We start from the raw sequence: 138,975 nt of genomic DNA on the forward strand, positions 1-138,975 counted from the left end.
CCCCGTGTTTTGGAAAATAGGCAAGGTCACGTCATGGTAGGTTCATACCCTGAACGAGCCACCACAGAACCGAAAACCTGCTAGCCTTTTACTGAGCTGTGGGTGGGCCCCCTGCCAGGAACGGAAGTTATGAGCTCCTCGTCTCCAACGTCCCGGCTCTCTTCTCTGCAGCCTCTGTGCTCGAAGGCTACCAGGCAGCCCAGCGAGTTAGCCACAGTGAGGAGAGAGTACAACCACTGCTGCCGCCATAGCAGCCAGCTGGGAGGAGAGCGAGCTGGGCCGGCCACAGTTGGGAGGTGCTGGTTTCGTCAGGGAATTAAAAAGGCTCTAGCACATACATATTTGTGTGTGTGTGGTGCCCTCAAGTCAGAGCTGACTTATGGTAACCCCTGGTGGGGATTCCATAGCAAGGAACTATCAGAGGTGGTGTGCCATTGCCTGCCTCAGCAACTCTGATCTTTGATGGAGGTCTCCCATCCAAGTACTAACCAAGGCCGACCCTGCTTAGCTTCTGAGATCTGGCTCACCTGGGCTATCCAGGTCAGGGCACGTACCTCTTTATTTCTCTCTTCTATGATTGCGTGTGCATGTGCTTGGGATGCTGAGCAGGGCACAGATGCGGCTCTTTTGATTGATAGCAATTGCGAATGAGGGTCTCCGCGAGCCACAGACTGAGGTGCCACTGATAACCTGACCGGCAGTCACATCACTTGTGCTGCGCTTAGAACAAACAGCAGTGAGAACAAAAAAAAAAATGATGGCATGTTGGTTTATCTAAATTTGCTCCTAAGATCAGCTCAGGTTTGTAGCAGCCTTAATGGACACCCCTTGAGCCTGAACAGAGAAATTCTTAATAACTGGTGAGTCCAGATTTCAGACCTGAAAAATGTTTGGTGGGAGGCTCTGGCCAGCAAGAAACAGGTATAAACCTGCAGGGCTCTAAGGAAGGATGAGATGATTGGACAGAGAGGATAGCACTGAGCTACGAAAGCAGGACAGCGTCCCCATCGTTGCTGCCGCCTGACGGATCAGCAGGGGAGGGGCACCGTCTCTACAGGTATTGAGGAGGAACGATCAGATTTTATGTTTCCAGCTGGGGGCTGCCGTTTCACCCCCTCCTTCATCCCCAACATCACTTGATCTGTTCAAACCTTTCTGCACAGGATGCCTGCTGTCAAGGTCAGGGCATGCCACATCTTCTCCCCCCTCCCCTTTTAAACATCTAGCCTGATGAAGAGTTCTGTGGAACTCAAAAACTTGCACTGTGTGGTATCTTGTTTTGGTTGGTCCTAAGAAAGGGGGTTTGGACCAATTTGCTTTTTGGATTTTGATTTAGACCAGTGTAGGTACTTGCAAACTGTCTGTTTCCTAGAAGTGGCCCTTCCTTCGGGTGCCCCTGGTTTCAGATGCCACACAACCCTGGCATGTCTCGTGGTTTGGAAGTGTCCATCTGGCACTCCGAAGGGCCACCAGACCTGACAAAGGCAGCCTGGCAGAAGCCCTGCCGTTCGCCACGGCCGGCAGGACGGAGGCATGGCAAAGCCCCTCCATGTTCTCATCCCTCTGCTGCCGCCTCCTCCTCCTCACCTGGTGACCGGGACTGCTTCCTTTGTGGGGCCTCCTTCCCTGTCTGGCCTCTGCAGGGCTTTCCAGACTCCAACGTCCTGCGGCATCTCCGGCTCTGCCCCAGGGATCCCCTTCCTTTGGCTCCAGGGAGCCACGCGTGGCACCCCTTCCTGAGGCTCGTGGGCTTACGAGGCCTGTCCCTGTTTTTTTCTCCGGCTTTGCATGCCTGGGATGCTGGTCCACTGGGGCCTGCTCCAGCCACGTCTGAACTTTGGAAAGCGACCGTTGTGAGGAAGAGCCTCCTTTCCAATGGGCAACTCTGGCTCCGTTTCTGTTCTCTTCCTGCAGCGGACCCCAGCGCTCCTCGTAGAAGGCCTCCTTCCCTGCCGGCAGGTCCTGGTTGAACGCTTGGCAGGCCTCACAGCTTTGGACGTGGCTGATCCGGCACCGAGGCAGAATCCTGGCTGAGCTGCTCGCCACTGTAGTGGGCGTGCTGCCTTCCTGCCTCCGTGGAGAGCCTCCTGGAGTCCCCCCTTTGCTCGTGGGATCGTGCCGGAGTTGCCTGAGGCACTGGTCGTAATATACGCCTGGCTCGTAATTGTCCCCGGAACTGCAGATGTGCTCCACCACCACCCCTCTGGTTTGGACTGGCCGGCCGTGATTCTGCCTCCTGCGCGGCCGCTCGGCTCCCGCATGTTCCTTTCTGGTGCTGCTCCGGCATCTCCTGTGGCTGGAGGGCTCTTGCGGGTCCTCCACGTTCTCATAGCTGTCAGACTGCTGGGCCGCATCAAAAGCCCAGGCTTTCACTTTCTCAGAGAAAAAAGTGTCCAGAGCCTCTGCAGCATTGCGGTTGAAGACGGAGGACCTTTCGATGCCGAGGCTGGGTGAGGAGCGTGCCTGCGGACACAACGCTGCCTGGCGCCCATCAGGATCTTTTGCTGTTAAGCTGGCTGAATCCTGGTCACGGTGAAGGGGGCTTCGGTGACCGGCATACTCCTTGTGGTGGGCACTCCTTGTTGTGTGTGATTTTCTGAGGCTGCAATCTCGGAAGGATCTAGAGAGATCTAGAAATTAACAGAAAACCTAAACTCAAGAACGGCTCTAATCCATAACCTTCTCCCTAGAGCAGAAGGCGGTTTCATCCTTTGAAGAATAGCACCAGTTCAGGGTTGCTCTCTCTTGGGTCTAGGCCTTTCTTTCCATTTGAGTCATCTCACCATAATACAACAATGCAACAGAGCCAGCCTGGTGAAGTGGTTAAGAGCAGCAGGACTCTAATCTGGAGAATCAAACACAGAGAGCCCAAGCTCAAGGAAGTACAACAAGGGGTATGAATGTATACACCTTACGTTTGTATGAAATTCAAAGGTTTTTTTCTTTTATATTCAAATCCTTAATAGGAGTAATTCAATATATCAAATATTTATGTACATAAGTCCCCAACAGAAATTACATGTGAAACTACCTTGTCCCACACATTGGGAGACAAACAGCACTTACGAACTGATAGAGAGCATTGAATGTATAGGCTCTGTGTTTTGGCATTCTTGATGTATGAAAGGAATATGATTTGTACACATGTAATTTCTGTTGGGGACTTATGTACATAAATATTTGATATATTGAATTACTCCTATTAAGGATTTGAATATAAAAGAAAAAAAACTTTGAATTTCATACAAACGTAAGGTGTATACATTCATACCCCTTGTTGTACTTCCTTGAGCTTGGGCTCTCTGTGTTTGATGCTTACTTCGGAAGTTTCCCTCCTTTGCGTTTGTCTCTAATCTGGAGAGCCAGGTTTGATTCCCCATGCCTCCACTTGAAGCCAGTTGGGTGACCTTGAGTTAGTCACAGCTTTTCAGAGCTCTCTCAGCCTCACCTACCTCACAGGGTGTCTGTCTGTGGGGATAATAATGACATTGACTTTGTAAACTGCTCTCAGTGTGGCATTAAGTTGTCCTGAAGAGCAGTATATAAATTGAATGTTATTATTATAAGTATGCTGTGGCCAGGCTGGTCATCTTCAGATATATCAGCATGCAAAGGTGTTCAGCAGGGTTGCGTGTTAGCTCCCCTGTTATTTAATTTGTACATAAGTGATGTAACTCTTTGGGGTCTTCCTGGTGCAAGGTAATTACACCCTCTACATCTATATTGTGCATTTGGGGAAGGGCAGGCCTGTTCTCAGTGCCCCCACCTACAGAGGTGAGGAGGATGGGACCCAGAGACATGGCCTTCTCAGCGGTGGCTTTGGTCTTTGGGATGCCCTTTCCCTTGAGGTTTGCCATTCTTTGCCAGGCCAAATCCTAGAACTTTTCACTGAGAGGTTTAATCTTTTAAAAGTTGTTTTTATGGTGTGCTTCTGACCTGATAACTGTTTTATGGACATCATTTTAAACTGTTGTTTTATGCCCGTGGCTTGTATTTACAACTTTTTAGATTATTGATCATTTTTATGCTGTTATTTTTATGATAATTGTATTTCTTTTTTCTTTGTGAGTAGTCTCAAGCAGGCATCTGGGGAGGGGCAGTAGATATATTTTCTTAATTAATGAATCAACCATTGAATCGATCGATCAATTAATGTGATATGCACTCCCTGTCAGAATCTGCCCTGGGAGGAGAAACAACAACAACAACATCCAATTTATATACCGCCCTTCAGGACAACTTAATGCCACACTCAGAGCGGTTTGCAAAGTGTGTTTTTATTATCCTCGCGACAATCACCCTGTGAGGTGGGTGGGGCTGAGAGAGCTCTGAGAGAGCTGTGACTGCCCCAAGGTCACCCAGCTGGCTTCAAGTGGAGGAGTGGGGAATCAAACCTGGCTCTCCAGATCAGAGTCCTGCCGTTCTTAACCACTGCACCAAACTGGATACTTCACAACCGCCACAGACATTGGGGCGACCTCTTTCTCCCATGCCCGAAGCTCTTCCAATCTATATTTATTTGTAAGGCATCTTAGCAACATGCTTTTTTATGCTTACCAGAAATGATTGAGGTCATAGAAAATTCCGGCTCTCCATGCAGCCTGCCGGCATCATTGATGCCATCTGGGTCTGTCTCCCAGTCGTCATCCTCATCAGCGCTATGAGGAAACCGAGGCGCCGGGTCTGGTCCTTTGTGGCCCCCCCTGCTCCTGCAGGCATTTGGTGACCGGTGATTCCGGAGGCAGCCAGATGGGTCCATGTAGGAGGACCGAAAATATTGAGGAGTGTCGACGAAGCAAAAGGATAGCCACTGTGAGAGCCCAAGAACATCGCCGTGCTCCCAGCTGGAGCTGGCGGAGTCTGGCCACTGTGATGTCAACGCGATGTCACGCAGGGTTCTCGCCTTCCGTGGGACAATCTGCTGATCTTGCATTCAGGGGGTGCATCGAAGAAAGAGAAGTGTTGGGTCATGCTCCAGTTCATAGTCACGCCAGCCTTGGATTTTACAAAATGGAGACATGGGAAAAATTGGAAGGGTTCGAAATGAGAAAGACAGGGGAATTCAGCCAACATCACAGAACAATGAGGGCTGACTTTCAAAGAACCGAGAGTTCATGAGGACTACTTATGGATCGTGGCCTTGCATGCACCCAAGGGTGCATCTGGTCCAGAATTCTTTTCATCCAATGGTAAGTCAGAGGCTTTGGATCACTTACAAAGAAGGCAGAAATGTGACGACCCCCCCTGTTGTTGCCTGTGAATATGAAAGCTCCATTTGGAGAGAGGCCGGGGGTTCTCCACCTAAAGTAACAGGAGCTTGGGAAGACCCTTGTTTGGGTGGAGACCGTTTGGAGCTCGCTATCAGTCAGAACAGACAAATGGAAACAAAGGGTCTGCTCTCCCACTCGTTGGGGTCTCCGGCAGAGAGAAATCTTTCCGAGGCAGCTTCATGCGGCTATCATGGGATTGAATGCCCCTTCCAAGGTAAGAGGGGGTCTGGTTCCAATAAGAGGGGAATGTGCTCAAACAACTGTGCATTCCCCAGAACGGATAAATCAGCTTCATCCACTCGAGCCATTTGACAGTGGTTCATTGGTGGTGCTTGGCAGAACATCCATGTTGCACCAATTCTGCAGTCACTCCTTTGGTTAACCATCAGTTACCGGGTTCAGATCAAAGTTCTGCTTATCACCTGCAAAGCCCTTAATGGTCTTGGGCCCCCGGACCTGTGGGACTGCCTCCCCAGCTATGCTCTGCTGCAACAGAACGAACCCATTCACATGCATTCTCAGTGGTGGTTCCCACCTTGTGGAATGGCTTGCCTTGTGGAGGTCAGAAGGTCCACATGTCTATCATTTTACAGAATGTACAAAAGAAGAAATGCTCAGGAGGGCCTTTTTATAAAGAGATTAGAACTGTTGGAACGGTCAGGATGCTTTTACGAGGGAATAGGATTCTAGCTAAGGCAACGTTTATTGTGTTTATCCGCTTGAAAACGTGGCTGTGGGGAAGGGCTTGGCTTGGCTCTGTGGAGTCTCTGGCAGCATGCCGGTATGTGCAGCAGTCAAAATGTTTCCAGTGTAAATGAGAGGCAGTATGGTGGTGTAAGAAGAGGGAAATCTGGCTTCAAAATCCCGGTCAACCACAATGAATACTGGGCAGCCCGGGGCCAGTAAATATTTCTCAGCCTATCCTACTTCACAGGGTTGTTTTGAAGGGGAAAAGGAAGGAAGGCTGAGATAGAAATGAAACTTAAGTATTCTGCTCAACTTGCTTTGCCTCATCTTAAACTGGTACGGATGGATCAAGATGGGTAGCCGTGTTTGTCTGTAGCAACAGAAAAGAGCAAGAGTCTGGTAGCACCTATAAGACTAACAAAGAAGTCAGCTGTGACTCATGAAAGCTCATACCCTACAACAAATTGTGTTAGTCTTATAGGTGCTACTGGACTCTTGCTCTCTTCCAGTGGTACTGATGGTTTTTGATGTGGCTGATTTTAGGGTTGGCAGCTGCAGGCTGGAAAATTCCTGGAGATTTTGTGTGGAGCCTAGAGAGCGTGGGGTTTGGGAGGAGAGTAACCTCAGTGGAATATAATGCCCTAGAGTCTGCCTTCCAAAGCAGCCATTTCTCCAGGGGAACTGATCTCTGTGACCTGGAGATCAGTTGTGATTCCGGGAGATCTCCAGCCACCACCTGGAGATTAGCAACCCTACTTAGATACTGCTGGTACACAGTAGAGTCCAGCAGCACCTTTTAAGACTAACCACCTTCACTGTAGCATACGCTTTCGAGAACCACAGCTCTCTTCGTCAGATGCATGTGACGAAGAGAGCTGTGGTTCTCGAAAACTTATGCCACAATAAAATTGGTTAGTCCTAAAAGGAGCTACTGGACGCTTTACTGTTTTGCTGGTACATAGCGTGCTTTCTACATGCTTTAAGAAACTTTCACTTTTTAAACTGCAAAGCTTTTAATTATTATTTTTTAAACTCATACCTGGCGGGTCTGGAAGCAAACCACGCTCCCGCCGCCCCGCCGTCTTTCGCGGCCACGCCTCTACTGTTCGGCCACACTCAACATGGCGGCGAAAGGGTAGCCGCCCACTTCCTGCCTGTACCGGAAGTGTGGCCGGTTGTCGTGGCGACGGCGCTGGGCCGAGTGGGAAAGCGGGACCCGAGGGAGGCCCGGCTTGGGAACGCGAAAGGGGGTGAGTGAGGCGCGAGGGGCGGGAAGGGGAGCGCGGGAGAGCCGAGCGGGGCTGCCGTGGAGGCCCGGGGTGGCGGGAAGGCAGGGCCTCAGCCGAGAGGAAGGGTCGTCATGGGAGGTAGCGGGGTTGGGGGTCTGAGGTGTAGGGGGGGGGTTGGGGTCATGTGACCAGGCCGGGTGGGGGTGGGAGTTTGGGGGCGAGGGGGGAGTTCGCTCTTGGGAGCGGGTGGGGGGGGTCACTGGCCGTGGCGGGGGGCCCCTTGCCCCTTGCCCAGCTGGCATCCCCGTTAGGAGAGGCTAAAAGTTTTGAAGTTTAGAGAAAAGACTGGCCGAGGGGGGAGGGAGTTTCGTATTTTTAATCCTTTCCCCCAAATACTAGAACTCGACCCCCTCCCCAGTTAAATGCACCTGGTACGGACGGACAGAATGAAACCGTGCATTGCTAACTTGTGGAACTCACTGCCAAAGGATGCATTTATGGCCACTCGCCTCTGTGGCTAGACCAGTTCATAGAAGAAAGGCTGATCTATGGTGAAAGAGGGCCTCCAGGGTTAGAGGCAGTATACCTGTGAATTTCCTGACAGAAGGGAGGTAGGATGAGGATGTCATGAATGCCTTTTGCTGAGGCGAAGGAGCCGTGGGTAGGGTTGCCAGCTCCAGGCTGGGAAACTCCTGGAGATTTGGGGGGGGGGGTGGAACCTGGGGAGGGCAGGGTATGGAGAGGGGACAGACCTCAGCAAGGTGTAATGCCTGAGTCCACTCTCCAAGGCAGGGCTGTTTTTCTTGGGACGTGCCTCTAGTTGTGAAAGATGGATATTGGTGGAGGGTGGGCTGTCTTTGCTTGAGAGCAATGGTGACTAGGGCCAACTCAAGTGCCTAGCCAAGCATGCTAGGCACTTGTAAGCATGCAGAGGAAGCAGAGGCCGCATGCAGTCTGGCCATTGCGTCCACAGAAGAAGATGGAAGGGCTGCTCTTAGGTTGGCCAGGACAACATTATGTGGGGTGAGAAAAGGCCCTAGGCCGGCACTCATGGGAGATGTGGTGGTGTTCCCTAATTGGGGAGGAGGTGGAACTCACCAGTCACACAAGAACAGCAAAGGGACGGATGCGGGGCCCCTTAGCCCAGCTCCTGACCATGCCCTCTGTCACATGTGCTTCAGAGGGCTGTTTTGCAGTGCATTCTCTGATGTGCACCATGTTATCGCTCTGGTGTTGTGGGAAAATCTCAATACTTAAGATTAGCAGAAGTGGGTCTTTTGAATCGTTTGATGTACCAAGAATGTTATTTTGGACAGGACAGGAAGGCAGGGTATAAATGTAGTAAATAAACTAAAACTCTTCACCAGTGTACAGAATGAAGGACTCAGGATAACTCTAAAGCATGCATATTTTAATCAAGCACAAATTGCCATTATTGTCCTGGCAGTTTTGTATCCCTCAGCAAATAAAACACATCGTTTTTTTGCTCTGCATTGCATCTTGGTACAGGGAGGAGGGGGTCTGGATCCGTCTTTCATTCCAGGTTGAAGACAATGAGTGCATGTCAGAAGTTTTCCAGGTGCCACGTTAGAGAGCAATTGTTCTTGAAGAGTAGTTGTTTTAGTGCCAGAATGAGCAGCTTTGTGAAATGATCACAACCGCCAGGGGCGTGCCTGTTCATAATGAGAGCGCTCTTTTAGAGAGCGTCCCTGAAGTTCCTTTGTGCAGCACGGAAGCTCCATCTGAGCTTTTCCTCCTCCTTTCTTGCCATAGCAAAGAGACACAAAAGTTGATCTGGCTTTCAGATTTGATTGTATAACCTTCTCTTACATCTCTCCCCCCCCCCCCCGCCTGCTTCCCACTGATTGTTGTACCTTCTGTTTTGCAATTTAAGCTCTGTGCTTATTTACTCTCCACATATGCGTGTGTAATATATTTCCATAGCAGCCAGAGCATAGTGACTTGAGGTACATGTTCAGAATATGCGGTGAAACAAGCTGATTCAACCTGTTTGACTAGACTGGTTAGCTTTTGCTTGGCTTTGTTACCTTGGTGCTTTCAGCCTAGGGGAGGCTGTGTTAATTCAAATAACTGGATACCTTTTCAGTTAAACTCCACAGTGATTTTTAGGGGGAGCTTCTGCCTTTGAAAACTGCCCCCCCCTTTCTGAAAGTCCTAGCTGTTTCCAGACTTGCTGGTATTTATTCATATTCCAGAACTTTTGGTCCTGTGTTCAGAAGGTTGGGTACGTAGATGGCAGCATCTCTTTATGCAATCAGTTATTCTTAGGAAACTACCACAGACTCTCTGCAACCCCTGATTTGATTTTCAAGGGATGAGGCAGCTCCTTGAAACTGCTGTCAAGCTCCGGGCTTCTTAAACTTCCTCCTGACCATGAAACCACAGATTGTTTCCTCTGGTATGCAGAAGAAGATGGGAGAGCACTGTTTGTTTGGGCATGCCCTTATTTAGCAGAACTTTTATACCACCTTTCTGTGAGAGATGCTTAAGGGTGCTTACAACAATACAGCAACAATTCCAAAAATAAGAGAGAGAACAATTAAAATCCCAGATATAAACACCAGAAGGCTGTACTGTAAGGAAGTGATTTCAGAGGGATGCAACAGTCGAGGGATAAGGACTGTGTGTGCTGTGTGTTGATTCTACTGGGTAGTTCTGTGTTGTTTACTATTGTTTAATGTATTGGTCTTAGAATTGCTTATGCTTGATTTCAGCTTGATTTCAGCTTTTCTTCAGCTCTGTATTGGACTTGTGCTGGTTTTAAATCTTTGCAGATTTGCATTTGTAGACCCTATGACATTGTTTATTGAGATGCTCTTGAAATTGTCTGTACTGATTCACACTGTGTAATCCGTCTTGAGAGTCAGTGAGAAAGGTGGACTATAAGTAACGTAAAGAAATACATAATGTCAGATGGCCCGTGGAGGTTTGCAGCACAGATGCTATTTGCCTCTCCTGAGAGAGGGATTCCACAGCTTGGAAGACCCTCCCATTGATCCCCGAAGCAAGATCTCTCTCAGATGATCTTGGAACCTGGGCATGTTTATACAAGTGAAGGTTCAAGGTAGCTACTCTGTTCACACAGGCTTTGATGCGCGAATTAACCTACAGCAGAAGCCAAAGGATGTGGGTAGTCTGGGGCAGTTATTTCAGGGAGCAACCCCACATGAATAACTTCTGTACCTTTGATTGTGTACACAAGCCTCTCTTCCTGGTTAGACTGGTTCTTAGGTGTTGAAATCTAGCACAGGGCTGGAGGAAGCCACCTGAAAGTCCTGCTCATTCCGTTTGTATCAGTGGTTTGTGTGGGACTCCCATGTATGTCCTATCGAGAGTCCCAGGCTCTTCAGTGCTCATTTGAAATGCTGTGCTGTCTCCAGGGCTGTGGCTTTCCTTGCTGTTCCCCTTCTGTAAAAGGAGAAAGTAGTTTGCTTCCACAGTAATACATTATGCCTGGAGGCTAGGGGTGACTGTGCCACAGTCTTAGCCGCTGGAAGCCAAAAGCCTGAATTACAGCAGGCATGAGCAGAGGGCCAGCCTCCTTGTATTTCTCTCCCGTCCATGTTGGAAGTGATGTTGCACAGTCCTCTTCTATTTTGTGCTTGACAAGGGCTTGAGTGCTTGAGCACAGTCCCGGTAGCTTAAGCGCCATCGCAAGTAAGGTAGGAGGGTAGCCAGGCAGCCTGTCAGCTGGCCTGGATCAAGCTCAGCTGAGAATCCCCTGCATAAAAATCATCTAGTGTGGTGGCGGCGGAAAGTGCCATCAAGTTGCAGGTGACTTACGGTGACCCCGTAGGGTTCTCGAGGCAAGAGGCTAACAGAGGAGGTTTGCCATTGCCTGTGCCTGTGTGGGGACTCTGGACTTCCTTGGTGGTCTCCCATCCAAGCATGAGGTCCAGCCCTCATTGACTTCTGAGATGTGACAAGGTTGAGCTACCTGGAGCATATGAAGCTGCCTTATGCTGAGTCTGTGTCAGTCCTCCTCTGACTGGAGTGGGCTCTCGAGTGTCAAAGATATCTCAGTTTGGCATGCCCTTGTAATCTTTTTCACCACTGCTCACGTGGAACTGTATCTGTAGCCCTGTTCACAAGTTACCATGAATGCACATAAATTAGTGTAGGGTGTACATTTGATTTTTTAACATTTAATTTTCTTTATACATTAAGCATTTCTCATGCTACATTTAACTAATGTACAGCTGAATGTTTGATCTGAAATCCCACATTTATCCAGGCACTGATCCCCGGTTTCATTGGTGAAATAAATGCATGTTGGCTTTTTCTTGCAAACAGATGTGTACGTACATACAAAATACTGTTGGCAACTCTCTTAAGATCCGAGTTGTCTGATTTTTTTTTTTAAAAAAGCAGTTCTGGTTTGCCTGATGATACACTAGAGATGGTTGCCTGGCCTAAATAGCTGTCTCAGCTCTCCCCTCCCAGCAACCCTGCCCTCTTAGCAAGCCGCCTGGCTTGCTTGACCAAGCATGGCTGCACTGGCTGGGGGTGTTGTGGTGCTGCGCCCTCCCTTTTGCCAAGAACTGTCAGAGGCCCTTCCCTTCTGGCCTAGCTTTGGTTGAGTTCCTCCATTTTTTGGCACTTTGGGAATTCCCTTCCCTGGTTCTGGGGATGCTGTTCCGAGGGGACCTCTCCTGCTTCTTGCTGTCCTGAGCTGGGAGGGGGCTGCTTGTCAGACACACAGAAGCTTGATTCTGTGCCCACTTACGGCAGTCCCTGCTGGTGTTTTCAAGGCAAAGAGACTGACAGAGGGACTTTGCCATTGCCTGCCTCTGCCTGGTGACCCTGGACTTCCTTGATGGTCTTCCGTCCAGTGACTGACCAAGGCCGACCCTGCTTAGCTTCCGAGACCTGACAAGACTGGGCTTGCCTGGGCTATAATAGTTCTTTAAGGCAGTTTGTTATTCTCATATTGCACATGTGGGGTTGAGGCTGAGAGAGTGATTTGCCAAAGGCCACATGGTAAGTTCAGGGCAGAGATTTTGACTGCAGCTTTCCTGATTGATAGCTCAGACTCCCCAAAATTAGAAGCTTACTTGGGTATAGAGATGTAAAATTTCTGGACATTTTGAAGCCATAGTGGGGGGGAGATACAATTTCCACCGTGCTTCTAGGGAAAAAATGGAAATTTTGGGAAAAATGGAAATATACACAAAACTTTCTGTTCTATCAAATTTAAACCAATTTTACTATGACTTACAGCATACAAAATTGCAATATTTGACATATTTATGGAATTTCAAGTCATAAATGTCTTAGTGTTCTACAAGCAAAATTGCAGATATACCCGCTGCTTGAGACACGACTGCAAGCTGGGGCTCTCTAGGCCCCCTTAGCACATGTATCTTCTTAATTTTTGCTCTCAGAAAAGTAGACAAAATAGGTATTAAACAGAAAACACAAGCTATGTGGTAAATAGCATAAAATATATTATTTGGTCAGAAACAGAGACACACAATAAAATTATTAGCGTATTTTGATATGTAGTTCATAACATTAAAGCATTGAGCTATTCAGTAGTGTATTTTCAGCATACACGTTAAAGCATTTTAATTATGAGCAAAATTAGTCGTATTTAAAAAATAAAAGCCTCATTACCTCAACTCTCTAATAAGAATCAGTTTCTGAAACTCCTGATTCTGAACCCTCCTCTCTATCTTCACGCAGCTCTTTGGAAAACTTGAGCCTTGCATGGATTTCAGCCGGTTTCTCCACTTTCTCTCTCACCTTCTAAGTGAAGAGATGCATTTTGGATTCAAGAGCTGTCTGTGTGTCCAGCAAGCCTACCTTGTCTTTAAAAGCATTCCACTCATTCTAAAAGAGAAAACATTTCATAGGCATTTTTTCAGCACTCCCCCAAATTTCCATTTTTTTTTTACTGGAAAATTGGGGGGGGAGCCTTAAAATGGGGAAAGGAGCCCCCCCCATTCTTCCATTTCCTCCCCGCATCCCAGCCTTCATATCTCCATTTGGGTGTTTGATTGTTGCCCACGCCGGTTTCCTCTGCTGCTTGCCTGGCATTTCCTGTCATCTCCCCTTGCTGCGGCCCTCCCGCCAGGCTTTTTGCTGACCATTTGCAAGCCTGAGATCTGCTGCACCATTGGGTAGAGGATTCCGCAGGGCGGCTTTCTATGCAGTTGACTAGCAGTTTGCACCAGTCTGTGTTGGGTATTTGACAGGGCAATTCTCAGCAAAGTTATGCCCTTCTGAAACCATTGACTTCAGTGGACTTAAAAGGGTGTGTATTGTCGAAGGCTTTCACGGCCGGAGAACGATGGCTGTTGTGGGTTTTCCGGGCTGTACTGCCGTGGTCTTGGCATTGTAGTTCCTGATGTTTCGCCAGCAGCTGTGGCTGGCATCTTCAGAGGTGTAGCACCAAAAGACAGAGATCTCTCAGTGTAAAAGGGTGTGATTTTGTTTAGGGTTCTACTGTGAGCTTCTCGCAGTTTTCTAAGTTCAAGGTGCAACATCAAATTGGAAGCCGTCGTATGGGTTTTGTGAGCCAGGATCTGAACCCACGGCTGACTGATGTGCCCAGGGATAGAGGTACCATGGGGTAGGAAAGCCCTTCTGGCTGCCATAGCCTTACCAGCAGAATGCTTAGGGTCACCATGGGAGCTTCCAGTGCAGCCTGGGAAGCAAACTCATAAAAAGATCACATTTTGGGGGACATTAGGGTTTGGATTCTTCGGGCCGCAAGCTGCCCCTGTTAAACTGGGGCAGCTTATCTGAACCTGTATGCCTGGGGCATGGAGCAGCATCTTCGAACAGCAGCACCACACAGCTTTTGATGGATTCTGCTGCTAAAATGGCATGTTCCCCGTTCTGATCTGTCTCAGTGGCAGCCTCCTGAGGTGAGGTTTTATAGATGAGGGCCTGTAAGGCAAGGGGGGCGAGTTTTCTGCGGATGAGGTTGCACTTGAACCCAGTCCCAGCTAATCAAGCGAACACCCAGCAGAGCAGAGGCCGCCTGGGCATTTGGCGGGGTGCTTGGCTGAGGCTCTCCTTGCCTTGAACTTCCAAGTCCAGTTCTTGGTGTTGAAATGTTTCCTGCCAAGCAGCTGAACATCAGCTCTTTTCAAGAACAGCCAGCGTTCCTGGAGGAGGCGTGTGCGTGCTTCCTCCTTTCATTCACAGAGCAGCTTGGAGCTCTTGAGGTGAATGGGAGCTCGCCTTTCTTAGGCCTTGTAAGACTGACCTTTGCTCAGGTAATTAGTGCAGATGTGTAAATTGCAGGGCAGAGGAGGAAGGACTGACAGGCCCTGTGAGATCTCTGTGGGGAGGGAGGGACGCACCAGAGGAGTGTTTGATCTCTCCAGGAGGGAAGCACCAAGTTCCTGAGGACAAATCCGGTGTGTCCCTTTAGGGCACAGCTTTCCCCGAGGTGCTTGAGCCGTCAAGGGGAGGGGCATGTGGATAGTTTCCAAGTGAGGCCCTGTCCTGTGAGAGTGGAGCTGAGATCCCTGGCCTGCACCAGTTCTTCCCTCCCTATAGCATCTCTGCTAGTGTCTCGTGGGCCAATGTCAACCATGCTCTTTTGTGCTCTTGACACGGGTGCACCCTGCCCGTTAGCCGCACAAGATTCTGCTGAAGTGTTGTTGGTTGCCTAGCAAGTTGTTCCTGCCCTCGGCCAGATTCTTTGCATTCCTTGTTTCGTGGAGGTTTCGGGAGTTTCTGCTTGCCTCCCCCAAGGCAGGTTAGGTGGGTGCCCTGGCAAGGAATGTGCCTGGAATGATGCATGGTGGATAGGACAGGCCTTACCAAGCTCGGTGAGAAGCAGGCTGTTTTGCAAGCTGGTGCTGTAGCCCGCAGGGGCGGCAGGCAAAGCCCTTCCCTCTCTGCCTTTCACGGCGGAAGGAGGAGCTCCTTTTAAATTTTTTATTATTATTATTTTTGCTGGTTCCGCTTTATCTTTTTTTAACCTGAATGGTTGCATTTAATGGTTTTAATCTATAAATTGCATTGGATGTGGTTTTAATGGAAAGATCTGTATTAAAAAAATCCCATCCTCAGTAAATAACTAGTAGTGGTGTTATGCCTCTGAAGGCTTGCTGGCAGAAGCCTTTCACCATCGGGATGGGAGAAGAAAGACACCAGTGTAAACACACAGCCTCTCTGGGGATCTGCTCCTGGGTCTGTCCAATTCACTACTGGAGGCTGAACTCGAGTGAGCTGCCCATTTCAGGACATCCCATGGCAAATAAAGTTTTGATAAAGTTAATGGGGTGTCTAACCCTGAAGTAATGAAATGCGCCCAGCGATTTAATTTAGGCATGAATCTTGCTGCTACTTTCACAGTGGCTGGAGAGCTGGCTTGCTGGCGTGTGCTTGGGACATCAGTGAAGCGGTGTGTGATATGGGTGCCTGCCAGAATATGTTAAAATAATGTTGAGTGGGTGTCGGGGTGCCCCTCTCCGAACGCACGGGTTTGTGCCGGTTCAGAACGATGCACTCCAACGTCCTGTGCAAGAGCCCAGCTGCTTGGGGGAGAAGAAAAACGTGGGCCAACCATGTTGCAGTCTCGGTGTTATCTACGTAAGGGAGAGCACATGACTGGCTTTCTGTGCTCCCGATGCTATCTTTGTAAGTGGCCTAAAGTGCGTGTAGATGAGATTCCCAATAGAATTCCCTCCTGCTCGCAGGAGAACTCCCTCCTGCCCAGCCTGCCCACCCACCCAATCCATGCCAAGCACAGTGCTGAGAAGCTGTGATGAGTCTGAATGTCTGTAGATGATAGCACTTGTGGCTGTTGTGTCGTTGGGCTTTTACAAAATTAAAATTTTGTCTCAAGGTGATTCCAGCCCGTCTTCCATGAGAGTTTGGCTTGTTTTGCCCAGTCTGGCGCCTGCTAATCATGAGGAGGCACAAAGCCCTCTTGGGAATCCTGATCTCTTCCCTCTCCAATTCCCTACATTTGTTCAAATCTTAGTGACTGGAAACGTGGGTTTTTGGAGCCCAGAAAAGAAAAATGGAGGTGCTGAGCTGGTGCCTCACGTGGTCGTTTCTGTTCTGCGCAATGTGATCATGGAGTGTCAGAAGGCACACCGCCCTGGCAAGCATGTGGGGCTATGCCACCTCATCTGGAATAGCCCAAAATGTTGCTGAAAGATCTTGGTTCTGCACAGGGTGGGGTACCTGCCCTTCAGGCCCTCTGCACTCCCAACTGTTTTTGCAGGGCTGATGTGAAGACAGTTGTTATGTGCTTAGGCATGTGGAAGCTTCTTAGACTTCTTCTCCACTCTCTTGTGTGAGGGACACGGGTTACCAGAAGAATTAGGGCAGGACTCCAGGCCCATCCCATGGCAGCACGGCAGAATCTCTCCCTGTTGACAGCAAAGACGAGTGGTCTCTCTGTGACTCATTCTCCTTCTTAACAAGGTCCTGTCTTTGGTGGGGAGCTTAGGCCGCACTTAAAATGTGGAATGCTTGGCAAAGTTGGGGACGGTGGAGCTGTCTCACTCCTTCCTGCCTCCAGTGGTGAAATTCAGCTTTGGAACAAATGGAGCATGCCGTTCTTCTTCGGGGATTAGGGTGCCACAGAAATTCTTCTTTGCTATGCCATATTTGGACAGCATTTCTCTTTGGCTGTTTGGAAGCGATTCCTCGGTGATGATGAGAGGCCCAAATGATCTGGACGAGGTTGTGAAGGGGACTACTCATTAAATTTGCAGATGACACCAAACTGGAAGGAGTAGCAAACACGCTTGAAGACAGGAATAGAATTCAACCAGATCTGAACAGTCTGGGAAAGTGGGCAGATTTGGATAAGATGTGACTTAACGTGGCTCTCCACCTGGGTAACAAAAATGCAAAGCATGCATACTGGGTGGGGTATACACTTCTGGGTAGCCGTGTGTGTGTGAACAAGATCTTGGGATACGAGTGGATGGGAAGCTAAATGCGAGCAGTCAGTGTGTTGCAGCAGCAAAAAAGGTGAACACTGTCTTGGGGTGTATCAACAAAGGCATCCCATCCAAATCGCAGGATGTCATTGTCCCACTATCTACCACATTGGTCAGGCCCCACTTAGAGTATCTTGTGCAGTTTTAGAAGCCTCACTTCAACAAGGATGTGGACAAATTGGAAGGGGTGCAGAGAACAGCAACCAGGATGATCAGGGGCCGGGAGACCCAAGCTCTACAAGGAAAGACTGAGGGACTGAACTCCAAGAGAAGTTCCCCCTGCATCCCCCTGTCTGTTCTGCAGCCAACTTAGGCATATACCAAAGGCAAGGAATGATGCCACACTATCTCTCAGCTCTGGACATCCCATCTCAGCGCCGAATATTTACCTTAGCACGTTTAAACGCCTTTCCATCAATGGCGCTCTCTGGCAGGTTTAGGCAAGTACCCCTTCAAGACAGGATATGTCCTTGCGAATTAGGAGTCCTCGACTCATTGTCCCACATTATTCTAGAATGCCCTCTTTTTGGTCTGTTACGCAAACAATTTTTAACTGAACACCTTCAGCATAATAATTTTATTAAAGGAGGGATTTTAGTTTACCTTTTAGAAGATCGTAACCCTTGGGTTACTTTAAGTGTTGCAAAATTTCTAGCAGAAGTTTATAAAGTTAAATCCAAGCATATAGCTGCACCTGATTGCTGAATGTTTATTAATTTTATTATTAACAGCTACTAATTGCTTGTTTATGCTTATGCTTCTGCCTATCCCTGTCTCTGATTGTAGACTATTATTATTTCTAATGCCAGTAAAGGTAATTGATTGACTGAGGGACTGGGAGTGTTCAGTTTGGAGATGAGGAGGCTGAGAGGAGACACGATTCCTCTCTTTAAGTCTTTAAAAGGCTGCCACTTGGAGAAGGGAAGGGAGCTGTTCCCATTGGCAGCAGAGGGTAAGACTTGAAGCAGTGGGTTGAAACTACAGGAGGGAAGGTATCGGCTGGACATTAGGAAAAACTTCTTCATGTTAAGAGTAAGTCAGCAGTGGAATCGGCTGCCCAGGGATGTGGTGGGTTCCCCCTCAGTGGCAGCCTTCAAGGATGTCTGGAGGAATCCTTGTCGGGGATACTTTAGGCTGTTCCTGCATTGGGCAGGGGGTTGGACTAGATGGCCTATAAGACCTCTTCCAGGCACTATGATTCTGTGATTCCCACAGAATTGTTGGGCAGAGAGGCATTCCCAGTGGCTCTGGCTCAGTGGTAGAGCTCCTTTGCACGCCGAAGGTCCCACACTCGATCCCTGGCAGTAAAAGAATCGGGTAGTCAGTGTGTGGAAGACTCTGAGACCCTGGAGAGCCACTGCTGATCAGAGGGGACAAAACTAACCTAGATAGACTGATAGCCTGACTCTGTGTGAGGCAGCTTCATGAGTTCATGTGCCCATCAGAATCCAAAATAGTAAAGAGTTCAGTAGCACCTTTAAGACTAACCAACTTTATTGTAGCATAAGCTTTCGAGAACCACAGCTCTCTTCGTCAGATGCATCTGATGAAAAGAGCTGCGGTTCTCAAAAGCTTATGCTACAATGAAGTTGGTTAGTCTTAAAGGTATTACTGGACTCTTTACTATTTTGCAACTGCAGACTAATATGGCTAACTCCCGTGCATCAGAATCCAGTGTCAGGAATACACCAGGCAGCAGTCTGTAAGCTGTGGTTGTTGTGGGTTTTCCGGGCTGTATTGCCGTGGTCTTGGCATTGTAGTTCCTGACGTTTCGCCAGCAGCTGTGGCTGGCATCTTCAGAGGTGTAGCACCAAAAGTCTTTTGGTGCTACACCTCTGAAGATGCCAGCCACAGCTGCTGGCGAAACGTCAGGAACTACAATGCCAAGACCACGGCAATACAGCCCGGAAAACCCACAACAACCATCGTTCTCCGGCCGTGAAAGCCTTCGACAATACAGTCTGTAAGCTGTTGGCTGGTTTACTGGTGGAAACGCATGAAAGCAGAGGAGGTATTTCTCTGGCATAGTGAGCAGACAGGCCCAAGAAGGCCTGGCTGGTGGGTGAGCAGGGGAACAGTCAGGGTGTCTGGATCTTGGAATGGCTTGGCCCAGAAGGCGGATCAGCCAGGGCCACAAGGCTCTGTGTTGGATGCTTTCTTGGCCTTCCAGGCTGGCCGCCTGGTTCCGATCCTGCAGGGCTATGTACCCAAACGTGACTGTGATGAATCCTTTCAGAGCCAGAGACGAGCTTTCTTTTCTCCAGCTGAGTAGTGATGAATTTGCAGGCCGTGCGCTGTAGCAGAGTAGGCTAAGAGAGGCTTGTTGAAGGCTGCCCTGGAAGCTGGGGCTTCCTGGCTCGTCCTGCCAGCTGCTGTACCAGCCGTCAGTCCCTTGGTGTCCGTCTCTTCATCCGTCGACATATTGCTGTGGTGAAGCTGAGATGCTTGGCAACTCTGTCCTGGTTGCAGAAGGACGCGAGTTTGGTCTTGAACCAAACGGGCACTCCATTTGGCCCAGAGGCAGCACTAACCATCATTTGTGCCTGCCCCTTTGGGACAAAGACACGAGCTGATGCAGAGGCAAAACATTGGCCTTTAGAGACTTGGGTGCAAATCCTCTTCAGCTAAGGGCTGGGGGGTGGGCCTTGGAGCTGCATCAACCTCTCTCTGCTGCCTGTCAAGTGGGAGCTGTAGTGACCTCCAGGGTGGGACTCTGGCCTCTCAAAGTGTGAAGGAAAGCATTCTTGACTTGCACAAGCCCTGCTCCAGAGGGGTAGCCTGTTCACCTGTCGTGGCAAAAACCAGCTAAAGCCTGAGCTGTCCAGCTGCCCCTTGTGAGGGATAAGTGTTTAAAGCACTTTGCAGGCAAATATTACTGTCTGCCACCCATAATGGATCGGAGGGAAGGAACCCTGCTGTCGACCGGGCTGCAAGTGCCCCTTCCCTTGCCTCGAGATGCCTGGCCAAAGACTTTGTGCTCTCAGGGCTTTGGATTTCCCAGGAAGAGAGATAAGGAGTGGCCTTTGTTCCCCAAGAGGGCACCGGGGAGTGAGGATTAAGAGCCATCTTCCCTGCCCTTTGCCCTTCTGCGCAGTTGTGCTGGCTTCCTGGGGAGTGTTTTGAACGCTCCGCAAGGTGAGCCTGAGTCCAGCGGCTGTGCTGAGGGGAAGGAAGAGAAGAGAGAGCAGCTTGGAGTTGGGGAAGCTGCAAGCAGTTTGTTCGAATGTTGATTGTAGGTTAATCCTGGCTTAAGCCCAGTGCTGTGTGGGGTGGGGAGAGGGGCTGGGTTCCGGCCAGCAGTGCTGGGTGACTCTTCCTACACCGCAGCTCCCCGTCTGAGTGACTTCCTCTTCCCTCTTCTGTTGCAGGACTCCCCAGAGAGCGCTTGGCTGCAGGCAGCTGGAAGTTCATCCTGGCTCCCGAGTGGCTCCCTCTGCCTGGAGGGAGGAGTCGGCAGCGAGGGAGGCTCACATCCCGTCCGTTCATTCTGCTGTGCTCCTGTGCCCCAGCTAGGCTGGAGAGAGGAAGCGCTCGTGGACTGTCTCCTTGCTGAAGGCGCCGGGGAAGTTCCAAGTGGAGTCCCTGCTCTCTGTCTCCTTTGGAAGGGTCGCTGAGCATGAGTGTGTGTGAGAGACAGAGCAGCCAAGACCGAGGCCAGAGGGAAGCAGCAGCTCCTAGGATTTCATTCTGAAACAGCTGCAAGATCAGAACAGTCTGCGGGCTGCTGACTAGGGCTGTTGGCTTTGTGGGGGGATAATCAACGTTAAGCTCTGAGCTGTGCCTTGGGAAGGAGGTGCGGTCATGGGCAGCTCTTGCAGATACATCGTAGCTGCCGTCGCCTCCTGGGAAGAGTGCAGTTCAGCAGTTGTCGCTTGGAACTGGGTGGCAGTTTGCAGGGACCCGCCCTCATTTGCTGCCAGCCCCTGAGACTTTGCTTTGCACCGAGAGGAGAAAACTGGCAGGATGTTATCTGGGTAATGAGCTTTAATTGCTGATGGGGCTGGAGCAGTTCACGTTGTGAGTGCCCCTGGTAAACACATCCCGTGCACTCTGGAACGGAGATCCTGAGTGGCTGCCAGACAGAGGGTTTCAGCAGGTGGGAGGAAAGGAGGGGCTTGGATTTGCTTGGCTTCTCCTTCAGAAGCAGCCTTGCCAGTGACTGAACCAGCCATGCCATGGAAGATGGGCCTCCATAACTAGTGTCCCAGGACTGCAAAACTGGCCAGGTGGTGGGAGTGGCTCTGGCCAGACTCTTGCAGGTGGCTGGCGAGATCCTTGGCCCGGCTTGTTCGACTCCGTTGCGTCTTCTCCTTACCCCTACCTGGATGTTTGTTGGAGAAGTGAAGGGGCTCAAGGTGGGGAAACTTGCCTGCAGTTTGCAATGTTTTTTCCATGTGAGCCAACCTGCACAGGTCCCACCTTGCTTGAGGCTCCTGGTTCTGAGACTTCAGGTGTTTAAGGACCATTTGTGACCCACACAAGGGGAGGGCTATGGAGGGTTCCCCTTCTTTTCCAGAGGGGGTGTTGCCACCTGAGACAGCAGCCACAGGGGAGAAGTAGGGAGACCCTGCCTCTCGAAGAGCTGCTGGGGAGGCTGGGATCCCTAACCCCCCTCCCCCCAGGTCTGTTTCAAGCCTTTCTGGGAACCCTCGGCTGAAAAGTAGGTCAGCACCTGACATTGTGCAGCCATGGCCGACCACCTGGAGCTCCTCGCTGAGATGTCAGCAGTGAGCCGGATGGGCACGCAGGAACGGCTGAAGCATGCCCAGAAGCGCCGCACTCAACAGCTAAAGAAATGGGCTCAGTTTGAGAAGGAGGTGCTGAGCAAGAAGTCCAAAGCGGAAAAGAAGAAAAAGGGGGGTAGCAAGGAGAGACGTGTGGTATTCCCCGCCAACACCTGCCTGTTGGAGGCTGCCTGCCGCAACGACGTGGATGAAGGTAGGAAGAAAGGCTGGGGGAGACGGGGTGGTGGTGGTCTGTGTGCGTGGCTCCGTCATCCCTGACGAGTTCACCAACAAAACACCTCGCTTGCAGCGGATGAAGCCAGACTGGACCTGGAACATTTTTGCACCTGTTCTGACCATGTGGTTTCCTGTACCTGAGCCTCTTGCCTTGAGTTTGGCGATGTACTTTGGGGCTTCTGTCCTTGGAACGTTTTGGAAATCTTGCCCTTGATGAGTCTGGGTAGTTTTTGTCTTATTTTTCTACACTTTAGCTTTTGGGGGGAGGGGGTGGACCCAGCTTTGTAAGCATGAGAGCTAGAACCATAAGCCGTAGGAACATCGTGCTTCCAAGAAGGAGCTGCAGGCCACACAGAAAAGCCCCCCCCCCCGTTACAGTGACCCTCGTTCACAACAGGGAAGTCTCAGCTTGTGGGAGTGCAGTGCGCCCACTCGCAGTAACAGAAGGGCAAACTGAGCTAGGGCAAACCTTGGGGGTCAACTCCGTGGTGTGAAGTGGGTGTTCTCAGAACTCTTGTGGCCACAGCTATGGATGTGTGTGCCAAATACTTAACATAGAGAAGTGAAATCTTTAAGGGCTGAGGCTCAGTGGCGGAGAATCTGCTTTGCGCTGTGAGTGCTGCAGCTTCAGTCCTCCGCATCCCCCGTTAAAAGAACCAGGTAGCAGGTAGAGATGTAAAATATCTGGGAATTCTGAACCCATGGGGGAAACTCCCCCACCCCCAAAATTTTTTGGAAGAAAATGAAATAGGAGTAATACTTTCCCTCAAACCAAAACTTCTTTTACTGATTTAACAGCAGGAAAGCATTGTTTATAATTTAGCATATAAAACTATACTGTTGGCATACTTATGGGATTTAAAAATATAAATATCTTCATTTTCAATAAGAAAAACTGTGTGCGTACCCACTACTTGAGAACAAAAATGTCTTGAAAATACTTGATAAGTCTGTAGCTTAAGAGGGGTTTTCCCCCCAGCACTCACCCAAATATCCCAATTTTCCCATTGGAAAAGTTGAGAAAGTCCTCAGACTTTTAAATGCTGTGCTTTTGGAATGAGTGAAATGCTCTGTAAAACAAGGGGGTTTTTTTCACTGAAAAAGAGAGAACATTTTATTTGAGGTTTTTTCAGTGCTATCCCAAATTGCCCAACTTTTCCTTTGGAAAACCTGAAGTCCTCGGACTTTGACACAGTGTGAAAAACCTTGCCTTAAGAAGCATTTTATTCTAAAAGAGAAAATACTTTATAGGAGTTTTGGTTCAGTGCGCCTCCAGTTTTTCCACTGGAAAAACTGAAAAAAGCCCTTGGGGGTGGGGAAGGAAAAAAGTTCCCCCCATTTTTTTCTTCCTTTCCCCTCCAGGCCCTCACATTTCTAGTAGCAGGTGAGATGAAAGTCCTCTGCCTGTGAGGCCCTGGGGAATTGCTGCTGCTCAGCGCAGGCAGTGCTGCCCTCGACAGGCCAAGGGTCTGGTGAATGTATGAAGCAGCTTCGTGTGTTTAGCGGTAAATCCCCAAGTCTATGGACAGGCCTCTGTGTCTGCGCACTCCCCCCCCCCCCCAGTCCCGAGTACTGATTCTCCCCTCCGTTCCTTGGTTCAGCCCATCCTCAGTTCCTCTACTGTCGCCTAAAGTTGAAAAGTTTCTGGAAGTTCTGAAGACATGAAAACAAAACTTTTTTAAAAAAGTGGTATTTTTAGAGAAATGTAGAAAATATGCAATATATGCAATATATTCTTTTTTCAAGCCTAAATATGTCTATCAGTGCAGTTCTGAGCAGAGTTGTATCCTTCTAAGTTCACTGGCATGTTACTTTGTTTAGGTTTGCATTACACGCTACTTAACACATTGAAAACAATAAAGTGTTGTATTAAATGAAAGAAAATGTGTTTGGTCAGAAGTGGTTGCATACAGATATAATAGCGTTAGCGGCATATTTGGATACATAGCATTAGAAACAGAACTTTTCAAACCCTTCCTGAGACTTTCAGTTTTTTCATTGTAAAAACTGAAGACAAATCCTAGGGTTGGGGGAAATGTATGCTTTCCAGATATTCTGCCTCCCCCCCCCCCTTTACCTACAGTTCCCTTCTGGGTTTTTTTTGGAGGTGAGAAGAAACAAAATGGCCTCTCCAGTTCTGAGAGGAGGTTCTGTGGCTCAGGGTTTCTTATGAGACAATTGGGAGTGTGTGTGTGTCTTTGTGTGTGAGTGTGTGTGTGAAGGGGCAGGCAGGGTGCCAGTGCCTGGGCTGCTCCTGTCAGACCTGGCCGTTAACTGCAGCAGTGCTGGGGCACAGGACGGCCTGTCTCCACCTCTGAAGCCACGGCCAGCTGCAGGAGGAGACGATGGCTGGGCCTCTGCCTGCTGCTCGTAGTCCTGAACTTCTCAAGACTCCTTGGCGTGAACGAGCTTAGTTGCCTTTCTGAGGAAGAGTTCTGTGCGACTTGGAAAGCTTGTGTGCCTTTTACAAGATTGACTGCAGCAGGTGAAAGAGTGTGCTGCTGCCTGTCGCTGCATCTGCCAGAGGGGCACTGTCTCCGCTCTGCAATTTCTGACAGTTTAAGGAAGTTGTAATACTGGAGGGAGCTTAGAGGACAGCAGCAAAGATCCTCTGAGATTTTGAGAGCACCGCCGCTGCTAAACCCTCTGAAGGGGTGGGGGGAGGGCAAGGGTATGGCAGCTCTGACACTTGCAGGCCTGTCAGGACCCCCCCCACCCCCGAAATGACCCGGGGCTCCCTGCCCTGCAGCACTCAGCTGGGAACTACTCGGCTTGTTGCCTTTTGGCTGCTGGGAGTGGCTGAATCCCGGAGCAGACTTTCAGGACTACTTCACCTCCCCAGCCCCAGCCCTTCCTCTCCGGGCTGTGCACCCAGGCTGGGTCAGGCGGGCCATGTTTTGTTTGTACCTATCAGCAGGGCTCATCTCTTGCACTGGCATTCGAGGGCAGTTGAGACACACGAGACAAGTTCATCCCAGGCAAGAAAGCTTCAGGGGCACCAAAAGATGGCTGAAAGGAAGCTCGGACACAGCTATTTCGCTGTCATGGATGGGAGGTTTATGTTGGTATTTATCTGGGATGGGTAAAAATGTTAAAAGCACACACATACAGGAGTGACAGATGGTACACCTGCCCCTGTGTCACCTTCTCCACCCAAAGCCAGTCCAAACAAACCCATATTCTGCTTCCAGGAGAGGCAAGGCAGGACTTCTACAACTGAGAGGCTATCGTAAAGAATATCTGACAGGCTCTCCTGTGGAGTCTGGCCCTTGGCTCATCTCCTCCACTCCTGCCCACCTGGATTGGCACTCACTCCCCTGCACCTCCAGTAAGGGTCTTTCCGATCCTTTCTTGCAGAAGCACTTTAGAGGTTCGGGGTTTGCTCTGCCACTGGACTCTGGTTGTCTCATCCCAGCCTGTGTGTGTTCTTGCAGCTGTTGCCGAGCACATAGGTCAGCATAAGAGGTGTGCTCTGTTGCTCTTTGTGATGGGGTGGGGTTGCATCTGGTGTGTGGCAGTGGAGGCTTCCTTGGCTCCAGAAGGCATGAGAGAGCCAGTAGCTCTGGACCTCTGCTGTAATGTGCTTCTGGCAATCGGCTGCAGCATTCAACAGGAGCGGAAGCTCCAAACGGCCGTCGGGGGAAAGTCTCACACAGAGGCACAGTGGTAGTCTAGCCTTGTGGATCTGAGGCACGAACTATGGATGGGTCTGAGTGGAAAGGTCGGGGGTGAGATGCGTCTCACGGGGCTGAGCACCGATTTGCATGCAGGCGGTCCCAGGTTCACCCCGTGCATCTCAAATGGAAGGATCTTAGGGAGCCAGGATTGGGGAAGACCTTTCTCTGCCGCTTGGCTAGGCTAGCTGGGTCCATAGTCAAACTCTGTATAAGACAGCTTTGTGCATCTGAAGGCTGAGGGTGGGTGATTGCTGAAGCCCCCTTCCTGTTGTGGTTCAGTGGGGTTTATTTTGCCCAAACTTGTTCTCTGCCTTTCTGTCCTCAGCTATTCAGATAGCTTCTCTCCCCTTGCTTCACTTTCCTCCTCTGTGCTTTGGGTAAAATCACTGCTTTGTCTCCCTTTTCCCACCTTAAATGTGGCCTCGTGTGCCATGCAGCATGGGTGGCTTCCTCTTGGAACGTGCCACAGGAGCAGCGGAAGGGTTGATCTTCTGTGTGCACCACTTGTTTGTTGGTACCTCTGTGTGTGTGTGTGAGAGAGAGAGAGTGTAACTTTATCTCATTTTAGATATCTAGCCATTTTTTCTATGTAATAAAAGACTGTGTAGAGTGAACCAACAGAAGTTAGCACTGAATTCAGTGGGAGCTAAGTCCTGCTAAGTGCATGTGGGAAATCTCTTTCAGCCTTGAGCATAATTGTCAGCTTCTCCAAAGCGGCAATGCTAATTCACATTGGGTATGTGCTTAATTTTTTGTGTTTTTTTGCATGGAAGTCAGTGCGAACTGGAAATGCTTACATTTGGACCATGCTGTCTTTGTGTATTATTTCCCCTCCCGCCTCTGTCCTGTGTTCCTGTTATTCTACCCCTGCATCTTGTTCCCTTCTCTGAGACTGGCTTGCAGGCAAATTACTCTGTTGCAGGGCGCAGTGTCCTTGCCTTTAGCAAGCAAACCTGGAGACACAAGCGCAGGGAAATAAAGACTAGATCTGAGGCTAGACAGGTGGCAACTCAAGAAACGGCCTTCTTGACCATCGCAGTGAAACTCTGGCATTCCCTCCTCGGGGGGGGGGGGTTGGCCTGTCCCCCCCCCCCTGCGGTTCTCTTCTGCCAGCAGGCGAAGACCTTTTCGTTTCTCTTGCCGTACCTCCAGTAAACTCTTACTGGCTCTCCTCCCTGGTTGTGTTGTTACACGTGATGTATGTGTATATGTTTTTACTGGATTGTTTATTTCACATATACTTTATTTTAAATGCTGTTTCAATGCTTTGATGTTCGCTGCCTTGGGGACCCTATTTGGGTGGAAAGGTGGGACGGAAGCATTGTAAATAAGCAAGAGGGCTAGTAACTTAGGAAGCACTTACATCGAGTCATCTGCCCCAGTCATATTGCCTGCTGGGCGTGACAGGCAGCTTCTCTTGGACAGAGAAAGTCTTTCTCCCCCACCTGCTACCTGAGATCCCTTTAAATGGAGACACCAGGGCATGGATTAGACTTTCTGAATGCAGAGCCCGTGTTCAACCGCTGGCTGCAGCCCCTCCCATAAAGAGGGAAAGAAGAGGCATCTTTGATCCTGGATGGAACCAGGCACAGCTGCGGTATTTCCGTGGTGGGGTCTGGAGGACAGGGTTGGGGTTTTTTTTTCCCTTAACAGCAAGGACAAAAGAGCTGCCCTTCCTGATCTGACCTTTCCTGCCCGTTTAGGAAAGCGATCTGTTAAGCCCCTGTTGCATTGGTTCAGTCAGGGGAGGAAAAGAGAGTGCCCTCCAGCCGCAGAATATTATGTGATTGTCAATTAGTGGTCTGTCAAGTGGGACTGGCTCTCAAGGGCCTTATTGGTGCTGAAGCACCGTAGAAGCCGGAGGAGCTGCTTGGAAGCCTGGGTCTGTATTCAAAGGAGAGGTAACGATGCTGTCCAAAGCGGCAGCCGAGGCCAGGCAGCAGGTGTTGGGCACCGCGAAGGGTTGCAGATTGTGGGATGGAAGAGATCTCTGATTGATGAAGCACAATCCACGGGGAAATAGGTCCCGTTTGGGCAGGAATGCCCCCTCCCACTGGTGGATCTGGAGGAAGGAGGGCACCCCTTGAGCTCCGGGCCTCAGGCCAGCTTGGGTTCCTTCTTAATCTTTGTGCTTGTTTGCCGCTTGCCTAAGCCAGGCCGCTTGCCGCTGCTCCTCCCATCTCATGACCTGTACGGGCACTCATAAAATGGCGAGTGCTCTTGCTTGCTTGTGAACCCAAGGCCGTTTGCATGTGGAGGGTTTACTGGGATCAGTTTGCCATTTGCTGCCTTCTTCTCAGTGGGGTTACCTGCAATTGAGCCCAGGAAGTATACTGTAGACCCAGGGCTGTGTTGCATGTCAGTGGTGAGGAAGGGGTTGCATGTATATGGCAGACCAAGGAACTGGACCTGCGTTGCCCGGATCCTCATCTGCCAAATGTATTGGTGACTGTAGACTATACTACTGCGTACTGTCTGTTGCTGTAAATATTCTGCATCTGGATACTTCCGTGCTGTTTTATTGCCATATCATTTTTTGTTTTGTTCTTCAGCTCTGTAATGGATTTCTGCTTGTTTTCACATTTCTGCTATCCTACTGTATGGATAATTGAATGTCCCAGCCAGTGTTCATATTGACCTATACTATGTAATCTGCCTTGAGTTTCAGTGAGAAAGGCAGACTATAAATACATACATACATACATACATACATACATACATACATACATACATACATACATACATACATACATACATACATACATACACATAAATCCCCACTCAGCCACGTAGCTCTTTGGCCTTGGCCCAGTCTCTCTCTCTCTCTCTCTCTCTCTCCTACACGGTTTTGAGAGAAAATGGGCGTGGGATAGATGGAGAAACTAGGAAACCGTCCAGAGCTCCTTTAGAGAAGGGGTGGGATAAAATAAAATAGACAGTTTTGTTTTCAGAAGAGTCAGAGTGCTGATTTGCGCCCCCCCCCCCCCGCAAAGCCCAGAATTGGCACGCATCGCTGTGGCCAGCTGCTGCCAAGTGTGTGCCGTGCTCCAGTCCCTCGAGTGCACAGCACAGCCCTGTCTGTAATCTCCCTCTGCTCAGCATCTCTCCCATGAGGGTAGCCTTGTGCAGCTCGCTGAGGATGTGTAGCCCGCAGAGGGGCTTGCCCGGAGCTTCCGGGACCGTTGATGGCAAATGAGGTCCCTGTGTGCAAAGTCAGCTGAGCTAAGAACAGAAATGATGTCAGACAGCTGGATTGGTTCAAAATGATGTGCGGCTTCTTGCGAAAGGCTGGGCTGGAGAGCGCTGTGTGGTGTGGGGGAACCCTGCCAGCTGCCTAGCCCTGGAGAGCGCCGTTTGCTGCCCGCAGAGCCACGCGCTCCAGGCTGGAGTGCAAGCGGATCTTCCCCTGCCTCTGGATGTGTGCAGGACCACCCTGAAGGCTCCATCAGCGGCCGTCATGTTACTTGAGTTGGGCATTAGCTGCAGGGCGGGATGGGACTTGGGGGACTGACGGGTCTCTCCGCCAACGTCAGCCTGGTTTGAGGAAAAGTCACAACAGGTTCTGCCCTGGCCAAAAGGAACATCCTTGCCAAACACACACAGTAGCGTACGAGTATCACTGGATTAGAAGAATGCATGGAGGAGGAGAGAGGGGGTCCATCGGTGGCTACTAGCCACGATGACCGAAAGGAACCTCCCTGTTCAGAGGCAGCATCAGAGAGAGAGCGCCTTGGCCTTTATGCCCTGTTTGTTGGCCCTCCAAGGCAACTGCTTGGCTCCTGTGGAAAGCAGGGTAATGGGTGTTACGGCTGCTGCACGGCACTGCCAGCCCTTCAGAGCGGTCTCAGGGGCTTCTGCATGGTGGCTGTGCTTTTTTTTTAATGCACCGGCTTGTCGTCGAGAGCCTGTGTGGGTGGGGTGGGGGGGGGCTTGGTTTGGAGACAGCTGGCTCAGTTAAGCAGCTCATAGGATTACCTTAGCCCAATCACACTTGTTTAGCCTAAACTGCCTCACAGGGCTGGTCGTAGGAGCAAAGTGTGTGTGTGAGAGAGTGTGTTTCAGGTAGGTAGCTGTGTTGGTCTGCAGTAGAACAGCAAGATTGGAGTCTTGCAGAACTTTAGAGCCCAACAAGAGTTTCTGGGTATAAGCTTTCGAGAGTCAGAGCTTCCTTCTTCAGATACAGGGAGGAGATCCATGAGCCTTTATATCCCAATCAGGAGGCTGGCTGGTGGGGTGAAGCAAAGCAGGGAATCGGGATCTAAAGGTCCGATGCAGCTTGATTAGAGCAGAAATTAGCATCTCTAGTGAGATAAGAATCTTAGACAGAGAGAAGGGGAGGGAGAAGCCAAATGCGTCTTCCTGAAACTCAGGGAACAGTGGGATAAAATGTATGCAGTGCATTGCAGCCTTTGGGTGTTTCTCTGTACAAGCTGCACAGAAACAAAGGGGGGCTTGGCGGGAGGGCTCCCATGCTCCTGGAATGGCACAGGGCAGCTTTCTTTTGGGCTGTGGCTTTTGTTTGAAGTAATTCCTGTTAGTCATTTTTCTGTTCGTCTTTGTTTTTCTGCAACAGACTTTAAGTCCTTTGCAGTCCTTCTGCTTAAACCGCAGCCTCCTTTTGGCCCTTCTCTCAGAGGCTCCCCCACCATGGAAGCAACCTCTTCTCTGTCTCTACTGGTATCTGAAGAAGAGAGTTGTGAGTGACTCTCGAAAGCTCACAACCTGAAGATCTTGTTGATCTCTTAAGGAGCCACTGAGCCACTGGATTCAAATCCTGCTTTTTTACTGCAGACCGACATGGCGACCCACCGGAAACCACCAAGGGGTCGAAATTCTTGTGAGGTGTTAATCCTGGATATGGAGGGAGCGTCCCACAAGCATGGCAGTAGCCTGGCTCTTCTTTGTCTAGAGCACACTGAAGAAGGCCATTCTTGATAATCCTGGCAGGTATTTTGCAAAAGTTGCCGTTGCGTTGCCGCTTCCCAGCAGGGACTGCAGGTCAGGCGACTGTGATTAGGGCTCAGAGAACGCCTGGAATGTCGAGGCAGCCTCTAAGGAAGGGGATGGCTTGGGGCAGCATGGAAGGGCAAACTCTTTGTGCCGAAAGCAATTAGAAATAAGTATTTTAGTCTTGGATTTATGAGGGATCCTGAAAGAATAGTCACTGTCTGACAGGTCTGGAGGTGAAAATTAAGTGCGAGTCACACGTGGAGATTCTCCAGCGTTTAATGTTGCACAGATTTTGCAGGAGAGGTTAGAGAAGCTGCGCCACGAAGGGAGGGGACTGATGCTGGTCACTGCAGGTCCTGGCGGCTGGGTGTCTGAGCGCAGAGCGGTCAGCAGTTGAATCCAGGGACTCGTCTGCAGGGCTGCGCTTTGTCCATCTCGCCCATAACCAAGTGCTGGATCGATCCGGGGCAAGTGTCCTGCCTGCTGTCACATCCAGACAGAGGAGCTCTGCAAGGTGACGGTGGCACTTGGTTGGTTTGGTTTTTTAAAAAAGCTGTGTTCAAAACAGGGTCATCCCTAGCAGTTGGGCACACTTGAGGAGCACGAGGTGGGTGTGCTACATCAGTTTACAGTGGACACACGGCGTCTTAGCAGGGACGTACTGTTCTGGCTTATTTATAATACCTGCCCTTGGAATGCTGCAGGAGGCGAGCTGGGTGGGAGGAGGGCAGGGCAGCTGCAGGTCTGTGTAGCTGGAACAGAGAGAGCCACCCCAAGGAACTGAAAGCGAAGAACCAGGACCCACAGAGCGGCAACTAGCTGCCTGCCTGCCTGCCTGAGCAGTCCTGGGACCTTAAGGCTGTGGCATTCAAGTTTTTCCTGAATGCCAACTGACAGGAACCACTCAGCCTTAGCCAAGGATTACCTGTGGGGAGAGGAAGGGAAGCAGTGCAGCAAACTGTGATTATCATGCATGTTGGATCATAGACAGGAGGCCAGGTCAGTAGAAAGCACAATTGCAGAAAGAACAGGGAACACGAATCCAACGCAGAACCTCCAAGGAGATCTAATCTGCAGTTGCTCATCCCCTCAAGAGGGAGGGCGGGCGACTCACAGGCTTCTCGCCCAGAGCTGCTGTGCCACTTCAGAGGATGAGCCGTGCTCAGCGTCTTGCCGTTTGGCCAGCACGCCCTCAGGGACGCTTCCAATAAAAATGAACTGTACCAGCGATCAATATAAACGGTGATGCGTAAAACAAATCATTTACTGACAATTTTTAAGCTGTTCTCAAAGGAGTTTCATGTGATGGAATATTTCCTTTAAACAGTACATAATATTGCGTCCATACAGGGTGGCCACTTCCTGATTGTCAGATTTGAGGTCATGATGTTTTGATAGGCCCATGAAGATACTGAAATCCATTCCCTCCTCTGTATCCGAAACTTGCTGTCTGAACCCAGAAAAACAGTTTATAAGTATTCTTCCCCCATCCCAGAACACTTAATGAGTGGGAACATCTCCAAATGATTAATATTTAAGCTTTGGTAGTTTTCAGGTGCTTCTCATGCGTGTTGTTGAAACCCTTGCAGCATCCAGTGGCGTCGGCTGGTGTTACCGTTGCTATATTGCGAAAGGTGGAGGGGCTGAGAGAGTGGCTTGCTCACGGCTGTCTGGTGAATTCATGGTGGCAGTGAGATTCACACAGGCAGCTTCCTGCTCAGCCTCTTAGCCACTTCACTAGCCCACCCCATCTGGACAGTTTCCAGAGAAGGGCCAGCTAAAGAAGTCTCGATGCCTGCCTAGTAAACCCAACTGGTCACATGCACGCCTGCTGTCATGCTTATAGCACCTTTAAGACTAACAAACTTTATTGTAACATAAGCTTTCGAGAACCACAGCTCTCTTTGTCAGATGCAACTTTATTATGGCATAAGCTTTCGAGAACCACAGCTCTCTTCGTCAGATGCAACTTTATTATGGCATAAGCTTTCGAGAACCACAGCTCTCTTCGTCAGATGCAACTTTATTATGGCATAAGCTTTCGAGAACCACAGCTCTCTTCGTCAGATGCAACTTTATTATGGCATAAGCTTTCGAGAACCACAGCTCTCTTCGTCAGATGCAACTTTATTATGGCATAAGCTTTTGAGAACCACAGCTCTCTTCGTCAGATGCAACTTTATTGTAGCATAAGCTTCCGAGAACCACAGCTCTCGAACACTTATACTACAGTAAAGTTGGTTAGTCTTAAAGGTGTTGCTGGACTCTTTGCTATTTTACTACTGCAGACTAACACGGCTAACTCCTCTGGATCTAGGTCATGCTCGTGTGCCATTCATTCTGTGGAGGCTTGTGCCAGGAGAGTGCCCGTGTGTTGCTGGCCTCCTTGCTCTGCCACCTATAGCAGCCCCTCCAAACCCATCGTCTGATGTGGTCACCCTTCTTTGCCTTGTGGTGTTGCCCAAATTGCTCACAAAAGCTTATACTAGGATTGAAACATGTTAGACTAAAGATGTGCAACAAATCTACCAGTTAGTTTCCTGCGGTCATTGCTTTAAGGCCCCTGTTGGCTCCCTCCCCCACCTCCGCATTCGACCCTTTTGGGTCTTGGGCACTTGCTGAATGCCCTTGAGAATGAGCCTGGAAGAAGAAACTGAGTTCCTGTCGGCAGGCTGCTTTCGGTGCATCGACATGGCCGGTGTGCTGTTGGCACAGGTGCATTCCCTTGGTGCCGCCTCTTTCAAGGGTTTCTGCCAAGTTTCTAGCAGCTGGGAGTGGCTCCTGCCTTGCGGAAGAGTGTTTGGTTTCACCCTGGACTGGGCTTTAGGACAGCAGCCCTTCTGTCCACGTTAGATCAACTGGTGGCTCGGATTGTGACTCTTCTCTGCAGAGCATACGGAAGCTGGTGTTGTTTGGCCACACTCACCTTGGTGGGGAGCAGGCACACTTCCTGCAACTGAACTTTTAGATTCTGTTTTACTGAGGCCGAAAGTGGGAGACTTGCTTTAAGTCTGTTGTTCAGATTTGCAGCTTAGCCGGCCCTTGAATAGGGGGTCACAGGCCCCATTCCCTGGTGGTTCCCAGTGCAGTGAGACAAGGGGGGTGCTGCTGCTTCTACTTTAATGCCGGAGACCAGCATCCTCCGTCAGGACATGGCCCTTGATCCAGCGGTTCGTGTCTCAGAGGCTCTCCTAGAACCTGTCTCATGTCGGTCCTGCTGGGATGTTTGGATCCCTGGAGCAGTGTTCCTGTGTGCCCTCCCAGTAGTGACCCATTAGCTCGGAAGATGGCTCCCTACCTTGATCTGGCTAACCTGGCCACAAGAGCCTATGCTTTGGCTACCTTGAGGCGGGGCTGCTGCAGTGCATTCTAAACGGCTCTGGCAAAAGACAACCGAGACATCACAGCTGGTACAGAAAGATGCAGCCTGGTGGACTATCAGGCGCGATGTGGACTCTTCCCCTCAGTCTCCTCCTGCAGATGCTTCCCTGGTTACCCGGTCAAAGTCCTGGCTGTCACCCACAAAGCACTTCATAGCATGGGACGGCACACCTGCGGGACCCGCCTCTCCTGCCATGTTCCACCGTGGCAGCTCCTGTCATTTGAGGAAAGGCTGCTGAAGGTTCCAGCCCTGCCTGCCTAGCGTGTAATTTAATTTAGTTTAATTACGTTATTTATAGTCTGCCTTTCTCACTGAGAGTGGAGGCAGATTACACAGTGAAAATGAAATACAATCAGCAGGCTGTGACATCCAATAAACAGAGCAATAAATGTTGGGTTTCAGAAATCTGAAAACAGAGCTAAGACAGTTATGTATTAACACGACACATTAAATAACATACTAGGATCATACTGAGAGCCAGTTTCGTGTAGTGGTTAAGAGCGGCAGGACTCTAATCTGGAGAGCCGGGTTAGATTCCCCACTCCTCCGCTTGAAGCCAGCTGGGTGACCCTGGGCTAGTCACAGCTCTCTGGAGCTCTCTCAGCCCCACCCAACCTCACAAGATGTTTTGTTGTGGGGATAATAATGACACGCTTTGTAAACCGCTCTGAGTGGGTGTTAAGTTGTCCTGAAGGGCAGTATATAAATTGAATGTTATTATTATTATACTTACAGAAACACAGTTTGTACTACAGCCAGTAGTATAGTCCACAGCTCATTGCATTTACACTGTTTGATTTCTGTTGATTGATTGGTTTATATCAGGGATGTTGCATAATTGTTTATATGTAGTTCCCCCCCCAATTCTTCAATGCCAGCCATGATTTTGTTTCATGAATCTTTGCTGTTACACAGAATTGTTTTATCCCATACTTGTAATCAGCCCAGCCCCACTGTATTGTTCGGTTTTACTGGGAATCTTTGCTGTGAGATTCAGATTTTTTTATAATTCTCTTGCTGATTGACGGAATAGTTCTTACAATGTTTGTAATCTGACTTGAGCCTTATTGAGAGGGGTGGATTATAAATGAAGCTAAGAATAAATAGTATGGTGGTTGCAGTTTAGGAACCAACAATGGAAGGACTGGTACTTCCTTGCTGCTCAAAGCCCGGCAGGTGAATTCAAGGGAAACAGAGGGGTGCAGAGAACACCTGCATCACTACGAGCGCGTGCCAAAGCCTGTTCCGCAGGTGAGCTCAGACTGAGAACAAGGTGAGAAAACAGCCTGCTAGTAGTGTGTTTGTTTGTTTTTAGTGTATGGCTGGGATTAGCGAAGTTTTCTGCCGTCATCTTCAAGGACATATGAGCTATCTAGGACTAGATGAGATGACCCCTTGGGCCCCTTCCAGCTGTATGTTGCCCCATCTTATATACTAATAGCCAAGGGGCCCTGCTCTGAGGATACTTACATTTGGAGACTGGAGTCATGAACCGTCAAGGCAGATCTTCCTACACACCTGGAAAATAGCCAAGTTTGCTGAAAAAGCTGAAATCTAAAAAAATCCCCATTTTTTAAAAACACAAAATAATAAAAGGAGCGCCTGTAGCTTTAACCAGATGTACTCAGTGGCCATTGCTAGGCAACCACAACAGTATTGCCAGCCTTCAAGCCAAGGTTTCTGTCAGTAAAAGGCAGAGGAAGGAAGCAGGGCCCTTTCCAGGGCTGTTTTGGCCTTTGAGAAGGGATTCATTGGGGCAAGGCCCAGCAGCTACCATAAGACGACTTGATACCACATGATATGACACCCAGGCCTAGTTGCTTGCTACTGTTCAACGTCACCTCCTTCACTACAGCCAGTGCAGTGTAATGGTTAGAGTTTCAAAGTAATATGTGGGAGACCCAGGTTCAAATTACCATTCTGCTACGGAAGCTTTCTGGCTGACTTTGATCCAATCAAACAAATCCCAGGCTGCTAGGAATAGAGGAAGAGGAAATAGTGTTGGGAAGGGAATACCGGGGAAAGTGAAGTGCCTCCAGCCAGTCCGTGCCGGTTCCCCATCATGCAACTGGGCCCAGCTCAGGCAGCACCATGCAACTGATCCATAGGAGAGAGGCTGCGGGGGGGGGAGAAAAGTGAAGATTAGGGGGGGCAGACAAAGATGGATGAAAAGGAGGAGGGAAGCAGGGAAGGGGGACTTTTGGGTGGGTAGCTGTGTTGGGCTGTAGATTTCCAAGGGATGAGCTTTCGAGAGTGGAGAGTCAGAGCTGCCCTTGTCAGACACGAGGCTATGGGGCCATGGAAGGGAGAGGGCGTGGCGGGGGAGGGGACAGTCGATGCTCCTGCAAGACGGCCTTGGGGGTCCCCACTTGTTCTCCCTGTATCGGCTTGGGTGCAGTGACGTGGAAAAGCGGGTGGGTGTGTTGTGGTTCTCACTAGGTATTCAATTGTGCCCGTTCCTCTGCTGGCGTGAGACATAAGAGAGGAGGGCCTGCACGCGGGGGGCCCTTGTTTCCCTCCCAAGGGTCCCTGGAAGGGCCCCCTCCCCTGAGGGTTTCTGTGCAGGGCGACTCGGCTGGGGATCGCAGCGCTGCACCGTGGCAAACATAATGTGAAACGCTTCAAAGGAGGAAACGGTGGTTCATTTTTTTTGTCACCAAAATATGAATTGTGGTGTTATAATCTAGTTTTGAGTTGGCTTTCATTTTTGCTAGACCCAACCAAGGAATTTGCATGGATATCCTGTTGTTGCCATGTTGAGGTCACAAAGTACATCTTCCGTTCCAGGCAAAATCACTCCTCTTTCAATAGCAATAGAGTGCATGGTGCGAGGGGGCGGGGCAGGAGGGGGCCTGGCTGCTCAGTCACTCCCAGCGGTTGAATTCCGTGTCCTGTTGGGTGTCCTGACTCCTGAGTATACACACACAATGCGTGCTTAACAACCTTGCCTACATAACTGTCTTGCTTGCTGCAGTTCTTTCTCTTCCTCGTCTCCAGAGTTGTGCTGCCAGAGAGGGAGATGAGTCGCAGTTCCGTGTCAGTAGCGCTTCTGGCCCAGCGCTTGGGCTGCCCCAGAGCTTTCATGCCATTGATGGATAGGTTGTGTGACTTGCATGGACTTCAGTTTAAGTGCTGGGAATCTGAAATGGTTTTCCATGTCAAGCCCAGCTAAGGTGATAGTAGAGCAAAGCCAGGGCAAATGATGGCGGTTGTATACTTGCTAGAGGAGTGGGGTTTTTTTTTTGGTAGGACTTTTTTTTTTGTCTGATTGCAATAAGGAGGGGACAGCACACAACGTAACAGATGTCGATACGGCCCAAGGAGACTTGTTCAGTTGGATCATGAGGGGGAGATTTTCTTTAAAGAGGGGTGTGGTGGGGGGGGAGGAGTGTTACATAAGAGCATCTTGCAGCAGTGTGGACACGGCCCTGGTGCTCACCCTGTCTCTGTCTCTGTGACTGTGACGGCAGAGGGCCAGGATGGCAGGTGGGTGGGTTGCCTGTTGGAATTGCAGGTGCTGGGAACAAAATAAATTGCACGAGCTTAATCAGGTTGCTGTTGCTGTTTGGAGAATCAGGCTTTTAAACAATTGGGGAAGGCTGAGGGGCAGAAGGGTACAGAGGCCAGCGTTTGCCGGCTTTTCCGTTGTGGAGTTTTCTTCATCAACTCCTACTTGAGCGTTTCTAAGCTTTGCATCTCAGCTATTGTTTAACATCTGTATGCGCCCCCTCGCCCAGTTGGTGTGAAGTTTCAGACTTGGGTGTCATCAATATGCAGATGACACCCAGCTGTATCTGATGATGGATGGCCGGCCGGACTCAGCCCCAGATGTCCTGGAACATGCTTTTGCAGCCGTGACTGGTTGGTTGAGGCGGAGTCGGCTGAAACTGAACCCGATGATGATGGAGGTCCTGTACTTGAGCCATGGGGGATTAGGTTTGGGACTTCGGCTCCCGGCCCTCCATGGGGCACCGTTTGTGCCAGTTCCGAGGGTTAAGAGCCTGGGGGTGATCTTGGATGCCTCCCTGCAAATGGAGGCACAGGCCACAGCGGTTGCCAGGTCCTCTTTTTTCCATCTGCGGCAGACCAGGCAACTTGTCCCTTACCTGTCAACCCGTGACTTAACTCCAGTGATCCAAGCAACGGTCATCTCTAGGCTAGATTACTGTAACTCGCTCTACGCGGGGCTGCCCTTGAGCCTGACCCGGAGATTACAGCTGGTACAATATGCAGCGGTGCGTGTTATTATGAGAGCGCCAAATAAGGCACATATAACACCGTTCTTACGCAAGCTGCATTGGTTGCCAGTGGAGTACCGGAACAGATTCAAGGTTCTGGTATTGACCTATAAGGCCCTGTGCGGACTGGGACCAGCGTATCTACGGGACCGTCTCTCCCCATATATTCCCCGGAGGACACTCCGATCGGGGGACAAACAGCTGTTGGTGGTTCCTGGCCCCAAGGAGGCCCGCCTAGCCTCGACTAGAGCCAGGGCCTTTTTGGTCCTGGCTCCCACCTGGTGGAACACTCTGTCTGCTGAGATCAGGGCCCGGCAGGACCTGCTATCCTTCCGCCGGGCCTGCAAGACAGAGCTGTTCCGCCAGGTGTATGACTGAGGCTGGGCCTCTGCCACCCTGAAAAGAGGGGTGTATAAAATCTTAACCCTCCCTGTGAAGGCTGTCCACCATCCTGTTTTAAATGTGTATTAATACACTGCTGTTTTAATGTAGATGAATTTTTATTGTATTTTAATACGTTGTTATCCGCCCTGATCCTGCTCACAGGGAGGGCGGAATAGAAATTTGAAATTAATTAAATAAAAAATGAATAACAGAAATGCTGTTAAAAATAAATGGATTGGGACTTCCAAAAAGCCGGATCCTGCAGAAGAGGTTGGCATGGTTGTTGCTGTGTGCAATCCGTAAAGTAAACGTGCGCGAAGGTGCCTGTGCTCGCCCCCCTCCCCCAGACTGAATCTCGCTCTCCACTCCCTTGGCTCACTCAGTCCTGGCGAGCTGCCCTGGTTTTGTTGTAGGTACAAACTGATAGTTTTGTATGTGGAGTTCGATTGCCTGATTTCCTGGTTAAATGTGTATTAAACTGTTGGCTTCTCTCTCCCCTCTATAGCTGATGTTTGAATTAAAAACCTGCCATGGCCTGTCTCCACCCCAGCCTGGGACTCCAGCTAACAGCCGGGGCAGCAGATCCGGCTCTTCCATCCAGCTATAAATGGGCAATACTCGGGGGTTCTGCACGGGGTCCCTGCGGCTGGGTTAAAAAGAAGCGGGACCCTGCAAGGGTGTTAACCTCCTGCCCATTGCGATGACGCTAAATGGGCTGCTTGTGGGTTTAACCTCCACTGCACTGGGCCTGTTAGTGTCCTCCAGCACCAGTGGTGTCTCCCGGCATGGGAGGGGCAGTGTGGGGAAGAGGAGCCCTCCTTTACTTCAAGATCTGCTTTCCCCGGGACATCCCCCCCCCCCGGGGAAATACCATTCCTTGCAGCGGCCCAATCTCTCGGCTCCTTCTGGTTGTGTGGTGTAGTGGCTAGAGTGGCAAACTAGGGCTTGGGCCCCCCAGGTTCCATTCCTACTCTGCCATGGAGGCCTGCGGGGTGACCTTGAGCTAGTCACACGTTCTTAGCCTAATCTACCTCCCAGGGTTGTTGTGAGGATAAAATGGAGGTGGGGAGAATGATGTAAGCCACTTTGGGTCCTCCATTGGGGAGAAAGGTGGAGTATAAGTGAAGCAAAATAAAATAAGTGTGCTGCACCTCCGTCAACTCCGTGGGGCTGTGCCGTGGGGTTGCCTGTGGGGCTGCGGCTTGTTAGGCCCCCTCTCGGGTGGCCTCCTGGGTGGTTCTTTTCTGAAGGCCTTTTGCAGGATGGCGCCTTGCCCTGAGTCGGACCTGGACTGTCAGTTGGTGGGGGGAGGTGGCGGTGTTTGGGCTTCCTGTGGCTGTGTTTTCTTATGAGGTGCTTTGACCTGATGGTGGTGAATGCCAGTCGCCTGGAGCAGAGGTGGGGTGTAAATATTTAAAATAAAAGTGGCCCCTGGAAGGGGCCGGCAGGTCCTTTGGCTTTCCCTGGCTGTGTGGTGCTCGTGGTGCGCCGTTGGCAGACCCCGTATCCCAGGGAATGGCTGGAGAGCGGGACGTTTGCCCAAGAGCTCTTCTGGGATGCTGCTGCCGCCGTGAGCTTGGCAGCGGGGCATGAGAGAGAGAGAGAGAGAGAAAGTGGACAACATGGAGGGGCTGCCAATCAGGCTGTGTCCAGACCATGGCTATGGTGGTGTGTGCAGTGGCGGGGAAGGCAACAAGGATTTTGTGCTTCAGAGTTAGGCCCCATTTCTAGATCCCTGGGAGACTGATTCTCTCTCCGTCTCCTTCCCCATCACGGCACCCTTGAGTCCCAAACCATGCATCCAACTGAAATTCCCCGGCCCCATCTCTCAAAAGTTCTTTCTTCCCACAGTCCGGCAGTTCCTCCTGAGCGGCATCAGCCCCAACTTGTGCAACGAAGATGGCCTCACCGCGCTGCACCAGGTGAGTCAAATGCTTGCTTTCCCCAACGCTTCAGCGGCGGTCCTTGTTATGTGGTCCCCAACCCCACTTTCTCTGCACCTCGGAGTTGCCCTTTCCATCCAGGCGTTCTGTCTCTTCTTGCTGCTGAGAGCCCGTTTCCCAAGTCAGCGCCCAGGTAACTCCACGCCTTCCCCCGTAGTTGAAACCTGCACAGCTTGTAGAAGGGAGTGGAGCCTGCGATTAGCATCAAGAGGCAACCTCGTCACGAGGACTAGAAGCTATCCTGTTTTTCCAGTCATTCTGTTTTTATTCTGGACTGGGTCTTTAATGCTGGATTTTAATTAATACCTTTTAATGTTTTGTTTATATATCATTTTTTAAATTTTGTAAACTGCCTTGGGCAGGTTCCTGGAGAGAGAGCATAAATTTTTTCTAACTATAATAAATTCTTTTTTAAAAACCCAGCAAGCCAAAAAGCTGAGATTTTTAGGGTATAGAGGGCACAGAATAGGGGCAGCATCACAGAACGGGGAAGACAAAACGCCTACACGTGCTAAAGCGTAATTTCTTCCAATATATCGACCCCAGAGCATTCTGGGCAGCTAGCTCCTTGCTAGCGGGCAAGAGGAATGTCTTGCATGGGACAGGCCAGTTCAGCGGGGATCCTGACAGTGTTTTGCCATCTTCTGGGCATGGAGCAGGGGTCACTGGGGGTGTGGGGGGGAGATAGCTGTGACTTTCCTGCACTGTGCAGGGGTTGGACTAGATGGCCCTGGAGGACCCTTCCAACAGTATGATTCTATGACACCACTTAGATTCCTTGCTGTAAAGGAAGCTACTAGCCTGCTCTCTTCTGCAATGCTCCCAGATGGTTTCTGAATGTAAATAAGAGTCTGCAGGGAGTTTGGTGGCTGCCAGATCATTCCCAAGGTCCCAGGCATCAGGAGTTTCTACAGTTTCCCTACTGAAGGCCTCCCCCCCCACCCAAGTGCCTGCACCCCCCCCCAGCTGCTCTGCAGTTTCTTGCATCCCATGTGGCGTGAACATCTCTGCGCCTCTCCCCCACATCCTTCCCCTTTCTCTGTTGCTGCATAGAGCTGAGAGGGTCCGAAAGGCCACCCCCAGGCAGAGGTCAGGTGCGCAGCGTGGCAGGTGCCCGATTGCAGGGCTTGCTCTGCCTCTGACCAAGTGCTTAGTGGGGCATGTTCCCCAGGGGCAGCCAGACTGTAATCCGGAAGAGCCAAGCGGAAGAGTTGGAGTGGGCTGGCTGCAGAGGACCCCGAGCCCTCATGGGGCACTGAATGCCTGGTGCTTGAGGTGCTTTCCTTTGAAGCTCTTGGTTCCTGTGGAGCAGTTCTCTGGAGTCTGCCTGCCATGATCTTAAGGGAGTGGAATGACTGCCTCTCTTAAAGGGCCGCAGCACACTCACTTTCCGGAAGAGGGTGGCTGAGGTCCTCTTGGCAGTTGAATTTGATGGGTCTCATAGTTTCTCTCAGCATGGGGACAAAGGCTGTTGGCGAATGGGCTGCTGCACTGAACCTCCAAGTTGCCCAGAGGAGTCTTTTTGGTTCTTCTGGAGGGTGCCTGTAGCACTGCTAAGAAGGTTTGGTTCTGGTTGCAGTTGGGCACCAGGGAGCAGAAAAGAGAAGGGCGGTCTCCGGTGGCATAGAAGCGTACCAGTTCTGGCCTGGGGCCGAGCTCTTCATTCTCAGCTCTCCATCCCAGCAGAACTCCGAAGTGTCTGTGCTTCTCTGCCAGCAGCAGAAACCATGAGGAGGAGATCCTTCTGTTGCACAAGGGGCGGATGTAGAAGTTGCCACATGAGGCCTCCTCGCTAATCCTTGTGGCTGAAGAGGTGGCCTCTTCTCAGCCTGCTAATGCCCAGCACGGCTCAGCTGGTCCTACAAGGAATGCCTGCCCACCCTCTCAGCTCCCACCCACCCTCTCAGCTCCTCTGCCACTCAGAGTTCTGGAATGCACTGGCCTCCGTGCCAAGTGGCTGGAATGTCTCTTTCTAATCCCCAGCATGCTGTAAACTCTTGCTCAGAAGAGGCCCCCCCCAATCTTTAATCCCGGCCCTCTCGTCCCCTCCTTGTAAACAGAAGGTAGCTGGATAGGGGCTAGAGGTGCAGCTTGGTGAGAACTCCTCTTGCACAGAGTGGGCTGTTAGGCTGACACCCCTTTTGCCACCTCTGCCCCCCTCAGGTTTTGGGAACATTCACACTGTGAGCCACAGACATTTACGAAGGCCCTTGTGTGTGTGTGCAGCGTAGTGAGGAAGCCCCCCCCCCCCCGTGGCTGCAGCCCCAGACCATAAGGCTCCTTGAGCCTCCAGGAAAGGTGGGGAGCGGGTGCCCTTGCGCCTGGGGGGTCCTCAGTGAGTGCTCCTTGGCCAGTGGGGCCTGGCTGCTCTACAGCTGAAGGGTGTGGAGCTGCCCCTGGCCCTTCTCCAGCTCCCACGGTGTAGCTAACTGGCAGGTCCCCAAATCCTGGCAGGGCAGCCACCAACTCTTCAGGGGGTGGAGTTATTTGTGCCATGGTGCCGGAGAAGGAGGAAGTGAGGAGCAGAGAGAGGCCGGGCCTGGCAAGTCGGAACTCAACATGCAACTCCAGGATGGGGTGGGCTTGTTTCAGGGGGGCAAGAGGCTCCCCCAAGCAGACTCGCTGAGCTCCAAGGGGCTGACTTGCTTTTCTCAGGTGGAAGGGCTGGGCCTCGGAAACCTCTTTCCCAGCCCCTCTTTAAGGAAAAGAGGGGAAGTCTTTTGGCAGGCCCTTTCCTAGAGTATTTCATTCACATGGATGTGCACGAAGACGCCTTCTGCTGGCTCGGGCCCCTGGTCCATCGAGGCCAGTCTTGTCTGTTCAGACAGAGAGCGGCTCTCCGGGGCCTCAGGCAGAGAGAACGTTCCTCACCTCACTGTCAGCGTCAGCTCCCCCCTGCAGTAACCATGTTAACGGAGGAGGGATGAAATCCAGGCACTGGAAATGCAGGTTGCAGGGAGGAGAAGATTACTGGATGGCAACAGTGGGAGAATCTGTTGGCCAGGGGGGGGGGGAGAAACTGAAGGAGGAAAAAAATGCTGTGGATTTGGCCAGAGTTCAGCCCCCCCCCCCCCCCGTGCCCCTCTGGGCAAACATCCATTCTGGAGTGATCGGCTCAGGCTGCCCCCTCCCCCAAAGGACCAGTCGCATAGATCAGCCCTGCAAAGCTGGGGCCTGGGAACGGCTTTGAATGAAATCCTGATGCCGCTAGAAAGGATGCCTGTTGGGGGGGGGGGGGGAATGCTACCTACAAGTTTACGCTCCTTTTCTGCCATCCTGGTTTGGACTGTGATCCTGTTTGGCAGTTACGCTATGTAAGCGCAGGAACTGAAATGGAGGGCAGAGCCCAGCACCCTGAAGGCCGGCCGGAGGGATTCTGGGCCTTGCTGTTGCTGAGAAGTGCTGAGAGCGGAGGGGGCAGGGGAGGGTCTTTGACTCTGGTGGGTGAGCTGCCACGAGGGCCCTGGCCATTGGCTCCTGAGGCACAGGTGTGTTTGGGTGAGCTGATTGCAGAGGGAGGGGCAGCCTGTCAGGAAGGGCAAGGCAGAGGCTGCCCCTTGGGCGCCAGAGCTCCAGAGCTGCACTAGGAATTGCTGCCCGTGGAGCGGAGCCCAGTGTCCCGAGGAGGCTGCCGGCCTTGGAGGCCTGGGCTCTCTTCTCTGCTGCCTCAGGCACTGAGGGCATCCTCTTTGTCTCCCCCCCCGCCCCCGCCCCCACCACACGCCTTTCCCACCTCGCTGTAGTGCTGCATTGATGACTATGGGGATATTGCCGAGCTGCTGCTGGAAGCGGGGGCCGATGTCAACGCCTGCGACAGCGAACTCTGGACCCCGCTGCATGCTGCCGCCACCTGTGGACACCTGCATTTGGTGGAGCTCCTCATCGAAAAGTAAGGAAGGGCAGGCGGAGGGCATCAGCGCTGGGCTCCGTGGCAGAAGGATGTGGAGCGTCGGATCGTGTGGGCAGGGGTGCCGCAGGGTGGGGCGTGCCGTCTGGCGGTTTCTGTGCAGGGATCTGATGGGGCTTCTTTCTCATCCAAGAGGACAATCCTTAAGAGGGGGGGTCTTGCCAGTGGGACCATAGATGAGTGTGGGGGAGCTGTGGGCAGTCGGTTAGGAGGAAATCCCATGCCACCAGAAGCCAAGAGAGCCATACATAAAATTTGCTTAATTCTGCTTTTGCCAGCCATTGAATCAGATGCCAGCCATTGGATGGCAGAAGCCGGAAAACCTGCCCTCCTCTGGCCAGCGTGCATCTGTTGCCACCCGCAGTCCTAGGGGCCAGAAATGGGCTCGTCTCACATCTTCCTTCTCCTCCATCTCTCTACTGGGGAATCTTGGGCTTGGCACTTAAATTTTGCACTTTGGCAAGGTCTGGTGTCACGCATGGACTGGCCCTTTGCAGGAGACCGGCTGCAGAGGTGCAGCCTCTAACGGATGAGGCGGACGGGGTGGGGGGAGAGGTGTGCACAGAGGAGCCCATTTCTGGCAATCTTCATTGTTGTTGCTGCCTTTGCTCAGGAGCCTGGAACCACCACGCGCGAGCCCTATTCCTGCTTCGGTTGGGCCAGAGGTACTGCTCAGGCAGATGATTCTGCCCCCAGGTCCAGCCAGTCTTGACTGGGGCCTCCTTGGCAATGCCAGCAGCATGGACTGCCCTTATGGACATACACATGGCCAGGCAACCCTGTGGTCAGTAGCCAGGACGGAGCTGCTGTTGTCCAGGAAAGAGCATTTCCCTGGCTCACATACGGTTGATGACAGATTCCAGTCCAAAGACTAATTAGCTTGTGGAATTCACTGCAGCCACATGGGATAGAGCAACAGGCACTAATTTAGTTGATTTCAAAAGGGCATCAGACACATTCATGGATGGCTGTTGGCCAAGTGAAACCTCCGTGTCCCCAGGCAGTGACTCTTTGAGTTGGGGAGCAACACCAGGGGGGAGGTTTTGGCCTCTGTGTCCCACTGCGAGGCCCTCTGGGGCATCTGGTTGGCCGTCTTTGTGCCATGGGGATGCGGCGCTGGGCCTGATCCAGTCTGGCTGTTGCTGTACAAACTGGCAGCTTCGTTTGTTGCAGCCAAAGCCACACGGAGTCTTGAGGGTCCATAAAGGTTAATGCAGTGACTGCCCTGTGTATATCCGTGGGCTGGAGCCCCCTTCATCCGCTGTGTCTAACCATGCAAGGCGCGCTGGTCTATGCAAGTGATTGCCAAAGTGATGGCATTCGGTTAAGTTTCCAGGAGACTCTCTGGCATTTATGCTCCGTTGATGGTGAGAAGATAAATCTGCCTACACCAGCCAAATTGCAGCACGCCTGGCGTTAACCTATGTATGCAGAGGCCAACTTGTACAGTCAGCATTTCTGGATGTCAGGAAACGGCGCTGCGAAAGACGGGCTGAGGCTTGATACGCTCGTGGGCTGACTCTCCTTAAGGCAGCTTCAGGCGCTCGTGGGGGTGCCTTGGTCAGAAGCTTGCAGGACCCCTCCCCCCATCTATCTGCTCCCAGACCCCAAGAGCTTCCGGTCCAGTAGCCCCTGGACCTTTTAACCAGCACCTCTCGTGAAGCTTAGCCAAGTGACTTTCCTCCGCTGTGGCTAGGGGAGCTCTCGCTGCTGCTCAGCTATTGCAGGAGTGAAGCAGCTGCAGCTGCAGGTCTCATCTGCCTCCCCCCACCTCATATTTCCTCCTTTGATTGGAGGAGGTGGCACCCACAAGAAGCCCCCCCCCAAGCAATTACACTGGAGCTGGAAACCACAGCCTCAGTTCCCAGGGCCTGCTCTTCACCTCCTCCGGAATTGAGGTCGTCTTTTCTGGCTCTGGGTAATTGCTTGGATCCAACTTGTAGGGCTGTAAATATTTAACGGGAGCGTATTGTTGACCAGTAACTGAGTCGTTGGTGCCGCATCTTCTGTGAGCAAGGCTTCGGCCCCGCCAGCAGGAGAGCTTTCCGCACATGGCTCAGACTTAGTCAGTGCTGCAGCCAGGGTTCGCAGGTGTCTGAGCCAGTTAGGCCTTTGTCCTGCGGCAGTGAGTCCCCAAGTTGCTATTCCTGTGCCATGGATCTCCTTGCCTGCAAATTGGCATTGTTTGCTGACTTTCACTGCCTGGCTTTGCTTCACTGGCCACTGCTGAGTGGCACAGCGAGGCTTTAAACCTCCAAAGGGAATGCAGGACAAATTTGTGTATCATCATGAATGCGTCGGAATAGGAAAAATATTCACCCTCTCAAAACTCAACCATTTGAGTGATTCTTTGGGACTGAGAGGTACCTTTACGAGAAAAGGAAACGGCACTTCATCGAGTGGGGGAGCGACTTACGGCCACGAGGTATCGTGATACTGCCAGGAAGAATGGCTTGACGAACGGGTGAGAGAGGAGTGCACAGCCAGTGGACCGGTGGGAGGCAGCTACCACCGTCCTGTGCAGCGGTGCGTGGTGGTGGTGGTGGTGGTGGCCTGTTCTCAGGAATGTTCACCCCAGGAGTGGCAGAGGGGCCGTCATTGTTAGGCCTGGCTTGTGAAGATCCTTGGGGCACCTACTCAGGGTAATATTGTGCCCAAATTCCCCAGAAAGCTCAAACTTAGGGCCAAACTAAATGTTACAGTTTCCTTGTGGCCATCCTGGGAATGCCACAAAAAATGCTCCACGGTCAGCTGAGGTGCTCTTCACCACCCCGTGCAACATCAGGTGCTGCAACAGCCACGTGGCTCTTTCTGCAGTTGAAAAGGTGCAGGAAGGGCCAAGGAGACCCCCGCTGTCTGTGGACCCAATCAGGGTCGGACCTATGCGGCATTTTAAAAATCACTTGAAGGTGGCAGTGGTGGCCACAAGGGTGCCAGCGCATCTAGTGTGACCCTTATTCCGTGTTTTGTGAACATGAGCAAGCGACAAGTTGGGAAGAAGACCTTTAATTATCAGCCATATCTTCCCGTTATTCCTTAGGCGATTTTTATGCTGTCAAAGAACGACGGCCTTAGCGAAATAAGTTAAGTTGATAAACCTTGTTTTAGACATCATTGTGCTAAGATACATCTTCAGTCTGGCTAATGAAACATTATTTAGTAGAAGAAATGAGGTTCTTAGAAAGCTGTTTCTACAGCCACCTCCGGCTTGGCTTGCGTGCTCCTAGGACTTCTCTGGCAACACGTGTTCCCTTTTCAAATGAAGGGCTGCCTTTGCCGTGGAAGTTGCCAGACTTTGAATATTGCCCCTGCATGTCCCAAGCCCTGTGAGCCGAGAGGCTGTGCTCAAGGATTTCACAGAAGTGGGTGAGTCAGTCAGATGGTCCTCCACTTGCAAGTAAATCTGGGCGGATTACGATGGAAAATCCAAACCTCTGTTCTGGTGTGACTAACAGCTAACTGTTCACTGAGGGAACACTTGCTGCAACTCATAGGGAGCCCCCAAAGGCCAAGGCGATGCCGAGCCAGGAACTCCTCTTGGCGCAGTGCCTACCACAGCCGAACTCCTTGAGGGGCAGTGCCCTGCCTTTCCCCCCGGTGCTTGCTCCTGGCCCTTCCTGGAAGCTGCTTGGCTCTCGGGAAGGAGCAGTGAGGTGCTGGGCAGGGTAGGATGCAGTTTCAGTCACTGTCCCCTGCCGAGGAGAGGAGGAGAAGGCGAAACTCAATCTGCAGGGTGCTCCAGAGAGCGAGTGCCCGTGCAGCTGCGTTTTCCAAGTCAGCCTGGCTCTTCTTGAACAAAAATAACTCCTTGTATCTGTTACACTTGGCACTCGGCAACGCGCCAGGCTGCGCTGGGCAGTCCATGTGTTGGGTGCAGCAGCGAGACACTCACTTCTCCTCTGCCCCTTCCCCAGAGGTGCCAACCTGCTTGCGGTCAACTCGGATGGGAACATGCCCTACGACCTCTGTGAGGATGACGTGACGCTGGACTACGTTGAGACCGCCATGGCCGACAGAGGTGAGGCATTCCTGGTTTCTGAACGGGGACCCTCTGTCCACTTGCACTCCGCCCTTCCTGTTTGCCTGTGATGCGAGCCCCTGGGCAGGCGGAGCTGGTGCGTCTGCTGCTCGGCTCCCGGGACACCCTCCTGGGAGACTGTTCTTCCTGCTCCATCGAATTGCAGCACGGACGGCAGCACTGTCTCACGGCCCAAGGGGTGGTAGCGGGCTGGGTTACATCCACACACGAGGTTTGGCCGTGGTTTCCTCTGGGGCGTTTCTCTTTCTGAAGAATCAGGTTAAAATGGAGATGGCCCTCTTCACCAAGCGCCAGCTTAAAGTTAAGATTCAGTTCCTAAAGTGGCTTGATCTCAATGGCACCCCAACTCCAGGCTTCATCTGCCTGCCGGGCTGGCCCAGCTGTGCTTCTTGAGGTCAGATGGGCCTTTCCTCTTCCTTTCTCTCCCGATCTCCTGCGTAGGTGCACCTCTGCTGCTCAGGTGAACCTCATTTGTGTGTGGATGAACAGCCGGTCCACGCAGCAAGAGGGTTGTCCATCTGCAGAGGGCTGGGGTGCCGTTGAGCTGCCCGTCTGGCATTACAGCATCGTCCAGTGTCCATTGTGAATGCTGTACCACAGCACTGGATCAGTGGTCGTACTGATGGTGGTTCCATGCCACATCGGAGACCAGAGAGGCCCCTTGCAAATAGGGCTACCCTGTTTCAGCTCCCTAAAGCCAGGCGCCTAATTTTGCATGCCATTTATTTATGTGCTTCAGTTCCGTGCCCGCTTTCTCCCCCAAAGCAGATGATGATGTTCTCCTCTATTTCATTTTAGTTGATTTCTTATTAGGCAAATCAAACCCACAAATTGTTGCATAAGTTCCATGTTGTTTTGTGTTGATTCCTGACAGTGACCACAAAACAAGTTGAATGAGGATCCAAAGAAGCCTCTTAATTGTGGTTCCCCTCATGAGCTTGAACAGCAGAAGCGGGGAGAGGCTTGTTTCTTGCTTAGTGACTGGGCAGAACATTTTTCCTTGTGTCGCGACGTCTCCAGGGCTAGAAGCGTCTTCTTTTTAAATGAGTGCTCAGAATTTGGGCCAGCAGGCTGAGAATTCGAGCCCAGAGGCCCGATGGAAGCCCCGAACCTCCTCTCTCCTCTGTCTCTGGCAGTGGAGGGTCCAGCCTCCTCCATCTCCCTCGGTCTAAAACTCTCCTGTGGGAGAAGGAGGGCCCTGTCCTCTGGTAGCCAGGGCAGCTCTCGCTGCCTGCGCTGAACCTGCCTCCGTGCTGGCCGTTGTGCCCTGTTTGTGTTGCCAGAGGCTCGCGTGTGCAGGTTGCTCTTACCTGGAGGGACCCAGCAGATGGCTGCTCCCGGGGAGGCCTCTCGCCTCTCTCCCCTGTTCCTCGTCTCTGCTGCTCCTGCTGTCCACGGAAAGTCGCTCTGGGGCCCCATCCTCCCTTCAGATGCTAGCTGCTTATGAGGGAACGTGGCCCTTGGCGCTGTAGAAGGTGTAGAGGGTGCGCAGAACGATGCTTGAACCCGGCCATCTACTCGCAGCAGCCGGCCATGCCCTTCCAGCCACTTGCAAGGCAGGAGCAAATCACTTTGGAGGAGGAGGTGGGTCTGTGCAGGCAGATGTTCCTGGTGGCCAGTGAGTAGCAGCGGAAGAGCCGCTAGTGAGTGGGGTGGACAGACCAGGACAGTGAGTGGCTGAATCCGTAGGTGAGGAGGCACCCTGGACAACTGAGAGTCTCTCATGACCCTCCCCTGGGGAGGGGATGTATAATGGCCCTTCTCCCCGGAGCCGCAGAGGGCAGCAGCCCCAGGCCCGGCCAGTGCCTCTCCACTTGCTTCATCTGTCCCCAGGTATAACTCAGGAGACCATTGAGGATGCCCGGTCAGCAGTGGAGCGCGCCATGGTGGAGGACATCCACCGGCTGCTGAAAGAAGGGGTTGACCTGGACACGCCCTTGGACCACAGAGCAACCTTGGTGAGAGGCCTGCCCGGAGCCCAGCACCAGGAGAGAGAATCTGGCGGAGGGCGGGGAATGAGGAGGGCGGGTCTCCTCTGTCCCCAGCACAGAGCCTAGCACGGCAGGCTGGGCTCCCTTCCAGCCCTGCAGGACCGCCGCCGGTGTCGAGCCGAGGGCAACCCCGAGGTCACACGGTTCAGCCCAGTCCCTGATACCCAAACAAACGCCCTTTCCCTTTCTGCCTGCAGCTGCACATTGCCTCGGCCAACGGCTACCTGGAGGCTGCCGAGTTGCTGCTGGAACACAAAGCCAGCATGAGCGTCAAGGATAACGATGGGTGGCAGCCCCTCCACGCGGCTGCTTGCTGGGGCCAGGTGAGTGCTTGCAGCTGGCGGGACAGACTCGCTCCTCTGCCCAGGTTTGCCCTGGGAAATAGGCGGCCCTGGAGGCAGGTTGTCTGTGGCGGGACGCTGCCCCCTGGTGGCCAGCATGGCCCTGCCCGGCTTCACAGAATGTGGACTGTAATCTCATTATCTGGATCCACCCGGAGACCAGCTGGTCCTTGCGCCCCCCTGCTGAGTTCTCTGCGGAGCCAAGCAAAAGGCTTCCTCGTACAGCTGGGAGTAGTGGGGCAATTAGTCACGTGGTAGCCGGAGATGGCTACTGGGGTGCCGGCACGTGTGGACCGAGAGGGGTGATGGTGTGCAACGCTGCCTGGAGCAGCCCTGCGCGAGGGAGGGGGCGGGACCAGCGGGGCCTGTTAGGAAGAGTTCTGCTGGGCCGGGCCAGGGGCCCCTCTTCTTCAGCATCCTCTTTCACACAGTGGCCTAAACAGTTGCCCTGGCAGGCCAACAAACAGAGCAGAAAGGCCCACCCCGCCCCCGCCCCAGGCATTGCCTCCTAGCACTGGTACTCCGAGGTCTGCTGCTTCCCCTCGAGCCAAGGGAACTTCCAGGGGGGGTGAGGAGAGAGGCCCCTGAGCATCTCCAAAGGGGGAGTGAGTGGCAACTTCCATCCTGAGCCTAGTGGAGGAAGCTCAGGTGGCAGCCCGGAAGAGTCCTGGATGGGCAGTGGCCGCTCTGTCCGAAGGCGAGATGAGGCTGCCGCCTCCGATGCAGGTCTCCAGCGCCCTGGGGCAGCCCCCCTCCCCCATCCCGTTCATTTCCATGCAGCAGGGCGAGGGCGAGGGCGAAGGGGCGGGGAGCTGACCCAGCAGGGCACGTCTCTCTCTCTTTCTCCCTTGCGGCCTCCTTGCTTTGCTGAAGCCCCTTCCCTCTTGCTGGCAGATCCATCTGGTGGAGCTGTTGGTGGCTCACGGAGCAGATCTCAACGGGAAGTCAGTGCTGGATGAGACCCCACTAGGTGAGTGGGGGGAGATCAGTCGAGGCGGGGCGACTGTTCTGGCGCTTGGGTCCCTGGCCGGCTGCATGTTTTGGCCTTGAGCACCTACATCCCCGGCAAGAGATGGTCTCAGCACCCCCTCCCCCCCCCAATCTGGAAGCCTCTTCTCCTTTCCCTTCGCTTTCCTTTCTCAGCCCATTTTTGATCCCATTTGAAGGGGGGGGGGGCTCAAGGAACGCTGTGTGCCACGCTCAGGATAAGCACAACATTGTATTAGGGATGTCCCCATTAAATCCAGGGGCCTCCTCAGTCTGGGGGGAAATTCCTGTGGGGAAGCAGCCCTCTGGTATGCCTGATGGGTGCTGCTGGCTCAGTTCTGTTTCGTTGTGCCTTTTGCGTAGTTTTTGGATTGTTTAATCTTGTCCTTCTGAGCTGCCTGGAGGGCTCTTTTTGGATGGCGGCTTGGTTGCCATTTGGTTGTGTATGGCTGTATCGGTATACGTGGCACTTTACAGAATATGACAGAAACCAAAAGAGAGAGAGAGAGATGGGCGGGGGGTGAGGAGGCAGAGTGCAGTCTGTACCCTGCAGAAGAAGGGAGCAGGGCAAGAATCCATACAGTGGGTCAGAGGCACAGGATAAAGGGGGGGTCTTCTCCCATGTTCTTGTCAGATGTCTGTGCAGATGAAGAGGTGCGTGCCAGACTCTTGGAGCTGAAGCACAAACATGATGCCATCATGAAATCCCATGACAAGCACAAGTCTCTTCTCCAGCGTCGCACCTCCAGTGCAGGCAGCCGAGGGTATGGTCCAGAGATACAGGGGAAGAAGGCAGGGCGGATGGCCCTGGACTGCCTGCTCTCCTGAGCAAGGGCAGGGAGGGAAGGCGGGAGAAGGGCTAGTACAACTCTCTTTGGGAGTAGGGCACGATCCAGCTGCAGTGGCTTGGGCAAGAGCAACAGTGGGTGGGACTCCCTTGGCCGGGGGTTACCGCAGGCAGAGGCCAGCCACACCCCACGTGCTGCACACTTCCCACCCCCCTTTTTGCAGGAAAGTGGTGCGGCGGGTGAGCGTGACAGAGCGCACCAACCTCTACCGCAAGGAGCATGAGAAGGAGGCCATTGTCTGGCAGCAGATGGAGCAGCGTGAGAGTGAGGGGGAGGACGAGGACCGCCAGACAGATACTGAGCTCCAGCCGCCGCCGCCTGTGAGTTGGGGGCAAAGCCCAGACCCTGCCACGCGGGGGGCACTGCTGCCCTTCTCCACGTCTCCAGCCCCTTTCACTGGACGAGTATTGACTGTCAGCCAAAAGGGTTGCCTTGAGGGGTTTTTCCTTATCCCTGCCCTGTTTCCCCACTGGGGCTGGAAGCAAAACAAGCTCAGAAGGGCTTTGAATTTTCAGTCCCACCTCTTAAAATCGGCCTTTGCCGGGTCTGTGGTGTAATGCCCAAACAGCTGCACTGGCTGAGTCTCCTAGCCAGAGCTTGTTGTGCCTCTTAAGAGGAGATGGACGTGAAAACGGGCTGAACTCCTCGATCCTTTAAATGGAGAGAGGCAGGCCCTACGGAACCATCTTGGACAATGGCCACGCTGTGGGTAGGGAGAGGGCATGGAGGGCAGGAAATGCTTCTGCCTCTTTTCTCAGACTCATGTTGCGGGGGAGGCAGGGATCTCCTCAGTGTGGTGGGTCATGGGGGGGGGCGGGTATTACCTTCAGCCTGTGGGGCTCCTGGGGCCCGCCTTCCTTCTGCGGGCTCCCTGTGTCCCGGGTTGGGGGAGCAGTGAGTCTGGGACGGCCTTACCTTCATCCTCCCTCCCTCCCTCCCTCCAAGCAGGATCCTGAGGCCAAGGCAGCAGAGACAGGAGGCGCGCTGGGGGAGGAGCTGTCCCAGCGCAACGGCGCAGCCCCTCCCAAGCACTTGTACTCCAAGCGGCTGGACCGCAGCGTCTCCTACCAGCTGGCCACGCAGGACGAGCTCAGCACGGAGAAGGCTCACCATACTCTGGCCGAACTGAAGCGACAGAGGGCGGCCGCCAAGCTGCAGAGACACCAAGCGGAGGAGTCCGCGGCTCCCCGCCCGGACTCGGCCCCCCATTCTGTCTACTACACGGCAGCCAGTGGGGAGCCGCCCCTCCTCAAGCTGACTGCTCCGGTCGAAGAGAGCCCAGCTGAGAAGAAGCGTTGCTGTAAGCTGATGTGACCCTGAGAGGCCTGAGCCGAGCTGAAAGTTCAGTCGACACGGGGCTTTTGCCGCCCTCCAGGCTTCCCTTCCAGAGCAGATCCACAGGGAAGCGCTGCTCCGGCCTGGGGCAGAACACGAGCTCACCACCGTGTCTTCTGCTGCCGGCCTTGCGAGACTCCCATTCTCAGCCTGCCGTCCTCTGCTGGGAGCTGCAGTCTCAGCCGGCCAGGTCTCTGTGTCAGGGGAAGACGGCTCTTTGGCTGCCTACGGGCTTCAGTGGTTCTCAAGGGAGAGTCCCTGCAGCTGTTGGCTTACCCTTGCAGGCTTCAAGGATCTCAGGGAAGGACCAGGCAGTACTGGTGCGTGGGGAGTTCTGGTTGTGCTGTGGCCTGCTGTGGCATTGGCATTGGCAGCTGGGGCGCAAGCGGAGGCCAGCTTTCCAGCGCCGGAGTGTGGTGGTGGCGGCTGCAGCTCAGGAAACAGCTGCAAATGGTTGCACTGCTACAGACTTGAAGGGTGCCGGGGGTGAGGGCTGGCTTGCCTCCTGGGGGCCAGATGTGGTTTGTGCCTGGGCTTTTGTGCAGCTCTGTGATAGAAGCCGAGTGCTGCACCCGGCCTCTGCCACCCAGCCTCACTTGGGGCGGAGGGGTGAGCTGGAGGCGCTGGCTCTCTTTTCTCAGGTTAACTCTCCCCTTTCCAATGTGCCTTTCCCCCGAACGGTGAGCTGCTCGAACTGAGTGCAAAGCAAAGGGCCTCTTCCCCCGAAGGCAGGCCTCCACCTGGCCATCTTCTCTTCCCCAGAAAAAGGCACGCTGGGAAGGAGAGGTGGCAGGAAGAATTTCCCCCTTTTCTCTGCATGAAAAGTGGGGTTTTCAGAACAACAGGGCTGTTTGTGTCTGAGGAGTCTCTTCAGGGGTCGGAGACCAGCTGTGTTCCCTGTGGGGGGCTCTTGAGCAGGTGAAATGGGGCAAGTTGCATTCCTCTCAGAAACAGTCCATGAATCGGCCACAGTAATCAGCCTTCATGGAGCAAATGGCCTGGTTTTCTCTCCTTTGGCAGGGCACCTGGTGCCTCCCAGCAGAGCTCTCTGGCTTTGTGGTACAGCGGCGGACCCCCCCCCCAATCCAGTCCAGGGACCGGTGGCCTTAGAGGGCATTCGGAGTGGCACTCCAATTTGCCCGCCGTGCCGGGAGGCCAGCAGTAGCCTCCCTCCCTTTCACTCCGGAAGTGGCTTGCCCGGGGCTTTGCTGCTGGGAAGTCCAGCGCTCTCGCGCCTCTTGAGGGAGGTTGTCTAACGGAGCCTTTTTGGGGCTCCACACAGCTGCTTGCAGACTCCTCTGCAGGCAAGCCTGCCAGGCTTTTGCTGTGTGGGGAGGCGGTTTTGTACAAAGTGTTCCTCTTTTGATCGTGTGGAAGGTGGCCACGTAGCATTGCATGGCCTGACCCAAGGGAGAATTCTCCTCTCTTCCCCACCCCCTAACCCCATGATTTTGCACACCCTGAATATTTCTGTTCTCCTTTGTCGAATCCTTTTCTTAAAATTGTGTCCGTGTTTTTTCTAATGTCTTGTTTTTCACCCTGTTAATTCCTCTCATTGATGAGGCAGTCAGTTGAGTGGCTGCTCCCTTCGCAACACCCCCCAAGCCTGGGCCTGGGTGGGGGCTGGAAAACCAGCCGATCTAGTGAGGACCAAAGGAAGTATTCCCCACCCACCCACCCCCCAATCCCTCACACATTCCAGGACAGCAGCAGGGCTGTGGAAGGAGCTCATCTCTGCTATGGCCCAAGTGGGGCTGGGCTCCCCCCCCCCCCGCTGCCAATGTATGTGGCATAAAGAACGTCCTGAGGCCTGGCTCATCACTAGCTGTTTGCCCCCCCCTCTTATTTTCTTTGGGGCCTCCTTTGAGCACCCCTCCAGCCCTGTAGAGTTTCCCTCCCCGCTTGGGGACAAGGGCAGGGCCAAAGGCCAGTCCTTGAGGGGCGGGGCTGTTTCTCCATCCTGCTCTCTGGGTATGGAGGCCTGGGCCTTGTGCAGCTCCTCAGTGGGGGAACAAGGCGGTCTCTCCCACACCCTCCAACGAGGGAGAGGAAGAGGAGGCCTCGGCTCCTCCTGCCTGGCTGTGCTGCAGACCTCTCTCCACTGGGCTTGTGCCCCTTTCCGGCACAGAGTCCCAGCAAGCGAGTCTTGCCCTGCCAGTGAAATTTTACCCTTTTGGACGCCACTGGCCTGAGCCTTCTGAGGAGGCCTAGGCAAGCTCTCTGGGGTTTGCTTTCTTTGCATACCCCCCGATCCTGCATTCTGTGCTGTTCCCAGGTAGGTAGGGAGTTGCTGTATCCAAACCACTGGTCCCTCATCTCTCTGCTGGCCTGCTCATGCTCCAGGGGCCAGGGCAGAGCCTGGCTTTCCCTGACACCTTTTCCCTGAGATCCTTTGGCTAGAGATGGCAAAGACTGATCCCAAGCCCTCCTGCCTGGCGCACTAGTGAATCTCTGAGCATTTATCATTTGAAGGGGGCTACTCCAGGCCAGGCTCTGCCCCCCCATCCCCCCCCCGGGCCATTGCCCGTGTTGTAAAGGAAGCCAGCTGAACGTGGCGAGTGCAATAATAACCCCTCCCCCCCCAGCTCTTGGAGGAGTGCAGACCTGGCCGAGAGAGTTGGTGGAGGTGCTTCTGTGCACCAGCTGCCCTTCTGTGGCCTAGGCACTGGAGGCTTGGCTAGATGGCAGCAATTCTTGGCAGATGGTCTTTAGGAAGACTAGGGGGAGCAGGGTGGTCCAACACGCCCCCCCCCCCGGGGAACCGGACTTAAGAGTGCTGGAGCTCTGGGGGAAGATTGGCTTGACTGCAGCAGCCACTGGCCTGCAGCAGTTTCCAAAGCCTGGCCATTTTGCCAGGTTCATTTTCTCGTGCGAATATGACCTCTAGCTTCTGCTCCTGGCTCCCCCCTCTAGCTTTGCGTGTTGGAATTGCCAGTTTCGTTCAGGCTTTTGCTGCCGTTCAGGTGCCACAAGGCTCCTGGCAGGTTTTCACAAACAGGTCTGCTAGGCATTTCGGAGGGTTTGGCAGGAGAGAGGTGGTCAGCAGTGGGCAGGCTCTGCCAACAAAGAGGTACTGCATTTGCCAAGCAGGAGCTTGGACAGCCTTGCCGAGGGCTCCCATGCCGAGCTTGTTCATATTTCCCTTCCCTCTTGGCCAGTTTTCTTCCCTACCAAAGGCCTCCTCGGCTTTAGCTCCTGGAACAAGCCCCTGACTTACTCTTTGCTTTATTTCTTGAGAACGGAGCACAACCAACTGCTTCCTGCCCTGGAGGGGTTCAGTAAGGGCTTTGCCCTCTCTTCCTTTGCCCCCCTTTCCTGGCCAGAAGTGGCTTCAGCTGGAGGGTAGGTGAGGCGTGTGCCGCAAGCAGTAGACGTTGGGTGCCATGAGGGAAGGCTGGGCGAGGGGCAGGCAGGTCCGTCTGGCCTTTGGGCTCAGTCATCTTGGGACATTCTCCTGCACAGGAATGCAAGAGCCAGGGCAGGCACTCGTTTCCCTGTGAGGCTTGGGCTGGAGAGCTTCCCGGTGGATTGCTTCTCCTACGTCTCGGGCCACTCCTGCTGTCCCCGCCTCCAGCATCGGGACCCTCTCCTTTGCTCAGGTTGCTGCTTGGGGGAGGGACGAAAGGGGGAGCTTCTGATTGGCCCTTTTCTACCAATAAAAGTGTTCTTGTAAAAACCACAGCGGCTTGTGTTTTTGTGTAGGCCTCTGCTGTGGTCTTTGCATTTCGCCCTCCCACCTCTTTTGTTTGAATGAGGGTGCGTGTGGAGGTTGGATGGCGCTGTTCTTGGAATTTTTAGGAAGAGTGTTGAAAATAAACTTTAAAATTTAGTTGTCCATTGGCTATAAGGAAGCAGGGAAAGATTCCCCCCCCCGGGTCTTTTGGGGAGCGTCATGAGCCAGGCTACCGGCCTGGGAGTTGGTGAGAGCCAGGCGACTGCACTTGTTCTTTCTGGCCTCGAAGGGGTTTTTGAAGCGACAGCGCTTGTCTGGTCGCCATGGAAAACAGCCTGCCTGGAGTTCTTGCTCTCTGGCTGGTTGCTTTAAAAGAAAGGGGCCAGGCTATCTTTGGGTGGCCCAAGGGACATCCCGCCCCTGGCAACCCAGGGAAAGGGGGTGGAGGGTTTGTGCCCTGGGCGTTGACATCCCCCCCCCCCAGAAGTGCTGGGCTTTTCCTGCCCCTTTGAGTCCAGGCCCAGGGGGAGGGGCTGCTGTCCTCCCTCTCCCTGTCCAACGGTCAGCCTTGCAGGGCGAACGAAAGCCAGGCCATCCTCCTGAGGTGCCGCTGCCTGTCTGGGTTCCCTTGGAGGCTTGAGGCTCTGCTTTCAGCCATTGGCAAGGGGGGCCTGACAAGAGTCGGCGAGGGGAAAGTAAGCCGGGAGTGACCCTTCTCGGAGTGGCCACCGGCATCAGTTCCGAGCAAAGCTCCTTCCCGAGGCCCAGTCTCTTGAAAGGCGTTGCTTGCAGAGCTTGAGGCAGCCTCCAGAGGGCAGCATCTCCTAGCCTCACTGTGGCACTCTGCTAGGGGGGGGGGGGGCTCCAGCCGGGGCCATGAACGTGTTTGTTTTGAGTCCTGGGAACCAAGGCCGCTAAGAGGGCATCCCAGCAGAACGCCGGTCTGTTCCCGTCCCCGTCCCCTGCCCTGGGTGCTGGGGGGGAGCAAGAGGAGGGGGAAGTCGGGTGGGGGCCCTTGGAGGTGGCCTGCACTTGGCTCCGTTCATTTTCCAGGAGCTTTCCTGCCTGGAGTGCTTTGGTTGTGGGGTGCTGCTTTCTCCTGGAAGCCGTGCTTTCCCACACGCTCAGCCTCCGCTCAGCGCTCGCAGTGTGCTAGAAGGTGCTGTTTGGGGCCGATTAGCTGGTGTCGAGAACACCCCTGGGTGTGTGCTGCAGTTTCCCATTAGGACTCTGCCATTGGGGGATTCCGTTTTATTTTTTGTGATTTTAAAATGGTGTTAATTTTATACCCTGCTTTCCTCCCCCCTGAGACCCAAAAGACCCAAAGCCGCTTATATCATTATCCTCTCCATATTCTCGCCATTTTATCTTCACAACAGTGTGTGCAGCTGACGCAAAGTCACCCAGCAAAGCTTCCATGGCAAAGTCAGGATTTGAATCTGGGTCTCCCAAGATCCTAGTCCAAGGCACTAACCACTGCACCCTGGTGGCTTCTTACTGGCTTTATTGACTTGGAGCTGTGGGATTTTTATTTTTTTAAAAAAATGTTATTTGTAGTCCCCTTTCCCTTTGAGGCTCAAGGCAGATAACACAGCATAAGTCAATACACTCAACGGCTGGAACATTAATAAACAATCCAGTAAGTCATGGTTTGGAGAAATTTGAGAACAAGCATAAGTCAAAATATGGAGATGAAACAAAACAAGCAATTTGACACGGCATACTAAACGATGTGGAAAGGACTCCGTTTACAGCAACAGACAGTACTCAGTAGAATAGCCTACAGTCGCTGTCCCTTTGTCAAGACCTCTCTCTGAACCATTTCCTTACAACACAGCCCTATTACTGGTGTAAAAAAGCCCTCCTGAATCATTCATTTCTGCATCGTTTGAGGAAAGCCCGGAGAGTGAGGGCTTTCCTGGCCTCCTCAGGCAGGCCGTCCCACAAGGTAGGGGCCACCACAGAGAGTGCCTGTGTATGGGCAGCCGTCGATGTTGCCCCTGTGGAGGCTGGCACCTGTGAATGATCCTGTTCAGATGAGAAAAGCTGCCACGACAGACCACAGGGAGAGAAGTGGCCCTGTAGATACGAGGAAGAAGGCCGTGAAGGACTTTAGATGCATCTGATGAAGAGAGTTGTGGTTCTCGAAAGCTTATGCTACAATAAAGTTGGTTAGTCTTAAAGGTGGACTCTACTATGAAGGGCTTTTATGTGACAACCAGTGTCTTGAATTGAGCCTGGTAACGGTGTAGCCAATGGAGTGGCTGCGGAACGGGAGTAATACGCATGCTCTGCCTAGCTCCTGATGATAACCGCGACGTGGCGTTGTGCAGCAGCTGAATCCTCCAAGTTTCCTTCGAGGGGAGACCTTTTTATTTTATTCATTAGATTTATAGCCCACCCACCTTGTAAACAGGTTCGGGGGGGGGCCCACAACAAAAACAACAAATACTATACAAAATAAGATAAAAGCAATTTGAAACCAGTCTACAATATAAAATCCCAAGAAGGTCCACGCAGTCAAAGGCATCTGCTAACACATCCTGGTGAAATGGCTGTAGAGAAGCCAGAGAGTGCAGATGCCAAGCTGCTAAAGCATTCAGGGCAGGCATGGCGGAGCAATGGAGGCCAACGGGATAGATTGCCACACCTCAGCCGTAGGCCTGGCAGAAGATTTCCTTTTTTACAGGCCCTACGGAACTGCAACACATCCTGAAGGGCCCAGGTCTGCCCTGGGAGACGGTTCCACCAGGCTGGCGCCAGAGCCAAGAAAGCTCTGGCTCTGGGCGAGGCCAGGCAAACTTCATTCAGCCGGGGACAACCAGCAGATGCTTCCCTGAGGAATGCAGAGCCCTCTGGGGGACAGATTGGGACATGTAGAGTGCATTGTGGTAGGTCTAATCTCGATGTTGCTGTGGAAACAAGAAAGCTCTGGCTCTGGGCGAGGCCAGGCAAACTTCATTCAGCCGGGGACAACCAGCAGATGCTTCCCTGAGGAATGCAGAGCCCTCTGGGGGACAGATTGGGACATGTAGAGTGCATTGTGGTAGGTCTAATCTCGATGTTGCTGTGGAATGAACCCAGGTGGCCGGGCCACCTGTGTCAAGATAGGGATCCCTCTTCCAGGCCAGTCTGAGTTGGAGAAGGACTGCAGCTTCATTTCCTTCCTCCTCTACCAGCAGTGCTGGATCTAGTGAAGCCTCCAGGCTCTTAACGGAGCCTGCAAGCGTCAACTGAAGCCCATGGGAAGTGGGCAGCGCAACGTCCTTCAAGATCACCTTGTCAACCGGGTACCTGAAGAGGTGAACTGGGGCTCACGAAAGCCCGTTCCCTACCACAGATTTTGTTAGTCTTATAAATGCTGCTGGGCTCTTCCTCTTTTCTACTTCCCAACCAGCATCACTTCTGCCTTGTCTGGGTTCAGTTTCAACTTGCTTGCTTTCAGCCATTGAACCTTAGTTGTCAGACTGGTGTAAAATATTTACTGCATTTCCAGGTGATTGGGATAGAAAGAGAGACAGCTGAGTGTCATCTGCATATTGATGACATCCAGCTTCATAGCTACAAATGATTTCCTCTAAAGCCTTTACATAGAGGTTAAATACCACGGGGGATAAGATTGTGCCCTGTGGAAACCCGCAAAATAATTCCCACACAGAAGATAGCTGGTGTCCAGCTGCAACTTTTTGAGTCTGTTCCACAAGGAACGATTTCAACCAGCCCAAGGCATAACCCCTGATACCTACTCGTGCCACCAAATAGCCCAACAGGATGGCATGGTCTAATAGTACAGCAACGCAGACATTTCTTGCCAGGAATAAATTTTCCCTCCCCCTACTAGGCATATTAAACCCTTCAAGCACCACCTACTCTACTCTACCTGCCCCCCCCGTAGCTATGTTCCCATCTATTCAGAAAAAGAAAGTGAAAGAAAGTAGAATTGTTCTGACGAGGAGTCCAGGCCCTCTCAAGCCATCCGGCCACGTTTCCTTGGCAGCGCTGATAACCGCCTTCCTTCTCAGCTGCACTCAGCTTCCCAAGCCGATTCCCCAGCAAGTTTAACGCCCCGGGGCCTAATAGCGCTCCCAAAGTATGTCACAGAGGATCAGGTCTACAGCCCCCAACAGTGATCCCCAAACCCTCAGAGTATGGCACTACCTACATCCCGTAGCCTGGCCTGAGTGAGCATCCCTGCCTGACTGTGTATGCATGAACTAAAACCTCAGGCCAAGGTGTCAGCTTGTCTTTGATGGGCAGCTCTTTCCAAAGGCCTCTCTTTGCTCTTGCCAAGGCGCTCCCTCCCGCTCTGCCCCAAGCCCTTCTCTCCTCCGTGGCAAGGATGTCCTGCCTCTTGACCTTTGCAGGCAGCCCTTCCAGGGCGAGGGGTCCCTGCAGCCCACTGGCTCCTCCCGCTGGCGCTTCAGAGTCCTCCCCGACCTTCACGGCCAAATGTCACGTCTGGAGAGAAATCTGTGATCCTTCAGTGGCTCAGGCAATGGGATCTGGTTTCAGCTTCCCAGCGAGGGGCAGAGAGGTGACAAGAACAGACGATTCCCAGCTGCCCTTGGAGCCAGAAGACGGGAGCACAAACTTGACAGTGGCAGCCAAACGGATGGAGCTGGACGGAAGGCTGCCACTGGGCGAGTACCCAGCGGCAGCACCATCTGGCCCATGCCAACTGATTTGTTTAGACTGGTTCAGTCGTGCCCAGGCTGTTCTTCTGGGCTGAAGCAGCATTTTCCCTACGTGGAGACAGTCCACGTGGTTTAGTTCCAGTGGGATTGTAGCTGAGAAGGTTAGCTAGGAGTTGGAAGTGCCTGTCCCCCCTCCCCACCCAGAAAAAGTTGTCAACAAAGGAGGAGGAGGGGGCTGCTAAGCAGCCAGCATGGTGCAGTGGTTGTGCAGTGGTGAGAGTGTTGGACTGGGATCTGACGGAACCATGGAAGTTCACTGGGTGACTTTGGGCCGGTCACACCCTCTCATCCTAACCTACTTTGCAGGGTTGTTGTGAGGATAGAAAGAGGAGAGGAGGTAAGCCGTCTTGGATCTCCATTGGAGAGAAAGGCGGGGTATGAATAAAATCTCTCAGTGCACCCCCCCCCCCGCATCTGCAATATGATGATACTGGCATACCCGACAGGGAGGCTATGAAAATGGCAGTAGTCGTGTATGTACGTGCGGTGAACTCCTAAGCAATGTGCCCTTTGACTTGGGATGATTTTCTCTTCTCCTGGACTCACTGCCCTCCCTTGGTTCTGGGGTCTTGAGCTGAGTGCGCTGCACAACCCCGAGGTGGTCAAAACAGGCAGGGAGCCTTTTCCAAGCTGCTTGCTCAGCTATAGTGGGGCTCGAGCGGGGATGCAGAGTTCAGAGAGACAAGGAGGCCGGCCAAGCCGGGGGGGGGGCTGCATGCACAGATCAGCCTGGTCAAATAAATACATCTGCTGATTGCCCCGGCTTCCGGGGGCTCTTCAGTCTGCCTGCCGGTGTGAGGGACTGCTTGCACAAGCTTGCGACATCCAAAGCCTGGAGATAAGTGAACACGCCCAGGGAAGGCTTGTGAATCGAACCCTTGGCCTGCATTCCAGAAGGAGCCCCTTGGAACCGGTTCACCTGGGGACGCGGGGCCCTTACTACCCCGGAGTGTCTGGCGGGTGTCATGGTGATGTGGCTGAACACTGAGGGCAGGGCAGGGCCTGAATGTAGGGAGACCAGACTGGACCAGCTAAACCTGCAACCCTAAGCGGGGGAGAGGGGTGGCTTGGCGTGGCTACGGAAGAGCGAAAGTACCCAGAATTCCCTGCACCATTGCAGAAGAAGCCGGGAGGTTCCTTGTATGGCGGCAGCAGCCTGAGGGTAGGGGAAAGGGCTCTGGGATGCTCTGGTGCCCTGGCTTGACCCGGCTTTGTAGAGCCCAGAGAGCATCCCATCAAGCTACCAGTTGCTAGTTGGCCTAGCAATGGACAAGGCCCCCCCCCGTTTATTTGTGAAGGACAAGCACTGGCCACTGCTGTCTCTGGAAAATGTCCGAATGCATCTCTCTAAGCACCTGCATGCTCCGCTCCCAGGCCAGCGTTCTCAGCTAGGTGCGCATGAGGGTGTGACTTCCATCACATGGCCGGCAAAGGTGGAGCAGGCATCTGTCCCCTATCGAGTGTGCCCCTGTGTGCCCTCATTTCCCAACCTGAGCTCCTGGGCTTGGTATCCAGATGACGTGAACTCTAGCCCATTATCTCCCACCCCCAGCCTTGTGGCTTTGGCCTCGTGGAGCAATTGAGACACTTCCTTAGCAGCCAAAGTCTTTTGATGCAATCTGGATTGAGGCAATCATTGGATTGGTAGTTCCTCCTCACTGGGAGAGCCTGTTGTCCGCCTACTCCTTCCCAAGGGGCTGGAAATCAAAGGGAATACCTGCCACCTTCCTTCCCCAGTGCCACAACCACCGGCAGCTCAAGGCCACCCTGAGGTCTCTGCTTCTGTGGGCTCCGGGTTCTCGCCATCGCCAAGCCCAGCTCGAGAACACCTGCAGCCCTTGGGAGGGTGAGACGTGCCTCTTCTGTCTTCCTTCTACCCGGGAGCAGCCCCAAGGCCACGGCAAGGGGATTCCCCCAGCCCTTGCTCGACTCGCCTGGGGGAGGGGAGCAGCAGGATGCGGGCGGCTGCTCCAGGGCAGGAATGTCTTGGCCGGCTGCTGACATCTGAGCCAGCCAAAGGACACCCAGCGGCCACCTGTCTCTTCCCTGTTCTGACCCGTTGCTGATCCTGGGAGGGTGGTGGTCTTGGGAGGAGGAGGAGGAGGAGGAGGAGATTCCTCCTCCAGGCAGTGACAGAGCCCTGCTCCCTGCAAAAGCCTTCACAGGGGTTGGCTGTCAACGCGCAGGTGCTGAAAAACAGCTGGCACTGACAGTTCCGCAGACTAAGTGGAGGGTCTGGTGGGGCGAAAGGGGCCTGTTGCGGAGACCAATCCCCGAGCCTATCAGAAAAGAACAGGGGCCTCCTGTGTTGGCTTAAAGACTACCATTTTTTTATTCTAGCAGCAGCAAAATCTGAAAAATTGGGGAGAAATTGGAGGGGAAGTCTCTATTCCAGTGGCGTATTTTCACTCAAAACATGTTTTTAAATTATTTTTTTAACTATCCCCACCTTTATCAACTCTATCCGGCCCTCTTCCAGTTTCACTCTGGCCCTTTCCTGTGGGGATATCTTGCAGCACATTGGCTCTAACTTGGATAAGAATCTAGTGGCAAGGAGTTCCACAAGTGCAGGGCAGCCACCTACCATGCCTTTGAAACATGCTGGGCAGAGAGACTCATTCAGGACTGGGCCTTCTGGAAGCTGCAATAGTTGCAGTGATAGGAGCAAGATGAAGACGCCCGGTGAAGGTACAAAGGGCAGCAATTAGATAAATCAAGCGTTTTTTCAGTCATTTTGGCAGAAGGTCCTCAAAGCAGTTAAAAGCAGCACATTGAAGAAAAATGAAGGTCAGAATATATGTATTTATAACCCATTCCTTGGCCCAGATGTGCCCTCCTCTTTTTGTGCTCGCTTGATGATCTCAAGAAGGATCCACTCTTTGCATTAAGACAAAATCCAGGCTAGTGGCTCCGAATGAGCTCTGCCACACTAACAGCATGCGTGAAAACACATCCAGATCTCATCCTGCAAGGGTGGGAGAGGTCAGGTGGGGGAACCAGAGCTCAGCTGGAGCAAAGAGCCCCATCGGGTCCAAAATAGCCCCCCTCCTGCTCTTGCACGGGAGAAAGAATTGGCTCCAGAACTGGGGAGAGGAGGAGACTGGCCTCGGACGATGGAGCCCCTTGTCCCTGGTCTAGGAAGGGCAGGGGATGGGTCAGAACAGGTGAGCCCACAGATGTCCCTCGCTATAATGGAGCTATGAGCCCCAGAAGAGAGGAAGCGAACGCCCATGCTCCCGAGACGCTCGCCAGGTGCTGCTTCTTTTCTCCTAAGCAGTGAAATCTGCGGCCAGGGACCTTTCCGAAGGAGCCCTTCTGAAATCCAGTGAAGCTAATGGGCAGCAGACTTAGGATGGACAACATGAAATTCTGCTTTACTGAACGAGTGATCACGATGTGGAATTCCCTGCCAGCGGATGGAGTGATGGCTGCAGGCATGGATAGCTTTGAAAGGGAATTAGATGCATGGAGGAGAGGGCTGGGATTGAGCAAGCGTTTTCGTTTCAATCATGAAAGCGTTAAACTGTTTGTGTTACTTAGTGAACTTATTGGCATGTAACTATTTAGATGCAAGTAAGGATTCCCGCCATGGAAAGGGGAGTCTCTAAGCATAATGAAGTAGAATTAGGATTTTCTGTTGGGCAACCTGTTTATTGGGGGGGGGGGGCGCAATTAATTGAAGCTATATACTGAAGTTTTATTGCTCTTTGTCCAGAGAGTCAGTGTATCAGCCTTGAGCTACCTTTACTAGCAAGATGTAATCAGTCTAGCAATTTCTTATTTTCATCTAATGTAACCCTATTTTTTCCCTCTATGTAGTAAAGTATTCCTACAGAGCTATACTGGAGTGAATTCCAATGGGCAATCTTTGCCTTAAACTCTGCTAATTAATTAACAATTTCCTACAGTGCGGTCTATCAGTGACTACTAGCCATGGTGACTAAAGGGAACCTCCAGATTCAGAGGCAGTCAACCTTTGAATCCCAGTGCCAGGTGGCAACTTCAGGGGACATCTATGCTCTGCTGTTGGTGCTCCAGAGTAACCGCTGGCCACTGTGTGAGACAGGACGCTAGACTAAATGGGCCACTGGTCCGATCCAGCAGGGCTCTTCTTAGGTTCTGAAGTTCTAAATGGGAGAGGGGTCTTAGCTACCTGGGAAGTGAGCTTTATATAGCTCTGAAAACAGCGTGCTGTTTTATGGGTGTAGCGGAGTCTCTTAACCTTTCTAGAATTGGCACATAACAGATTTCTCCTCTACCGGCTCTGAGGCTGGGATCTAGTCTTGCCTGAAGCAGCCCAGCCTGGAAGCTCTCTGCCTGCATTTTAGGTGCACGGGTTGTGTGATTATTCAGCAGCTGTGCTCTGCACGTGCACAGAAGCACTCCTTCCTTTATTATGGTTTTGTGAATGGCCTTTTTCAACCTGTGGCTCAGGAGACCAGCTGCCAATCAGAGCAAACACGTCTGACCGAGACGGGCCCAGGGCCTGACTCCAAAGAAGGCAACGTCCCTGGCTGAGTCACAGGATTGCAACCCAAGTTTCTGGGCTGAGCCCGGTGGCGTTCAGCCCTGCCTTTGGCATGACAGGGTTCTGGCCTCTGGGGCGGGGCTGTGCCTCTTTCTACTCTAAGGGACTGTGGGGGGTGCCTCTTATAACGGGGGGAGGGGGCTGTCCTCCCTGCTGATCTTGGGAAGCTGCAATTGTCCTGCCGCCGCCGCTGGGACTCCCTGTGAAGCCGGTTTACGTTGAGTGATTGCAGTGCCTGGGTCTGGCCCTGGAGGCAGCTGCTTCGGCAAAGGTCAGGTCTGCCCTGCATCGGGCTGCGTGCAGTGGGAGGTGACCGCCCTCCTGGCTCAACCCTCCTTTGGCCCCTGCTTGCCTTTTGAGTGAGAGGAGGAGACTCGCAAGGAGGAGGGCTGCCTGGACCAGCCAGGACCCCTGAAAGCGCCAGAGGAGCCAGAGAGAGCCAGGGGCACTGGAGCGAGAGGGGCCAGTGCCCCACAGCACCCCCTGCAGTCTGGCACAGGTAGGGCAATCCCCGCCGTGACTTAGAAGGAAGGGGAAAGTTGCTGGCATGAATTATTATTTGTGTCTTGGCACGTGCTTAAAAGTGCTAGGTGCTGTACAATAAGCACTTCCAGGGCCAGGGTCACAGTCAAAGACATCTATTAGGCCATCCAAGCACTTTTACTTGCCAGCTCTCTCCCCCCCCCCTCCCCAAAGGATTGCACAGAGCATGCCGTGCTATTTGGGGGGGGGTGTCATTTCTGGTTTTTGAATTTTTCTGGGGGGTGGCTGACAGATGTGGGGTGTTGGTGATTTTATAGGTTTGTGTGGCACTGTTTGTGTTGTTGAAGCTGTCTGTGGGGCCAGGAGGTTGTGGTCTCTCTGCCTGGGAAATATCTGTGCCATTGGGCTTTAAGGTGCATAGGACAGCACCCCGAGAGAGCCGTGTGGTGGGGTGGGGGACTTGGCTGCTGCAGTGGCTTTAGAGAGGCGCCCAACGTCCTCTGCGCTGTTGCAGGGGAACCTCGTGGGATGCCCCTCTGGGGTTACTCTGAGGCTCCACTCGTCCCCCTGAGGTATTGCCACTGGGGTTTCTGGGTGGACCCGGAGGGGAGGGGGTGGGGTAGATCCACGGAGTTGCCTTCCTGCTTTCCTTGGAGCTCTGCTGCCCTTCTCTAGGCAGCTCGAGAGAGACTTCCTCTGGAGGTGGGGTTTTTGTTTGGTGGAGCTCTGTGTGCGAGCTCTCTTGTTGGCCTCTGATGCTGTTGGGGGAGGCTGAGACAGGAGGTCAGCAAAGGCTGGGGATCGGGACCTTTGGCAAGGTCACCTCGGGGTCTGGCAAATCCCAAAGCAGCTGGGGGAGGACTTCGCTTTGTGATGGCTGGTGCACTTCTCCCCACCCTCATTTCAGCAGGGGCTACTCCACCTCTGGTTTTGCTGCCAGGGATCATGGCCCCTGTGTGCGCCAGGACCAGTCAGTGCCTCTCCACTCCCATACCCTACCTGTGTTGTTCCTGGCACTTGCGCCCTCCGGCTGAGGGCCTTTGGTTGCCCACAGGTCCAGAGATGCCAGCCTGGGCAGTTTTGACCCTCTCTCCGCTTGCCCTGCAAGGGCGCCACTCACTGCATCTCCAGTGGGGCTGGATTTTCCCATATTCCTCAACCAGGTGTAGACATCTGTTTGTGTGGGTCTCTCTCTTGACTGAATCTGAAGGGCAGGGAGGGAAGAGGGGCTATTCTTCCCCTGTCCTTAATCTTGTGCTTGTGTGTGTGTGTGTGCGTGCGTGCAAGCAGTTCCTGTCAAGTTTCTTTCACTAGAGAATTGTGTGTTTTCAACTGGGATTTTCCTCTTTCGATCTTGCTGTGTTTTTCTGCGCTGCGTGCAAAATGTCCCGATCCACAGCAGGTGCTGCTTGGGGATGGGTGTTGCTGCAGGCTGCAGCCCAGGCACTCTGGCAAAGCACCTCGGGTGCAGGAGGGCAACCCTGCCAGTGCTCTGGGAGCCTCGTCACCAGCTCTGCTACCTACACAAGGTACCTAAACCTCACCGAAGAAGACTGCAGATCACCAGAAGCTGGCACAGAGAGGCCTTGCCCTGGCCGGGCATTCTGCCTGGGTGCAGGATAGGGCCGAGCCATGCGACAGCACCCAAAGAACCTATCGGAGCCTGCAGGGCGGCACCGCCCTCTCCTGCATCTCCTGGGGCTGATAAGAGCTAGCTTCCTCCTGGGCGGTCGGTCGAGTGGGCGGGCCACCCACTCTTCCCGTAACCCTTGCATTGCTTGGTCCCCTGGGTCTCTCTCTCAAGGCACCAGATGACTCGAGGAGCTGGAAAATCCCCAGGTGAGTCCTCGAAGATCAAGGTAAACAGGGCAGGAGGAGGCATCCGCAGTCTCTGTGGGTTTGTGTCAGAGTTTAGCCTCAGAACGCACATTTGGGATGAGTGAAAAGGGCACCACTGTGCTCTTGCACAGCTTATCTTGCAGGGGAGGAGCAAAACAGGAGATCCTGCTTCTGGACACGCTCACAACACATACACCACGGGGAGGGCCCAGCTGCCCAAAGGTGCACAGGGCTGCGGCTGTCCAGTCCAGAGCATACTGGGATAGATAGCCCCCCTGGGGAACTCCGCAAGGCACTCTGAGGCTTGGCTTGTGCTGGGTGGCTGATCCCTGAAAACATCCAGACAGTGGGACAGACTGCATGGGAACGGAAGCCGCCCTTTGGAAAAACAGCAGGGCTGGCTGCACCAACAAGATAATCTGTGCGACCAGAATTGTGCCCCAATAGCCTCTGCCCCATTGCACTGGATGCCGGGATCCTTGGGCGGCAGGCAGAAGTCCGGCACGTGAGGCTTGTTTCATTTGGCTGTTTCGAAAGATGCGTCTGGGAAGCAATGCAGATGTTCCAGGTGCAAGACCCCATCAATGAAAACGGCACCTCCCACTCCGGAATATGTGTGGCGTGCTTAGCACACTGTACATAGAGCTCCATAGTAACAGATTCCCGAAACTGAATGAGTTGGGGGCTAGGCCTGGAAGAGAGGGGCAGAGAGGCAGGCAGGCAGGCAGGCAGGCAAGCGACCATCTGTTATCCCGCCTGCCCTGTGAAGAGCTCCAGGTGGGCATGTGGCTTTCCCCATGTTATTCTCACAACAACCCTGTGAGGTGGGATAGGCTGAGACAGAAAGTGACTGGCCCCCAATCACGGAGGTTCACGGAGGAGTGGCCATTCAAACTCTGGCTCTCCCCAGTCCCTCTAACTACTGCATGGCTGTCTGTCGGTGCTTGCCCTGTTGCGGCTGTCCTGCGTGTTATGCTGCAGAAAGTAAGATGGGGGGGAGCTCCCCCCCTATTATGCTGTCTCTCTCCTGACCCCAGGACCAAGCAAAGGAGGTTTGGGTGCAGCTTATCTCGCAGAAATTGAAGTGCTCCAAGCGCTGGAGCAGAGAAAAGTGCAGGATTGGCAAGAGGTCTTCAGACTGCATTTGCTGCATCAGCTTGGCCTCCTGGAGCCGTTCCCCATGTGCAGGTTCAAGGTCCCCTCTTAGCCTTGCGGGACTCATCGCTCAGGCGCTCAGCCTGCATGGGCTGCAAGTTCTGTCAAGGCTGCTGCACCTTGCCCTGGGTAGACGTGGGACTGCTGCTTTGCACAAAAGCTGCTGCAGAGAAGGGCCAGATTTCTTGAAAGGCAGCTGCTCTGGAGAGCCCTCGTTCCACCCCAGGGACTTTTGCGATTGCGAGATGCTGGCACTGCCTTGTCTGTTCTGGAGATCTCCCTTGGCTGAACCCAAATGGATTTCATGCCCCTCTTTAAGTATACTCTATGAAACGTTATTTTAATCCAAAGTAAGCCCCACCGGCTTCGACGGGACCTTCTCCCTGGGGGCACCTCCACCTACTCAGTGGGCAGAAGTGATACGCCTGGTTCTGCCCGGGTGGACGGGGCCCAAGGAACAAGAGTCAGGCTGTTGGCTCTTAACGGCCATGGAACGATTTTTGCCCTTTACAGGGGCACCAGCTTATTTTCCATTCTTTGCTCCAGTCAGCATTAGCGGAGGAGAAATCCATTCTCTTGTGAAAAGCTTCACACGTTGCTGATTTTCGCAGGGTTTTCTTCTGGCCAGGTGACAACCCCACCTGGGCTCACTTTGAACCCCAACCTGTCGCGCGTGACCCTCGTAATGCTTTACCATCTGTGCCCATCTCCCCGCCCCCCCCCATTTTACCTTATTTCCTCCCTTCTTGCCACGAAGAAAATCGTATTGAGAAGAAAAGCATTCCTTTCCTTGAGTGCAACCTGTCTTAGGCAGGGCCAGGATGCATTGAGGGAAGGGTCTCTTTTAGAGGGTGGGGGGAGGTCCCCTCTTCCTGCAGATCTGAGCTGGGGGGTGTTTGAGCAGCGGCTGGGCAGCTGCTGAGCCGAAGGCCTGATCCCCCCCGCCCCCCCCCCCCGCCCTTGCTGTATTGCTGTTTGCACAGTGCAGGAGAGGTGGCACCGACATACCCGTGCCTTCTTGTTCTGGCTCTGCCCTTTCCAGGGCAACTGCACTTGGTTTGGCACAGCTGCCTGTTCCTTTGAAGGAGACGGCTCGAGCCGCTTGACTCTGAAAGGCGGGTTGTGGAGGGGCCTCCTGCTCTGGAGTGGGTTGACATAGGCGCGAGGGACTCCAGTGGGCCACGCCCTGAGGCAGGAGGTGAGCATGGGCTGGTTGCCAGCCACAGAGGAAGAGGCTCCTCCCGGAGGAGCTGCTCCAAAGGGCCGGCAGGATCGAAGGCAAAGGGGAGCCACCAGGCGCTGAAGGGCGAGGGGGACGAGGAGCAGAGGGGACAGCGGAGGTCTTCCAGGCGTGCCCGCCACGGAGCCCAGGGCCCCTGTCCAGCTGAGTGAGGAAGCAGAAGGCAAGGCCAGCGAGGAGAGGCCGGGAGAGTTGCCCCGTGCCACAGCAGTGGCTGCCCCTGCGGTCTTGAGGGAGTCTCTCCGCCAGCCTCAGGACGCAGGCGGCTGCCTTTTTTGGAACTGGCTCTTTCTTTGTGACTTTAATAGCAGCCTAACCAGAGGAATGAAGGGACTTCCACCTGCTCAGCACCTTTCGGTCAGAGGCCCCCTTCTTCTTCTGCATTGCTCCCAGGCTGGCTTAGACTCAGCCAGTGAACATGCGCCAGCCTTGGGTGTGCCTTGTTCATGCGGGGCGGGGGCGGGGGGACAAAATGTTCCGCATTGGCCTGGCTGTTGAGTGGGTTTGCTTCTTGCTCCTGGCAGTCCTCAAGCGCTGATGCAGTACACCGTGGCCCCAAGCCCCCTGTTTGGCTTGCCAAACTGGAAACTCTCCCCACGGTCTCTCTTGTTTGGCTGGATTGGGGAGGAGGGAAGGCGGCAGCACTCTCTCTCGCCTACCTGCGTACAGGTGTCTGGGTGCGTGATGGGCTGGACTCAATAAGAACCTTCTGAGAGCATGAGCTGGGGGTTGTGAGTTGGGGGCTGGAGGGGCAATTTATGTGTCCGTTTGCCAAAAACCTCAAACAGGCCACTGTGCCCAGAGGCTGGGCGTCTTCACACACACGTGTTTGTCTCCGCCTGCCCTGCCCTTGGCCTCAGAATTTCCCGAGCATTCCATTCCGGAATGTCCAACCTTGTTTCTCACAAAGCCGCTTCCGTCTGCTGGGAGCCAAGCCCCAGCTCCTGCCGAGGAGCAGGGGGGAGGACATGAGGGGGCCACGCTCCGGCCAAGCAGAATGAGACGATTTCTGGGGCTCCCTGAGCCAAACCATCAGGTGAGGGGAAGGAGAGTCATTCCCACCCACCCATTCCTCTTACACCTGACACATTGCTGACAGGTACTTGTGCCCCGGACAGTCCAAGAGGTCCCTTAAGAGGAGGGAGAGTGTCAAGGGTGCCATGCAAAGCATGCGCTCCTTTCATCCTCTGCAACACTGCAAAAGTTCCATGAATGCAGCATCCAGTCTCTTGGCCATGCTGCTTGCAGTCGCAAACCATCTTGGGCCCACCTCTCAGAAGCTTGGTGCGTGTGTGGAGACCCCCAGGGAGCTGGAGCCCATGGCAAGGCATGGTCTTGAGGCCCTCCTCCTGCACCCCCCAAAATGCCATCCGTAGATGATAATAGCATATTTTAGTACCTGGAACAGCAACTTAATAATTGCGTTATATAGCAGCATTTAATGCTGATAAACAACCATGAATGCTCATTCACTGGAGAGACCATTTTTCTCCTATTGATCTCTGTAAGCCCCTGTTCTGAAGGTCAAAGGGGGCAGGTTAAACTTAGTTGCTTCTACAGGAGGAAGTTGCTACACACATGCACACATGCAGCAGTTCTTTGGGGGGCTTCTGCACAACTTTGTCTTCTGATGGCCCACCTTTTGGGTTTTCAACAGCTCTCCCGCAGGCTTCCCCAAACTTTAGTGTGATCTTTCTGGGAAGATTATGCTCCAAATGGCTTTGGGAAAGGTCCAGGCAGGAAGGTTTGGATTTCCTCACCTGCAGCCAGCCCCCGTTCCCCAGCTGGTGGGCTTTCGCCTGCTTCAAAAACACACAACAGTAATAGTCATATTGTGAGAGTATCATGACACTATCTACTTTTTTTTTTGCAAAACTGTAGAGTCCAGTAGCACTTTTAAGACTAACCAACTTTATTGTAGCATAAGCTTTCAAAAACCACAGCTCTGTTCATCAGATGCATGTGTCTGACAAGGAGAGCTGTGGTTCTCAAAAGCTTAGGCTACAATAAAGTTGGTTAGTCTTAAAGGTGCTACTGGACTCTTTACTATTTTGCAACTGCAGACTAACAGGGCTAACTATTTTTTTAAAGAAGCTGGCAGAAATAGCTCCATTGGTGAGGGAGGGAGAAACAGTGGGTGTAAGAGGATACTGTGGGACCCCCCCCCCCGATCTCTGTGTCTTCTGCGAATGCTGAGGCATTTGCAGCGGCAATGAGAGCAGAGTGGGGCCTCGTTTCTGAATGGGAGCAAGGCATTACGGACCTGTATATATAGAGCTTGAGGGGTTCTGGGACAGTCCCCCCGCCCAGTACGTTCCCCTTGGCTGAGCTGCTCTTGTGGACAAGAAGGAAGTGGTCCATAACATTCTCCAGCCAACATTTTTTAGCTTCCCTTCAATGAAGAAGGTGTAAAAAAGATCCACGCTCCCCTCCCATCATGCCAGGCACATAACTTAAGCAAGTACTGAAAGGGGGGAGGGGTCAACACCTTTCCACAGTGCTGAAGCTGCCCTGGCTGGAGGAAGGGGCTAGAGGGGGTTGCAATGCATCCTTCAGGAGCACCCCCCCCCCCCCACACACACACACTCCAGGCCCTGGCGAGGGAAATCTTGAGGGTGTGTGCGAGTGAGGGGGCATCTTGCTCTCCTCCCCTGCCCACTGTCTGGCTACAATTGTGTTGTGTGTGTGGGGGGGGAAGGTGTCTTTTGCAGAACCAGTTCCTCGGGTTCATTGGTAGCTCTCGTGTTTGCAGAAGGATTTTCTCTCTGTTCCTTTCTGTGCTCCTAAGCCCAGCATAGAATTTCCTGGCTCTTCTCCATCACATTTTTTGCCCGCCCTTCCTCCAAGAAGCTCTGGGTGCGCTCATGAGTCTCCCCTCCTCAATTTTATTCCCTCAACAACTCTGCGAGGTAGGCAGGCTGAGAGAGAGTGATTGGCCCAAGGTCGCCTGGGCAGGGCAGAGCAGGTCTTGAACTCAAGTCCTGAAGCTGAGTGCAACATACTAGCCTCTTGCCACAGGAGGTGGTGCCTCCTGTTGCCACAGCCTCCTGTTGCCACAGGAGGTGGTGGCAGCTACAAGCATTGCCAGCTTCAAGAGGGGACTGGACAAATATATGGAGCAGAGGTCCATCAGTGGCTATTAGCCACAGGAGATAGATGGTATTCTCTTTGTGGGGAGGTGGTGCTCTGTTGTCTTGGTGCTGGAAGGAAGGCAGTGGGAGGGCTTCTGGTGTCCTGGCCTCACTGACAGTCCTTTAGATGGCACTGGATTTCTAGCCACTGTGTGTGACAGAATGTTGGACTGGATGGGCCACTGGCCTGATCCAACATGGCTTTGCTTATGTTCTTATGTTCTTATACCACTAGAGATGGGTGCAAACTGGGATAATTCTGAACCGTGCGGTTCGTGGTTCATTGCGTTTCACGAACCACGAGCTTTCACAAACTTGCTCCAGTTTGTGAACCGGTTCGTTTGGTTTGTGAAAACATCACTTTTGGGTCAGCAGAAGGTCTGCAGAGAGCCATCCTCCCTGTTGTCTAGGAAACTGATTGATCGGCGCCAGGCTGTCTGCAGTGATGAACCAAAATATGAACCAAATGAACCGGGCTAAAATTTGTTGCGGTTTGTGAGAAATGAGCTCCCGCGAACCATAAACCGACCTGATTCGTGACAAACTTTGGTTCGTATTTCAGCTCATGCCTGCCTCTAAATACCACAGTTCTCTGAGGCGCTTGTGCCCCTTGCCTCTACTGAGGAGAGCCCAAGCCCTCATAGGCCTTCCTCCTGTCTGATGTGCAGCCTTCTGAGTGCCGTTTTGTCCTTCCACGTTTTGCCTGGCATGTCTTCCCATCTGTGGACATTCAGACTGTGTCCAGGTGGGCCTGTCTGCTTGTGCTAGTGTGCAGTGGTCTCTGCCTCTTGGAGGATGCTTGCTTTGAGGCAAGAACATGAATTTAGCTGTTTAAAATGGTTATATCCCGCCCTTTCCTGAACCCAGGCTCATGGCAGCTAAGAGCTTAATCAACAAGCTGGGCACGCTGCCTCCCCCAAGCCTCAACCAGACCGCCAACTCCGAGAAAAGCACTCCCACTGTCTCCCAATCACCTGCGGGAGGCTGCCCAGCATGTAAATGTGCCCCGATCTCTCTGTACTTAGACAAGTGGTGTTCGTGTAATCTGCAGAATGCGCATCGCCTGGGCCGCGACGAGATCTGCACCGCCCAGCTGTTCGTCATCCGCATTCGCACACTGAGTCCTGTTCGTGAGAACTCTCCCCCACGCAGATCCACGCAGCTACTTATGATGCAGGGAAGTCTCCAGGAGCAGGCTCAGGGGTGAGGGCAAGCTTTCAGCGTGGCCTTCAAAGATGTGGCTGCTCTCCGTTGAGCACATCCAGCCCTAAATACTCGGGTGGCTGCGGGCAGTGAGAGAGAGAGAGAGAGAGCGTGCCCTGTCCGCAGCCCTGGCACCCCTGCGTTCCTTTCACTCGAGGAGGCAAAGGCTGGGATTGGGACCTGGGGCAAGCCAAGCCTGGGTGCTGCCCCTGAGCTCTCAGCCCTCCCTAGTGGATTGGTGCGCTCAGCTCCTGCTCCACAGCGTGGCTTGATCAGGTTGCGATGCGTTGGGCCCCTGGTATCAATAGGGACAACTGGCTCACTCGGCCAAGCGGTGCTCCAGCTTCAGCCGAGAGTGCCTCGCGGAAAACATTTGTGTGAACTGCCCCCTCTGCTGTCGCACACTGCGTAGCCCCGTGAGGGGGTGCCAGGAGCTGTCCAAAGAAGGACGTGGCCACATTGCAGTGCAGAGGGCCTGCTGTCTGCTCGAGAGCAAGCAAGGGCTTTCGGGAGGGCCCCACATTCCCCCCCCCCCCCGCGAGCATCAGGCTCCTCTCCGGGCTGCGTCACCCCGGGGCCCCGATTTCTCCCCAGCCTTGGCACAGAGCAGCCGTCCCTTTCCCTCCTCGCCATCCCACACAGGCAGCCTGCCCGGTGGCAGAGAAAGGCTCTGCGGGGGACCGGAGGGGGCAATTGGTTCTCTGCCTTTGTTTCACCAGCAGGATGGCCGGTCCCTTTCACTTGCTCTCCACAATGTGCCTCTGTCTCCCAGACCCAGGTCTCCTCCCTCCTGCCTTGCGTTAAAAGGAGCTGCTCTTTCCCCTCCCTGCCCATGGGGGAACCAGCCTCCTCCTTCCCCGCCTGGCAGCTGAGTAGGTGCCCTTCTCCTGCAGGGCAGGGAAGACAGCCAAGCACCGGGCCTGGGTTGCAAAGGAGTGGGGAGGGCAGGGGAGGGCTCGCTCTCCCCCAGCTCTGGCATGTTTCTTAGCAGCCTGAGAATTCCCAGCCCTTTGGCACCTGCCTGGCTCCGGTCCCGCCCCTGCCCGGATCGGTGGCTCTCCGAAGGACTTTAACCTCAGCAGCTGCCGCAGCTGGGGCCGATGTCCCCGTGAAGGCGATGCCAAGGCACAGGGTTGCTGTGGCTATCCTGGGCTGCAGCGTCCCCTGGGTCTGGGTAAGGGGGTGCCCGATACGGAGGCAACCTGTCCGGGGCCCTTTGCTCAGCCCTGCTTCCCTCTTGATTCGCAGGGCCCTGCAGCAGCAGGCAAACCAGCCTGGGATGGCGGAGAATGGGTTGGTACAGCGGGACAAAGTGCTGACGCTTGAGTCCATGAACCCCTGGATCAAGAAAGTGGAGTATGCAGTGCGGGGGCCCATTGTCAAGCGAGCCGTCGAACTGGAGAAGGAGCTTCAGAAGGTAAGAGCGCCACGTGTCCATCACGGTGCCTTCTGGCAGGAGGTGCTGTGCTCTCATCTTCTCTGAAGTGTAGTTGCTTGTTTGGTCAGTAAAGCTGTGCTCGTTCTGCTTCAGGAAGCAGTTGGGATTCCGGTCGGCATCCCCCTGCTTTGCAATTGCATGTCAAAACACATCCCCAGAGGATGAAACTCTAGCCCAAATATCTTGTATCAGGTGGCACCGAAGGGTAAAGCCAGGATCAAACCGCTGTACAGGAAGTTCTCACAGCAGCTCTTCAAAAATGTGCAGACTAGACCTGGGGCAGGTTTCCCCAGACAGCAGGCTCCACCCGGCTAGGGCAGGGATCCCCTGCCTAGCTCTGCCCCTGCCTCTCCAGGGGTGTAGAAGGGGCAGGGCTCGTGCAGCCAGCCATTGGCAAGGCTCGGCCCCTGTCCAAGCCTCCTGAACCACCACTTGTGACTAGGAGCAACCACTACCGTGAGGAGAGCCCAGGCACTCAGCTCCCTGTAGCAATCACCAGGGGGCCCACTGCTGACCCCATGCTGAGTAATGGGAAAATGGGAGATGGCAGCGCCAGGGTCCCTGCACTGGCACAGCCCCCCCCCAGCAACGCTCCTCTCTCTGGTGGGGGGCTGTGCTGGGAGAAGCAGCAAGATGCAGCCCCGCTGTTGCTTCCCCCTGGTGACTTCTGCATCAATAAGGCATGGGGTGCCCTATTGGCGGAGTCACCTCTTTTGCTGCTCCTGCCCGACGGACATGCAGCCCATGGGCAGGTGAGCAGGGAACTGACTGGGTGGGCAGCTGGGCGACGTGCCAGCTGGTTGTTTTGCCTGGATGGGTGGGATAGAAACTCACCAACTGACCAGCTGGGCAGGCGGGCAGCTCATCAGCTAACTGGCTGGGAGGGCGAATGACTGACCTGGCAGGCATGTGAGCAGCTCCCCAAGTGGCTCTCTTGACTGCTGGGCAAGTGAACCTCAAGCTAGGAAGGGCAGCGACTCGCATGCCGACTCGCTAGCTGAGCAGGAGAGGCATGGCAGGAGCCCCTCTGCATGTTTACTCAGAAGTAAGGCCTGTTGAGTTCAATGGGGCTAACTTCCAAGTAAGTATGCGTAGGAGGGGACTGTATGCAAGGGGGAGAGGTGGGAAGGCACAAGAGTGCGGAGGGTGGTGGCTTGCCTCCAGGGACGAATCGCCTGGGTGGCCGGCTTCTCCGCAGGGGCCCGAGGGTGCTCTCTGCCCAGAGCCCACCACGACCTGGAACACATCCTGTGGGTGCCCTCCATATATTGATGATACTCAGCCCCGAAGCTCGGTGGTCTCATCCAGCGGACTTGTCTATCTGTCTCTCATCCTTAATGAGAGGATAAATCCCTGAGGATCTCTGCAGGACACACGACACCCCATTAATTCTGCACCTTTGGTGGAAACTCTCTGTATCCGAAGCCCCCCCAGGGCTGTTCCCGTTATCCAGTTCTTCATTCCAGTTGATGGATAAGAATGGCGTGGTCAATTGTGTCAAAGGTCGCTTTTAGATCAAACAGTATCAAAAGGGATGCCCGCCCCCTGACCCAACTTTAAAGGAAGGTCATCCCAGCCATGTCGGTGCCAAACCTAGGTCTGGAACTAGATTGAGATGGGTCACGGTCAGGGGTATCAACCACTTGGTGGTTCCGATAAGAACACTGCAAGTAGACCCAGGAATTGAGACGCTTGCAAACTGCTGTGCCCAACGCTACCATCGCACATGTATCTTAATTTTTGCCACCTGGGAGGAAGGAAAAAATAAAAAGCGATGGTAAAAAACAAATTTTGCAGAAGACAAAGGAATATGTATTTGAACAGAAACGCTCCCATACAGTTACCATAGGCAAGATTACTAACATGTTTGGATATGGGTAAGTTGAAATTTATAATACTGGAACACTGAACCGTATTACCATTAAACACATTATAGAATATTAATTGTTGCCAAAATTATTTACATTTTAGCAAAAAGCTCTTTAAAATGTTGTGTATCTACATTATAGGAGTTATCATTATCTAATGCTGTAGATTGTCTTTCACAACATTTTTTCATATTATACATTTTGAGTAAAAGCTGGTCTTTCATTTCACTCATTCCATTTTTTTCCAGCATTCCTCCAAATTTCCCAGTTTGTGTATCTGAAAAACTGAAAACCCTTCAGACTTTTCATGCTATCCATCTCCGAGTGGGAAAACCTTGTATTAGAAAGAGCTCCACTCTTGGTTCCTGCTGGGCTCTTCTTGTGGTCTTCCCCGTGGGTTGTTTCTGGTGGGTCAGACCCACACAGCTCCTCCTCCACCAGGCATAACGGCACCCTTCTAGCCACTAGGGGCCAAATCCACCTCCATAAGCCTCATTAACATTCTCTGAGCACCGAGTTGGCTCTCTTGCCTCTTCCTGCCCTTCAGGGCCCTGTGAGGGGGCGCGCCACAGGGCACTATCCCTCCCAGCTGGTGGAGTGTGTGCATGCACAAAGAGGTTAGCCCCGCTGGAAGAAGAGAGGACGTGACCTCTCCCTCTAGCCGGAAGAAGGGAAATCCTGCAGGGGCTTTGCAGAGCAAAGCAGGAATGGAGTAGCAGCCCCTTTTTCTTGCCGTGGTGCTGAGCTTTTATCAGTCAATGCAAGGCAGAAGGTCAAGATTTGATTTTTTTCTCAGCATAAAGATTGGGGGGGGTAGGTAGGAAAAGATCCCAGGAAGTGCAATTCTCTGGTTCTAGCTGTAGGCCCTGAGGACCCAGGAGCATGGGGGAAGGGGGGGGTCCATAGCTCAGTAGCAGAATGCCTGCTTTGCCTTCCAAGGGTCCTCTGACATCCTTTGGCATCTCCAGATAGGGGCAGAAAGGCAGAAATTCATCAGGCAAAGCTTTGCTCACAGATCACAACCTGCACTTGCTAAATTTCATCCATCCGTAAGCTAAGTGCCGGGGGGGGGCGGGGTGTAGCCCCTCTACTGGCAGCTGGTCAGTAGCAGCAGGTACCACTCTAAGCCCTGCCTACTAGTTCAGCTCCAGTGGAGGAGGGTCTCGGTGGGTTGGTGGTCCTGGGCAGAAGGGGGCAAAAGTCAAGCTGCAGCCCCACTGGACAAGGCCTGGGTCTGTCGGGTGGTCAGGCGTCTGCTTCCCAAACTGGCAAAGGAATATTGAAGTGGGTTACAAGTAGGGCTGCCAGCTCCAGGTTGGGGGATTCCTGGAGATCTGACTTGAGCCCGGGGAGGGTAGAAAGGGAAGGGAGCTCAACAGCGATGTGATGTCCTAAAGACCGTCCTCCACAGCTGCCATTTTCTGCAGGGGAGCTGATCTCTGGAGGACCCACCTGAAGGCTGGTAACCCTCGTTCTGAGCCCCGAATCCCAGTCCTGGGCAGAGAGCTCAGACCCCCACCCCGTCCAGCCTCGGTTTGGCTGCTTGTGGGGGCCACCTGGTTTCCATCAGCTGACATGACTCTCCGTGGGGCGTGGCGTGTTGTGGTGGAGGGGTGGGGCAGGAGCTGTGGGGGAGGCTTCCTTCTCTCTTCCAGCAGGGGGTTGAGGGGCATCACTGGTGTTTGCCTCTCTCTTCCCAGGGGGTGAAGAAACCTTTCACAGAGGTGATTAGAGCCAATATTGGCGATGCCCACGCCATGGGGCAGAAGCCCATCACTTTTCTGCGCCAGGTATGATCTCGGGGCTTTGAGGGTGTGTGTGTGTGTGTTCGGGGGGGGGGGACACAGTGAACATCTGAGATTGTTCACAATGCAACACACGGAGCCCTGCTGGGGGTGGAGGGCTGAATATCAAGGCAGGACAGGAGCCTCAGCAGCGTTCTCCCCTGCAGGTCTCTGCCCTCTGTATGTACCCGGAGCTGTTGGACGACCCTAACTTTCCAGAGGATGCTAAGCAGAAGGCCCGGAGGCTGTTGGATGCGTGTGGGGGGCACAGCGTTGGTGAGTATCCTCCCTCCCCCTCCTTTCCTCCGGCATTCGTGTTTTCACCTTCCCCTCCCCTGGAGCCACGTGCCTCTCCCCCTGGCAAGACCTGATTGCTCTCCGTTGGCCCAAAGGCTGCACAGGAACCCTTCTTGAGCTAGAAGTGATGGGGGAAAGACGGGCCCAGTTAGGTTGCATGCAACCCACTGCCCACATCAAAGTTAGTCTGAATTCCCCGTTCGAGTTCCAGGCCTAAGTGCCAGGCTGGGTTATGGCGCTTCCCACGAAGTGGACACGATCCCGAGAGCCACAGCTCCAGCAAGCATGCCGTGCTCACTCATACGGCTTCTCACATTACCAGGGACACAGGCTGGCTCTGGGTCTGCACACGGGATCAGGCCTAAGATAGAGTCTCTCTAAACAAGACATCCGACATGTGAAGAACACGGGTCAGGAGGTGCAACGGTAGCCGGGAAGGGTAGTTTTAAAAGGCACAGCCAGCGGCAGGGCAAAGGCTTTGCTCTACACTGGAGCTGTGTGAAGGGGCTGTGAAATGCCAGAAGGGAAACTTCAGCCCGTTAGAACCTCTCCAGGTCCAAGCCCAGCTCTGTTAGGCAGCTCCAGCCCATTTCCCTTCCTCGCGGCCCTCTGGTTGCCATCCCACACAGTTTTAGGCTGGGGAGGTGAAATTGACAGAGCCTTCGGGGGGGGGGGGCAAAGATGAAATGAACAAACCCTCTGTGGAGCGATCTCTGCAGGCGCTGTCTTTTTAAACTACCATTCCTGGCTAACAGTGCATCTCCCTACATTTGATGAACATGCGCTGAGGCACTGCGTGCCGAAAGACTCATAGTCATGTATGAGCCTTGGGTTCTTCTCAGTTCCTGCCCATGCAGTGCCAGATTAGGAGTGTGCGTGGTGAAAGGGCTTCGGCTTTCCCACGGCACCATTTTCCAGGAGTGCTATTTGGGGAAACCCCCTTGACCCCTAAGGTACACATGGGTTTACCTAGCAGCTCAATGGCACCACCGAGGGAAAGTGGCCTGGGCGGGGGGAGGAGACTGAAGCGCCTTCTCCCCGTGCACTGCAGTCTTGATCCTAACCTGGCACTGCAGATGCAGTAATTGAGGAGAACTCACAGCTCGCATGTGATTGTGTTACCTTTGACACAGGGGAGGGCCCCAGGCTCAGCCTATGTGCTCTGTAATGTGCGAATAGGCTGTAGCCATTTTGGTGACTGGGGACAATGGCTCAGTCTGGTCCCTTGGGGGCAGGTTTGGTCCTTGACTTCTTGCTAGCTGGTTCCCCCTTCCTCCCCAGTCTCTGTGCCGTGAGAAGTGTGTCTCAGATTCCCTTGGAATGGGGCACAATTCTTGGATCACGTGTAGCCCTTGCCTGTTTGCAGCACTGCACAGAATTGTGGGGCACCCCTCCCAGGTCCCTTGGCACCCCTTAGAATATAGTTGGATCAAGCCGCTGCTGATAGGACAGAGAAGTGAACGTTGCCCTGAGTCTGCCGGGCACATAATGGGGGAGGGACAAATCTCTTGCCGGTCCTTTCTGCTCAGGTGGCTCACCGGGCTGTTGTATACATGCACACAAAGACGAATGAGACACTTCATGTTGCAAAAGATCTATACATTTTTTCTGCCATCAAGTCACAGCCCAATGATGGCAACATCATAGGGTTTTCAAGGCAAGAGACGTTCCGAGTTGTTTTTCCATTGCCTGACTCTATGTGGCAACCTCGGATTTCTTTGGTGGGCTCCCACCCACGTACTAGCCAGGGCTGACCGTGATCCAACAAGATGAGGCTAGCCTGGGCTATCCGGATCAGGGATACAGAATTATTATATTATTGTAATTAATAATACCATTTGGAGCCCTTTCAGTGTGCCATGTACTAATGATATAAAGGAGTCCAACATGGCCTATGACCACAACCATCTGTTCAGTAACCTTCTCTTCTCCCTCCACTATTAGGTGCCTACAGTGCCAGCCCTGGAATCGAACTCATCCGCCAAGACGTGGCCAGCTTCATCGAGCATCGAGATGGGGGCATTCCATCCAACCCAGACAACATCTTCCTTTCCACAGGCGCCAGCGATGCTATTGTGGTACAGACACCACCGTGCATGTTGAATGGAGCGGTGCTGGTGGCAGACCAGAGAGGGCAGAAGGAAGGGGGGTAGTAATGGTTTGCTGGTTGGTTAGAAATTCTGCTATCCAGGCAAAAACCAGAGTAATGATATGGAATCCCCCAGGAAATAGATAGCAATTGTGAAAATGTATTTTTGTGGACACATTAGATTTGGGGAGGTTCAGCAGTGCTGATAAAACTACTGTGTATATTGCACCCCCCCCCCTCATTCACCCACATCCTCTGAGCATAGGAGAGGATTTGAACAGCAGAGTGCAGGGATATGTTTGTCCTGCCTGTAGAAGCAGAAAGAGGCTGGCCAGGCTCAAGACAAGGGCTGCCTCTGTGGGCTGTGATGAGGCGCCACCTGGAAGGCTGCGATGGCCCCGCAAGGCCTGCCCCTCCCTGCGCTGCTGCTGCTCTGAGCAGGGTTGCCAGCCGCCCAGAACTATAGGCTGCTTCCACACATGTTGCAGAATGCACCTGCAATGTTCCTTTGTGATCATTTGGATCTGGGTTTTCACGTGTGAAACAAAAATTCCACTTCCAAAGGATTGCTGAAGTGAATTGGAAGTGCATTATCCGATGGGTGTGGAAACGGTCCTAATCTCTAAACGACAGACATCTGTTCCCCTGGAAGAAATGGCATCACTTCCTTGCAGAACTCCCAGCCCCAAACTCCACGCTTTGCAGGCTGTGCCCCCCAATCTGCAGGAATTTCGCAAGCTGGAGGTGGCAACCCTAGCTTTGAGGCCAACCGCTGGTGGCCAGCTTTGGGCATTTGGGTGGCTTCACAAAGTGCCTTTTGTGTCTCTTCTTGGCAGTCAAGGCTGAAGTGGATGAGGGTCTGTGTGCTGCCAGGGCATTCGAAGGGAAGGCCCTGGAGACGGAGCAGTACCAGTCTCTGCCACGTGCGCTGCCAGTGGGGGCTTGCCAGGACAGCCCCGAGACTTGGTTTCAATGTGGAAACCAGCAACTCAGCAAAATCCTTTGCTTTCCGGATGCAGAAATGTCCTAGTTTTTAAAAAAGGGCTTTTCAAACACACACATTCTGAATTCTGAACCCATGCTGCTGGAGAGAGCTGGTACGGCTATAGTTGTTTACGTGCTGGGCGTGACTGGAGAGAACCAGGTCCAAACCTTTACTGAGCCACAAAGCCTGCTGGTTTCAGGTAGGCAGCTGTGTTGGTCTGCAGTAGAACAGCAGGATGTGAGTCCAGTGGCACCTTAGAGACCAACCAGATTGCTGGTGACCTAGGCAAGGGGCTCGTAGACTGCCTCCCTGACTTCATAGGGTTTTGAGAGTGCTTTGCACCGTACTTTTGGCTCCTTGGAGAAAGGGCAGGATAGAAATGTGAGAGATGACTTCTCCCTACTTCTAAAAATCCCTGTCAAAAAAACCGGCATCTGTTTTTGGTGACATTCAGAATTTTTAGCAGCCGGAAGGAAAATAAATCCGAAGCAATTCTGGTGACCCAGAACGCAATGCACCACCACATGATGGCAGAAGAAAAGAGCGAGAGTCCAGTTAGCACCTAGAAGATTAACAAAATTTGTGGTAGGGTTGGAGCTTTCGTGAGCCACAGCTCACGTCTTCAGATACAGCTAGAATGTGAGTCCCTCTGTCTTTATATCTTGGAGAGTGGAGGGATTACAGAAGCCGAATGACAATCACCGGTGAATGACAAAGGCAGGCGTGAGAGACTGCTGAATTGCAACTGATAATGAAGCCCAAGACAATGCATCCACCTGGACTGAATCAAAACTTAGGCCTGTCTCATTACCAGTGCTGATTTCTCCACACCCACCACTCCTCTGCTTACTCCACCCTATTCAATCACGCCTGTCATCGTCATTCTCCAGCTATTAACATTCGGCTTCTGCAATCACTCCACGCTCCAAGATATAAGGACAGATGGACTCTGAAGAAGTGAGCTGTGGCTCACGAAAGCTCCTACCCTACCACAAACTCTGTTAGTCTTATAGGTGCTACTGGACTCTTGCTCTTTTCCACTGCTACAGACAAACTAACGTGGCTACCCGTCTTGATCTAGAGTACATGTGATATGGACCTTCTGGGGGAATGAGCTGCCCACTGTTGGGGGAAAGGGATGCTGGACTAGATAGATAACTAGTCTGTTCCAGCACAGCTCTTCTTAGGAAACCAGGTCTAGAGAGACAGCTGAATTGCAACTGATAAGGAAGCTCAAGGCAATGCATCCACCTGGACTGAATGGAGACATTGACTTCCTGTCTCATTACCAATGCTGATTTCTCCACACCCACCACTCCTCTGCTTACTCCACCCTATTCAATCACGCCTGTCATCGTCATTCTCCAGCTATTAACATTCGGCTTCTGCAATCACTCCACGCTCCAAGATATAAGGACAGATGGACTCTGAAGAAGTGAGCTGTGGCTCACGAAAGCTCCTACCCTACCACAAACTCTGTTAGTCTTATAGGTGCTACTGGACTCTTGCTCTTTTCCACTGCTACAGACAAACTAACGTGGCTACCCGTCTTGATCTAGAGTACATGTGATATGGGCCTTCTGGGGGAATGAGCTGCCCACTGTTGGGGGAAAGGGATGCTGGACTAGATAGATAACTAGTCTGTTCCAGCACAGCTCTTCTTAGGAAACCAGGTCTAGAGAGACAGCTGAATTGCAACTGATAAGGAAGCTCAAGGCAATGCATCCACCTGGACTGAATGGAGACATTGACTTCCTGTCTCATTACCAATGCTGATTTCTCCACACCCACTACTCCTCTGCATACCCCACCCTATTCTACCACGCCTGCTATTGTCATTCACCGGCTATTGTCATTCGGCTTCTGCAATCACTCCACTCTCTAAGATGTAAGGACAGATGGACTCACATTCTAGCTGTATCTGAAGAAGTGAGCTGTGACTCACGAAAGCTCATACCCTGCTATTAATTCTTTTAGTCTTATTGGTGCTACTGGACTCTTGCTCTTTACTACTGCTACAGACAGACTAACACGGCTGCCCATCTTGATCTATCCACATGATGGCAGAGTTTGGGAAGCCCCGCTGGGCATGCCTGGCTTGCCACACTGCTGGTAAAGAGGCTTGGGGGACGCCTTCCCCGACTCGGGGCTGGGAAATTCCTTGAGATTTGGAGGTGGAGCCTGGGGTGAGCAGAGTTTGGGAGGGTCGGGACCACAGCCGGGAGAGTCCACCCTCCAAAGCAGCTACTTTCTCCAGGGGAACTGATCTCTGTAATATGGAGATTACTTATAATTTTGGGAGATCTTTAGGCCCCTCCTGGAGGCTGGTAACGGTAAGGAACAAGGAAGAAAGGGGTGTTAGTAAGGGCTGTCTGGGCCACATGCCATTGTTCTGAACCTCCTTGGGTGCTGAGAGCGAGTGAGGTGGGAGATAGATAGCAATGAAAGGAAATAAGAAGCCACTCTCTGTTTCCCCTGCTCTGCCCCTCAGACCATCCTGAAGCTGCTGGTGTCAGGGGAGGGGCGCTCCCGCACTGGGGTGCTCATCCCAATCCCCCAGTACCCCCTGTACTCGGCAGCGCTGGCAGAACTGAATGCTGTGCAGATCAACTACTACCTGGACGAGGAGAATTGCTGGGCCCTGAACGTGGGGGAGCTGCGGAGAGCGCTGCACGAAGCCCGGAAGCGCTGCCACCCGCGTGCCCTTTGCATCATCAACCCGGGAAACCCAACGGGTACGTGCCCCGTGCGGAGCGGTGGGAGAACGAGCCACCCTTGGGGCTCTGATCATCCTGTCATGCTTTAGCTTCTGAGATATGGCCCCAATAACTGGCCCAAGGGGTACGATGGCGTGGAAGCCTTTCCCCTCTAAGACGTGCTTCGCCCCTCCAGGCCAGAGGCAGGAGAAAGCTCTGCCTGTCTCCCCCTGCCTGCTCCCTCTTTGAGGAGGGTTGGCGTTGTGGCAAAATGGCCCCAGGGCTTGTTGGTGTGATCAAGGCAACCCGAGCTCATTTTCTGGGAGGTTTATTAAAGCAGGCTTGCTGGCCCAAATGCAGAGCTGGAGGCTGCCCTCTCAAGGGAACACCCTTGCGTGTCCCAGGGGCCACCCACCGCCTTCCTCCTGGAGGCTGCCTGGCAGCTGCTTCTCCCAGAGCAGGAGCCAAACATTCCCCTCATTCTGCAGTAATGCAGAATTCCCCTTGCTTACTTTCTTGGGTCATTCACAGTCACTCGGTATCTGCAGGGGATTCTGTTCTTCCCCCACCAAAGAGGACAATTCTGCTCTTCTTTACAAGCTCATTTATCCTGGAGTGAACGAGGAGTGAGTGAAGAGCCCGTGAAGGTTGTTGACCTTCCTCGGACTCACTTCAGCACTACAATGAACACCCTGAATGTGGGAAAGGCATCAGAGGCTGAGCTCAAGGGCTCCTGTCCCAGGATAAGTGACTGTGTAAACAGGCCCTGAGAGCCAAGCTACAAGTGATGCCTGACACAGGTTGGACACTTGTCAGCTTACCTCAAGTTTTGATGGGAAATGTAGGTGTCCTGGTCTTGCAGCTGTAATGGAGATCCAAGCTGTAAAACCAGGACGCCTACATTTCCCATCAAAACTTGAGGGAAGCTGCCAAGTGTCCAACCTGTGTCAGGCATCACTTGTAGCTTGGCTCTGAGAGACTCACACCAGCTCAGGCTAGCTGTGCCTCCCCATGGAAAGAGATGAAGGCCCCAGAGGTCTCCACCATAGGGTTGCTAGGTCCCCTTACCCTCCTGGAGTGGGAACGCTCCCGGGGCAGTGCAATGAAATCAGACCTGGTGGGCATGATGATATCGCGCCACCTGCGAGTGTGTCCAGGAGGCCTCTCGCCTCCCCCCCCGCCCGCCAGGTGAGTGGAGGTGGGGGCGCAGAGGGTGGGAGCGGGTAATCCCCCGCCCCCACGGGAGAACAGCAACCCTCCTCCACCAACATCTCTTTATCTCCCCCCCACCCCAGGGCAGGTCCAGAGCCGCAAATGCATCGAAGACGTCATCCACTTTGCTTGGGAGGAGCAGCTCTTCCTCCTGGCTGACGAGGTGAGCCCTGTCCCCATTTGGCCTGGCTGAGGAACGGGGCATAGGAAGGGGCTGGGGCCGACTGTGGAGGGCTGGACCTGGGGGTGCGCCTGTGCTTGGAGCCCTGGCGGCTTCCTGGTCCGGTTCCAGAGGCCCAGCCCTTGCCTCTCTGCCCTCGCCCCAGCCCCGACTGGCTCTTTCTCCCGCAGGTTTATCAAGACAACATTTATGCAGAAGGGTCCCAGTTCCACTCCTTCAAGAAAGTCCTCTTTGAGATGGGACCCAAGTACTCGGGGGCGGTGGAGCTGGCCTCTTTCCACTCCATCTCCAAGTGCTTCATGGGCGAGTGAGTCATCTGCTTCTCCTTCCACGAGAGCCCTGGGCAGAGGTTCTGGATGCGAGAGCAGCGGGCGCGTGGTGGGAGAGGGGGGACCGGGGTGGCTGGCCTCACCCTCCACACATGCATCGGGCCTTGAGGAGCCCAGGCAGGCTCGGAGCAGAAGGCCCGGCCAGTTCAGGGTGAGGGCTGCTGCGGTCCCCTTTGCATGTTTGTCATATCCACCTTTTGAATGTCTGCAAAGGGTTCCCTGGGGAGGGGCTGCCTGAGGCACCCCTGGAAGAGGGAGGCTTCTTTGGGACCTTTCTCTGACCTTGGAGTCCCCCCACCCCCTCCAGCCAAGAATAGCGAGGAGGACCCTTTAATGTTTGCCTTCCCGCTGTCCCTTTCCCCAAAGGGTTGCCTTGACCCCTGGGCTCCTCCCTCACTCCCTTGTGTTGCCAGGTGTGGTTTTCGTGGCGGTTACATGGAGGTGATCAACATGGACCCGGCCGTCCAGGAGCAGCTGACGAAGCTGGTCTCTGTGCGCTTGTGCCCGCCAGTGACCGGGCAGATCCTCCTTGATGCGGTGGTGAACCGGCCCCAGCCTGGAGACCCTTCCTACGAACGTTTCAACCAGGTAAACAAAATAGGGCTGCCTGGGCATATGGAGGAGAGGTGGCACAGCCAGGTCAGTGGTGCCTGCTGGACTGGGGGGACCTCGATTCAAATCCCCATTCAGCTAAGAAGAGTGCCCGGTGACCTTGGGCCGGTAGCTCTTTCTCAGCTTAACCTACCTCACAGGGTTGTTGTGGAGATCAAATGGGGAGGGAGGAATGATGTGTGCTGCCCTGAGTTCCTCAGAGGAAGGGCAGGGTCGGAGTGCAATTGGCGGATGTCAGCTGGACCGCTGGGGGTGGTTTCACTGACAAGCAGTGGTCCCAGCTGACTGAACCTTCTCAGACTTACAATCCTACCTTCTTTCCCTTGGAGGCAGGTAAGTAGGAATGCCTCGTGCAGCAGCGCCAGACTTCAGAGTGGAATGGGCTCTGCATGCTACGCCCTACTCTGCTCACGTAACATCACCTCCGAATCATCCACTTCTGTGCCCCTCCTACATTGTTGTAGACTTTCCAAAACTGGGTTCGATAGGATCTTTTTAGAAAGATCATGATCAGGGCACCACTGGATGTTATGTAGATGGGAAGCTGTGTGTTTTCAGAGGTTCTGTTGACATTGCATCATTATCCTTGCCTCCGCCTCCCCCCATGGTTGCTTTTTCAGGCTTTAAAAAAAAATATCAGCAATTTACATATCACCATAGTGTTATAACAATCTGTTGGCTAGCTCTTCTGAATTTTCAACATTCATTTAAAAAATATCTCTAGCCCTTTTCATTGTGAAGATACAAGGGGAAAGGCATGTATCTGCAACAAAAAGGGCTGCGGACTTACTTTTTCAAGTGCTCTAATGATCTGTCATAAAAATCCCTCCACTGGCACAGGGTGGGGTAGTGAACAAGGATAGTGGGAGAAAACTTGCCCTCTGGATGCTGTATTGCCACAGGAAATACTTGTGCCTTGGCAGAGGCAAAGAAAGGTCCAAGGAGAATCGTTGCTGTAAGCAAGCCATCTTTACTGTTGATGCTATTTTCTATATGCTTCTATCCATGTTTGAATCTTTTCTATTGTGCTGTTTTTTAAAGGTTTGCTGCTTATGGATTTTTATTATTTGCTACATTTAGGGAAGGCACATAAGGCAGTCTTATTCCAGATAGCACTTAGGGGAGGCCGAACTTTTCCATCAGACGTGGCTCTACCCTTGTGTGTTTGGTGATGCTCTGTGTTTTCATTCTTGAATATTTTAAATCTTGAGTGCTTTTAAATCTGTAACTTGCCTATTTCAGTCTGTGCTCCTTTTGTTAACTGGACTATTCTAAGTTGTGTCCTTGCAGCTTAGCTGTTGCTTTGTTCTCTGCCTGTAATCTAAGGAGATAAGGCAGGCGAGATAATGAATTCTGTGGGTCGTAAGCGGCCTTGAATGTCATTTTAATGGCCCAACAACAGAACAGACATTTTCTTAATAGTCATATTAATAATATCGGGCCCCAATTTGAGACACCGAGTTGTGCTAATGATGAAGCAATTTCGCAGGTGTCATGCAGCAAAGAGAACTTGGTCCAGATGCATTCCAGGAAGAGAAGAAAAACAAAGGTGCAGTGGGAAAATATTTAAAATAGGATTGTATATCCGAGATAGAATCCATCCACCTCCCACTGCTGCCAATTTTTTTTCCTGAACGGGCCCTTGGTGGGTTTGGTCCAGCTTGTGGAAGAAAGCTTGTCCTCCATGATCCGACCTTCTGGTCTCTTCCTGCAGGAAAAGCAGGCAGTGCTGAGCGCCCTAGCCGAGAAGGCCCGGCTCACAGAAGAGACCTTCCGCCAAGCCCCCGGGTTCCACTGCAATCCAGTGCAGGGAGCCATGTACGCCTTCCCCCGTATCCATCTACCTCCTCGGGCCGTGAAAGCTGCACAGGTAAGGTGGCCCTTCCAGCCACCTCCTGAGCCCCATTCCATGAAGATCTTTTTCCTGGAGTGACCAGGAGAAGGGACAGAGCTGGTCTGGGGTGGGGAGAACTTTTGGTCTATAGAATCTCCCACAAGGGCTGGGAAAGTGCCTGCCCAAGACCTTGGAACGCTGCAACCCAGGGCTTTTTTTCAGCAGGAACGCGGTGGAACGAATTCCGGAACCTCTTGAAAATGGTCACATGGCTGGTGGCCCTGCCCCCTCATCTCCAGACAGATCTGGAGATCTGTCTGGAGATCGGGGGTGGGGCCACCAGCCATGTGACCATTTCTCCTAGGGCAACCCACTGAGTTCCACCACCTCTTTCCCCAGAAAAAAAGCCCTGCTGCAACCTATCAGATGGGCCAAAGGTCTGCCGGGCTCAGTCATCTTTCTGTATGAATGTGGCAACGCCAATTACGCAGCCCCACCCAAATGCCAAAGAGATTGTCACAGTAGGTGGCTGGATGTGTGCATATTAGAGACAATGGGTGGATGGGTTGGGTTGCTCTTGCTAAACTTCAGGCGGTGGCTGGAGATCTGCCGGAATAACAGCTGATCTCCAGGCCACGGGTACCTCTTGTAAACACGGATATTACCCTATTGGTGGGTGTGGCATGGATCAGTGGCTAGCACGTGTGTGTATGCAACTGCTGGGAGCCAGTGGGTGCAATCCCCTTGAACGAGAGACAAGCAGGGGGGTGAGCAGCATTCAGGGGCTATGGGAGGGGGCTACTGACCCAGGACACTTTTTGCTGAAGACAGCTCATAAGTTCGGCTTCCAAGCCCTGAGTGGGAAGAAATTGCTCGTGTGTGCATGAACCAGCCCTTGAGATTCCCCAGATCAGTTGTGCACATGGGTGCAAGTGCATAACCGGGAGCGTCGATCAGGATTCTGCTGATCCTTCACGTGTGGATCGGCACTGCTGACCAGGTCTCAGCTCTGAGCTGGGCTCGTTGGTTTCTTCAGGGCCTGTGAAATCAGAAATTATCCTCGGGCCTCGCTGGGTTCAGGTTGCCAGGCAGCGACAGCCCCCTCCCCGTAACTGAGATGGACATTGTCCCACCAGCTCCTGTGGGCAACTAAGGCACTTCTCTCCCACAGGCACAAGGCCAGGCCCCAGACATGTTTTTCTGCCGCCAGCTGCTAGAGGAGACGGGCATCTGCATTGTGCCGGGGAGCGGCTTTGGGCAAAAGGAGGGCACCTATCACTTCAGGTAACACTTCCCCTGGCCCCCTGGGGTTAACTCCAACTGCAGCTCCCAACAGCCGCCCTGTAGGCTGAGACAGTGGCTGGCCGGAGCTCATTCAGCCTTAAGCTTCCACATCAGGGCAGAGATTCGAACCTGGGTCTCCCAGACCCTAACCTAACACTAACCATTTTACTACTCTGGCCCTTGGATGGCTTGGGCTGATCTGGGGAGGAAGTTGCAACGCTGGCTGGGTGGGACTGCCTCTGGCAGGGCGTGTTGGGCGGGCTGGGTCTGTTGGCTCGCTGGCTGGCTCTGAATGGCTGGCTGGTTGCTCTTCTTCCCCCCTAGAATGACCATTTTGCCACCCTTGGAGAAACTCCAGATTCTGCTGCAGAAGATGTGCCAGTTCCATGTCAAGTTCATCCAGGAGTATTCCTAACCTGCAGACCTCCAGCACTGGGTGGTGGGAAAGGCGGTGGGTGCAGGGGAGAAGACGGGGTGGAGGGGAGACGGCCCCCTCTCCACAGTCCCCTTCCAGCGGCCCTCTCATCCTGCCATTGTCACACTCACCAAGGCCGAGCAATAAAAGACGGTGGCAAGCAGACGGCAAGTGCCAACTGGCTGGACTCTTTACCCCCAAGGCATCACCTGGACGTTGGGGCAGCTTCCTTCAGCTCAGGCCTCCTGAGAGTGAGACGGAGGACCTCTTCCCGCCCCGTCCTTCACACCCCTGGCTAGTAGGTAGTTCTGTCTTGGGGTGTACACTGAATCCAGGGTGAACAAATGAACGCATGAAGCTGCCTTAGGACATCTCAGGTCTAAGTACCCTTTTCTCCACCTCTCCAGGCTCTCTGCCAAGGAAAGGGCTTTCCCAGTACTGCCCCCCCACCAGTGTTGCCAACTTCCAGGTAGGGCCTGGAAACCTCCCAGAATTATAACTGATCTCCAGGCAACAGAGAAGAGAAAATGGCTGCTTTAAAAGGTGGACTGTATGGCATTGCACCCCACTGAGGCCCCTGGCTTCCCTAAACCCTCCCCTCCCTAGGCTGTATCTCCAAATTTCCAATTATTTCCCAGACTGGAGCTGGCAACCCTAGGGCTCCCTGAGATCCTTGCAACAGGAGATGCTGCTGGGGATTGAACCGGGGGCCTCCTGTGTGCAAAGCAGAGGCTCTACACTGAGCCCCCCGCCCCAGTGTTCCTATGATCCTGCCAGGGCTCCTGCGCCAATGCTAAGAAGAGCCTGGGTGGGCGGAGGAGGGCCAGGAAGCTCAGCCCGGAGCTGGTCTCCCCTCACCTCATTTGGCCTTCGAGGCTTCTCTCATGGGTGGGGAGTGGCACCAGGATCTCTGTGGATGACGGTTCTTCCTTAGCCGGCCAATCTCTCCTGGCTCCCACTCCCAAACTCCCTGCACAGACTTGCCATCAGAGCAAGGGGGCAGAGGAGGGGCTCCGCGCTGTATGCCAGGGCACGGGGTTTGGTGGGAGGAGTCCCCCAGCAGCTGGGGGGGTGGCATTGCTGCGCCTGTGCCTGAAGGGTTTCTTAACATGGATCCAAGGCCAACCCAGTTGGGTGTGCCTCTATGCGGGGCACTGGAGGATCAATAAAGGCCACTTGAATGAATGCCAGGAGGGCTCTCTTCTCTGCAGGGTTCCCACACCCTGCCCCCCGTCTGGCCCTGGAGGCTGTGTAGGAGAAGGGAGTGGGGTGGGGAAACGCAGCAGGAAACGGAAGCTCGGAGTCCCGGCTTGACCCATGTTTAGCCAGTAAGAGGAGAGCTGGGCAGCAGCTCGTTCTTGGGCACCCTCGTTCTTGGGCACCACGTCCTGCTCTCTTTGGGAGGAAGAGCTGAAGCTTCTGATGGCTGTGCTTCTGGGGGGGTCCCAGGAGAATGGCTGGAGCATCGGTGCTCCTCTTGCGCCTGGGAGTTTTGCTCTCTGCCGTTGCATAGAGGGATTCTACACAAATAACGGGCACCACGGAACCGAGACTCCTACTTAAAAGATACTCTGTTCACTTTTGGGCACTGTGCAGTTGCCTAGAGGGAGGCAGTGGAACAGGGGGGAGTGGGGGGGGGGCTTGTTGTAGAGCCTGAGAACCTCTCTGCACTGCAACTGGGGAGTCAGAGAGCGCAGGGGGCCTGAAACGGTGATCTGGAAGTGTCACTTCGCGCAAGAGAAGTGACACAGGATAGGCCGCTCATCTCCTCCTGCGGCTGCACGAGTGGCAGGAGAAGGCAGGCCTCTGCTCAAGAGGCTCCAAGGCCAGTCTCCCGTCCCGCTAGCCCAAGGAGTGATGGAATTGCTTCCAGTAGGTCAGCTACCTTTGGAGGGAGTTCAGTGGCACCTTTAAGACTAACCAACTTTATTGTAGCATAAGCTTTTGAGAACCACAGCTCTCTTCGTCAGATGCATTTGATGAAGAGAGCTGTGGTTCTCAAAAGCTTATGCTACAATAAAGTTGGTTAGTCTTAAAGGTGTTACTGGACTCTTTTCTATTTTGCAACTACAGACAAACACGGCCTACTCCTCTGGATCTTTGGAAGAAGTGGAAGCGATGGAGCATTCTGGTGTTTGAGTAATAGTTTTGTTCCCAAATGCAACAGATTTGTTGTGCTCATGGGAATTTGGTGGAGTGTGGAAGCCGACCCACAGGGAGGCCAAGCTCATTCCAGCCCCTTTTGTGCACATGCACACACGCCCTTTGCCACACAGGCCTGGTTCCGTCTCACGTCCTGGCCAGTGGCTATCCTTCCTGTTCCAAACCCCTGGAGACATTCGCTGCCCCTTATCCCCGGCCAATCTGGCCACGTCCAATCCCAGGCGCACCACCTTGCCTCCCAGACCAGAAAGGGGTTCAATTCCTGGGGCAAGTAAACACAAATCGTCTGAAGGAGCCACTTGGACTGGAAAGACAATGGAAGTGCTGAAGACGAGCCCAAAGTTAAGATAACAGATTTGGTTAACCATTAGCAAACTGTGTCTTGTCATCCTAGGTGAAGGTTCTTGCAACAACACAAGGAAACTTTCATTCTTTCCCAATTACATCTCTTTTCCAAGTTTTCATCATTCCTCTTTGGTGATTCTGCCTTCCCTGAGCAAGAGCTTCCAAAAGCTGAGCTTAGCCATCTGGGACTTCCCGGACCTTGCGCTAGCATCGGGGTCCCCCAAAGGGGTCCCAGAACAGCTGGGAATAAGTGCCTTTTGAAAACTCTTGGCTCTTCTGGTAGTCCTTGCAATGGCTTTTTCTCCCTCAGCCAAGCCATGCAGTTTTTGTATTATTGGCAAGCACATTATTGGCAAAGTTGCTGAAAAATCTTCTGGTAAGAAGCCCGTCAAAGCTTCCAAATGGTCAGAAAATGGTCAGGAAGCTTCCGCAGATGCAACCCAACTGCAAGAGAAGGGCTGCCAAACACTTTGGGTGGCACAGGGGACCTGGCCCTGAGGAGCCAGCTCCTTCCCCCAGCCGCCGTCTTCTCTCCGTAGGATCCCCCCTTTCACTTAATTGATGGCTCCCAATGAGAAAGCAAATAAAGCCGAACGAAGAAAAGCGAAGAACTGCCCCCAGTCTATCCCAAGACAGAAGTTGAAGAAAAGTTCAGAGATCTTAAACAATCCAGTCTCCACGTGCCGGCAGTTTTAAAATCAGGTCCAAACAAAAAAGTGAATCATGCAGATTGCAATCTCATGACAATTAAACATCTGTTGCATCAAACAAAATATTTATTAAAGATAAACGATATGGAATTGTAATGGACTCTTATCTGCACCTTACTAAAGATCCTACTATCTCAAAAGAAAGATTTATTTTTTACTCTTGGATAGCTTTCAGCAATTAGTAAGGCCTGTCAAACAAGATTGTTCTTTGAACAAGTTCTGCTTATCAGCACATTATTCATTAGAGTCCTTTTTGCAATGCTTCTCATCAAAGTACACAGACACCTTTCTAGAGTTTATTTCTTTTTTTAGGAATTACACTCTAGTTTCTTAATGAAGCAAGTTATCAATATATATTTAGTTATTAATATAAATCCTACAAAAACAGAACACAGAAAGGCCATAGGTTTGCTAACATTTCCTAATAAGCTCTAAGTTTTAAATAATCAAAGTTTCTATGAAATGCACGGCAATGCACAGATCAAATTCTCGCCTAGATTCTCATGAGATTTCTTCTGATCAGAACTCGAACATATGATTTGAATTTGCATGTTTTATAAGTTATGTTATGCTAATATCTAAGATCTTTTTCATATGATGGCATAAACAAACTATGATTGGTTTGATGCTTCATAAAGATTCATAATTTCTAGTGTATAACCTTCTATTTGGCCAAAAAATGGCGTTATACCCAACGTGCAAAACAAAACTATAAATCTGTGAGAAATGACGGAAAGAGTTAAGTTGGTAGATCACCATTGGTCTATTCTCTGATAGAGGAACGTTAATCTAGATAGAGTCCCCTATTTTTAATTGACTGTCAAAGATGAAAACAGCACCTGTTATAGTTACCTGACATTCTGAAAAAAAACACCGACAGTTCATGCAAAGATTAGAAGTTCACCTAGAATACAAATGTACTACTGTATATTACTTAGTATCAGAGCTCATTTCAAGGGGGAATGCACAGGAACGCAGTTCTGGCAGTTCCTCAAAGAGGTCACATGTCAGGTGCCCCTGCCCACCTGACTCTCGGCCATATTGGGCCCATTTCAGACTGGATTGGGGCCAGAACGGCCCAGATCGGGCCTCTGACGGGTGGTGGATCACTCTCCCGCTCAGCAGCGGCCCGATCTTGACCATTTTGGGCCCCTTTTTGGCCATTTTCAGCCCCTTTTGCCATTTTGGGCCCAATTTTGGCCCTGAATGGGCAGGATTGGGTCCAAAACAGGCAGGATAGGTGATGTCAGGAGGTGTGGCACATGCAAATCAGTTATGCTAATGACACACTTCTGGTGATGTCAAGTGGTGTAGCATATGCTAATGAGTTATGCTAATGAGTTATACTAATGAGTCCCTCCAGCTCTTTTTCTACGAAATGACCCCTGCTTAGTCTTGCTTCCTGCAAAGTGCTTAAATCTATATTACTGCAACAGAATTAAAAAGCATGCTAAAATCTTTAAGGACTTCCTCACTCTTCTGGGCAGGAGAGAAACACAGAGAGTGCCCTTGAGAAGCTATTATTCCAACAAGCGGGGCTGGCCTAAATGTGTTTTAATTGAGTTGTCCTCTTCTGAGTTAAATTATTTAATATGTTTATATTTTATATTCTTATTGTTTTATATTTGTATGTTTTATCTTTGCTGTACACCGCCCTGAGTCCTTTGGGAGATGGGCGGTATAAAAATTCAATTAAAGTAAAGTAAAGTAAAGACATTGATTAGAGTCCAGACACACCTAAGAGACCAATTAGAAAGAAGCTTTAACTCCCAACAGCGCACTCCCTGAACATCTTGTTGGTCTCTAGGGTACAACTAGACTTGACTCTTGTTCTGCTACTGCAGACCAGCCTGGTTACCCACCTTTAAAGACGTTGACTTTGTCAAAACTCAGCAGCATGGCGACATTGTAAACGTCAAGGCTAAATGTTAAGGCGTGTGGAAATGCAACCAGCAGGTATCCATAGAAAGTTTATACCTACTACAAAATGCTAATTGGCAAACTTATTCTAGGATGGATCCAGAAGAAATTAAACCACCCAAACATGGCCAGGCTGCCAGTTATAGAGCCTTAACCCCCAAAGGGTGGCAGTCCTTGTCTAGGAATATAATCTGAAGGTGTTGTGAATCATAAGTGTTGGATTAATACTGGGGCAGGGAGCAGGCATGTTGAATGTGGTGGTCTCTGAGTGAGATGTCACTGGAGAGAATAAGACTGAAGAGGAATCCGGTGGCACCTTAACCTCTAGCAGCACCTTCTGTGGCTGAGAGAGAAGCAGTGGCCTCTAGTCCGCCAAAAGATGAAGACATTGGAATAAAGTTCTATTTGTTTTTAAGGTGCTTTCTGGATTGTTTTTGCTGTCACAGAACAGCAAGGCAACCTCTCTGTGGTTATTATGGCGATCAAAGAGCGAAGTGGAGTCTCTGAATTCCCAAGCCTTGCCTGGCCACTAACCGTATTTCTTGGTCACTGGAAAACTCACAGCCAGATTTAGTGAGCACGGCCTGTCAAACAGCAGAAGACATCCAAAGAAAATTGCTTGGAGGGAGCACCCAGGAAGCTGATTGGAGAGCCATCATAAGAGTCCACACACAAAACACAGGGCTGTGATCTCTAGCACTAACGTGGTGAATTGGTGCCGTGGACCTCCACTTCACCTAGAGACAGGACGGTTACCCGGCCAGGGATGACGATGGTTATGTAACGGCCCATGGCTCCATTGCACAGAATGGTACTGAGAGATCCGTCCTGGAGGTCTGTAATGGTCCCACAGCTGTTGGGGGAGAAAAAGGGTCAGCCATGCAGTGGCATGAATTCGGGATGAATCAATCTTCAGGAATGGGGGAATGTAAAGCTAGGAATTTCTCCTGTTGTAGTCACTGTGACTAAGAGTTGTTTCTTATGTAGTTGGTCATCAATGTGCTAGAACTTCTCATAGGATGCTCTGTTGGTTGACACACAGACACCCGGTCCGGAATGGATCGAGACACCTATCACTCACTTACACAACCCCTGTTCACAGCACCTAATGTGGACTAGAATCCCCATTCCACTTAAAAATATGCCTTGAAATGTTGGGGACTTCCAAATTATGTATCTGAGCTAAAATTGTTGTGGGAAAGGGTGGGGGAGCAAATGTGACATATGTGCGACTTACGTGAAGCTGCTTTTGCTAAAGTCACCCGTGTGGTCTCCCACGTGGATCGTGGCCCCCTGGGTTCTGTCTCCGCAGCAGTCCTGCCGGATTTTTACCACCACGAGGGAGATGGCGTATTCTCTGCCCAAGTCCACTGACCACCACGGATTGACCTCATCATTGGTGTGAGTGCAGGAGCGGGCTATCCACCGCCCGTCACAGTTCCCATCCACCGCATAGCCTGATATCCCAGAGATCCCATCAGTGTGCGTATATGTGGAGGACTGAGAGGTTGGCCGCCCTCTGGCCAAGTTGGGACCTAGAGTCGGAGCATGAGAAAAGGAGGGGAGCGAAGTGGTCAGGGTCCATTGCTTTTGCTAGGCAAGAACGGGGGACACCTGTGCCTTTGGGGGGACCTGCAAAGCAACAGAGACACCCCCTTTCGAAGGAGCTTGACCCTTGAAATCTTGGCGGTCTTTAAGGTGCTACTGGACTTGATTCTTGCTCTTCTACTGCAGACCAACATAACGACCCACCTGAAACTTTGCTAGACAAGAACGGGGGAGGGGGGCCTGCACCTTTGGAGGCTATGCAGAGCAGCAGAGGCACTCCCTTTCTGGGGAGTCACGGGGCAAGGGGAGGGTTGGAGCATGGAAGAGAGCATGAGAGGCCAACCCGAGTGGTGGGCCAGTCTCCTTCCTGCATCTCGGGGGGCGGGGGGAGACACAAGAGCCCATAAGCTCAGCCTTTGCAAAGCAGGAGGGGCTGGGGAGGGGAATGGGGAAGAATGGAGGGGCAGAAACCTCGAGGAAAACACAGGCAGCCACTTCTCAAGGGGAAACGTATCACAATGTGCATGTGACCACTTGGGAAGCTGGTCATCTCCCTACCAACCTATATGCTTTACCCCCTTCGGTACCTGGTCAGAAATTAGGGGAGCCGTGTGGGGTGGGGGTTCGGGATCTCCCAGGGGTTAACTTCCAGTGCTTGGTGGTGATGACAGAATATAAACACAGCCCCTCCTCCCCTGCATGTCCTTTTCGCCTTGCAGCAGAGTAAGAGCAGGCGGTCTGTCTCTCCCTCCCGTCCCAGCCCCACCCTGCCCCCAGAAGCAGCCCGTGGATGGGTTCTGTGGTGGAAAGAGCCCTCAAGTCATAGCTGACTTATGGTGACCCCTGGTGGGGGTTTCATGGCAAGAGACTATCAGAGGTGGTTTGCCATTGCCTGCCTCTGCAACCTTCCACTTCTTTGGAGGCCTCCCATCCAATTACTAACCAAGGCCGACCCTGCTTAGCTTCTGAGATCTGACGAGATCGGGCTCACCTGGGCTATCCAGGCCAGGGCACATTAGTTCTAGAGGCTGAATTTTCTAAATGGGAGTGCATGGAGTGGTCACTCTGGCAGGAATCAAAAGGCAAAAGTCAACGAATGCCAGGGCCACGGAATGTGGGTGACTTTTTTGACCTGTGCCTGGTAGCTTCATAGCTCTTTGATGGGGGTGGAATCTGTAGCATTATACTCAACTGAGGCTCCTCCCCTCTCCACACTCCACCCTCCCAAGCGCTGTTTCCAAATATTTAGGAATTTCCCAACCTGAAGTTGGGAAATTCCTAAATATTTCCTTGGAAATGAACACTCTGTAAAGTTAAGTGCTAGTAGGATCAACTGGCCGGCCATTTTTCCATTTCTCAGGGCCACCCAAAAGCCCATAAAGAGCGTTTGAACAAAAGGAGTTATTTTGCTGGCATGAGAGATCCTGGCTAGACTGTTCCTTGCATTTGATCTTTTCTAGAGACGGCATTCTGGGCTTTTGAAATGAGGGCGTATATAGAGAGTGGGGGAAGACTGGGTCCATACTGGGTCCATACTGGGTCCATACTGGGTCCGTAATCTGGCTTCGCCCTGTCCCATGTTTCTGATCGTCACTGCAGAATGGCGTCCCTAGGGGATGCACAGACATGGTGCAGTCTTCTCTTGGTAGCCCCCTTGATACTGGCTGTACTACTCTCACACTGTGCAATCCACCTTGAGTCTCAGTGAGAAAGGCGGACCATAAATAAAAAACACTTTTTTTTTGTTCTTCATGCACATGCAATAGAGGCAATCCTATTTAAATTTGAAATGCCTAAGTAGCACTATAGTGCTAGAGCGTAATGCCGACGTACCAATAGTGTCCCTCCAAGCGGTCCTGCCCTGTCCCCTTTTCCTTCCTTCCTTCACACTGTCCCCTCTTGATAGCCACCTGGCACGGGGTCAGTGACATCACTTGTATGGACGTTGCGTCAAAGGCCGGCTTTCTCATGGCTGCCCTCTTCTCTTCCCACCTGGGGAACTCCACCGGTGCGATTGCTAAGCACTGGAGTCCTGCGCCATCAGGACGTCTCGGGCAAGCAAACGGCCGCCACCTCCCTGCCTTTATGTCGTCAGCTGGGATGGGGCTTCAACAGGCCAAGACAGGCACCTGGTACGTCTTGGCGGGGTTATTGCTAACTCTTTAGTTGGGCCCCTTTTGTGCTTTGCACTGGATTGTGGGGAAACAGGAGCTGTGTGGATGGAGGAAATTCTCACTTTGCGACATCAGGATCCTTCGCGGCTCAACACACCATGTCCATTTGGGGGAGGACCAGAGGCCCTTCACTGGACCATGACTTGGGTGGCTCGGAGGCCAGCCCGCCTTGTCCACCACTCCCTATTCCTTACCTCCGTATGCTTGCGTGCAGCTCTGGGCCTCCCCACGCCCTGCCAGCAGCCCCAGGGCCAGCAGCCCAGTCCAGACGAGGAGCATCCTGCAAGGGGGGGAGGAGACCGCCATGAGAGGGAGCCACTGCTGATGGAGCCCCGCGGTTGCCCCCCCCCCCCCGCCGTACAGAGGCTGCTTCCCTTCTCTGTAGTGATCCATTGACACTTCCAATTTTAATAGAACGGTTATTAGCACTATTGTGCACGTGTGAAGAAAAGAACCAAGAATAAAAAGGGGTGGGTGAGCTGCCATGGCAGGAATGGTGGCCACACCCCTGACTGCCAAAGTGAAGCACACGTGGAAGAGAAAAGCTGGGGGGGGGGGAAGACAGAGGAAAGTGTGGAGAAAAATCTCCCATGTGCGGAACTGCCATTGCCAACGCAGTGGCCACCTCCTTCGAAGCAGCAAATGATTTGAGTGCAAGATAACTTCTAGATGAAGCGCCACAGTTGAGACGGCGCATTGATTTTGGCCAGGTGCCAGTCCAACCCACCCAGCACCCAAACTGAGGAGGTGTTGACTGTCTCCTACAAAGCTGTAGCCCATTCATACATTTATTAGTGTCACAGAAAACGTTCCCTCCTGTTCTTTCTTTCTTTCAAAGGGTGGCAGCCCACCTCCACCCCCCCCCGAGTCCCCCCCCTTTGACTGTTTTACAGCCCCGTCCAAAACCCCGGATTCCTGCACCCATCACCAAGGCCAGGCTGACAGCACCATTGCCAGCTGCTGTCCTGTGCCAACGGTCCCCACCCTTCCTGACTTGGGGGCTTCGGAGAAAGAGTGGTGGGCGGCAGCACCAAGAGCAATCCCAAGAGGGCTGCTGGAGCTCAAGATGCTGGGAGGTTGCATGCTCATTGTCCTCCCACAAGAGTGGCAGCCAGAGCAGACTCGCCTTTAGCTGAGGAAAGTAGATTTGGGGGCTGCCAAGCCACCCCTCTGCCGTCATCTCACCTCCACTCTCATTGAGGTCTCTCTCTCTCTCTGTTAGATAACGAATCAAACCGGCTTATTAAGCACAATAGCAGGTGATGCTGGCTGCTGCAAATGATCCAGTAGAAACATACAAAACAAGTAGTATCGCCTCATCCACAGGAATTAAAGATACCTGTTGACGTTATAGGGTGGCCAGCTGGTCACGGCAGAGGCTGAGAGTCTCCTCACGATGGCAGAGAGGAAGCCAGCACCCAGGGCTTTGCCTACCTTGGCTCCTGCTGTGGTGGGGGAGCACGGAAAGAAGCTGTGTTTCTGGGGATGGGTCTCTTTCGGCCGGGCTGCTCCCACCCTGCTTTGCTCTGAGCTTCCCGTGGCTAGATGGTCCACTTTTCAAGGAAAACATTTCCTGTGCTTTCAATGCTCAGGTCACAAGTTCAGTTAGATCTTGCAAGTGTCTTTTCCAGATGTGTTCTGAGCACATCCTGTCCAAGACAAACATACTTTCCTGAGTCCATGTGAAGCAAAGGGGTAAGCGAGGTTGCAGCAATGCCCGACTACGCCTGTTCCTTCTTCCTCCAGACCTCCTTAGAATGTTGCTTCAAGGAACAGTTTCTGTTCTAAATGATTCCTTTGCATACATGCGCAAGAGACCCTGATGCTCACATTTAACCAAAAATTTCTTAATATCTCATTTCCTTCACTTTCTGATTCTTACTGGGGGGGGGGCGGTCTGTCAGCAATTGGTTCAGTCCAATTCTTCACGGCCAATTTGCAAACCAGCTTCCTGACATGTGGCTAGAGTTGCCAGGCTGAGGTGAGCAACTGGCAGGAGGGCTGGGGATGGAAGCATGGGGTTAAACCCAGAAGTGACAAAGAGCCGCTCTAGGGATCGCCTGAAATTCCGTGGTGTAATGTTTGGCCACGTAAATAAGTTTGTGTTTTATTTCTGTGTATTCATGTGGGGTTTTGAATATTGGTCCCTGTAGCCTAAATGCAGACCGCTGAAGTGAGAAGGGGGGCTGGATGGTGAATAAAGTGTGCTGCGATGGGATGGTAGCTGTACCCCAGGGGGCAGAGGGGACCGGAAGCTTATTCAAAGTGGTCCTGAGGGAAGGAGTCCGTCAGTCACTAAGTTCAGGCAGTCTGTGCAGAAGCCTGAGAGAGTCGAAGTCTGTTCTGCTTGGTGGATGAACCCAGCCTCCGCGGCAACAGAGGGAAAGCCTCGTTCAGTCAGGCAATCTGGGTGGAAGCCTGGGTCTGTGAGGGTGAAAGGAAAGAATTATTTTGTGGGTGAAGACTGTGTGGAAAATTAGTCTTTGTCACTGAGTCTGTGAATATACCCTGAAGAAGATATAACTATTTTTGAAACCACCAAGAAGCTATTCTGAAACAAATACCCTTATCAACATGATGATAACCATCTTCAAGTACATGAAGGGCTCTCATATAGAGGATGGCATGAATTGTTTTCTGCTGCCCTAGAAGGTTGGACCAGAACCAATGGCTTGAAATTAAATCAAAAGAGTTTTCGGCTAAACATTAGGAATAACTTCCTGACCGTTAGAGCGGTCCCTCAGTGGAACAGGCTTCCTCGGGAGGTGGCGGGCTCTCCTTCTTTGGAGGTTTTTAAGCAGAGGTTAGATGGCCATCTGACAGCAATGCTGATTCTGTGAACCTCTTCTGTGAAGAGAGGGAAGGCAGGAAGGGTTACACCAGTGCTTAGTTCTTGTGGCCCCTTCTCATATGCCCAGGGTAATGCTGATCGCCACCTTGGGGTCAATTTTCTCCAAGCCAGTTTGGCTAGGGATCCTGATGGTGTTTTGCCATCTTCTGGGCATGGAGCAAGGGTCAGTGTGTGTGTGAGTTGGGGGGCAGGTAGTTGTGAATTTCCTGCATTGTGCAGGGGGTTGGACTAGATGACCCTGGATGTCCCTTCCAACCCTATGGTTCTACGAACACACTGCAACCATCATGCTTATGTTAAATTCTACTTCTAGTAAAGCAAAACGCTTGTTTCCTCTTGAGTATAGGACACCTTTTTTTAACCTCACAGCCATCCCCACACACTGACTGTCACACCACCATCTATAACTAAGCCTTCTTATAATACAGGACAAACTGAAGAGACATTAGGTGGAAGCTTTTAGTGTCAGTGAAAACGTTCTGAGAACCCTGAAGGAGTCAGGGAGGCAGCCATACAGAGGTCACACCCAGGGGCCAAAACTTCACAGGTGGTATTAGTGGTGGGATTCAAACCATAAACGGAAGGTGTTCTCGAGGTTAAAAGGTCTGGGTAAAGTAAAAAACACCTGAAGCTCTCTGTGTGTGTGGAAATAAAAGGAGTGTTTGTTGCGATCAGAACCCTCCTGAGGTAAAAGTTTGAGGTAACATAAAGATACAAGGTAGGTTAAAAAAAACACATGGTAAAGTAAATCATTGGTAAACTCTATGGGTTTTTAAATTTTTTCCCTTGCTGCCACTTGGAGCAGTAGCGGGAAACAAAGCCTTCCAGTGGGAGGTCTCCCACCATACTGGGAGGACTGGCAAGCCTACAGATAGGCCTCTTTACAACTGGTAATATATCCTTTTTTCTCAGCTGAAGCCTCAGGGCTTTTAATTCATTGCTGTGGTACCTGTGCAGACCCATATATGTTCTGTAGGCACACAGGCCTGCCACAGAGAGGTTTTGGTGCAAACCAGACAGGGCATCTCCTTCTGTGGCTGCAGCAGTGGCAGGAGGAGGCAGTGCCCCACCCAAGGGGCTCTGATCTCCCTTCGCCCTAGCCTGAGTAGTGATGGAATTGGGTGTGGGGGGGACAGCTTCCTTGGGAGGGAGCGCCCTTTGCCACACAGGCCTGGCTCCATCCCACATCCTGGCCAATGCATAGCATTCCTGTTCCAGACCCCCTGGAGGTACTTGCTGCCCCTTGCCCCTGGCCAGTCTGGCCATGTCCAATCCCAGGCACATCTCTTTGCACTCCTGAACCAGAAAAGGGCTCATTCTTGGGGTGAGTAAACACAAGTCGCCTGGCGGAGCCACTTGGACTGGAAAAACAATGGAAGTGCTTAAGGGCCCAAAGTTAAGACAGCTGATTTGGTTAACGATTAGCAAATTGTTTCTTGTGGTCTTCTTAGGTCAAGGATTTTCCAGCAATCGATTCAACACACAAGGACACTGTCCTTCTTTTCGGATTAAATCTCTTTTCCAAGTTCCCATCATTCGTCTTTGGTGACTTTGCCTTCTCTGAGCAAGAGCTGAGCTGAGCTGTTCAAAACAGGTGAAAGAAGCCCATCCCCGACCCCCACAAAGGGGTCCCAAAACAAAGGGGAGCGTTTGGAAGTGCCTTTTCAACACTCATGATTCATCGCCATCTTCTGGAAGCTCCCGCAATGGCTTTTTTCCTCCCCTTGGCCAAGCCATGCAAAGTTTTGCATTATTGGCAAACTTTCTGAAAAAGCTTATGATAAGCAAAGGCCACCAAAGCTTCCAAATAGTCAGAAAATGGTCAGAAAGCTTCAAAGCTGGAGAAGGGCTGCCAAACTCTTTAATCCAGAGGAGTTAGCCATGTTAGTCTGTAGTCGCAAAATAGTAAAGAATCCAGCATCACCTTTAAGATTAACCAATTTTATACTAGCATAAGCTTTCTGACGAAGATAACTGTGGTTCTGGAAAGGTTATGCTACTATACAGTTGGTTAGTCTTAAAGGTGCTACTGGACTCTTTACTATTTTGCAAGCTCTTTAAGTGGCACAGGGGACCTGGCCCTGAGGAGCCAGCTCGTTGCACCCAGCTGCGCTCTTCTCTCTGAAGAATCCCCCCTTTCACTGAATGGATGGCTCCCAACGAGGAAGCAAATGAAGATTTGCAAGGGGGGGGGGTGTTCTCAGTCAATCCCAAAACAGAAAAACAAACCAAAGTTGAAGAAAAGAGATTGTGAACAACCAAATCCCCAAATACTGACAATTGGAAAACCATTTCCAAACAAGACATGCATTATGCAGATTGCAATCTTATGATAATTCATCCTCAGCTGCATCAATCAAAATATTTATTAAAGATAAAATGTGTAGAATTAAAAATCATGCTAAAATCATCAAAGCTCTTCAAGGCAGCACGGTCATACAGACAGTTTAAAGGCATCAACATGGTCAAAAGTCAGGAGCATGGCAGCCTTGTAAAAGTTAAGGCGGGGGGGGCGGTCCATGAAAAGCTTATAGCCCCCCCCAAACTGGCAAACTTGTACTAGAATGGATCCAAGAGAAATCAAACCACTCAAACATGGCCAGGCTGTCAATTCAATTACAGAGTCTCTAGTACCTCCAAAAGGTGGCAGTCTTGCCCTGTGGAGATGATCAGAAGCTACTGTGGATCATGCATAAGGAACATGCCCTGCGAGAGTTCCCCAGGGTGGTGCATTACGGAGTGCAAGACTGGGCAGGGAACGCTCACACGGCCTGTGGGGGACTCTGAGAGTGAGACGTCTCTGGACAGAGCAAAGCCTGAAGAGGATTTTGGTGCACATCAAAGACTAAGAAAGGTTTATTCCAGCAGCACTTTCTGTGGCAGAGGAAGAGAAGCAGTGACCTCTAGTCCACCAAATGACGCTGCTGCTGCTGGAATAAAATTCTATCAAACTTTAAGGTGCCTTCTGGATTAAGTTTGCTGCCACAGCAACCCCTCTGGGGTTATTATCATGGAGATCGAAGACAGATGTTGAGTCCCTAAATCCCCAAGTTTTTCCTAGCCAGCAACTGTATTTCTCTTGGTCACAGGAAAACTCACAGCCTGATTTAGTGAGCAGGGCCCGTCAAACGGCCAAAGAAGTCCAAAGAAAATTGCTCGGAGGGAGCACCCAGGAAGCTGATTGGAGAGCCATCATGAGAGTCCACACACAAAACACAGGGCTGTGATCTCTAGCTCCGGCATACTGAGTTGCTGCCGTGGACCTCCACTTCAGCTGGAGACAGGGTGGCTACCTGGCCAGGGATGGCGATGGGCAGGGCTTTTTTTCAGCTGGAACGTGGGGGAACGGAGTTCCGGAACGTCTTGAAAATGGTCACATGGCCGGTGGCCCCGCCCCCCTGATCTCCAGACAGAGGGGAGTTGAGATTGCCCTCCATGCCGCTGCAGCGCGGAGGGCAATCTAAACTCCCCTCTGTCTGAAGATCAGGGGGTGGGGCCACCAGCCATGTGACCATTTTCTCCGAGGGCAACCCACTGAGTTCCACCACCTCTTTTCCCAGAAAAAAAGCCCTGGTGATGGTTATGTAGCGGCCCAGGGCTCCATTGCAGAGAATGGTACTGAGGGATCCGTTCTCAAGGTATGTGATTGTTCCACAGCTACGTGGGGAGAAAAAGGGTCAGCCGTGCAGTGGCATGGATTCTGAATGAATCAGTCTTCAGGAATGGGGGAATGCAAAGCTACACATTTCTCCTGACGTAGCTGCTATCACTAAGAGCTGTCCCTTGTGTAGCTGGCCATCAATGTGCTAGAACTTCTCATAGGATGCACTATTGGTTGACACACAGACATCTGGTCCAGAATGGATCAATCCATCAACCTCTCCCTAGCCTGGAAAATGGCTTCTTATCTTGACGTGGCTGACCTGGCCACCCGGATCCATGCTATGGTAATGTCAAGACTGACTACTATAATGCACAATACATAGGTCTCCCATCTAAACTAACTAGGAGACTCCAATTGCTGCAAAATGCTGCAGCTTGACTTTTATCAGGAGTGAGCAGGAGCATGAACACCACTCCCATCCTGCAGTCACTCCATTGGCTACCTATCAGTTACCGTGTGAAGTTCAAGGTATTGTTTATCACTTACAAAGCTCTTCACAACCTTGGTCCAGCATACCTACAGGACGGCCTCCCTCCCTATATCTCTCCACGGCAGCTTCACTCATCCGAACAGGGTATCCTGCAGGTGCCACCCTGCACATTGGTGAAAATGACGGCAGTCCGTACACGGGCTGTCTCTGTGGTGGTTGCTAACCTGTGGAACAGCCTGCCTGACTCAGGAGAGCGGGGGCTTTCCACAAACAATGCAAAAACGAATGGTCAGATAGGAGGCTGTATTGTAGGGAGGGGATCTGAGATGATCCACTAATGAGTTAGGAATCAGAGACCTCACCACTATGTTGTACTGGATTCCTCCTAGTGCTATGTCTTTGTGAACTTGTGTCTATTTACCCTACGGCATTGTTTATGGAAATGTTCTGATATTGACTGTACCAATCTCACACTGTGTAATCTGCCTTGAGTCTCAGTGAGAAAGGCAATAAATGACATAAATAAACAAATAACATATCACCCACTGACACAACCCCTGTTCACAGCACCTAATGTGGACTAGAATCCCCATTCCACTTAAAAATATGCCTTGAAATGTTGGGTAAAATCCACCATTTTAGAAGACTTCCAAATTACGTATCTGAGCTAAAATTGATATGGGAAGGGGTGGGGGAGCAAATGCGACATATGTGCGACTTACGTGAAGCTGCTTTTGCTAAAGTCACCCGTGTGGTCTCCCACGTGGATCGTGGCCCCCTGGATTCTGTCTCCGCAGCAGTCCTGCCGGATTTTTACCACCACGAGGGAGATGGCGTATTCTCTGCCCAAGTCCACAGACCACCACGGATTGTTCTCAAGATTGGTATGAGTGCAGGAGCGGGCTATCCACCGCCCGTCACAGTTCCCATCCACCGCATAGCCTGATATCCCAGAGATCCCATCAGTGTGCGTATATGTGGAGGACTGAGAGGTTGGCCGCCCTCTGGCCAAGTTGGGACCTAGAGTCGGCGCATGAGAAAAGGAGGGGAGAGAAGTGGTCAGGGTCCATTGCTTTTGCTGGGCAAGAACAGGGGACACCTGTGCCTTTGGGGGGACCTACAAAGCAACAGGGCCACCCCTTTTCAGTGGAGTTATTGAGCAAGGGATGTTGGAGTCAGGAAGAGGGCATGAGGATAATCAAGGAGTAGCAATGGGAGGCCTAAGGGTTGCCAACCTCCAGGTGGACCTGGAAATCTCCCAGAATTACAACTGATTTCCTGACTGCAGATATCAGTTCCTCTGGAGAAAGTGGCTCTTTTTTAGGGTTGCCTCTGCGGCCTTATAAGGTAGCCAGGCGGTTTCCACGCAAGTACTGGATGCACTTGCTAAAATGTTGTCCACCATGCAGGGACCCCGTGGCTTGGCAAGGCAGCCCACCGAGCAGGAGGCAGAGAAAGAGGCAAACCACGAAGTGCTCCGTAAGGCAGATCCTGCCACCGGTGGGTGGCCATGGTGGGAGCAGAGGAGAGGAATTTGCATGAGAGTTTTGTCTTGCGAACTAGTCTGACTTTATTGCGGGTTCTCAACACTCTTGACAAAGCAACGTCGAAACAGGAGTCCAGCTTGCGACCTGTTGAGCTGTTGATAGCTGGGACCGCCTCACAGCACGGCTGGTGCCTCCAACACGGGACAGATTGTCAGGGAGCCGATTCTTTGCTTACCTGCATATGGGAATCCAATTGGAGATTTATGGAAGATTTTCTGAATTAATTTGAATTGACCGGAGGACTGAGGACTGTGTTGTGTTATTGTCACCTATTTCTTATGTTGTGTGTTACTAACAATTATATAAAGATTTTGTATATTTAGATGATATTTCAGTACGATGTCTTTAAATGTACTGCAGTAGGTTGTTGTTCTGCAGTCTTTTTTTTCCCCTCCATTTTTTTAATTGTATTGATGTCTTTGTTTACATAGCCATACATAATCACTTTCATTACATTAACATAATCCTACATCAATACAACCTTTCCCACTTTATGTTACCCTCCCCCCCTTCCCATGAGCGACCAAATGGAAAAAGAAAAACTTTATACTTGCAACCATAAGCACACCCTTTGGATTTTGTCAAATATATCTTCATATTTATAGTTCTGCAGTCTTGATTGACTATGCAGTGCCCTTTCCTTGTGCTCATTTCTTGGTCATTTAGAGACAGTCTTATAAGAACGTGCGTGTGTTGTGCGCATGCGTGCGTGCATGTGTGGTGCCCTAAAGTCATACCTGACTTATGGCGACCCCTGGTGGGGTTTTCACAGATCTCTTGCCTCATAAGAACATAAGCATAAGAACATAAGCAAAGCCATGTTGGATCAGGCCAGTGGCCCATCCAGTCCAACATTCTGTCACACACAGTGGCTAGAAATCCAGTGCCATCTAAAGGACTGTCAGTGAGGCCAGGACACCAGAAGCCCTCCCACTGCCTTCCTTCCAGCACCAAGACAACAGAGCATCACCTCCCCACAAACAGAATACCATCTATCTCCTGTGGCTAATAGCCACTGATGGACCTCTGCTCCATATATTTGTCCAGTCCCCTCTTGAAGCTGGCAATGCTTGTAGCTGCCACCACCTCCTGTGGCAACGAATTCCATGTGTTTATCACCCTTTGTGTAAAGTAGTATTTTCTTCTATCTGTTCTAACCCGACTGCTCAATAATTTCATAGAGTGCCCACGAGTTCTTGTATTGTGAGAAAGGGAGAAAAACACATCTTTCTCTACCTTCTCTAACCCGTGCATTATCTTGTAAACCTCTATCATGTCTCCCCTCAGTCGTCTTTTCTCCAGGCTAAAGAGCCCCAAGCGCCTCAATCTTTCCTCGTAGGGAAAGTGTTCCAACCCTTTAATCATTTTAGTTGCCCTTCTCTGTACTTTTTCCAGTGCTATGATATCTTTTTTAAGGTGTGGCGACCAGAACTGTACACAGTACTCCAAATGAGGCCTCACCATCGATTTATACAGAGGCATTATGATACCGGCTGATTTGTTTTCAATCCCTTTCCTAATAACCCCTAGCATGGCATTAGCTTTTTTTATGGCAGTCGCACACTGTGCTGACGTTTTTAGTGAGTTATCTATCATGACTCCAAGATCTCTCTCTTGGTCAGTCTCCGCCAGTTCAGACCCCATCAACTTGTATTTATATTTTGGATTTTTGGTTCCAATGTGCATTACTTTGCACTTGGCTACATTGAACCTCGTTTGCCACATGGATGCCCACTCTTCTAGCCTCGACAGATCCCTTTGGAGTGCCTCACAATCCTCTCTGGCTTTCACCACCCTGAACAATTTCGTGTCATCTGCAAATTTAGCCACTTCACTGCTTAATCCCAATTCCAAATCATTAATAAACAAGTTAAAAAGCATTGGACCCAATACCGACCCCTGTGGCACCCCACTGCTCACCACCCTCCACTGTGAGAAGTGCCCGTTTATACTCACTCTCTGTTTCCTATTAATTAGCCAGTTTTCGATCCACAAGAGGACTTGGCCCTTTATCCCATAGCTACTGAGCTTACTTAGGAGCCTTTGATGAGGAACTTTGTCAAAAGCTTTCTGGAAGTCAAGATAAACAATATCTATCGGGTCTCCCTTGTCCACTTGTTTGTTCACTCCCTCAAAGAACTCTAACAGATTGGTGAGACAAGATCTTCCCTTACAGAACCCATGCTGAGTTTTCCTCATCAGCTTTTGGTCATCAATGTGCCCACTAATTTTATTTTTGATAATAGTTTCCACCAACTTACCCGGTATTGACGTCAGGCTGACTGGCCTGTAATTTCCCGGATCTCCCCTGGAACCTTTTTTAAAGATGGGGACAACATTAGCTACCTTCCAGTCCTCAGGAACAGATGCAGAGTTTAATGACAGATTACATATTTTTGTGAGGAGATCTACAAGTTCACACTTGAGTTCTTTCAGAACTCTTGGATGTATGCCATCTGGGCCCGGTGATTTATCAGTTTTTAAATTATCTAGCAGTCGCATAACCTCCTCTCTCGTCACCTCAATGTGACTCAGGTCTTTCAAAACCCCTCCCAAAGTCAGTGCTTCCGGAGTGGGCATGCACTTCTTATCTTCCACAGTGAAGACAGAAGCAAAGAACGCATTCAGCTTCTCGGCCATTTCCCTATCACCCTTTAGTAATCCTTTTACGCCTTGGTCATCCAAGGGCCCCACTGCCTCCCTAGCTGGTTTCCTACTTCTAATATATTTAAAGAATTGTTTATTGTTTTTCTTTATGTTCTTTGCAATATGCTCCTCATATTCCCTTTTTGCCTGTCTGATCACAGACTTGCACTTTTTTTGCCACAGCTTATGCTCCTTTTTATCAACCTCACTCCGACTAGTTTTCCACTGCCTAAAAGAATCCTTTTTACCTTTTACAGCTTCTATTACATTGCTTGTTAACCATGCTGGCCTTTTCCTAAACCTATTTGTGCCTTTCCTAACCAGCGGTATATATTTAATTTGAGCTTCCAGGATTGTAGTTTTAAATAGTCTCCAAGATTCCCCAAGTGTTTTGACCTTTTTTACTTTCCCTTTCAGTTTCTTCTTCACGTACCCCCTCATCTCAGAAAAGTTACCCCTTTTGAAGTTAAACATGGCTGTGTTGGTCTTATTTGGCAATTTCCTATTTATACATATGTTGTACTCAATAACATTATGGTCACTGTTCCCAAGTGGTGCAATCACATTTACATCTCTCACCAGGTCTTCAGCATTACTGAGGACCAAATCCAGGATCACCTCTCCCCTAGTAGGTTCTGTAACCATCTGTTCCATAGCACAGTCATTGAGACAGTCTAGAAACTCACTTTCTCTCCCCCGATTCGAACACCCATTGGCCCAGTCAATGTGTGGGTAGTTAAAATCACCCATTACAACACAGTTTTTTTGTTTAGCAGTCATCTTTAATCCTGTCATCATTTTATAATCCTCCTCTATTTTCTGATCTGGAGGGCGATAACAAACTCCCACAGTTAAGTTTCCATTTGGGCCCGTAATTTCAACCCATAGCATTTCCAGAAGCGAATCTAATTCAGTTACCTTCTCAATCTTACTGGAATGTATACCTTCTCTGACATATAGAGCCACCCCACCACCAACCCTTCCCTCCCTATCCTTCCGATATAATTTATATCCAGGAATCACCGTGTCCCACTGATTTTCCTCATCCCACCAAGTTTCTGATATGCCCACAATGTCTATGGATTCGCCCAACACTAAACATTCCAGCTCCCCAATTTTACCTCGGACACTTCTAGCATTTGTATATAAACACCTGTAACTTCCCCGGCACACTTTGCCTCGAGACGTAGTTAGGTCATCTGCACTGTTTGTCTCCATCTCAGTTGACAACTCTAATCTATCTCCCTGTAGAAGTGTTATACCTAGCCCTTCATCTCTCTGAGATGAACCATCCTGAACCAGAGACACTTTATCTCTTGTCGGCTTTCCCCTAGCATTTAGTTTAAAAACTGCTCTGCCACCTTTTTGATTTTAAGTGCCAGCAGCCGGGTTCCTTCTCGGGACAAGTGGAGACCGTCTCTCTTGTACAGCTCCCGCTTGTCCCAAAAAGAATCCCAGTGCCTAACAAACTTGAACCCTTCCTCCCTACACCATCGTCTCATCCACGCATTGAGACTCCTGATCTGCGTTTGTCTCTCTGGCCCTGCGCGTGGAACAGGTAGCACTTCTGAGAAGGCTACCTTGGAGGTCCTGGCCTTGAGTCTCCTGCCTAACAGCCTGAATTTTTGTTCCAAGACCTCACGACTGCATTTCCCAACATCGTTGGTTCCAACATGGACCACGACCGCTGACTCTTCCCCAGCACTATCTACCAGCCTATCTATAACACGCGTAATGTCCGCTACCTTCGCACCAGGCAGGCAAGTCACCATACGGTCAGAACGCGGTTGTGCCACCCAGCTATCTACTTGTCTAAGGATCGAATCACCAACTACCAAGAGCCTCCCTCCCGCCCCACCCAGGGATGGTTCCTTGATGCGAAAGGAAACCTGCTCACCAACTGAAGAAGAGGTCCCTTCTAAGGGCATGTTCCCCTTATCCTCAGTACGGTGCCCTGATTCCACAAGATCCTCATTCTCCTTGACAACAAGAACGCTGCCATTTTTAGAGTGGGACACATCTATCCTGTCCCTGAGAATCTTGTCCTCGTGCCTATCTAACTGTCTCCGCTTCTCCAGGTCAGCCACCTTGGCCTCAAGGGTACGTACTCGTTCCCTGAGAACCAGGAGCTCCTTGCAGCGAGCACACATCCAGGACTTCTGACCAGAAGGCAGATAGTCATACATGTGACACTCAGTGCAATACACTGGAAAGCCCCCAACCCCCTGCTGGCATTCTGACTTCATTATTCTGTTTTAGGAATAACACACTAAGAGGAAAGAAAACGGCTATGATCCCCCGGCTAAGAGCCACAGGCCAAGAGCCCTTTAGCTCTCGCCCTTCGGCTCGCGCCAAAGGCTCGCGCCCCTGCCCAGCAGTTGCCTTTTCAATGCAAAAGGTCACTTCCTGCTAAGCACAGGAGGTGAGCACAAAGGGGGTGTGTGGCTTGTACTCCAGCAACCCCCAGCAGCCTTACAAACACACTCACCCTCAAACACAATCAAGCCCAAACACACTCAGCCTCAAAACCACACTCAAATCAACACAAAACTACACACAAAAAGCCCCAAAGCTAGAGAGGACCACCCTTAGCTTCTCAGCTTAACCCACCACAGCCAAGAAAGGCAAAAAGCCCTTACCTCCTCTAGCAGCTGCAGACCATGTGCTCATGAGCCCAGGTGACTCTGCTCTGCCTCAAATGCTGACTGTTGCATGTTTCTGCCCCCTTCCCCATGTACCTACTATGAATTGCTTCATAGTAAAGAGTCCAGTAGCACCTTTAAGACTAACCAACTTTATTGCAGCAGAAGCTTTCGAGAACCACAGCTCTTAGTCTTAAAGGTGCTACTGGACTCTTTACAATTTTGCAACTACAGACTAACACGGCTAGCTCCTCTGGCTGTATTGCTTCAGCGGTCCTTCCTCTTTTGACCGTTGTTAGCAGAATCTCCCATAGGAAGGGGAAGCTTCACTAGAGATACCCTTGCTGATTTCTTTGCAGGCCCAAGCCAAAGACAGGGAATCCACCACGCAGCAGGAGAAGGAAGAAGAGAAGAATCAGAACCAGAACCTGCAAACCACGCAGGGGAAGAAGAGGCCCCCGAGTGCATGCTCTGGCCCTGCCTTTCCCCCCCACCACCTGGCAGGATTTGCCTCTTTTCAGAGCCCCCTTTTGGAAGGGGCATTTACAAGGGCCACAATGTTCAAAGCATGTTATGTGTCTCAGTTATTCATGTGGTTGCAAGCTGTTGTCTTTCATGTTTATGATAAAAATGGATCTTGGACATTCCCCCCCCCCCTTGAAGCCACTGCATTGTTGCCCGTCAAGCCCCAAAAGAGCTGTCATTTCTCTGCTTGAACCATCTCTGGTTCTTCACCTGGGAAGAGTTCAGGAGAGCGTATTTTGTGGCCAGGCTTCTGCTGGGCAAGATGGACATTCTGGTGGTGCTGGCGTGGCGCATCATGCTGGTGGACCAGTTGAGGAGATGTGGAGGGTGGCCACTGTTCTAGGTGACCACCAGCCACTGCTGCTGCTGGCCAAACCTCTTTTCGGTGCAGTCCTAAGGCGGGGGGACAAACGTGCTCAGGGAGATGGTTAGCTGCTGGACACTGGCATCTCAGAGATATCCTGGCATAAGCGACAGGTGCACTGGCACAGCCCCATCATGGCCACCCACCGGTGGGATGTAGCAGAAAGTTCCATGCCACCGAGGTATAATGCATGACTACATAAGGTAAGGGGCATGACCAAAATGAGTTAGCTTAGCACCCTTTGCTGTTTCAACCCAGGAACACACTTTTTTGGCATCAAAAAAGATGGTATGGCCCAGAGGTGCCCATGCCAAGGAGAAATCCAAATACACCCCACAGTCGCAGCCCTGCCCCAAAGCCCCAGGGGAACACAGGATGAGGACTTGGGCCACAGCCCATCGCCTCCTGCCCCAGCAGTGGACAGTAGTTCAAAAGTGGAATCAGCTGCCTAGGGAGGTGGTGAGCTCCCCCTCACTGGCAGTTTTCAAGAAGAGGCTGGATAAATACTTGTCAGGGATGCTTTAGGCTCATCCTGCACTGGGCAGGGGGTTGGGCTAGTATGGGACTCTGCTAAGTGTCTCAGAGTTTTCTACCATGTGGACTTAGAGCATGCAGCCTAAGACACTTAGCACTACTGGGGGAGCACGTAGCACTGACACCCAACGGGGAAAGCAAAGCGCAAACTGGGTGGCTAACATCTCATTCCAGGTGCCTCACATCTGGAGACTCAAGCTGAAGGGGCGACCATCTGAGGACAGGTAAACAGGGGCAGGGATCCAGCGGTCCCAGCCCCTGAGTCTGCACCTCCCTCTCCCGTTCCCCTTGCACAAGGCGGGGCCCTGGCCTGACCAAGCTGGCTCCCACACCCAAGGCCGGTGGTTCGTGCGCATGGGCATGGCTGGGGGTGGAGCATGCTGCCGTGGCCCTCATCATCACGAGGGGCAGTTCGGTCACCATTAGGCACCATGCATTCTGGCTAGCCTCGCCAGGCGTCCTCTTGGGGTGGGCAGTCTCCCAACCTGTTGACTGAGCTGCTGTTCTCCATTCCCCGCCCCCGCCCCCAGCCTCATCTCCTTGACATTCTTTGCCAGTGTCGTGGAGTATCTTTGTGCTCTGACCCCTTCCAGATGAGCCATGTAAGGTGTCCCACCCACTCTGTCTTCCACGTGGGGGGTGATCAAGCAGGAGTGGCTGGAGGGCTGCTGTGAGTGGAGGGGTGCCGTGTCCTGGCGTCAGCAGTGCACGGCGGTGGGGCTGGAGGCATCTGTGGCCATGGCTGCTGGGTGCCTGGAGGATCTGGCGGTGCTTGCTACGGACACTGGGGTCAGGCAGGTGCACACCAAGGGGCTGCTTGGGGACCTGAGGGTAGCAGCCTGTGCTTCTATGCTTGACCCCATACTGGCAGCCCCTTCCTGCTCCACTGCCACAGGGGGTGTACTGGGGCACACCTCGGCGGTGCCTTCAGGGGTGTGACACGGCTGGGCCATGGGGAGGCACCCCATTGTTGATCACCAGACACCCCGGGGCAGGCGCACTTTCCTTTTCTCCACCTTATTCCACCTTTCTGGGGGGGGGTGTCATGCCCTTTGCTCCCCATGCGGCATGCTCCTGGATGGCCCTCTTTGGGGTCTCCCCCAGTGCCCTGGTCGTTGGCTGCTCTTCCCAAGCATTCTGTCCGCTGCCTTGTTTGTGCTTGGCAGTGGCCTGTGCTTTCAAGCGGGTGGGGAGTGTGTGGCGGGCATGGGCCCCCTTTCCCACCCCTGGCCTGGGCCGTGCGCTGGGGCAGATCTTTATAATTGCCACTCGGCAACTGGTTCTTTCCCCTGTATCCATCATCGCCCTGCTGTCGCAACCCTGTGATGTCTTGAGGCACGAGGGCAAGGTTGCTAGAGATGCCAACCCGGTTGTGGCCCATCTGGCCTCCATTTGGGTCTCTGGGCCACCTCCTGGCCTCTGCCAAAACCCTTTGGGGGCTAACTAGTGCCACCACACGTGCACTGGGGGCCAGAGGGCTCTGCTGTGGCAAGACTGGGCTGTCTGCCTTGTGAGACCTGGCACAACCCCCCTGGGAACAGCAGGCAGAGTTCCAAAGCAAGTCCCTGCTACAGGTGGGGGAACATTGGCTCGATGACTACGTGATGGGCCTGAACAGGTGAAAGCCCCGAGGGGAATGGATGGTGTGGGAGCTGCAGGAGCACCATATGCGGACTCCTCATGCACATTTGCTGTTTGCCACTGGGGATGGCCATCCTGGGGGGGGGGTGTTCTGCAGGTGGGGTGGTGTCAGGGAGGCGTGCTGGTGGTGGCCTGCCTTGGTCGGCTGGTTCCATATATGGCTGGCATGGGGGCATTGTGGTCCCGCTGCTTTGTGATAGATTGGTGTGAGTAGAGTTTCTACAGCCTTCAGGGCACAACGGCTGCCCTGCCCGCCCCTTGGAGCTGAGTCTTTCTGCCCCGGTGAGAAAGTATAGCATATTGACTGATCATGCGGTTGTCGACCTGACATTGGCCATGCACAGGGACCCAGGGTTTAGGGCTGGGCTCCGAGTAAAGCACACAGGTGGGGACTCCGTTTTAAGGAAAAAAAGAACAGGGAAGAATGTGCTGAATGTTTTCTAAATGAGCTACAGTTTTGTAGGAGATGGTAAATATGTCCTCTGTTTGTGTCTTGGGTGGATCAGGTTGGCGCCTGTCCAGAATCAACACACCACTGTAATCGTAATGCTTCCTCTCATCATAAGTCAACAATAAATGAGAAATTCTCTTGTATTCAAATTTTTTGGCACTTCAAAGAAGGTGGCAACACGACTGAGACAGGGAAGCTTTTAATAGTAAACTCAGAGGTACAACTGGACCAACGCCCAGGTCCATAAAAGAAGCCCAAAGAGAAGGCAGCAGCCGGGTCTTGGTCGGGACTTGAACCTCAGAGATCGTCTGGAAGGCTCGGCTTTGTGGACCCTGCCCACGGGGAAAGGGCAAAACAAAACTCCTGGGGAGAGCTCTCAAATGCTGGCTCCGTGCCAGTTTGGGGGGAAGTGGGCTGAGATTTCCCTCTGGCCAAGAAGGACAACTTCCATTTCTGCTTCTCTGAAGAAACTGAGTGAAGGTGAATTTGGGATATGCAGAGGGCATGGGATGTTATTCCCAAAGGCCCCCCAAGCTGCTTCCTCGCAGTGAGAATTTTCTGCAGTGCTTTCATCTTCACCCTTGCCAGTGCAGCAGAGTGCAGTGCACTGGCAATGGAGCTTTGGGGCACTTCCCTCTGCCTTTGCCCCTGACTCTTCCCTTCCACACTTGCCTTGCATTGGCTCTCAGGGGTGTGGCCATCAGGGGGGCCGTGGCTATTCACTTTTTTTTGTTCTTCACACACATGCAATAGAGCTAGGACAGCCCTATTTAAGTAGCACTATAGTGCTAGAGCATAATGCCGACGTACCAATAGTGTCCCTCCAAGCGGTCTTGCCCTGTCCCCTTTTCCTTCCTTCCTTCACACTGTCCCCTCTTGATAGCCACCTGGCACGGGGTCAGTGACATCACTTGTATGGACGTTGCGTCAAAGGCCGGCTTTCTCATGGCTGCCCTCTTCTCTTCCCACCTGGAGAACTCCACCGGTGCGATTGCTAAGCACTGGAGTCCTGCGCCATCAGGACGTCTCGGGCAAGCAAACGGCCGCCACCTCCCTGCCTTTATGTTATCAGCTGGGATAGAGCAGGTGGATCATGTGGAAACTGTGAGCTGTAGTGACAGGCCACTGTCAGAAACTGGACTGGATTAGTCACAGCGTCTGTGACTAATTGGCGGCTTCACTGAGAGAGTATGCGAAACTGTTCCACAGGGATCTAACTACATGTGCCTGCTGAAGAAGTGACCCATTCACGAAACGGGCTAATACTACGTATGCTGGCAAATCCCGTCCTGTGGCTGATGAGGTGGCTCAATTTGCTGACTTGGCGTTGGACCCCTTCAGCTCTTTCTTCACAGCCTCTTCTCTTCAATTGCAGCTTGATGCTATTGGACATTTTCGCCCTTTAAATGTTTTTGCTGTGGACGGTATCCCTTGTAAACCGTTCCATGGCTGCCCAATTGAATGGTAGTGCCAGTGTGCCCCCTTGTATATCTGTAATTGAGTGCTGCTGCCTGTAGGTTGTATAGTTCTTGGGAGGTGCCTGCGTGCACCCCCCCCCTTTACTGTTTTGTGCCAGTGAGCACTTTTGTGATGTATTTACTGGGATGGTTGTTGTAATACTCACATCTTGATTACTTCAGTATTTGGATTATTTTGTATATACACATTATAACAATATCTTTGATAATTTGAGTGTTCTTAATGTGTATTCATTGAGTTTTCACTTCACAGCCCTGGTTTTGTCTGTAATTTTGCGAGAAACTGGAGGGGAGCTGTTCTGACAGAGGGAAAACTGCTCTCCACAGTAAGGATCTCTCGTGGTTCCTACCATCTCTTAAAGAAGTGTGTGTGTGGGGGCTTTCTCTCATCAGCTACCCCCACCTCCTGGCTTTAACCTCACCCCCTTCTCTGTTTGATGACGGGAGACCATCACACTGGGCTCTTGGGTAAGGTCAACTGCCGCCAAGGCAGGCAGGTAGGAATCAAGGTAGTCTCTGGGTTTCTTAAACCAGGTACAAGGGCCAGGCAAGAGGTGGTGTGCAAGACCTTCCTCCGCCTGAGGCCCCAGAGAGCCGCTGCCAGTCTGAGTAGACAATACTGGCTCTGATGAATGTGTGTCGGTGTGTGCCAGTAGCCTTCTCTGGTAGAATTGGGACCCAAGACTGTTCTCCTTGTTCCAATTCCACTGTTTTAACCAATACGCCACACTGGCTTTAACTCCCACCGCACTGTACACAACAATGTACTCATGTGGAAGACTGGCTGCAGCCCTGGGAACTTGGCAGAAGGCGCCCGCTGCTGGTCCTGGGTCTGGCTTGGCATGAGAGAGCGGTGCCTGTCCGCATCCTCATTCTCTCTACCCTCACCTGGAAATGGGGCAGCCCCACCTAGTAAGAAAGCTAGTCAATACCATAAATCACGCCACAGGAATTCAGTCCTGCTTTTAAAACAGGCAGGGACCCTCAAAAGCTCTCTTAATCAGAATCCGTTTCCGGCTCTTCCTAGAGTCTTTTCTGAGAACGGCAGATGATAAATGCTACCAGCAAGCAAAACCAGACAGTGATGGGGCTATCCATCCGTACCGCCAACAGGGGCGCTTTCCAGACTTGTGCTGCAGCTATTTCAGAGAAGGCTCTGGAACAGCAACAGTGTGACGCACGCCTTCTGCATATCTGCCATGAATGTATATGGGCTCTGCCTCTGGTCTCTGAGAGTATGAGGAGTTCTTTATTGCTGCAATGCCAGCAGGTTATCTCGCATATGTTTGCTTTCTCTTTCTTGCTCCACTGAGCCAGTGTCCTTGACTGCCAGCTGAAACTGGCTCGAAGTGTATCCTTCTTGAGAACCAAATATAAGTTTATCTTTCTCACTGTCTACTCTAAAATAATGTCTCACTCCAACCCCCCCCCCCTTAACGGTCCTTGTTCCCAAAGGCAGGAATATTCCCTATAACTAGCATTGCTAGCCCCACATATGTCACTTCTGCCAATTGCACTGTCTATGAACCTTTGTACTGAATGGATCTCTAATAAAGTTACTTCAACTGGAACACCTGTGTGTTAACTGTGGAGAACTTGGGGACTGAACTGCAACAACAACAACAACAACATTCAATTTATATACTGACCTTCAGGACAACTTAACGTTCACTCAGGGTGGTTTACAAAGTATGTTATTATTATCCCCACAACAACAATCACCCTGTGAGGTGGGTGAGGCTGAGATAGCTCTAGAAGAGCTGTGACTGCCCCAAGGTCACCCAGCGGGCTTCATGTGGAGGAGGAGTGGGGCCACAAGCCCCCTTCTCCAGATTAGAGTCCTGCCACTCTTAACCACTACACCAATCTGGAGGGGCACACTTCTGTAACAGAAGGGACTTGTTAGGAGAAATTGTAAGGAATAACATGAGTGAAATGCACAGTGTGAGGAGCTTTCATGGCCCTTCTACTGATCACCGAATGAACAGCCTTCTTTCTTCTCCTTCTCCTGCCCCAGCCCATGGCTTTCTAGGCCCACACTTCTGAATTCCTCAGTTGCACCCAAAATTACTCAAGAATGTTTCTAACCAGGAAAACATACTGGTTGTAGAACAGGCTGCATGCCTGGCGGTGAGGGAAACTCTAGCTAGGCAGGCCTAACTGCTTGTTACGTTTTCCCAGATATGTCCCTAGGCAGGGTTTGCTCACACGCGAGCTCTCGTAACTCCACACTTTGCAGGCCTGTGGGGGCCTGATTTGGAGTGAGACTGCCATGAGTGGGGAGAGGGGATTCAACCACCCCCATGATATTCTCCCAGCCAAAAATGGCCCAGGAGAGCAGATATTTGCCCCCTTGGGGGCTGCATGTGGACTGACATGGTTGCACATTAGTTCCCACAATAGACCAAATGGTGCCCTACCAGGGGCCTTTGAAAAGTTTTGGAAACTTCCTCTGGTGGCTCGGTTGTTAATCGGGCCCTGCTATAATAATAATATTATAATAATAACATTCGATATATATACCACTCTTCAGGGCAATTTAAGGCCCACTTGGAGCAGTTTACAAAGTATGCTATTATTATCCCCACAACAACAATCCCCCTGTGAGGTCGGTGGGGCTGAGAGAGCTCCGGAAGAGCTGTGACTAGCCCATGGACACCCTACGTAGGATTATTTCCATGTCCATGGGTGTTCTTTCGGCGCGTATATTATGCAACTGTGTACGGAAATAGCTGGTTGCCCCTGAGGAAGTCCTTATGGACAACGAACTATAGGAAAATCTGCCGGTCTTAGTTCCGGGCACTGCTGGGCTTTCCAACTTTCATCTCTGGACCAGCCACATACTTTTCCATCTTGGCTTTTGAAAAATTTGAAAAAAGAAAAAAGTAAAAGAAGACACGTTATTTTGAGTCTTTAAAGACTTTTCCTGCTGCATTGCTGTCACACCCTCAGGCCCTCTTGCAGAGGACTCTTGTTTCTGTGAATGATAAGACTGCTGAAAAATGTTGAAAAATGATATGAGAAATGATATGTAATATGATGTAATCATGTATTATTGTTAAAATCACTTGAAAAGATTTATAAACTGTTGCACTATAGTATTGTGAAATTTTCCTTCCCGATGGTCTTTTGACCACCTTTATTTAGTCACTTACTGTTGATTGGCAGCTCTCCTAGCCATCTGGAGAGCTTCCATTCTGCCCTATACAGCCAGGAGCTGGGGGGCCATCCCCTAGGCAACAAAAAAGGTGGGCCTTCTGTAGCCATGGACACACCAATCTCACCCCTCCAAACCTAGTTAGGCAGGTCTGGCAGCCAATCACAGACCTCCTGTTCTGCTCTAGGTCAGTGTTTTTGATAAAAGGCACCTCTCTCTGCCTCATGTTTCAGTCCCAGTAGACAGAAGGAGAGGGAGGAGGACCTGTTGCTGGGACTGGAATGGGAGAGTGTGTCTGGAAGGGTTTGGGACTGTGCTTTTGACTGAAAGAAGCCTCTTATTTCCAGCTCTTGGCCTTGCTGTGGGAGGGTCTTTGCGTGAGGGTGCCTTTTTTCCTCCACCCCACCTCACCCCACCCTAGTCTCAGGCCTTAGCCTGGCTCTGGGGCCTAGGCCTCCCCCCTTTTTTATTTGCTTGTCTTTGTTTCTTCTCAATTCTTTCTCTGCTCTTTTGAGGGCTCACATGCTTGCTGCTTCCTTTGGTTTGGGTTCAGGGCCTCGCCCTCCAAGCGCAGTCTCAGGGCCACTGCCTGGCTCTGGGGCCCAGCTTTGTGTGGGTTCCAGAGGGCCTCACTCTCCTCTGTTTCCTTTTTCTCTTGTTGTGCACTTGACTCTGGTGCAGCTCACTCTTGGTTTGTGAAGGGGGCCATTGAAATGCTCCAGGTTCTGACGAATCACAAAGCTAATGAATCATTTCGGCAAACGGGTCAATTTCGTGAAGTTTTGTGATTCGCGATTCGTGGATCTCAACGAAACACGAAACTCTCATTTCAGGCTTTTTCCATTTCGTGTCCATGTCTACCTGGGAGGCAGTGCAATGATATGCTTGAACATTCTTTCCATAAAGCACACAGTTATTATGATGGAAGAATAAAGGTTGGGAAAGAGGAAAAACATACCTAACATTTCTGACCCATGGTCAGAAATACTTAAGGAGAAGGGAGTTCAAGAGGGGTGGGAGTTTCTTAAAGGCGAAATATTGAAGGCATGATCACAAACAATTCCTGAGAAGAAAAATGGGAGGGGCTTAAAGAAGCCATGGTGGCTTCATAAACAGCTTTCTAAAGAGTTGAGAAATTTAAAAAGACGCATTTAGGAAATGGAAGGAGGGCCTTAAAACCAAGGAAGAATATAAACAAATCACCAATGCTTGTAGGGAGAGTGTTAGAAAAGCTAAAGCTCAGAATGAGCTTATGCTAGCAAGAGATGCTAAGATCAACAAAAAGGATTATTTGCTTATGTTTAAAAGTAAGAAAAAGGGCAAGGACATGGTAGGCCCATTGCAGGGACAGGGAAGTGAAATTGTAACAGGCAAGGAAGAGAGGGCAGAACTGCCCAATTCCTGCTTTTCCTCAGTCTTCTCTTGCGAGGGAGATGGTGCTCAACATGGAAATAACAGAACACATGATGGGGGGAGGGAGTTACAGCCTAGGATCAGCATATACGTAATACATAAACACCTAGTTTCTTTAAATGGAACTAAATCCTCAAGGCCAGATGAATTGCACCCAAGGGTACTAAAAGAACTCACAGATGTAATTTCTGAACCTCTGTCTATTACATGTGAGAACATAACATAAGAGAAGTCATGTTGGATCAGGCCAATGGCCCATCCAGTCCAGCACTCTGTGTCACACAGTAGCCAAAAAACCCAGGTGTCCTCAGGAGGTCTGCCAGTGGGGAAGGGACATTAGAAGCCCTCCCACTGATTGCCCCCCCAAACACCAAGAATACAGAGCATCACTGCCCTAGACAGAGAGTTCCATCTAGACCTTGTGGCTAATAGCCACTGATGGACCTCTGCTCCATATCTTTATCCAATCCCTTCTTGAAGCTGTCTATGCTTGAAGCTGCCACCACCTCCTGAGGCAGTGAATTCCATGTGTTGATCTCCCTTTGAGTAAAGAAGTAATTTCTTTTATCCGTTCTGACCTGACTGCTCAGCAATTTCATTGAGTGCCCACGAGTTCTTGTACTGTGAGAAAGGGAGAAAAACACTTCTTTCTCTACTTTCTCTATCCCATGCATAATCTTGTAAACCTCTATTATGTCACCTCTTAGAGTTGTTGTTTCCCCAAGAGCTTTCACCTTTCTTCATAGGGGAAGTGTTCCATCCCTTTAATCATTCTAGTTGCCCCTTTCTGCACTTTTTCCAGTGCTATCATATCTTTTTTGAGGTGTGGTGACCACAATTGTACACAGTATTCCAAATGAGGCCGTACCATTGATTTATACAGGGGCATTATGATACTAGCTGATTTGTTTCCAATTCCCTTCCTAATAATCCCCAGCATAGTGTTAGCCTTTTTTATTGCCGTCACACACTGTATCGACATTTTCCGTGAGTTATCCACCACGACTCCAAGATCTCTCTCTTTGTCAGTCTCTGTCAGTTTGGACCCCAGAAGATTGGAGGAGGGCAAATGTTGTCCCCATCTTCAAGAAGGGGAAAAAGGAGGATCCAGGTAACTACTGACCTGTCAGCTTGACATCTATACCTGGAAAAGTTTTAGAACAAATCATCAGTCAGTCCTTGAACATTTAGAAAGGATGGCTGTGATTACTAAGAGTCAGCACGGGTTTCTCAAGAACAAGTCATATCAGACTAACCTTATCTCTTTTTTTTTTTTGAGAAAGTTACTACCTTGATGAATCAGGAGAATGCTGTGGACATAGTTTATCTCAATTTTCATAAGGCTTTTGATAAGGTTCCACATAATATCCTTGTTGACAAGTTGGTGAAATGTGGTTTGGATCCTATTACTGTTAGATGGATCTGTAACTGGTTGACTGAGCGCACCCAAAGAGTGCTTGTTAATGGTTCCTCATCCTCTTGGAGAAGAGTGACAAGTGGAGTGCCTCAGGGATCAGTCCTGGGACCTTCTGTTCAACATTTTTATAAATGATTTGGATGAAGGAATAGAGGGAATGCTAATTAAATTTACAGATGATACTAAATTGGGAGGGGTAGCAAATATAGTAGAAGACAGAGTCAGGATACAGGATGATCCTGACTAGACATGAGCACGAACAGAAAAAACCCACGAACAGCCCAATCTGCTGTTCGCGAGCAAGCTGTTCGTGAGGCCCCATCCTAAACAAACAGGTGGCTGTTAAAAGCCTTGTTCATTGCCTTCAGAAGCCCTTTGGCAAGCCAGACAGTTTGGCGCTTGCTGCAATCAATCCCCTTAGCAACCGGAGGGAGGGACTGAACTCTGTCTGAACTCCTTCTGGCTTTAACCTTTCAAAGTACTTCCAGCAGAGAGTCCCGTTTTTGCCACTGTGAAGAGAAAATGACAACAAAGGGGGAGACCCATGCATCATGCCTTTCCCAGGGAGCAATCTCTCTGAAACGTGGGGGGTCTTCGGAGGACAGTGAGGACTATGTCCCCTGCAAATTTGGTGGGTATTGGACATTAGGAAGGTCAATTTGTAACCCCTCAAAGTACTTCCAGCAGAGAGTCCCATTTTTGCCACTGTGAAGAGAAAATGACAACAAAGGAGGAGACCCATCCATCATGCCTTTCCTGGGGTGCAATCTCTTTGAAACGAGGGAGGTCTTTGGAGGGCAGTGAAGACTATGTCCCCTGCAAATTTGGTGGGTATTGGACATTGGGAAGGTCACTTTGTAACCCTTCAAGGTACTTCCAGCAGAGAGTCCCGTTTTTGCCACTGTGAAAATGACAACAAAGGAGGAGACCCATGCATCATGCCTTTCCCAGGGAGCAATCTCTCTGAAACATGGGGGGTCTTCGAAGGGCAGTGAGGACTATGTCCCCTGCAAATTTGGTGGGTATTGGACATTAGGAAGGTCAATTTGTAACCCCTCAAAGTACTTCCAGCAGAGAGTCCCGTTTTTGCCATTGTGAACAGAAAATGACAACAAAGGGAAGGACCCATGGATCATGTTTGGTGTGCAATGCTCTGTCAGCCTGATCAGCTCTCACAGCCATTTCACCCCTCCATGCATTAGAACCATAACATCAGCATACATGCAAGCAGGGATTTTACTTCTCCTGGTTGCATGCCAGAAGTGATTTGCTTTGTTGTTCACATGAAATGAAGGGAGGGTGAGAATCCCTTTTCCTCTGCTGCCTGCTTGGCATTTGCCCATGTGGCACCTCTTGACACTCCAACCCCAGTGGTGCTGTCAGGACAGACTTCGGGGAGAATGGCACCCCAGAAGCAGGGGCTGTCGCTTCTCATTTGAAGTACACCTTATCATCTTCAGCCCCCTGTTCTCACAGGCAGTGGGAGGCAAACCTTTTCTTGCCCACAGGCATCCCTCACATACAACAATGGACTACCCAATGAAATATGGAACCGGGGCCGCAATAAACCAAGATGGCAACTCTCTCCCCATATTCACTCTAACAACATAATCACTGGTCCTTACACCCACACTTTAGCAACACCAGCTATACCATCTCGGGCTCAGTCACTTGTTATATATGCCATTAACTGTCAACAATGCCCTTCCATGCTCTATATTGGACAAAGAGGTCACACCCTTCGCCGAACACATAGATCTGATCTCAAAAATAACAACAATCAGAACCTGTGGGTGAACATTTTAATCTTCCAGGACATTCCGTCACTGACCTAACTGTAGCAGTTTTCAAGCAAAGAAACTTCAAAGGAAAATTACAGTGTGAGATTGCTGAAACTGAAATCGAGCCAGTTTGGTGTAGTGGTTAAGAGGAGGGGTGTGCGCTTTGAGTATCCAATTTGGGTAAAATTTGTAATGCTTTGGGAAGCTTCGGGGCCTCCAGGGATTAAGTTTAAAGGGCCCTTTCGCAAGCAGTAGGGCCATTTAAACTTACCCATTTCCCACCCTTACCCAACCACCCCCACTTCTCTCCACCCCTACTTATCACTGGCACCGTGCTGGAGGAGGCAGCCTCCCTCCTGCCTGCTGGCCTCTGGTGGCGGTAGCACCCCTCTCTACCAGGAAGCCATGCCAGCCGCAGCTGCATGGCACCAGCAGCAGGGAAGGCCTTCCCCGCTGGCCAGTTGGCCCGTGTGGCGTTGGGCCGCTCCAGCCTTCTGCCTGACCAGGTAAGGGGTGGGGGTGGGGTTTAAAGGTGGGGGTGGGAGTTTAAGGGTGGGGGTGGGCCTCCTCCCTCCCTCCTCCCCCGGGTAAACCCGAAGCGGGAAACCCGAATATTTTTTGGGTGCACACCCCTAGTAAAGAGCACAGGACTCTAATCTGGAGAGCCGGGTTTGATTCCCCACTCCTCCACTTGGAGCCAGCTGGGTGACCTTGGGCTAGTCACGGCTCTCTGGAGCTCTCTCAGCCCCACCCACCTCACAGGGTGTTTTGTTGTGGGGATAATAATGACATACTTTGTAAACCGCTCTGAGTGGGCATTAAGTTGTCCTGAAGGGCGGTATAGAAATCAAATGTTGTTGTTGTTATTTGCAAACTTGGAGCAATACATTCTCCCAGGGCTTAATATTGGATTCTTCTTGCACCACAGATGCCAATTTTTTGCTTTTCACACCCCAGCTCAATCAAGCTAATCACAGTATTGTTATACCTTACACCCACACTTTAAATACCTCTCCCATCATCAGACTGGATAAAACTCTACAGACTTCCATTTCTGAATGTATCTGAAGAAGTTGGTCTTAAAGTGCTGCTGGACCTGAATCCAGCTCCCTATAAGACCATCTTCAACTCTTCATTGGATTCTTGCTAATGCTTTGTAATCTTGTATTTATTAACCCCATGGCATTGTTTATGGAAATGTCCTTGATATCGACTGTACTAACCGCATCTGTGTAATCCGCCTTGAGTCTCAGTGAGAAAGGTGGACTATAAATGATAGAAATAAATAAATGTCCAGAGCCTAAAAGCATAAAACTCCCTGCGCCATTCTGGAGGGAGTCTCCTTCCAATATTTGCATGTGAGAGTTTCTTCTATAACTGTTAGGTGTGAGTCCAGTCACACAAAGACCAAGAAGTTTTTCAGAGTGTAAGCTTTTGAGAGTCAGAGCTCCCCTCTTCTTCTATAGCTGTGCTTTCTCGTCATCCATTGTCAACTGGTGCCTTGAAGTGAGACACAGAATGTTTTTTTCAGATATTGTTGGGCAGCGTGCATGATAACATCTGTTAGTCTTGGCCACAAGTCATAACAAACAGACGTAAGAAGATTATAAAATGTGACAAACTCAACAACTCAAATAGTGACAAAGCAACATACTCACATATCTGCACCAAACATTTACTTGGAATTCCATGTAATTGTTTCCTTGAGACTCCAATGAAATTACTGACTTCAGGCGTTCCAATTATATCACCCTGGTGCCTGGTTATGCTACATGCATCTCTTTATGCTATACTTGTCCAAGTAAATTCCTCTTACTTCACTTCCTGGAAAGTGAACAGAAGTCTTGCAACATCATCTTGCAATATATAGGATCTATGCAATATTGTAGCTCATGTTGAACAGTAGGGATTCCGCACACGATGGATAATGCACTTCCAATCCTCTTTATAGATCATTTGGAACAGATTTTTTTGTGTGTGGAACAAAAAATCCACCTCAAACGATTGATAAAGTGCACTGAAAGTGCATTATCCAACGCGTGCGGAATCAGCCAGTGTTGATAATCACTTGCAAGGGAGCAGAGGACGCTGGGAATTGCTTATATCTGTTGCTTTTGACGAGAGCTTTCTTGATTGGCTGAAAAACAGCACAACTTTAGAGTTGTCCATAGAAGAGGAAGTCTCTTTCGGCATTAAATGGCTTCTCTATTAAATGGTTAGGCAAGACCCAAGAGAATATCTGGAATTTTTTTTCTTATGTCAGAGTTTTTTTTAAAAAAACAAACAACCCCCTATATTACAATTAGGGCTGCCAACCTCCAGGTGGAGCCTGGAGATCACCTGGAAAAATACCTGTTCTCCAGACTACAGATATCATCAGTTCCTCAGGAGATCTGTTTGGGGGGGGCCTCCATGGCATTATACCCCATTGAGGTTCCTCCTCTCCCCAAACCCTGACCTTCCCAGGCCCCCCTAAATATCCAGGAATTTGCCAACCCAGATTTGGCAACCCTAATTACAAGCTGGCAACATGCCTCTAAACAACTATGATAAGCTTTGGCACCAAATAGACAGAGACATGATGGTGTGGAATAAGTTAAATCTATCGTGGTTGGGTCGTATTGCTGCAATTAAGATGAATGTGTTACCAAGAATAATGTTTTTAATGCAGACAATTCCAATTGTGATAGATAATAAGCAATTTAAAAAATGGCAAAGAAAAATTTTAACCCTTGTGTGGGCAGGAAAAAAGCCTAGAGTGAAGATGAAGGTGTTATATGATGCAAAGGAAAGAGGAGGACTCCAATTACTAAATTTGAAACTATATCATGAAGCCATATGCTTAGTTTGGGTGAGGGATTGGATGTTGTTAGAAAATCATAAATTATTGATATTGGAAGGGTACAATAAAACCTTTGGATGGCATGCATATTTATAGTATGGAAAGAATAAGGCTGATGCAATGTTTTTGCATCACTTGGTGAGGCGGAGTCTATTTGCAGTATGGACTAAATACAAGCAATATTTGAATGAAAGAACACCAATGTGGATTGTACCTGCAGAGGTTGTGAATCCAAAAACTGACTATGAAGGAGCGGAGTGGATGAAATATCAGAACATTCTTAGAGTGGATCAGAATTTATACAATATTAAAAATAATGATGAATTGCCATTTCGATATGGGTGGTTTCAATATATGCAGATAAAAGATCTGTATGGCACTGATCGGAGGAAAGTAGGGTTTAGAGTGGAAAATTCAGAATTGGAACAATGTCTACTGCAAGGGGGGGGGGGAAATTGATATCTAAAGTGTATAAGATTTTGTTGAAATGGTTTACAGAAGATGAGACAGTTAAAGTTCAAATGGTAAAGTGGACAATAAATTGTAATAAAGATATATGGATGGAAGCTTGGGAGAAATTGTGGAAAAATACTATAAAGATATCAACATGTACCACGATAAGAGAAAATGTGTATAAAATGATTTATAGATGGTATCTCATGCTAAAAAAGCTAGCCAATGGAAATAGTCAGATGTCAGATAAATGTTGGAAATGTGGAAAGCATGAGGGTTCTTTTTATTATATGTGGTGGACATGTGAAAAAGCTAAGCATTTCTGGGGGGAAATAGTAGACGCTATGTCAGCGATATTGAAGAAAAAAGTTGTTAGAAACCCAGAATTGTTATTGTTATGTATGAACCTAGAAGACTTTGACAAAATGGACAGAATAATGGTATTTTACATGACTACGGCGGCTAGGATAATTTATGCACAGCTGTGGAAGACAAAAGAGATACCGTCGGTGGAAGATTGGATTGTAAAAACATTGAGCTTGGCTGAAATGGATAAACTAACGAGGAAACTTCGAGAGGAAGATATGGAACAGTATGTAACAAGTTGGGAGAAATTTAAGAATTACATAGAAAAAAAGTGGGACATTAAAGGGAAGGTGTGGTCTTTGGATACTTTCTGAGGGGAGGACGGTGTTCTGTTACTTTGAATTGATATAGAGGTAGTAATCATTATATTACAGTAGAGGTAAAAAATCTAGTTTGTGATAATATACCATTTTATTGATATATGTAGGTACAATATGTTATAATTTACTAGGTTATAATGTCATGAATTGGATAAAAATATAAAGGATATTAGTAATGTTGAACATTATAGATATGATAGATATATGTAATAGTGCTATCTAAAGATATGCAATGGTATAAAATATATTACTATGACCCATTCTTAGAATGTAGTATATAGCTATTAATATAGGGGACATATTATATTGTAGGTTATTGGATATTATGGATAGATAGTACTAAAGGATATGGAATGTTAGATAATGGTATTTATCATTAGATAGGTATTATTATATTATATATATTTTAGCTTGGTTAAGGTTTTATTTAAGAGGTAATAAAGGGAATGGAAAACTGTCCGAAGTCAACAGAAAACGGGGGGAAGGGTGGGGGGGTATTACAATATGATGGAAAGTTAACTGTGTATGTTTTTATATTTGTATAATGACCCATCCAATAATTTTTTTTAAAAAAAAATAAACAACTGATGGGCACAAAGATTATCCCTCTTCTTTGGAGACCCTCAACCTCATCTGTCGGTCCTCATAGTGAGTCTTCATAGGGAGAAAACAGACAGCGGAGTTAATCAGGAGTTATTTATTTATTTTATAGTGGGCTCAGAGCGGATTAACAGCATATAAATACATGTAATGAAAACAGATACAAAACACTGGTAGCAATCATATAAATACAGCACTAAAAGCATACACTAAGACAGCCCGCATTGCAGGGTCGGGGCACAGGTTCCCGCTGGGAGGGGCTGGTTGGATGTTTCACCTGCCTCAGTCCCCATAAGCCTGGCAGAACATCTGGTCCGGCGAAATGCTAACGGGTCTTGTTGAGACCAGGCCTCCACAGAGTTCCCTCAGGTAGGTGCCAGAACTGAAAAAGCCCCGGCCCTGGCTGAGGCAAGGCAGACCTCCTTGGGGCCAGCGCTCACCAGTAGCTGTTTCTCTGCTGATTGGAGCAAACTCCGGGGAATATAGGGCGAGAGACGGGCCCGCAGCTATATTGCTCCCAGTCTGCTCAGGGCTTTGAAGGTCAAAACCCAAACCTTGCACCTGACCCGGAACTCCACTGATGCTGCGTGATCTGCCAGGGCGGCTCCTGGTGCCGTTTCCTTCTTTTAAAAGCAGGCCCAGAAGGCCCTTATTCAGGCTGGGGACGCAGCACGAGAAGGGTCAAGCACTCTCTCCTTGTGCATTTTTTCTAGCTGATTTGCCCCACTGGAGAAGCACAAAGCTACCAGTGCCCACGAAACGTTTCCGTCAGAGGTGGCTGAGCTAGTGGGGTGTTGAGGAGGAACTACTTCTGACCACCCCAGCTGGGAAGGAAACGTCGTCCTTTTAGGACATCATGGGGGCCCTCCCCCCTCCTCAGCACTCATTAGGAATATATTTATTTGGCTGCTGGGTGTTATTGGCCTGAATCCACACACCTTTCTGTTGCAGAGTTTGCTTTCATTGTGGGACGTGCCCGTGTGTGCAAGAGACCTTGCACAAGTGGGAGTGTCCCAAGCCTGGGGGGTGCCAGGCCAGCAGTTGCTCCCACCGACAACTTATAGAGCCCTGGGAAGTTGCTGCCAGGCCCTCCCTCCCGCTTGGGGTGAATGGAGAGCTGCAACCCCACCCGGGTTAGCAGTCCTACATTGCTTGTAATTTTAGGCTGGTGGGGCAAAACACAGCTCCCTGTTCAGATCTGTGAAATCCCACAACAGAGGACAGTTTGTGACAAATTGTTTCCATTCCTGGATACAGCGGATCAATTCCAGAAGTGGTTATTTGTCATTATCTTCAGTGTCTAAGTGAAATTAACACGGAAATTAGAGATTCTACTGTTAAGAACGCTGTGGACTGAGTTGTTTGTTTCTTCTGTTATGTGTAATGAGCACCAATCTTAATGGTTTTTCATCTTTAAGTATGTGAAAATATTTATAAAAGATTTGCAATTGTACATACTAATTTTTCAGGTGACTGTTATTTTTTCCCCTCTGCATAGTTTGTGTATTGGAACGGTTAGTATTGGGGAAAGCCTTTTGTGTTTTGTCGTTCTGCTGTTGGACATTCCAGGAAGTGACGGGAACCTGCCTGGGCCCAGCAGCAAGAGCACCTGTGCCAGTCATTTCTGTTTCCCAGAGTTTTGTCCGAACCGTAGCCTCTTGTCCCAAGCACAGGTTGCGTATCAACACAATCATCAGACTGAGGCACACCCATTTCTTTTAAAACTGTCCATATGTTTTCATGATTCACACAGCTGAAAACTTTTTTGTAATCTATGAAACACAGGCTGATTTTCTTCTGAAATTCTTTGGAATGCTCCATTAGCCATCTCAGATTCTCAGTATGATCTCTAATGTCTCTTTCTTTTCTGAAAGTACCTGGGTGGTACCTGGCCAGAATCAATGCAAATTTTCATTGATTGATTGATTGATTGATTGATTGATTGATTGATTGATTGATTGATTGATTGATTGAATGAATGATTGATTCATTGATTCATTCATTGATTGATTGATTGATTGATTCATTCATTCATTCATTCATTGGCCGAATCCACACTTCCCTACCTTCCGCTTTTCATGAGCATTAGTTGTGCTGGATTCTATCCCACAATGTCCCAGTCTGTGTTCACATCCCTTCTCTTACTGCCGCTGCCTCGCACTATACTTCCCTGGTAGAATCATGCAATACGGGGCAGGTTTAGATCCGATGTCGCCAATGATGACATCACGTTCATTCCCCCCCCCATTTTTCATCAGATTTTTTGCTAAATTGCTGTGGCGAGGCCACACCCCTATGATGCCTGTGATCGGTTAATGTTATTCTATGCCTTCTTCTTTGAAATCCATTGGACCATTATTCTGGTGGGCTAATTTGAACTGATATTTAAGGTGGGGGTGATCTAAACGCTCCAAATGGGCAGACTAATTATTTGATGCTTGAATGTAATGTTAGAATGATGGATTTCCACTATTATGGTAATTTCAACAGTTAAAAAAATTAATTTTAACAGCCACCAATATTTCCGTCTGTCCGGCATCCTAAAAATGACACGGAAATGGAAATGACGCCACCCCTTGATGTCTCCGTGGGGATTTTGGAGCACCCCAATTAAGATTTATGGCTGGGATTGTGCAACAATGCTGGGAAAGTCCCCTTTTTTAAAAAAAATGGGAAAGGGCAGGCAGGCAGGCAGGCAGGCAAGCTGCGGAGAGAGTACAAAAGTTTGATAATTGCACCGCAAAGAGGGATGGTGTTCTGGAAAGGCTGCAAACACGGAAGTGGGGTGGTTTGAAGGGGGCGGTCTCCATGTGAAATGCTTCTATTTGTCCACATCCACGGTGAGAACCGTGCAAGAGAAGCGTTTGAACACACGACAAATTCATCTGAGGCGCAACGCGAAAGACGCGAGAGAATGGCGGGATTGAGGTAAGACTATGTGAACAGCCCTCTGAGAAGCATATAATGGGCGGGGGAAAAGCAGAAAACTTGAGACGTGTGGATTCGGCCATTAATTTATTTGTGTCATTTATGGTCCACCTTTTGCACTAAAGACTCAAGGCGGATTACATAGAGTGAGATTAGCATAGTCAGTATCAAGGACATTTCAATAAATAAAAGCAAGTTTACAAAGATGTAACATTAGCAAAAATGCAATAAAAAGTTGAAGAAATTCTGAAACTGAGCATAAGCAATGTATTGTCGAAGGCTTTCACGGCCGGAGAACGATGGTTGTTGTGGGTTTTCCGGGCTGTATTGCCGTGGTCTTGGCATTGTAGTTCCTGACGTTTCGCGAGCAGCTGTGGCTGGCATCTTCAGAGGTGTAGCACCAAAAGACAGAGATCTCTCAGTGTCACACACAACAACCATTGAGCATAAGCAATTAGACAACATAGAACTACCCAGTAGGGTCCTACTTAAAGTAATAGGTAGTACATAGGAGCATGTACTTAAAGCAACAGAGCGTATGTATGGCAACATAGTGGGGGAGTCTATGGTCCATAACTCGTTAGTGAAGCACCTCTTTGAGATCATCGCCCTACAATACAGCCCTCCTATCTGTGTAAAAAGCCCCTTTGAATAATTTAGTTTTGCATTGTTTGTGAAAGCTCAGGAGAGTCAAGGCTCTTTTTCAAACTATTGGGCATTCACTAAGAAGCTGTGGTGTCATACACACGCATGCACACATACACGGAAGCAGCAGCCAGATGGAGAATGGGAGGGTCCTTCCTCAAGAGGCTTTGTGCAAACAGACCCACCCATGGGCATGGACCAGGTCCATAAAGGAAGCTGGATGGGAAGGCAGCCACTTGATCTTGATTGGGTCTTGAGCTACGAACGTGGCTGTGATTGGCTGGCTTTTCTGAGCCTGGCAGGACCTGCCCACTGGAAAGAGAATAAAACCAGGACTGCTGGAAGGAGACCCAAGAGTCAGCTGGCAGCACGGGGCTTCACGCCAAGCAGAGACTGCCAGTTTGCCAAGAAAGAGAACTGACAGTCAAATCAAGGTGAGTTTGAGGAACATGGTGGGCACGGATCCAGAGTTAGCCGTGTTAGTCTGCAGTAGCAAAACAGCAGAGTCCAGTAGCACCTTTAAGACTAATCAACTTTATTGTAGCATAAGCTTTCGAGAACCGCAGCTCTCTTCGTCAGAAGGTGGGCATGGTGTCTACAATAATAAGAGGATGGGTGTGCCTGGCTGCCTATGCCAGGCATAACTCATCAGAAAATAAAGCCAGGTGTTCCCCAAAGTGGCCGCCACCTTTAGGATGACCGAAGGGAGTGGGAACATCCCGGCCCAGAGCATCTCCAGGACATCCCTGTGCCATTTGCAGTGGAGGCCAAGATTTATTCATCAGAAGCCAGGAAGGGGGAGAGTAGCACCTCCTTCACCAAACAAAGGGGGTTTGCCCAGTCCCCACTCCTTTCTCTATAGCTGTGTGCTTCCTTAGTCAACAGCTGTCCTGGCAGCCACTGAAACCCTTCAAAACACTGCTTTCAGAGGCATCAGTCTCCCTGCAAGCTGAAGCAAAGCCTTGGCCCTCTGGAAAACTCTACTTCCTCACCTGGGAGTCACAGCAGTTTAACAAGAGCAAACCCAATTTTCATTGGTAGCACAGACATGCCAGAAGTCTGGCTTAAGAGTTCCTTAAATCTGCCTCCCTGCAGCCAAAATCCTGGATTCCTTTCCCAACTGGATAGACATCTTTAACCTCCTTTGGCCCTCTTCCTTCGGAGACCTCTGCCAACACAGTCAGCCTGGCTCGTTTCGGGGTCACAGACTCCTTCCTTGTGCTGTGGCACTCAGCTAGACAAACCTTACATGGGATGGGGCTGTGGGGAGGAGGGGAATAAAGGAAGAAGTAGTGGGAAAGCTGTTTGTAGAGAAAGAACAGGCCGCTTTGGAGACATGGTCAGCTCTGGGCTCTGACGCCATCTTCCTCCACGTGACTCTTGAGTACCACAGACCATCTTTCCTAAGGGAGCACTGCCAGGTTTCTCTTCAAGCTGCGAAGGGGAGCCGGACCCCGGGACTCCAAGCGGTTGATCTGCCTCAGTGGCTGCATTCAGGCAGCTGTGAGTCTGGGCAGGAACACAGCTTGCTGCCAGCTTGCCTGCTCCCCTTCCTCTGCCCCTTCACGCCAGCAGAGCTGGATTGAGAACTTCTTGGGTTGATGGAAGCTGCGTGTCTGAGTGCGGCTGCCCTGGCAAACGGAAATATGTTTACTCCTCCCCAACTGGGATCCAAAAGGTCTAGCCAGCATCGAGTTTTAAGGGCTAAGCACACTGCAGTCCTCCAAGGCTCCCGCGTCTGAAAGGCACAGTGAGTTGGGGGCTTATGAAAACAAGTCCTTTGGGATGCATCTCTACGGAGGGAGGAGGGAGCAGCAGGGGGCACACGCCAGCACAGTGCCCAGCCTCAGCCCAGTGCCTGACGCCATCCCTTGCCTCCCCTGCTGCCTCCTTGCAGGATGCTGGTCACCTGGTCCTGGATCTTGGCCCTGGGGCTGCTGGCAGGGCATGGGGAGGCTCAGAGCTGCACGCAAGCATATGGAGGTAAGCAACGGGGCAAGTGAGGGGGGGGATGAGGGCTGGGCTCCGGCCATCCAAAGGGGCCCCTGCGCTGGAACGCTTCTCCCTCCTCTGAATTGGTGTTCTGAGCTGTGCTGCTCATTGCTGTTGTCACAAAGGGAACTCCTGAGGCTGAATGCCCCATTTTCTCCACAATCGCCTGGAGAAAGTTCGAGTGGCCCGAGGCCCAACCTGAGAACTGACAGGCTCTGGCCGTCTGCCCCATCCCGTGCCCCACCAGAGCTATTAAAGCCCCAACAGCAAGGCAAAAGGGACATGACATGTTCTGTCATGATCACCACCAAGCACTGGAAGTTAACCCCTGGGAGATCCCGAACCCCC

General features: G+C 51.4%; 5 protein-coding genes across 15 annotated transcripts in view; 3 read left to right on the forward strand and 2 right to left on the reverse strand.

The window, feature by feature from the left end:
• Positions 1-7,141: 7,141 nt before the first annotated feature.
• Positions 7,142-57,789, forward strand: PPP1R16A (protein phosphatase 1 regulatory subunit 16A). 2 transcript variants are annotated; one of them, XM_054984751.1, is made up of 11 exons: positions 7,142-7,207; positions 20,496-22,065; positions 40,571-40,641; positions 44,406-44,551; positions 48,484-48,587; positions 50,442-50,566; positions 50,797-50,922; positions 51,835-51,910; positions 52,562-52,691; positions 52,939-53,095; positions 53,724-57,789. In XM_054984751.1, the coding sequence occupies exons 2-11, from the start codon at positions 21,816-21,818 to the stop codon at positions 54,087-54,089; spliced, it is 1,551 nt and encodes a 516-aa protein (XP_054840726.1). In that variant the 5' UTR covers positions 7,142-7,207; positions 20,496-21,815; the 3' UTR covers positions 54,090-57,789. The 2 variants fall into 2 exon arrangements, with proteins under 2 accessions (XP_054840726.1, XP_054840727.1); XM_054984752.1 differs by lacking the exon at positions 7,142-7,207 and adding an exon at positions 9,314-9,383.
• Positions 57,790-64,239: 6,450 nt separating this feature from the next.
• Positions 64,240-93,245, forward strand: GPT (glutamic--pyruvic transaminase). 9 transcript variants are annotated; one of them, XM_054984971.1, is made up of 13 exons: positions 64,240-64,323; positions 75,905-76,056; positions 77,305-77,473; positions 81,063-81,152; positions 81,314-81,422; positions 83,388-83,521; positions 87,009-87,252; positions 88,509-88,588; positions 88,777-88,913; positions 89,349-89,523; positions 91,262-91,417; positions 92,553-92,665; positions 92,990-93,245. In XM_054984971.1, the coding sequence occupies exons 2-13, from the start codon at positions 76,022-76,024 to the stop codon at positions 93,078-93,080; spliced, it is 1,533 nt and encodes a 510-aa protein (XP_054840946.1). In that variant the 5' UTR covers positions 64,240-64,323; positions 75,905-76,021; the 3' UTR covers positions 93,081-93,245. The 9 variants fall into 9 exon arrangements, with proteins under 9 accessions (XP_054840946.1, XP_054840944.1, XP_054840949.1 ...); XM_054984969.1 differs by lacking the exon at positions 64,240-64,323 and adding an exon at positions 67,397-67,504; XM_054984970.1 differs by lacking the exon at positions 64,240-64,323 and adding an exon at positions 69,229-69,327.
• A 4,514-nt stretch (positions 93,246-97,759) lies between these two features.
• On the reverse strand, positions 97,760-103,449 carry LOC129333040 (fucolectin-1-like). Of its 2 annotated transcripts, none has more exons than XM_054984348.1 (4): positions 103,375-103,449; positions 102,135-102,220; positions 99,456-99,753; positions 97,760-99,071 (listed from the first exon to the last, which is right to left on the reverse strand). In XM_054984348.1, exons 2-4 carry the CDS (start codon positions 102,217-102,219, stop codon positions 98,918-98,920), a joined length of 537 nt encoding a protein of 178 aa, XP_054840323.1. In that variant the 5' UTR covers position 102,220; positions 103,375-103,449; the 3' UTR covers positions 97,760-98,917. The 2 variants fall into 2 exon arrangements, with proteins under 2 accessions (XP_054840323.1, XP_054840324.1); XM_054984349.1 differs by having other exon boundaries at positions 103,280-103,439.
• A 4,572-nt stretch (positions 103,450-108,021) lies between these two features.
• On the reverse strand, positions 108,022-118,111 carry LOC129334025 (fucolectin-like). Its single transcript, XM_054985949.1, has 4 exons — positions 118,009-118,111; positions 109,608-109,905; positions 108,372-108,448; positions 108,022-108,104 (listed from the first exon to the last, which is right to left on the reverse strand). Exons 1-4 carry the CDS (start codon positions 118,109-118,111, stop codon positions 108,022-108,024), a joined length of 561 nt encoding a protein of 186 aa, XP_054841924.1.
• Positions 118,112-137,011: 18,900 nt separating this feature from the next.
• Positions 137,012-138,975, forward strand: part of LOC129334036 (fucolectin-like) — a 4,119-nt gene continuing 2,155 nt past the window's right edge. The window contains exons 1-2 of the mRNA XM_054985960.1: positions 137,012-137,069; positions 138,533-138,618. Of these exons, the coding sequence (XP_054841935.1) occupies positions 138,534-138,618 (85 nt within the window). The 5' untranslated portion in view covers positions 137,012-137,069; position 138,533. The remainder of the gene's footprint in view (positions 137,070-138,532; positions 138,619-138,975) is intronic.

Source organism: Eublepharis macularius, chromosome 7, assembly GCF_028583425.1.
Source record: "Eublepharis macularius isolate TG4126 chromosome 7, MPM_Emac_v1.0, whole genome shotgun sequence".
Lineage (NCBI taxonomy): Eukaryota > Metazoa > Chordata > Lepidosauria > Squamata > Eublepharidae > Eublepharis > Eublepharis macularius.

Bases quoted from the DNA above. Each gene is read 5' to 3' on its own strand.
- LOC129333040 (XM_054984348.1), bottom strand. From the start codon at position 102,219: ATGCTCCTCGTCTGGACTGGGCTGCTGGCCCTGGGGCTGCTGGCAGGG. The intron at 99,754-102,134 runs GTAAGGAATAGG...CTCCGACTCTAG, and splicing joins CTGCACGCAAGCATACGGAG to GTCCCAACTTGGCCAGAGGG. The intron at 99,072-99,455 runs GTAAGTCGCACA...CTCCCCCAACAG, and splicing joins TTTAGCAAAAGCAGCTTCAC to CTGTGGGACCATTACAGACC.
- LOC129334025 (XM_054985949.1), bottom strand. From the start codon at position 118,111: ATGGGGTGCCTCCCCATGGCCCAGCCGTGTCACACCCCTGAAGGCACC. The intron at 108,449-109,607 runs GTAAGTCGCACA...CTCCCCACGTAG, and splicing joins TTTAGCAAAAGCAGCTTCAC to CTGTGGAACAATCACATACC. The intron at 108,105-108,371 runs CCATCACCAGGG...AAAAAGCCCTGC, and splicing joins AGCCCTGGGCCGCTACATAA to CCATCGCCATCCCTGGCCAG.
- GPT (XM_054984965.1), top strand. From the start codon at position 72,720: ATGAGACGATTTCTGGGGCTCCCTGAGCCAAACCATCAG. The intron at 81,153-81,313 runs GTATGATCTCGG...TCTCCCCTGCAG, and splicing joins CCATCACTTTTCTGCGCCAG to GTCTCTGCCCTCTGTATGTA. The intron at 83,522-87,008 runs GTACAGACACCA...TCTGCCCCTCAG, and splicing joins GCGCCAGCGATGCTATTGTG to ACCATCCTGAAGCTGCTGGT.
- PPP1R16A (XM_054984751.1), top strand. From the start codon at position 21,816: ATGGCCGACCACCTGGAGCTCCTCGCTGAGATGTCAGCAGTGAGCCGG. The intron at 50,567-50,796 runs GTGAGAGGCCTG...TTCTGCCTGCAG, and splicing joins TGGACCACAGAGCAACCTTG to CTGCACATTGCCTCGGCCAA. The intron at 52,692-52,938 runs GTATGGTCCAGA...CCCTTTTTGCAG, and splicing joins TCCAGTGCAGGCAGCCGAGG to GAAAGTGGTGCGGCGGGTGA.